Raw genomic sequence first — 144,179 nt, forward strand, 5'->3', positions numbered from 1 at the left:
GAGTGTTCTCGGTGGTCAGGAACAAATGTAATCGCATGGCAGGATGCTGTAAAAGGACCAAACTTCAGCCAGGAGAACAACTGAGATAATCCATCCACAATACGAGGTTAGTCATTCATATACTGCTGCATGGGCTGGGCTGTAGTTACATCCTAAGGTTTTAAAAACTGAGCTTAAATAAATGATTAGCAGTAATAAAAGCCGAGGGAGGTCAACAGGGATCACTGACTGTTTTAGGAGCTTTTTGAGATCAAATAGAAGAAAATACATAACATTAAACATGTTAACAACACAAAAGCCATATTAAACGCAGACTACTTTAGACCCGGAAGTAGGATTCGTCGTGTCATCACTGAACAACCGGATATATAACAATCAGTCCATTTACCACTTTAGGCTTCTGTTGTTTAAATGTGCTATAGGCTATAAATAAAATCAACGTGACAGTCAACAAATAAAGCTTCATCTATTTTTTTAATGCATATTTTAGGTATATTTTTACATACTAAACTTAGTAGATAGAAAAAAGTAATCCGATGCCGATATCAGCATTAGTAACGATGCTATTGGTTTGTGGATCAAGCTGCCCACCTATATTTGAAAGATGTTAATCTAAAAAATCATTATATTTTTCTCTGGTAATGCATTCACTTTTTCTGTCTCACGCTAGATTAAATTTTCCGAACTGTGATGCCTCCTTCCCCCCCAGGCTTTACCTTTTGGTGTCAAAAATGTATCCCACATGACAATCAACAACATCAAGGTACTGTGATTTGACCTGATGCGTCAGACTCTGTGGAAACTTCCCATATCACTGTGTGAAACAGCTCTTCATCCACACCTCCTACCCATCACATTCCACCTGGCCCCACATACACAGACCTCCTGAGCTCTGTCTTGATGGTAGCAGCTAAGTTTCACAGGCTCACTTTAAATTCCACATTGGTAGCACTGTGTTACCTTAGTGTCATCAGTCATGTTCATTCCTGTCTGGCAAAAAAGTGTCTCGAGTGTTTCTGCGTGTGTGTGCGTTGCTGTGGATGATCAAAACATCCTGCAAGGTCAAACGAAAATGTGAAATGTGTGGGTGAGAAAAAGATGTATTGTTGGCGCAGTGTGTTGTTAAGTTTGTCATTGATGCTACTTTCTAGGTCAGACGTCTAGTGAGAGGGGAGATTTGAGCTCTCAGTGGGGCTACCTGCAATTAGCTTAAGGTTATAAAAATAAAAGAGTGAGGGCAGGAGAGTGAATGTGAGTGAGAGAGCTGTCTTTGTTGCTTACCTTGAACGTGAGACTGAAGACAGTTTTCGCATGTGGAACCATTTTCCCCAGCCTTAATGACTGCTAATTTCATGGCAAATAAACTAAACAATGATGTCTTTGAGTCTCGCTTCATTTATAGAGCAATGCTACAAGACAAAATCACATTCTTTTCCAGTTAAAGTGCAGCTTAAATGTTCCTTTCTTATCTACCAATCGACCTGTGAGTGCACTCAGCCGGATTTAGTTTTGTGGACCAGTGCATAAATATATATATGTGTGTGTTTTGCAACATAGGCCAGCACTGTTGTCTCACTGCAGGAATGTACTCGGTTCAAAGTCACCATCTGGCCAGGGCCTTTCTGTGTGGAGTTTACATGTTCTCTCCATGTTTGTGTGGGTTCTTACTTCAGCTTCCACCTACAGTCCAAAGACGTGCAGTTAGTGAGGTTAGGTTAATTGATGATTCTAAATACCCATCTGTGTGAATATGAGTACAAATGGCTGTCTGTCTCCCAGTGTTAGCCCTGCAACAGACCGGTCCAGGGTGTACCCCGCCTCCCACCTTATGGCAGCTGGGATAGGCTTGTGAGATGATGGAGGGATGGCTGGATGTTCAACTTTGAATTTCATGGTTGTTGGCCTGAATATTTCAGAAACTGCTGTTCTACTGTGATTTTCCCACACAAGGAAGTCAAGGGTTTACAGAGAATGGTATAAAAAACAGAAAACATCCAGTGATCATCGATTGAGAAGAATAGTCAAACTGCTTTAAGCTGACAGGACCAAAGGACAGGAGAGAAGAGGGTGTCTGAAAGCGCATCACACTGAACCTCGAAGCAGATGGGCGGCAGCAGCAAAAGACTGCATTGGGTGCTACTTCTGAGATCAAGGCTACAGTTCATATGGGCTCTCCAAAATGAGACAATAGAAACATTGGACTGACGAGTCTCTTCTGCTCTGACATTTGGAAGGTAGGGTTGGAATTTAAACACCACGAAAGCATGAATTTATCCTGCCATGTACGACAGTTCAGGCCACTGCTTGGTGGTGTGTTAGTGTGAGGAAATTTTGTTGGTGCTCTTTGGGCCGCTTAGTACCAACTGAGCTGACCATGTCTCTTTATAACCACAACGTACCGATCATCTGATGGCTGCTTCCAGCAGGATAATGCATTGCCTTACAGCTCTAATCATTTCAAACGGTTTGCTTAAACATGGAAATTGAGTTCTCTTAAATCGGCCTGCACAGTAACCAGATCGCAACACAACAGAGCAACTTTGGTGTTACCACATTTGGTCTTTAATGCTACCATAAAGAAAGGAAAACTCAGCGGTGGCATTTTAATACATGAATTTAATATTAAGTGCATCAAACACATCATGAAATAAATGCTGATTGTACAATATAGTGCCAACAGAGTAATAACAGGATAATAACTTCCCCAGTGTTGTTTCCTATAAATCTGCTTTCACTGGCCATTTCTTTCTGCCACCAGTTACTGACTCCCCTGGGAAAGTTAACTGTAACTTAACTCTTACTTACTTATGAACATCTGACGTAACTGTAGATCTATACTGAGAACATGGAAATTATCTATTGCAAGTTTTAATATAAGGTAAATGTATTTTGATGGGTTAAAAGTTTTCCATTTCTGTTACTGTGAAGCTGTTATTGCCTACCAAAATGCTTTTACGGTTTACTAAACAAGAATCGGTGTGTGCGTGTTTTACTCTCACAAATGGTGCAACTGTGACCAATAAAGAAAACCTGATGGTTAAAGATAGATGGTGAGTTTCTTTTCCTTTTCCTATCTTTTCCTTAGCTATCCAAGTTTAGGTTGAAATACATCTTACATCATAGCTGACTTTTCAACACTCATCCTCATGTCTGTTGATGTGTGCTTTGCTACAATAATGTGTGCAGGAATGATCAAATACGTGAGACATCAGAGTTCAAACAGCACACAAAAATGTATTTACATAACCAAGGACACTTTCAGAAAATGACAAGAAAGAACCACAAACACGTTGTAACCTCCACTCCCTTCAACCACCCTGATAAATGCTATTGAATGTTGTGATACCGTGACCTACACAGGCATTTTCCCCCCATGATTGCACATCACGGGTGAACTTGTCAAAACAGCTCTGAGACAACTCTTAACAACCAGGGCCTTCCCGTCAACCATTAATCCAACAATTAGAGAAAAGGCCAGAGAGATGAGCAGATGCTCCATAAATGGGAAAGGCTGAGGGAGTCCTGGCCATCAAAGGTATTCCTAATCTCTCTAAGGAGGATGACCAAGGAGAGTAAGAGAACAGCCGTCCTCCTGTAGTACAGACGGATTTCAAATAGTCTACTGATAATTCATGTGGCTAAATTTAATCTGGACAGGCTGCCAAAAATAGTTGAGATTGCCTGTAAGAGGGTCACTTTGAATCTAGTAAAGTGCTTATTTAATCAACAAACTCGCTCACCCTTCTATTATTAAAACTGGAGGATCTACGGTAACCAACAATACAATAAGCATGTGTACCTGGTCATTAGAAGAAGAGTGATTCATGATTTTGGAAGATTTGGTGGGACTGAATATGGCAGTGCTGTGTTACTGAAATAACAAAAAAGAACAGGAGACCTGAGCAATCAAGACCTTCTGCAACTTTGCCTGTAAAAACCATCCATTCTCTTCCACTTATCCTTATCAGGGTCACAGGGGGCTGGAGCCTAGGCCAGCAAGATTGCGAAAGGCAGCTTCGCTATTCTGACATAAGGCTAACACAGAGAGACAGATGACCATTCACACTCATATTCACACCTATGGCCAATTTAGACACGTTTCTAAACTGTGGGAGGAAGCCGGAGTCCCCCAGTGAAAAATCTGTGGAGGACGTGCAAACGCCACACAGAAACACCCCTGCCAGATGTTGGCAGTCAAACTCAGGACCTTCTTGCTGTGACATAGTGATGCTAACCGCCATGCTACTGCACTGCAAAAACCTTATCTGATTTAAATTTAGCTTTGTACTTTGCATACTGTGCACAACATGTACACGCTGGATTGGGCTCTTTCTTTGCTCATTGTATTTTCTCAGGTATGGGAAGCGATGTCCTGAAAGTTAACGTAACTGATCCTCTCAAGCAGCCACATAACGACTTGCTCCCTAAATCCTGTCTACATACCCATAGGTATATATTTAAGTTAGCTTTAGGATGAACTCAAGCCAAACTCAGGCCAACAAACACATCAAAGGAACACAGCCATGGTAGATTAACTAAAATAAATTGAAATACAGCAAACTACCTCCTTGCCTAGGAGCAAACAGTGTCAAAAGAAATGGGAACCCACCCCTAAAAACAAGCAAGGTACATGGTAATGGCTACAAACTCACATATTGACTTCTGCTGCATCTGGTTCAACTGGAAAGAGCCTTTGGGACAGAACAAAGGAACTGGTCATTACCTCATCAAACACTAACAAAACTAAAGAACCACATGTTTGTGGAGAGCAAGATAACCGAACAGGTTCCACACACAAAAAAGTTAGCTTTGATGAACACAGTGTGGATATCTGTGACTGCTCCACATAATGACGCCACATCACACGGAAAACTGTTACACAAAAATATACAGAACGCTGCTCTTATACAAAAGCATAATCTAACTTACCTAAGTGTTATTTGCCCTTTTACTTGGCTAGTGTTGGGATTGCAAGGAAAGAATGTATCACACAACACTTTGTGGGTGTTGCGTTAGCAGTAGTGGATAGCTGCTTCTGGCCTGGTACAAACCAGTTAACCTGAACACTGGATTTTCAAAGTATCCAAAGTGAAGCTATAGTGCTTACTAGGAATAGCACATACAGATGGGGTCACACAGGAAGCAACTTGCTCAGTGTATATCACTGTAGCTGATGGTTGGTAATTAGTGGACACCACTTGCGTAGATAAACATCTGATGAACATACTGTATCACCCTGCCATATGTCAATCAATGGCATCCTTTGCTGTTGCTCACTGTGTTAACTGTTCATGGCAGGCCAAAATGATTGACACGTCACTGGGAAATGTCCTGGTTCTCTGGACAGGCAGTCCACCACTGGTCACTTTGGTGAAAGTGTTACTAAACAGACTTTTGGAGTTGTTGGGTGCTTATCTATTGCTCTAGTGAGACAGCTACCAGCTAGTTTTTTTCCTCACAAAAATAGTGTGTAGCTTTCTAAAAAAAATAATGTGAATTTTACGTATTGTCTTTCCCAGCTAGCAACATTAGCACTGTGCTCTCTGCACTGAAGTTGTTATTAATCTCTGGTTCTCTTCCACAGCATGTCTTTTATGCTGTCGTCCTTCTCTCTCCCCAACCGGTTGTCGCAGATGGCCCCGCCCCTCCCTGAGCCTGGTTCTGCCAGAGGTTTCTTCCTGTTAAAAGGGAGTTTTTCCTTCCCACTGTCGCCAAAGTGCTTGCTCATAGGGGGTCATATAATTGTTGGGTTTTTCTCTGTATGTATTATTATAGGGTCTACCTTACAATATAAAGTGCCTTGAGGCGACTGATGTTGTGATTTGGCGCTCTATAAATAAAACTGAATTGACTTGAATAGTTAATCCATTTTAAACAAAGCACTGGTTAGTACATATCCACCAAGAGTTTTGGAGACGTACAACATGTTCTTTTGTCCTAATGATGACACACTTTTTCTGTGGTAAGACTGAGAGCCTCTCTTTATACTTCGTCATATAAACATAATGTATGACATAAAATACAAAACAGTTCTCCACAGTTCAAACAATGCGGTCAATGCAATTTCAGAATCATGATCGGTAATTTTGCACTGGCAGATCAACACACATGCCAACACAAATGTTTGTGCACTCCAAAAACAAAAAACCCTTCCAGCCATCCATTCACCCCTGTTTACAATGAGCTAAGTTCAGGCTGTGTGTCCTTACCTCATTATCACCTGTCCCTCAAGCACTGTGGGCGGAGCTCTGATAGCTTCTCTCCTGAAATAGAAAACACCAGAGGTGTGGACTCGAGTCACATGACTTGGACTCGAGTCAGACTCGAGTCATTAATTTTATGACTTTAGACTTGACTTGAAAAAATGTTCTAAGACTTGTGACTTGACTTGGACTTTTACACCAATGACTTGGGACTTGAATTGGACTTGAACCGGTTTACTTGAAAAGACTTGATATTTTACCCCAAATATAAAATTTAACATGCATATTATATAGAGATTGAAAATGTGACGTCATTCACGGGTAGAACCGCAAAGGATTCTGGGAACTCGTGGCAAGCGGTACTAGCGCACGCAGGCTTTCAATTGAAATCAGTTATACAGCGATAAAAAGAAACACAAAAATGTCAAGAAGCTGTTGTATTATTAACTGCAATAGCCGGTCGCATGACAGCCACGGGAAGCCGACGGGTAAAGAGATCGGTTGTTATCGGATTACGTCGTTGAAGAGAAATTGTTCAAACCATGTTTCCGAAGTAACAAAGAGGCGACTGGATTGCAGCCATTCAAAGATCAAATATAACGTCCCAGAACACTCCAGCTCACAGGTTAGTCTGCTCCAAGCATTTCCACAAAGGTCAGTCTGCTGTTGTAGTTAATGCGTCATTTTTCTTAACATAATTGGTGATATAGGTTACAAGCAAGTCTGGCGCTGAACAGAAATTGTCGCGCTATGCTCCTTTGTTTGTTGTGCATAAATAGTGAATTGTCCTGACACAATATTGCGTTTCGCTTCTGTTATTATGGTACATTGACAAAAACATATACTTTTATTCACAGGATAAAACAGTTGTTTTGTATCACTAATTGCCCAGTACGATTACAGCATACAATATTGTTGTCACTGCTACATTTCTGTGATGGGTACCAGAAATTATTTCTACTACTAATTAATTACCGTTGAGCTCAAAGGTCCTATTTATAAACGGTTAACGAATGTGTATTTATGAAGACGATTTGTGAGACTGGTAAACTTATGATAGGTACGATGGTCTTTACTTTCTACACGGTGCATTTCAAGGTCCTGCACCCATCCGTCGGTAAACTGTACCTGGGCTTGTTGCAGTGACCTGAAGTTACTAAACTTCATGAGTGTATGCACTCACTCCAAGAACCGTATGATTATAAATATGCATATAAATATGCTAAGATGAGATAGCTGACTTCATCTAACTAGCAAATGTTGTCCAGGCTACGTTGGTGATACAGTTTTTTTTAATGTGTATGATATTTTTGTCATGCGATTTTAAAGCCGGTCCTACAACCGCATCCAAGAATAACATGCAGCTTATCTCAGAACTGTCGGTGAAAATTATTCTTGGAGCTAGGTTTAATTGAGCTGCATTTTAAAGAGGTGCAATTTCACAATTTGTGTATATTTTCTAAGTTCACTATTTTGTCATGTGTTGAGAAAAACACAGATTTAAAAATTACATGGTCTAATATTTACATTTAGCATAACTGCAACATTATTTTTTTCGGGTTCTTTTTAAAGACTCGAAAGGACTTGAAATTCAAAGTTTCAGACTTGTGACTTGACTCGGACTTTTACACCAGTGACTTGAGACTCGACTCTGACTTGCCTGACATTACTTGAGACTTGACTTGAGACTTGAGGATAAAGACTTGAGACTTACTTGAGACTTGCAAAACAATGACTTGGTCCCACCTCTGGAAAACACAATCAAAAACGAAATCTATGCTACGTTCAGTCACACAGTAAGACTTAAATTTGAATTTGTTTGAAATATTATACAGATTCTTGATTTTTTGTCATTTAATGCTCTTTAATCACTTAAACAGTTATTTTACCTCTTTAACCAATTGTTGCTTCTGCGCCCGCCACTCTAGAAGCCAGCTTTTAGAAGGGCATCTAGCTAAGCGAAGACAAACCTATGTTGGTCCCTAAACTATCATCAAGTCTATTCCTGCTTTTCAGTGGGACAGCAGTTCTCCAAGGAGTGCTGAAAACCGGATTGTTTTACACACACCTGTTTCAAAATGTCACTCAGCTACACGCTTGTCTCAGAGGGAGCGCAGTTAATCGCTGATTTGGCACACTTACAGTGACAACATACCAAGGTCCAGTTTCAGGAACTCAGTCGCGCACTCACAAAACAAACTGTCATTCTTATAGTCTCCCACACGCATGTAGTGTTTCAGACTTGGATGCACACAGATAAACGCACACACACAATTCAAAAAATTTTGCAGAAACATGTACATTATGCTAATGTCACAGGCACACAGCGTATGTAACAGACACTGAGACCTCATGATGAGACAAACAGTCCCTCTGCTCCGCAGACATCTTTGATTTTCCTCCCAATGTTGACTCACAGTCAAACTGTGCGAAACACATAAGGCTGCGTTTTCAAAGCCAGCCTGAAACGTGCAATTATTTTCAGTTGCCTGCAAAAAAAAAAAAGGAAAAAAAAAGACCCACAGTTTGTATATACTGGAACGCTTTGTGAAGCTTTGTGGCTTTGACTGAATGGGAAACAATTAAAGAACTTTTTGGCAGCACATGAAGCCAGACAGCGATAAAAATGGTCAAGCTTTTCAGCACGGGCGAGGCCTCTCAGTTTGGCCTGTCAGGAGGTCTGAGAATCTTCCAGAAAACTTTCCTCCTGGTCTCCCTGGGTTTCATTATTTAGGGACAAAAATACAAAAGTTCTGCTGCTGTACTCATTTCACGTTTGTTAAATATTAGTTATCAGAGCTAATTTACGTGAAAGGGATTAATCATGCTGTAGCTAGCCACTGTAACGTTGTAACTGCATGACTTATTATGCTATTTTCATTCATGTGTCTTTTAGAGACTCCCAGTGGTCTCCTTCAAATCTTGAGGCAAGTGAACTAATCTGACTGTCGTATTGAATATTTTCTGTGCAGTGATTAATCTCTTTTTGGGAAGGTTTCACAGGCAAGGTTCAAGCCTAGTTGCAAAGACTTGTCTTAAAATAGCTCTAGATTTAGCCTGTTCTGGATTAAACAGATCCAGTCTCAAGATGGGGGCTAGAAGCTACTCTGGGCCTACGCCGAGGCTTTAATTAATCCTTCAAGGTGGTTGCTTCAACTTCAGCTTTGCAAATTTGTGAGGGCTCATTGACAACCCTGGGTATTTAAATGAGCGTTGACATGCACTGCAAAGACCTGCCTCATGACTGCTCTAGTTGTTGAAAGGACGATTCTATTGAAATTTTTGACAACATAAACTTTTCAACATTTTCTAACATCTGGAATCCATCATAATGAAACTGGTTTTATGTGTTGCCAGAGAAACAGCTGTGTGCAGAATTGTCTAATAGTCTGCAGGGTCCTTTTTTAATGCAAAGTTTTAGAGAAAGATGGTTCCAGCTTCTTCTTCTGAGGAAGATGAAAAGCTAAATCTCAGCTGACGGAGAGCACGATTGTGTGTTTTTGTTTTGGAAAAATCCGTGTTTTTAATGCGCTGCCACTCAGTGCATTTTTACGAGCGCGTTTGTTGCAACAGTAGAACTCTGGTTTGATAAACTGACCCTCGAGTACAAATTCATGTGTTTGTTGCCTTCCTAACTAGTGTGCCTTCTTTTTCCTCAGAGACTATGGGCTCTGTTTCTGTTTGGTAGCTGTGTCATAGCTGTACAACCGACTCGTAACACCAGTGATGATGCTCAAAATCAAGGTTGGGGCATCCCCGTGCCTGATGACGCTGCTGTTTCTTTGAAGTCAGGAGCCACGGCACAAAGAATCAACCAAGTGACACACTCACAATGTCAGCAGTTTCCATGGCAGTGAACCAACAATCCCGAGGTGCACTTCCCTCAAATTCTTGAAAAGTTTCAAGGGTTTGTCACCATGGTAGATTGCCCTGATGTCGGGTAACTTTCTGCCTCCTTTGAAATAGGAAACCTGCAAAAAAAATGTAATTGGGCTAAATGATTTATTTATCATAGGGCTTTAGTAACATTTCAAAGTTCTCCTCAGTAGATTTTGCTCGCTGCTCTGTGCAGCCATATTTGATAGCAAGGCAATTGCAGAGCTTGCCTGGTGAGAGGCAACCTGTCATAGCCATTTCAAACTGACCACGACTGGTCTCAGACCAGTGGGAAAAGGTTAATGAGTAATTGTCTAATTTATAAATGGAGAAAGACTGCCAACTCGTTACAATCTGAGTCAGTCTGTGCCAATGAGTGCAACTTTTCTGTGCAACATCTCTTTGCAACAGTGGACTGAATTCAGCTGGTTGCCAAATGGTTCTATTCTGTTTATATATCCATATAACAGAAAGCTTGCCAAGTGCCTATGCCATTTTGCAGTTAATTTGCCATCACACAGTAACTACATCACTATTTTCACATTTATGAAGTTCTGGCGAGATTCTGAATGTCTTGCCAGAACATTCACAGAAAAATAAATTGTATGTAGACGGCAACAGATTTTGCCGTTCGTCACCATATTGTTGCAGACAGATTACTTGTAATTGACCAATATGACCGTTTTTAATCACAAACTAATAGACACGTAGTAGACTGACTGTGTTATTGTTGCTTTATCTTCTTGAGTGACCAAAGTTGACTTCAAAGCAGCCATTTGAAAGACAAAGAAATGGCAAGTTCATTGCACTTTTGATCTTGTTGTTGTCTCCAACCACTGTTTCCCCTAATGTGACGGCAGCACTTATCAGACTCACAGATTAAACAGTCTCAGGGAACAAAACGTAAATGATGCCCAAACTGGAAGTCCACAGATGCAGTTCTTTAATGCAGCTTTTTCCTGAAGCAACTGTTTCTCATCATTTTACACTTGATAACATGTGCACTGTTTTACATGAAAAGATACAGATGTGTAGCTGGCTGATTAGCAGACTCACCACTTCTGCTTTAGAGAAGTGAAACAAGTATCCATCCCTTTATATCTGCTTTGCAGTTACCCCTCCTCGACTCCAGCTCCTCCTGTGCTGAGAGGTGGATTAAAGGTCTAACAGGAGCCTAAAGTGGGCGTGTAAGTTTGATGAACTGCAGCTGAGACTGTAGTTAGCTGAGAGCAGGGAGGAGAAACAGAAGGGAAAAGGAGAAGGAGAAGAAGGGGAAATGGGAAGTCAACAGGAGGAGGAGGAGAAAAGTGGGGGTAGAGGGTGTGTGCGTAAGTATGTGTGTCTGGGGGATGGCGTGGAGTGGAAAGCGTCCAGTAGCACAAACACCTCTGAAACAGAAACATCCATTTAGCAGCAAAAACAAGCCCCCCTCACAAGACCTCCATGAATGGGCCACTTCAGCAGGCTGAGGAAGTTCCAACGAGGGGCAGGATGTTCCCCTCAGGACGCACTTGAGACGGGCTGAGGGCCAAAAGCCTGAATACATAGACCCCTCTCTCTCCCTCTGTCACTGTCCAGCTTTGCCCTCCCACCCTGGCCGTGCCTTCAGTACCCCTCTGAAAAAAATCTTCCCCTCCTACCAGCCATTTACTGAGCTGCAGCCAGTGAGGCGGCGAGGGAGGGCGTGGAACCATGCTCAGCAAACAAAGACAGAGAGGCAAAGACTTTACTTGATTAAAGAGCAGTTAAGATGCTATGAGAGGCTAATTTGTTCACTGCGTGACAGAATCAACAGGAACTGGGGCAACAAAATCTCTGCTCACTGCATTTCCTGTTGCACTTTAAAGGTGTTATTCAAATTCTCAGCATCTTTAGTTTCCCTCTCTGCATGCTGTACACATACCATGTCATGATAATATACACATTTTACTGAAGAAAACAATTAATTATTGTATTTAAATTGTAATAACACATCTTCACATTCAGCTGATTTACATACCTGCATGTACTGGTTTTGGACCTTTAAGTTTAGCCCCTACCTTGGAGGAGACGAGGTCATAATATACAAAGAATTTCTTTGTCATAAAGCTAACTGGACGCACTCTATTACAAATTAAATATCACCACAATAACCAGTACGGTCACTGTCTTTGCTCGGCATCCTTGGTTTGCTGACTCGGCTTGTTAATCAATCAGCATTTGACTTTCACACAGCGCCATTGTTGCTGGACAACGGAAGTGTGTCTCTGTGTTGGTCGAATTCCCATAATCCTCCTCTGTACATATAAGAGCCTCTTTATGCAGAGTGGCATAAACGCTCGGTCTCTTATTTCTCTTCAAGCTCCTTTAAATAAGATAATAACACAGTAATGTGTCCACTTGTCGATGGAGATATTCGGGAATCGAAGGAAACAATACCATCCAGTAACGACAGTTATCTGTAGTTGCTTTTTACTTGACTGAAAAACCGTGTTTAGGTATTGCTAAAGACAGTATGGCAGCACGCTGGTGCAATGGTTAGCACTGTTGCAGCACATGCAGTTAGTGAGGTTAGGTTAATTAGTTAATCTAAATTGCCCGTAGATATGAATGTGAGTGAGAATGGTTGTCTGCTTCTATGTGTTGGCTCTACGACAGACTGGTGACCTGTCCAGGGTGTACCCTGCCTCTCGACCTATGGTACCTGTGATCGGCTACAGACCCTCCGTGACCCTGAATTGGATAAATGGAAGAGGATGGATGCATGGATATTTATTTTTAGCCATGCTTGTGACACGGCCTGAAGGGTTGGCCCTACAAACTGAGTATATCTAATGCTGAAGTCTTTGTTGGACAATTTTCCTCTGCATGCAAAAACAAGTATATTTGTGTAGAAATCAGTGACAAAAATGACAAAAAATGTTGGCTTTTCATGTTTGTAACACATTTTTGTTTTCATGATCTCATAATAAAAAATAGCATGATAGTCATTTTGTAAATTATGTTTCCTTTTAGAGTAAAATCAGCTTGGCTACCCCATGATGGCTACCTCATCGTTGATAAGTTGCCATCAAATTGACCCCGTGAGCATCGTTTAAATGCCACAGTTTAAATGAGCATCGCTTACAGTGTCCTTTACACCACAGTGTTATCCTGACATAAGGCACCATGTCACAAACCTCAAATTACCTTAAACTGGTTTCTCAAGCATGACAATGACTTCGCTGAATGCAACTGGCCTTCGCAGTGATCCGGTCTCAGTCCACCTTTGGGATGTGGTAGAAAACAAGATTTATATCATGGACGTAAACCGACAAGTCTGCAAAATTTGTCAGGAATGTTTCCAGGACTTTGAAGAATCTGTGCCAGTTCTGAAGACAAAATAAGGCTGAACTGGGTACTAGTGACATGGATGTAGTAAAGTCTCCAGTGAGTGTGTTTCTTTGCAGCAACTTCTTTGTCTTTGTTAAAGTCTTGCATTTCATCCCTCAGTTATGTAAGTTTGCGTAGAAGGGAAAAGTCCCGCAATCTGCGTCTGTACTGACAACGTTCAGACGAAACAACCTGAGACAGCGGGCAAACAAACATGCTGACATTTGTACTTTTGTGGTATTTTAGCTCCATTTCATTGACATACACTTCCAAACTTCTACCATGAATCATAAAATCTGTCTGGGGTTTTTTTAATGTTTGACTCGTTTTTTGCCACAGGAACAGTTTGTTTTTGCAAATTCATACTCTTAGCGACAGACACACTGCTGACAGCAAACGCTATTATATTGTTTATTGAAAACGTTTTTTTTTTTTTTGACAGCATAGTTTGTCAGGCACAGAGACACAGAGAGAGAGAGAAACTGAGAGAGAGAGACATAAAGAGAGAGTTGTGGAAAGTTGTTTTGTTTGCTCAGAGGGGGTGTGATGGTGGAATGTTACAGAGGATTCACCATGAGCAGAACAGGTACGTTACAACAAAAACTATGAATTACACACACGCTAAAAAAAAAAAAAATCAAATAATGCCAAATGGTTAGTTCCACCTTTCTATGTTAGAAACATGAATACAGAGGGAGGAAAAATAAATAGTGCGGGATTGTGAAAACAAAAAAAAAATCTGAGGATAACTTTTGCAAAAAAACACAAAACCCCCGACAAACAAACCCTGCAGAATGCAAAATGGCGGCAATAAAACAAATGCATGAAAACGATACTTACAAAACAGCTCTACTCGTGCATACTTAAGCAACGTAAAAGCGCATTTCAAACTATAAATTATGCAAGGGAAGAAATTGAAAAAATAAGAACTGATTATATCACCTTCCCTATCCCTCCTAAAGGGAAAGAAGTCCAATTTAAAATCTTGAATAAAATTTACCCGACAAATAGACTCCTTAGTGATAGATTCAAAATAGAAACGGGTAATTGTGTATTTTGTGAAACAGAAGAGGAGGATTTGGACCATCTATTCTTTTTGTGCAATTTTATACAAATATTTTGGTTGGATTTTCATACCTGGCTTTATTCCAGTGGGATTCAAATTACCCCATTTACCTTAAATATGATAATGTTTGGAGTGTTTTTGAAAGAAAAGAAAGCTAATTATGGTGTTAATGTGTTATTAATCTTGTGTAAGTATTTTATACATAAATGTCGCTTTTTTAAGATTAAACCAACACTGGCTCACTGGAAAAACGACCTAAACCTGTTGGTTAAATCTTTGACTTTAGTTAAAAAGAAAAAGGCTGCTTTTTTTGTTTCCTTTGTAGAAGATTTTGATTTAGTGAGTTAATAATCTGTTAATTTATGTGACCCCATCTTTATATTTTATTTTCACTATATATGAAAGTTGCTAATATGTAAGAAATGTTTATTCTCTGAATCTGTAATATATGGTGCATTTTGTTTGTATGTTTATATTACTAATAAAAGAAAAAAAAAACAAAAAAAATTAAAAAAACAAAAAAAACAAAAAAACAAAACTATAAATTATGCTGGACTAACTCATCGCGAGGTTAGAACTATATGAAGCGTAGAGAAAAATGAAAATAGTGCGGAGCTGCTTGACAACTTACTGAAAAAAAACAATCCACGTGAGAAAGGACGTGAATGTTTGGGTGTAGTTGTGCAATATAGGGAAGGAAAGACGTATACTTAAGATGACACCCCTCTCCCTCCCCTCCTGATCGGAAACGGGAGAATAAATAAATAAATCCGAGCAGTGACCGCAAGCGTTTAAAGGTCAACGCGTGACTGTAAGTACAGTAAGAGTCGCTCCCTGCTGAGGCTGTGGGGGTTGTTCAGTTTAGTAGCAAAGCAACCATATTCACTCAAATATATGTGTTGTTTTTAATGTGTCGCAGATACTTCTGCACAATAATACGGAAACGTCTCCACTAAAACTCCCGATTCCGATTTTATTTGAATTGTGAAACACCGTCACATTTGATAGAAGATTTATTATCTTTAATAGATGTGTTTGACAGGTTGCTGAAATCACATGACTCAAAATCAAAACCGTGGAAACGAGGTCCTGGTTATTGCCAAAAATGGGACACGTCTTAAATACAACACATTCATTTTAAGAGTGATGAAACAGAGAGAGCCCATCAGTGTCAAGAGTAAAAAGCTCGACATGGACACAGAAATAACATGAAAAATAAAAGATAAACTATGCCAGGAGCAAATCCTGATGGGGAGCATCAGCATCTAGTACAATTACTACTCTACATCATCATCTTCTTCTTCTTCTTCTGGCTCTTTAATGAATAACAACACTGAAAAACTGAAATAGTTAAGAATAAAAATACTCTCACCATAGGGAAAGCTTTTACCCAGCATGGAAGAATAAATACAACAAAACATCATCTGTTTCATTAGATCCATCCAACCTTTTACCGAAGTGCCTTTTTTGTTTGTTTTGTTCACTTGGGAAAGAAACGAAATAAAAAAATCAGGCTAATAGTTGCCCGCTTCTAGTGAGAACTTTATTTTGGTAATTATACATTCAAAATGTGATCAAAATGAACCAATTTCCTAAATTATTTCCAGGCACTTTACAGATTTGGGCCAAAAACTGTTCTGAAAACAGAAATAACTACGACTTTGTGTGGCTGCTCACTACGCAAAGGCCTTGTTTCAGTGCTCTACCAGTGAAGCAATCAATTAAAATATGAATTTTCACACTTTAAAGTACTTCAGGTGAGGTGAGGGATGACCACATGTTTAAAGTCATCTCACACACTGAAGCGAGGCCTTTGCAGAGCGGCGTGTCTGCACCTTTTCCATTTAGCAGCGAGTAAAATGTGTTAGTGAACCCTTCAATGCCACTTGAACGTCGCTTTCCCTTTTGTGACTTTTCTGAAAACAGATCCTGTAAACATTTCAACGCTTTTGCTCTTTTGGGGGAGGGAGGAGTCGGCTAGACAGATGACTGCATTAAAAAAAAGAAAGAAAAACAAAAACAAAATAAAAAGATGGATCCATCCATCTTGGAAATCCCATGATCCTTCCCTGCACGTGTAAACCTCTGCCCGCCTACATTCACCAGTGCAGTATTTGGTTCAGAGATATGAAGAATTTGATAAAATAGACTTTTAAGACTAATTTGGCACTTTTCTCAACAAATGGAAATTGAAGAAGGACCCACCACAGAGTCTCATTCAACAAACCAATATTTATATATTTATATATATATATATATATATATATATTGTATATATAGTTTCTTTTGTTGCCGTGTGATCTGTAAGTCGCACAGCATGCCTTCATTTCAGTATTAATACTACAGAGCAGCGATAAAATCTCAAGCGTTTGGGCAGAGTGTTTTTTTCCCCCACACTCAAGCACAAAAGGACAACAGCTTTACATTTCTGCCTTCAAGCTGATCTTTTCATCCGTGAAAGTGTACACAGGCGCTCAGAGTTTTGAGACTGAAGCTTGTTAGCGCTGACCCTGTGACCTTTACGAGTTAAGCAATTGAAGCCTTCAGAAGCATGTTTAAAAAAAAAATCCACCTATAATTACGTTAAATCTTTTCAAACAACACCAGCTACAGGCGATGCAACTTGAATTCCTCTTTTTGGTCATTTTTAGACTACGAAACAAGTGACATTTAACAATTACACATGAAGAAGCCCATTTCTAACCCTCATCGTAGCTGCTAATCTTAACCCTAACCCTCTACAGAAAACTGTCAATACAGGCTAACACCTTCATGTTTGCAGGTGAGATGTTACTCTGACACCAGCCTTTGTGGTCAGATGTAAAAAATGACTATAATGCCAAAACTTGGAAGAACAATTGATCCAGATGGCTGCCCCTCTCTCAGCCTGGATCTAGCAGAAGTCTTCCTGTTAAAAGGGAGTTTGTCCTTCCCGCTGTCGCCAAATGCTCGCTCTGATTGTTGGGTTTTTCTCTGTATTATTGTAGTTTCTTCACCTTACAATATAAAGCACCTCGAGAAGACTGTTGTGATTTGGTGATTACATAAATTGAACTGAAATAATAGAAGCAAACACATTAATCTTTTCATGGCCTGAACAGTAAAACAGTCCAAACAGGAGGATTTTTTTTCCCTTACAAAGGGTCTGAAGGCTTCTTATGATTCACAGCTAGTCATTGTTGTTGATGTTCAATATGTGTTTAAGTACTAGAAGGTCTCCCCGGTACGCATCTCCTGCTTTTTCTTGCCCAGCAAGAGTGAATCGTCGCTTTGATACGGCAAACGCTAACTTTTCTAAACCAGAACTCAGAACTCATTGGAAACATCCGGCTCTCCTCAGCAGGAGCCTTCAGCCTTCGTGAGTCCTCCTCCGGCAGTCAAATCGCACTCTCTCGCTCTCAAAACAAAACAAAACAAATCATCTTCGTGTCATACATTCTAAACTGTAAACAAACCAATAAAAAGATGGATCAGAAACCAGAGGAGTCTGCCAGTTGTGAAAATAATATCGCAGTTTGGTTGTAAAATAAGTTACAAAAACAAAAGGAAAAAACCCATTGAAATAGAAATCTTTGCGTACAGTACTAAAAATCCTAAACTAGACCTTTCGAACTTAAGAACCACATGTTAAGTCTATAAATATCTTTACAAATATACACGTTAATTACTCAAATAAACCTTTTCTGATTAAGTGTTTTACACGTTCATGACAGTGTCTCCTAGATTGCAAAGTTTCCAATCCTAAAACAATATCTTAAAAAAATGTCATTTTTTGTCTTTTAAGTACACGGCTGTGGACAGCATTATGATACATATTTGCATTTATATATTTACAATAAATCACTTTGTAGGTACATTTTTAAAAAACCCCTCATAACCTCGCTGTTCTTATTACTGAATGGCCCTGAAGCTTTGCCTCATCTTTGATGAGGAAAATTTGTTCCATGATTATCACTTTTTCTTTTTCCCAGGAAGCTAAAATGCGGATGATGGCGTACACGTTCACGAGGAAACGCTCACGTGATCCTCTCTGTTGCTGAACGTCTTCTAGTAACTCTGCGGAAGAACAAATCCTGTCATTGAGCTCACGCTGGCTTTGCTGGTATCTCGTTCATCAATTTTCTTTCAGATCGCTTTATTGCGATAAAAGGGCTCCGTGTAGTAAAAAAAAACAAACCGAAAATTGGAGGACCCCCACCCACTGGATCACCAACAAGTCACTCATCAATGCCCTTCATTTCCTCCTCCTAAATCCAGTCTCAGGAGGTTTAATCCCAGTAGGCACGGAATGGTTTCACCCCACAGATTGTCTGTAACAAAAGACTGGCCCGAGTACAAAAATATAATTTCATTTCTGAAAAGAAGAACACAAACATGGTTCAACGGCAAGAAAAAAAAAATCCTTCAATGTTTAAAGAGAGTTCGTGGGGATGAGGAGAAAAAGAAAACACGAAACAGAGCTTTGTCCGAGAGTTTAAGACAAATCAAAAAGAGCTGAAGCACTGTGGAAGTATCGCATGCTGAGTTTTCTTTTTTTTCTTTTTTGTCCCTCTCCGTATCTTGAGGTGCTTGAGTCAGTGAGCGGTGATATTTCTGTCACAAACTGTGAGAAGAGGTTAATGTCCGACCTCCTCCGGCACAGGTTTTATGTCCTAATCACCCCGTTACTGGGAAGCTGTTTGGGAAGACAGGGCTCGTCAGGCAGCGGGTCGTGGGCGAACACGGAGTCGTCCCCTGAGGAGCAGGTGCTGTTGGAGTCCTGACAGGTGGGCGAGTACTGCTCGAAGGGCACCGACAGGTCCAGGTACTCCTGTCAGAGGAGAGGTCAGAGGTTAGACTCTGGTGTCACAGTCAAACTTTTTCACTTTTTGGTGGTCAGATGATTGGAAAAAAGTTTAGCGTATTATTCCAGGTCTTCAGAATATGAAATACTTTGGAAATGTTATGCTGCTTTACATTGTTCACTCGCATGCAACTTTAAAAATACACCCAAACATCTAAAGAATCTCTCATTGCGACTCTTTAGCAGTGTTTTTATGGTTGGGTGACGCAATAAGCTGCGTGTGCTTTTATTTCTGGTGTTGTGTGTGTTCTGCAGCTTTGCAGGGAGACTTACGTCTGTGGAGGTCATTGATAAAATCCGGTCGTGATCTTCTACCAGCTGTCTGAAGGTCGGCCTCTGCGATGGCACAGCGTGCCAGCACTCCCTCATGATCATGTACCTGGAATCCCAACAGCGAGGATTTAGTCACACTGCATCTCGTTCACTACATTCTCCGGTCTTAGATGGACTGTTTTTACTGTTTCGGTTTTTTTAGCAGACTAGACATAACACAAAAGGTCCCTATTAGGCTCATTTCCAGCTCCTTATTTTTATTCTTAGCTTTGAGTGATTCACAGTTGAAAATGATCTCATATCTATATTGTACAGGGCCAACAAGCTGTTTGGTTCCCTTATACCAGGGGTGTCCAACCCCAGGCCTCAAGGGCCGGTGTGCTGCAGGCTTTAGATATCACCTTGGGTCAACAGCGGTCCGAACCCCCGGGCCGTCGTTTGGTACCGTGAGAGACGAGACTCGGGTGTGAAATTTAAGGTTTTCAGGGTTTTTTTTTATCATTAACTTGGATTCCCTGGATCTTTTCCCGTGTTGTAGTTGTGTGTCTTATTTTGAAAAAAATATTTACGTGTTACCATAGTGACCAGAAAGCATTAAGGGGCAGAGAGGAGGACGTTACTCTCTTGTTGGCGCATTTCAAAAGGGGACGCTGCTAATAAAGTTACACAATTACACAGTAAATTCTTGTTTATTATTATATTTACAAAATACCACAGTTTTCGTCCTATCATATCATTTTATTTTGTTGTATTTATCTGTGATGGATCACGGGGACATCTAAAACCTGCAGGACACCGGCCCTTGAGGTCTGGAGTTGGACACCCCTGCCTTATACAAACATATTATGAATACAGTATTTTAATGACAGAACAACTCATTAAAACATCGAAACCCTCCTAACAAAAAACACTTCAAAAAAGAGGTATAAAGTTATGGCTTTCTGGGAATGTCAGCAAATGTATGACAGTATGACAGATAAACAGAATATTACTGAGGAACATAACAGGGCCCTGGTGTAACCTGCTGTTGTTTGGCTCATCTGGACAGCCTCCTGTAAACAAAGGCAACACACTTATACTCATGCAGACACCTACAGTTCATGGGTGCAGTTGGCAGGCTTGTCCATTCGATGTCCTTCCTTCAGCAGTTTAAAGAGTTCTTCCACTGGGATCCCTGGGTACGGCGAGCCTCCCAAGGTGAAGATCTCCCACAGCAGTACCCCATAAGACCACCTAAACAGCAGCGCAAACACACGAGGAATATAGATCAGAGGTCGTAGCGACGCCGCGGTCTAAGGCAGTCACAGTTCACACAGATGCGCTCTGTCCACCGATCGATCTGTTTGAAGGAAAAATCGATCCTCGGTAATGTTAACTGCACTCAATTTGAAAAAATCCATTTGAAATTCTTATTGTTTCAGACAGCTGGTCAATATTTGTAAACAAACAAAAAAAATCTACTTCTCTTGCCTCAAGCAAGAAATAAGACGAGTAAACGAAAGAAGGAGATGTAATCATCAGTTCGTTGTTTTGATGGCTCAAGAAAAAAAACAACACAAAAAAACGAAGCGTGCACAAAAATCTTGTGGTAAATAGGCAGCTATTAACTATGGACGCAGATAATGATGTTTCCACAACACCAACACAGGCCTGACCTGAAGGGAGAAGCAGAGATAAATGGGAAAACTTATTATACAGCATCTAGCGTTAAAGCGCAGCTGCTATCTAAACCAAGCCATCATCTCTCTTTCTTTGTCTCTCGGTGGCAGCAGCTCCAATGAACCCCCGTATTATTTCTTAATGTCTAAAAAATGAGGGACAGTAATCATATAACGGGCAGTCTATTAACTCAGCATACTATTGTTTGGCTATTCGTCCAGTGAATCAGAATGAGTCCCCTCCTTCTATTGCAGCTCTCGCTAGGTCTAATCTAATTATCCGCGCTCTGGTCCAGAGGGTGAATAAATGAAAAAAAAGGGCCGCTACACTGGCTTAGCCGGCTGGTCTTAAATCCGAATACAGCGCACGCCTGAGACAGAGAGGGAGAGAGTCGGATGAAAGCCTGAGAGACGACTGTGGTGAAAAAGAGACATCAATATTCAAAGAGAGGGAAACATGTCAACAAATCAGGTGTTCAGTGTCACAGCAGGATAGTCGGAATCAGAAGGAAGAGCAGAAAAGAGAGGCTGCTTATATTTATTGATGGTTGCTAGGAATGAATATTCACAGGCTATTAGGTGACTAACAGGAGAAGAAGGCAATGAAGATATAAACACTTCATTTGGGCACCTGCAGCAACGGGAGCTGACAGTCTCGGAATCTCAATGCAAGCATCACCGATGGCTGATTTAGTGAGATTTAGAAGGATAATCACTTTGGGGAGGAATGAATATAATCCTGCATTTGGTGTGCTGGTTCAATGATAGCTGTGGCAATATCTATCGACTTCAAATGTGTTCATCAATCAGCCCTGTTGGGCGATGAAAAGCCACTGAAAGTACATGTGCGAACAGACGAAGAGGAACAACGCTGCCTTAGTAGCAAAAAGGCCATGCTGCCACTACTAATTTCGTTAGTGGGGAACTCGTTATTTGCTTGGATTTTCTCTTCACCAATCATACCAAACCTGTTACTGACAATCTGGCAGTACTGCATGTGCTAGGTGGTTGGAGACGAGAGTTAATGAAAAGTCAGCCACAACTTTATTGGCTTTATTTGTTGCCCAAGCATTGCTTCTTGCTGTTTTCATATTCAGCACCGACTCTCTTCATGACTTATACGGAAAAACAACATCATCTGTTTCTGGGGCTAATAATAGACTCTGACGAATGGTATCCATCTGTGATTTCAGTCCTGTAGACACTTTTAATAAAGAATATTTGCACATGATACCAATCAACACACCACTGATCGTGTATTCTTACAGCAGACATTAATAAACGTCAGCCACTCATATAAGCAGCGGCATGAGTCAAATTAAGAAAATGAAGGCTGTTAGAATATATCAGCGTCGCAATATAATGACCGACTTTGTTAAAGAAGTTTTGAGTAATACTGTGAGCAGATAAGTGCAAAATTATTGAAAGGCTTTTTCCCATGTGTCTTTTTAACATAGTATATCTAAACATACTACTTTTACTGAGCTATAGCATAAACCACTACAGGATGTGCTTTAACTCTGTAATGCTCAACGCTTGTAAAATGTATCTTTCTATTTATATACAGTATAAAAACTTCAGTAAGGGTTTTTAGCTGTCGCTGTGAAAGCATCGTGCCAACAAAAAGGGAATTGGTTTAGAGGAGGTGGACATAAAAAGTTATCAGAGGGTTTCCAAGTGTCAAGATTTGGAGTGAGAAGTATCACCAAGAAACTCAAAGAGAGCCACACCGTACAGAACGAGCCTGGCAGAGGTAGGGAGCAGAAGATTTCAAAGACTCTTTGAGAGAAGTGTCAAATAATCCCAGAACACCAGAACGCAAAGAAGACAATCGCACACAAACTCTGCACAGGAATGGACTGCGAGAAAAAGTCCACTTCTGCAGAAGAGAAACCATCAACCCAGACTCAACTATGCTAAGGATGACCTGGAGGAAGATACTGCATACTGGAAAAACATGCTTTGGTCAGATGAGACAAAAATAAAGCCATTTGATCATAGAGGCACTGCTTGTGTTTGGAGGAAGAAGGGAGAGGCGAACAACCCCAAGAACACCGTCCTCACAGTCAAACACGGTGGTGGGAGTATTATGTTCACAGTAGAAGGAATCATAAAGGAAGGATATGTGAAGATTTTGAAAGAAAACAGCAACACACGTCACTGAGGAGTGTCCCAGTCCTGGTGAAGTCTACAGTGAGTGTCATTGACTGTGGGGTGAACTGACGACCAGGGTCTGTGCAGGAAGTTTGGAGGAGCTCGAGAGATTCACAAAAGAAGAATAGGCTGGGACTGCTCAGGAGGACATATACAATTGAGTATCAGCATCATGGGGGCTAATAATTTTAATCCAAAGCAAGCCTTGGTTTTTGGAAAAGCTGTGCTAAAATGTTTCATAGGGGGACTTAGAATTGCATCTTCATCTAAAGATATTGACATTGCTTAATTCAGGCTTGGCCAACTCCAGGCCTCGAGGGCCGGTGTCCCTGCAGGTTTTAGATCTCACCCTGGGTCTACACACCTGAATCACATGATTAGTTCATTACCAGCCTCTGGAGAACTTCAAGACATGTTGAGGAGGAAATTTAGCCATTTAAAGCTGTGATGGAGCAAGGACACATCTAAAACCTGCAGGACACCGGCCCTCGAGGCCTGGGTTTGGACACCCCTGGCTTAAATGAAAAGAATGGCATCTACTCTATCTGTGACCATATCTTTGCTCTAAGCCTACCAGCATTACATTTACTGTTCTACTGGACATTAATTCGTTTATTTAGTTACAGGTAAGTTTCTTTCCCTTTAAAATCATTTCTGCAAACGTGTCAGTGCCAAAAGCTTTAGTCTTAATCATACCTGCTTTTACAACCCAGCTGCTTTTGGCCCACACCTTCCCCACCTTCCCTGCTTTTAATGGGCTAGTACGTCACTGTGAAGCTGCAGTGAGATTTCTCCACTGCAGCTTTTATAGGCTGACACCTCCGAAGCTGTCCAAAATAAAATCCTCACCTCCGTGACATTGGCAGCGGCCGCAGTGCTGGCTGAGCCTCTATCTGCACTAAATAACTCTGGTGTTTGAAGTCGAAAAGAGAACTGGTGATGTTAATGACGACTTACACGTTTTCTTGAAAAATGAAAAATGTGCGAAAGGACAAAAATCCTATAAAAATGGCTCCCAAATGTTGCCACTGTGTTTTCTGCCTTTACAGCTGTAAATGAGCCAGGAGGGTTTCAACAAGCATGAATCTGACAGGAGAAACAATATGCACTACAGTTTTTTCATTGTTTTTTAATTGATTCGCCATCATATTTCCTAAAAAAAAAAGGGGGAAAAATAAGAAATCATTGCGAGTCAAAAGTCAAGGTCCCCCAGGGTGTGTGAGAGTAAACTGGCTTCAGAGCGACTACTGTATAAAAGGAGGAGGAGGAGGTTTGGCGGGAGGATTGACTGTGTAATCCAGACCTGCTGAAATAACAGAGAAGCCTGATTCTCCCCTCGGCCTGTTCCCAGTCTAGTGTAATCACACGGCGAGCCAGTGTTGACAGGGGCCTGTGTTTGGCTTGGATGGCTGTGCTGGGGACACGGCGTCTGGCTGTAGCCGGCGGGGCTTGGGGGTTGAGAAGACGTTTTGGGGTGGGGGGTGGTATGTTACAGCTACTGCAAGGCAGGCCGCCTCGCCTCCTCACCTTTCTTCTCTTGATCGTGGCCAACACGGAAGCAATCAGAGGTTGTGAAAACTGTCTCTGCTGCCCAGATTCCTTTTGAAGTGCTGTGGGGAAAGTGCCCTGAGGGAACACCTTGTGATAAATCCACTGACCCTCTTTATCTCCTCCTGCTCTGGGGCAGGTTGGATTTTCACTGATAAAACAGCACTAAGATGTCGGGACTCTGTTGTGTTCCTATCTCTCTCTGCTGTCGTTGGATAGAGATTAAAAGAACAAATGCAGGAATGCGCCGCGGCTAATACGCGAGAACCTCGGGGGTTATCAGGTGAACCGCAGATATTTGGAAAGGGAATGTTATGATTCCATGTTCGCACACGGTTGATGCTAACACGCTCAGTCACGATATTTCAACACCCGGATTCCGCCGGTGCACTCGCTTACACGCGACTGGGCAGTTGGTATGTGACGGTTAGTTTGTGCAAACTCACACATCGCTCTGGTGCGTGTAGACCCGGTCGAAGAGAGCCTCTGGAGCCATCCATTTCACGGGGAGACGACCCTGAAACAAAGGAGACAGAAACGCTTGGGTCAGCAGAAGCACTCTGTACGGAGCTGACAACCAAACACTCACACAAACACACAAACTTCAGCCTAGTCACGCTGCCACCACCACAGCTTGAACTTCAGCTAGCTTCAGAAATCTGATGACCATTTCGGTGCTTCATTCGCAGCAACGCCTTTGCTTGAAAACACATTCATATCAACACTGTGGAATCCGCATATACACTTTTAATTTTGCTCAATCTGCTCAATTCTACTTTTGAGATGCGACCCGACCGTGACACTGAAAGAAAAGACTTTCAGCCATATGTAATAAGCTGCTGCTGTATTCAATACCATCCCATCGTATCGCTTCAAACACATAATATTTTCCTAAAGGACAGCACTGAAGGAATGAGCCTCACATTTGTGGTCTTTTTGTAGTAGTCTATATTGTGCACGTCTCTGGCGAGACCGAAGTCGGCGATCTTCATAACGTTGTCCTCCGTCACAAGGACGTTTCTGGCTGCCAGGTCTCTGTGGATGCACTGAGGGAAGAAGAACAAATGCATCAAACACACGGCGCATTGCACTCACGCATACACGCAAATATACTGAAACACTGATGCAAGTTGACAAGTTTTACTTTGCACTATGAAACGCACAAACTGAACTTTAAAAGCCTCAAATTTAGTTTAAACTTAGAGTTTTAATTCACTAATCTAATTATCTTTCAATTTCGCAATTAACACATTGCTGTAATGGACTTGATTTCTTCCTGTTAAAAGGGAGTTTTACCTTCTCACTGTTGCCAAGTGCTTGCTCATAGGGGGTTGTCTGATTGAGAAGTTAAGTGCAGGCCAAAGCATCCTTTTATATGATAACTGAGTTAAAGTGAAGCAACGTGGCTAACCTTCTGTGACGCAAGATACTCCATGCCTCGGGCAACCTGGTAGGCACAGGACACCAGGTCTTTGAACGTGAGCTGCTCATCGGGGATTTTGCACGTGTCGAAGGAGTAGTCCATGCCCGGTGGCCGCCGTGCACGCAGGTACTCCCTCAGGTTGCCTTTGGAGGCGTATTCCACCAGGACATACAGAGGACCTGCACGGGAAACAGAGAACAAATATGACTTTCATGGCAATGGTTAAGTCCTGCATTAATTCTGTTGTTACTGCACTCTGCGCTCACCATCCTGTGTGCAGGCTCCGAGTAGGTTGATGATGTTTTTGTGTTTCCCAATCATCTTCATCATCTCCATTTCTGACACCAGGTCTGATAAATCTTTATCTGTGGCGTCATCTGAGATAAGAAAATCAATGGAGCATTTGTACTGACGAAAATACGAACCGAAGCAATCAAACCAACGCAAATCCAGTACACAAGACAAACAGAACAACAGCGAGCATGGTAGCACTGTCACTGCCAAGGTCATGTATTCATTCCTGCAGGGTAGCCACAGTGATTACTTACCTTTCAACATTTTCACAGCAACAGTGAGCGACTTGTTGGGCTTCTCTTTGTCGATGCCAACAGCCTCAGCCATAACCACCTGACCGAAGCAGCCTTCTCCCAGAGGTTTACCCAGAGTTAGCCTGAAACAAGTGGCCAGATTTCAGACTTGGAGTTCAGTGTGTATACTCATAAGACTTTAAGTAATTTGATTACATGTAAATTTCACATGTAATTTTGTCACATAAGCACAATGTAAAGTGTGAAATATAATTTACTTGACTGAATAATTTTTTTTGAGCGCGTGCAGTGTGCTTTTTTCCTCACCGTGTCCGAGGGAACTCCCATTTGGGGTCGGACGGCAGCTCCAGCTCCGAGACGTTGGCGAGCATCGGGCCGTCGCTGGACGACAGACGGGCGATCCTGACCAGCGGCGTGTTTGAGTTCATGGAAGAGTTGGAATCCAAGGACACCTGCTTGGGTACAAAAGAATAAACTGTTATAGTCTCTGAAAAAGAGTTTGGTGACAGGCATTCAAATAAAGACAGAGGGAAAAGAGAAATCTAACCGTGATCTTTGACCAAATATTTTTTAACTAAATAATGAATAAGTAATTCCTTTTTCAGATCAGTTTGACTCTTTATTATTTATTCAAACAGTCCTAATATTTTTGATGTTTTTGAAAATGAACCAGCCCCTGAAACATAAAATATATTCAAAAGAAATCTTTTCTCGTGACACACTGAAAATCTTGACACTCTTTTGGGGGGTGAAAAAAAACAAAAACTGACAAAAATACATCCAGTGCAAAATCCAGTCAAATTCAAAACCGCTTTGAAGTTTAAAGAACAACATTCAGTGACTTGAGATAAAACCCTTTTTGGGAAACATCACACATCTCGGGACCAGACCAATGTCAGTGACTTTTACAAACAGCAGGCCTGTGGCTGCGCACGGGAGGAAGCGAGAGGTAACAAAGATGAATGAAGGTGGATGCAGAGGTGGGCGAGTGAGTGGCGAGGTGGGGTGGACATCTCCATCCATCAACAAGCTCCATTTCTGGATCTGCGGTCATTCCGCTGAGCCCTTGGGCTCGGCATCCTCCCGCCATTTATCTGACTGCTGGGGAAAAAAACGATGGCTCGGGTCTGCTTTTTGATAGATCTGTTTATGTCAGGGTCTGCCGGCTCAGACCCTTCAGGTGGGGTCCTGAAACAAACATGTCCACTTACCAGACTTCTTGACTGGAGGAAAATGAGAAAAAGGGCCCTGACCACAATTTCAGAGGCATGAAAAGTAATATCTGATAGAACATGCCAGGAGCTTTACAGGAGATTTACTCAGAGTTATGAAAAAAAAAGGAGAGAACAGGGAGATTAGCTTTACAAAAACGAAGCAAAGATTATAGAAAAATGCAATAAGAACTTTCCCTGCACTACCTTATAAGACCATTTATATGAGCGCCGCACAAGTAGAAATGATTTAGAGGCTACAATTAAAAAATGTTTCGATAGTTGAGGTTTCTACTTGATATAACCTAACAATACTTCTTTATGTACCAAAAAAAACCCAACCTCAGACTGTATAACAGCCTTTACAGCTGAAACCTTATCGTGGTTTTAAAAGTCTGTTTGTTTTCCAAGAACTGCATTATGGCTTTCAAATAATATTTTCTTTTCTAAAAATGCATCGTTTCCATTTTGAGATGCACAACCCTTTAATTATGGAGTCGGAAAGCTGGATTTTGCACAAAACACACAGACACACATAGTGGCTATGTCCTGCACACAGTGGGAGCCAGCAGGGTGGGGCCGAAGAGATAATCGCAAACTCGTCTACATGTTAGACATTCAGACAATCTTGGCATTCAGAGAGAAATGGTAAGATGCACATCCCTACCTGGATTATAATTACTGTAAGAGACCAAAAGTAATGAGCTAAAGGCTCACAGGGATTAGTGCGACTGCTCTAAATAATCTGTTTCTGACTGTCTTGTTTTGTTCTTGGCTCTCTGTGATGTCATTCAAAGTGGCTATCCTTAATATGCTCAACCCAGACTCACAGCTCTGGCTCTGAGCACAGAAGCCTATTTGTCCCACCTCTTGTTCGACCTTCTCTTTAGAGAAAAGGTTGAAGGTAAAAAAGCTTTTTTCAGATGGAAGATAAACTACAGTACGTAGGATAAATCAGGATTTCTTGAACTGTGATTCATGCAAAGCTAGAGTCCAAAAATAATAACTTGGACTTATAAAAGAGCGTAATAGTTCCCTTTTAACCCCGTACTGCCAAGTGTATCATATCTGATATCTTATTTTTTGAAGCCTCATCAGTGTGTTTTCATTTCTCCTAATATGATTTTGCTTGTTTAAGGGAAACAAACCGTGAACAATAAATTGCACAAAATGCTATTTGTAGCAGAAATTATAAAAAAAATAAAAAAAAAAGAATTATCTTGATTTAACCTAAAAACTGAAAGCCCCCTTCATATATCTGTTAAAAGTTAGCATTAGAGCTGCTCACAGTAAAGCACAGTAAAAATTGGTTTATATTAGCTATTTGGCAACATATAAGAATCAGCATTTATAACGGCATATAAATAACAATTAAAAAAGTAAAGAAGAGACAAAGAAAACACACTTTAACCATTATATCAGTGCTGACGTTGTATAGTTAGTCCACAAGAGGGCGCTCTGCAACTGATGACAACAGAGCGTAAAATGGTGACGACGACTCGCGATCCGATCCGCAACTGATCTTAGCAAATGATCCATGAATAAGTAACTGCATAACAAATGTTGAGGAAATGTTTTTTCGTGCGTCTTAATTAGAGATGGACCGATCCGATATTACGTATCGGTATCGGTCCGATACTGACCTAAATTACTGGATCGGATATCGGAGAAAAATAAAAAATGTAATCCGATCCATTAAATATCACGAAAGCACCTCACAAAACTTGCAACGCGCCGTAACTCACCTCAGGTTAGCACGTCGGAGCAGTATGCATCACGTGATAGAGCGGCTGTGGCATGCGGGACCTGTCGGTGGTCTGGATAGCATTTGGAGCTTCGCTAGCAACCTGGCATTTCATCTCCGACAAAGTTATCCCCGAGAGAAGTAAAGCAAGTGTGTAAGTCCATCTCTGAATGTTTGTAAAGCATTCCCACGTTAAGCTTAACGAGCGACTGCCTCTCGCTCTCCGGCTGCTACTTCAATCGTGAAACTGCTAATGATCAGCTGATCGGCTTTTCTGTCGTGAGTCTCTCTTGTTTGTTTTTGGTCCACTTTGCGCCAGAAAGAGGAAACCAGCGGCTGAACAACAGCAGCACGTTTAAGCTTGATAAGCTGTTGTTACAATTTATTTAATATTACTTTCTACACCAGGATCTTTTTCTACGTAGCTGACGGCTGGTAACTGTGCAGGGGCGGATCTAGCAAAGTTTAGCCAGGGGGGCCGATAGGGCATTAACTGGGAAAAGGGGGCACAAAGACATACTTTTCTTTCTTATTCTCATTTAAAATGTCTAGCTTTTAATAAATAATTATCTGACACCCAAAGTTTTAATTTGATGTAAAATGAATAGAAGTCAATTACTGTATATAGTGACTATTAAGTCTAATATATATACCCTAGTAAGCTATAGTACATTTTCCTTTGGGAAGGTACCATCTGTGCAGTCTGCAATTTTGTTGAAGAAAGATGTTGAATCTATTTAATATTTCTTGAAAAATAATTGATTTCTGTGCATTTTTTTTCACACTGCATCAAATTAAGGTTTTACTCTTTATGCTAAGCTAACCCGCTACTAGCTCTAGCTTTGTGTTTACATAAAGAGATGATCAATCCTTTGTCTCAACTCTTGTTGGAAGAGTGCTCAACAATTTTTTTACAAAATAAATTATTCCTTCAGCCCTCGAGACTTGCTTTAATTTCAATAACAGCCTGTTCGATAATAAACTGAGCATGATTAGCCCGATCTTAGTAGATACTGTATCTAAGCTTGAAGTCACAAAGAGTTCTTCGGACTAAAAGCTGCGGCAATGCAGCTGCTCCACTCTGTGTTTCTTCGCAAACAGTTGATGAGAGAGAGTGTGTGATACACTCAGAGTGAAATCTAAAACCAACACTGACAGTCACAGGAGCGCATAAATATCCCTGAACCAAATCTGCTCCAAGATAAATGTGAACACATGTCACCAGTGTGCTGCCGTCCATCGTCAACACAGCGCCAATTAAACAACAGGACAGACAGACGCGTAGAAACCTTCTTTAACCAATTTATACTTTGTTCTATTATTTAAATGACAGATACCCCAAACTCTTCCTTTCTTAGTTTGACCTGGGTTATATACTAAAAGCTGCATTAAACAGACAAGCAGAGAGAAGAAGGGTTTTGGGAAAGTCTTGTGCAAATCTTGTATCTACTTTCTGTTACCTGTCTCTTGAGGGGGAACTTTGACAGTTTTTGCACGGGAGGCGTGGGCAGAGTCTTCTGCGTGGTCATCCTCATACGACAGAGGATTGCGATGACCACGGCGAGGATGAAGAGCACGCAGCCTGTCACGTAGATAAGGATGTCGGCGTAGTAGTCTTCCTTTTGTGGACTCACTGCTTTAGGAGGGAAAATGTGAAAAGTCAGTTGAAATTCACCAAATTCACACAGCATTTTGTTTTAATTCCCACTCAAAAATAGCTTGCTTTGTTCAGTAGCACACTTCAACCAAATGGATTTTTAGTGAGCATTTTCTGTGAAGAAATATCCATAAATCAAAAGAGAAACAGATCAGAAACTTGTTGTTCCTCACTGAAAGCTCGCATTCACACCGTGGGTTGGGGCAGCAACCCACGGTGTGATCATCGTGTAGTTTTATCCTGCTGCAGGTAATTGCACCTGTGATACGCTTTTCCTCAGGGAGGCAATTATTGTCTTGAAAAGCAAAAGCTGAAGTGTCGTTAAATTGCCTCATAGCCCAGAGACATCTGAGCAGACGATCTGCTCTGATTAAAAAGCACCTTTCAGTGAAGGATGGATTGCATGTTCGGTTGGTTAAATTAAAGGGATGGTGACAGAGCGTCGACGCACTTAAAATATGTGCTTACAAGTAGCAATCTATGATAATTAGGTTTGAAAATTGATGTTAAATATTGTGCTGCAGAGCAAAACAAGTTTCGTGGCGTTTCTAACATTTCAGGTAACACAGGTGGGAGAAAATGGACCCACAGAGTGAAGAGTATACCTGGAAGCACCGTCAGCCAAGCAGAGTGGTAAGAAAAGCCGATAGAGTTCCCTGCGAGACAAGTGTACTCGCCCGCATCCTCAAAAGACACATTGGTCAAGAAGAGAACCTCTAGCTCCTTATCTGTAGTGTTAATGCCAGCCGTCTGTGGAGGATGAGAGGGAAGAGAAAGAGACAGAGAGAGAAGATATATCGTAAGGCGAAAGCTTCTTAGAAGAAACACCAAATGCACCCTGGAGGAAAGGACAGTCCTGTTTACTGTTGTCAGCACCATCACCCACACCTGAAAACACCCAAGCAGCACCTACACCACGCTGTGAGACAAGCTCGTTGGTTCAGCCTAACGCCACAGGCACTCTTTGATGTAATGAACTCCTATCAAGAATTTTCTAGACTGTAGCAGTGATTTACTTTCATATGTGGAATCGTAAGACACAGGCATCCATTTCCACATTTAGAACAGGCAGAAGTGTCATAACAGAGTTTCCTAACACAAAATATTTCTTACAGACTTCTGTAAGCTTCTTTGATAAGGAGAGTTTTCTGTTGCCTCCAAATGCACCCGTGAGTTTAAACTGAACCACGTACAGTTGACCTGATGACAAAGCTTGCCTTTGGTTCTGGACTTGCTTATGAAGGTCTTTGTGTGTTTGTGAGAGGAAAGTGATTTGTGCCTTTGGATCAGTGTTTTTCTAGGAATGCCTCAAGGATCAGTCCTAGATCCTTTATGTTTTTAAAAGAAAACAAATTCAAATGAGCACCGGGTTTTGTAAAGATGTTTTAAAAAGATATTTTTAGTTTAAGATTACTGCTGCAAGATGTCATTACCAAAATGGGATTTCACCTGAATTTTTTACAAGTAAAATTTAGAGAGCCAGATTTATTAAATGGTCCGCAATCCCCAAATAGAGCTCAGAGGCCTGGTTAGTTTTATGGGTGATTTAATAAAGCGCCATAAAGCACAAAAAACCCTTTTTCCCCCCAGCTTTTTAAATTGTGCAGATATTTAACGTTAGTAAATCAGTTTGCACGCTTGATTTAAACAGTCTTAGTCTTAAATAGTTTGTGCCTTGAGAAAGGAACTCACAGAAATACAACAGGGTCTGAGTTCCCACCTCTTACACGCCATCTTGTCACTGTGCACTTTTTGTAAATATCAAGAGTATCATCAACTACAACTTTTTTTTTAAGCACCAAAGCCCAGCCTAAAAAGTGCATCACTGCAGTTGCGATTTTTCTTTCTTCAAATATCATTTGGTGTGATGACCGCTAGGTTAGTTTGATTCAAAGGCAGTGCTGGATGTGGCTTAGTAAAGGCTGAGGTGGAGGACTTATTCCCCGTGCCTCAGTAATGAACACTGACATCCAGACGCCTGCTGCATGCTCTCATATAAAAGCACATTAATATAGCAGGAGGATGCTCTCCCAGAGAAATCAATACTGGCTTGTTTGTGTACGGGTACGCTTTGGTCAGTAAAGGTTTTATGTGGGCTTTAATCTGTGTGTGTGTGTGTGTGTGTGTGTGTGTGTGTGTGTGTGTGAGAGACTTTTGAAGTTTTTGCATTAATTAATGGCGCAATATTGTCTTTCTCTTATCGACCGGGAAGGAAGACAAAGTGGAGCTAAAATAGATGATGGCCATTAGCTAACTAAATGCGAGCATTAGAACTCAAACCTCACTGATGAATGTGTATAGGTGTCAGCAAGCCAGCGAGCCAGTCAAAACCCACAACCAAGAGGAACATTGCAGAGAGGAAGAGGCACAGCAGATCAAATGTGGTGACGACGGTTCTCGCCCAGAGTTCAGAATTTACCTGGTTTGTATATGTTAAGCCAGAAAGCGTTTTCTGACTTTCCTACAAAGTTTGAAGCACGACACCAGTACTTCCCGGCATCTTTCTCTGTCACGTTGGACAGTTTCAACTTACTGTGGGTCTCAATGTGTTTACTGACAACACTCTGTAAAGGGAAAATTGAAAGGCAGAGTGAGGCCTTCACAGCTCCTGCAAAAACACATAGTAACAACATGCAAACCTACATACTACACACACATCTAAAAGAAGCACTGCACATTGGTTTTTACATTTACAACATTTTTTTGTGTTATTAGCTTAGTTTCATTGTTTATTGTGAACAAAGGAGACCTCTTACGCTCATTCTTATCTCCACATAGCTATACGTGCTTCACAGCTCAAAAACGATCCAGCTTCTCTCCCTTTAAGGCAAACTTTCTTCTGATTGGCCGATCCGTGTGTTTTCATACATCACAGAGAGCCATCAGTGGAAAAAACTGCCTCAAACTGAACATTTAAAGAAGTCTTATCATCCTCATCATTTAGTCCACTATTGTAACAGTATATATGTGATAGAAAATAATGAAAAGCATGATGAATAAATCCTCTTTATAAGCTGCTGTTGTAAAAAAAAAACAGAGACAGCCAGGCTATGACTTTCCAGTTGTTTACAGATTTATGCTAAGCTATGCTAACATGACGTGAGAGTGATACAGTGAGGCATAGTGTCATTCTGTCAGTTTTGTTGATTAAAAGCAACATGTCAAACCTGTAAGATCATAAACACACAACAACAGGAACACACACGAACCATACATTGCAGACTCGCACCAATCCGCGCTGTCTGTTGCTAGTTTAAAGGCATTACAGTATGTCAGTCCTATAAGGGTGTAAACCTGTGAGTGTAAACACTCACGATCTGACTGGGTGCTTCGCTCGCAGAGAAACTGCTGCTAAATTATTAAACGGGCCCGGCGCATAAAGGAGAAAACATCATGTTTTATAGTTGCTTAATGAACATCCACGGCTTGGCTCCAGACGTGTCCTTCTCCCTCCCCCGTGCGGGGCGAGTCACTCATCGTTAACTCTTTTTCCAGGCATCAAAAGAACGATTCAGGCATTTCTCAAAAAAAAGAAAAGAAAAATTCTTTTTTTGACCCCCTCGTCTCACCCTAAGCTGTATTTAACTTCTACAGTATATGCCACACACGAGAGAGCATATCATGTCTGAGTGAACTGTGGTGGGCCTAGAGAGAGAGACTGAGAGTGACAGAGAGAGAGGGAGGCACACACAAATCTCAGTAAATACTGTTTCAATTATGCGGTAGTCGAAAATAGAGCGTGGAGCCGCAGTCTGGGCTGACAGGCTTGCTTTCCCCCCTCTTTCTCTCTCTTTTTGTTGGCCTCTCTCTTTCTCCTCCTCTTTCGCTCTGTCTTACTCTCACTCTCTCAGTCCTTTTGCTTTCTATTTTACTCCACCTTCTCAGACGTACATTTCTAAAGATTTGCTGGACACTTTATATGCTGATCTTGTGTTTGAAGTCGTGAAGTTACGAAGACAACATACTGCACCCACAACCATATCTCTTATCCACAAACGACCCACGTGTTTCAGCTCAAGCATAAATTAAATGACACTACATTGATGTAAAAGGCTTCGGCACAGTCAGTGTTTTAATAAGTCATAAAATAACTGTGAATCCAGCAGATTTAAAGTGACATTTCAACATTAAATGAGTGAGCACCTAGGACACCTCGCTAAACTACCAGGCTCATATAGCCTCATATTGAACGTGCGGATAGGAGAGCGTCTCATGTAACAAGTGAAGGTATTCATTTATTTATTTAAATGACTTGACATTAAAAGTCAATGAAACTTTAATGTCAAGATGGAGTAACCCAGACCTTCAAGCTCACGACTCATAGTGTGAAGATATTTAAAAATTTTAATAATAATTCTAATAATGTGTTAGAAGATTAGAAACTCAGGCCTTGAGCATCTCTTCAACTCAGGAAGGTTATCATCTAAAGGCTTCAGCTCCAAAATAATCTATTTGCAACCTGAGAGCACTCTTGTACCTGGACAGTTACTTTCATATGTGAAAAGCTAACACTGTGACATTTCTCCATGCGCTTTGTTCAGCTTCTATCTCTTGCTCTTCTTGTTTCACGTTTGCATCTTATTTCCTTCGTCCCCTCCTCCCGCCCGTCTCGCTGCTTTTCTGACACCCCAGCCACTCGTTCTCGCCCTCGCTCTCCATCTTTGCCCACCAATCTGTCACACATTCTCTCCCTCTCCCTGCTGACTTTGCCCTTCCTCGTGTTCCTCCACTAATTTTTTCCATGGCTTTTTTGGTTGCCTCTTCCCTTTTTCCTCTCTCCTCCTCCTCCTCCTCAAACCACGCGACGCAGCACATCTGACGGCAGTGGCGGTTAGCAGAGCCTGCCTCTCTCCCTGCGTTGCCGCCACCACAGCAGTTAACTTAGTCCAAACCAGATGTTTGTTTTATTCACCCTCTCCTCTTTCTCTCTCCAGAGGCAGAAAAAAGAAAAAAAGGAGGGGGGGCGGTCAAAATGAGACAGCTAAGCCCTCTCGGGTTTTGCGATGTGGATGGGAGTCTTCCTTTCTAGACCCCAGATCTAAAAACACGCCTCGAAGTGGGTTTAAGGTTGTTGCCCTCTCTTCGATTGATTGAGGACAATCCTATCTACACTTTCCTAATACTTCATGAGGAAGTATGCGATTAAAATATCTTTTTAAAAACTAAAAGATGCTTCATCAGGGCAAGGACAAAAACTGAAGACGGGCTACGCTGAATAGCTCAGAAAAGTTGTGATTAATCTACAGGGACATCTGAAAATGCAAGTCACGTATACATCATTTTCCAGCTCGATTTATAATTAAATAGTTCTTTCCCAAGCAAGTAAACACGTAGGGCCACCTTGACTGATCAGACTTATAACCTTTAGGGTGGATTTTTGATTCACTTTATTCATGTATTTTGTTTTTCTGACATTCTTTAGTTGAATTACGGTTTGACTCAATACGAAATAAAGCGCAATAAAAAAAAAGTCAAGTATCTCTTCTTCTCTATAATGCTGTAACCAAATATAGATTTTAGGAAATCTGACAAAGAAAACCTTTTCGTTGTTGTGATTGTCAGTCTGTCACTTACTGAATCAAACAATGCAAACATGACTGCCTTGGCAATCTCCTTTCCAGTGGTTAAATAAACAAATCTGGGATTTGCAATGAGACTGAAATACCAACAGCTGATATTTGGATAAACCATGACATTTATCTCAACAATAACAAATATTTCTCTGCAAATGCAGCTATTGCCTATTTCGTGCACTTCCTCCTAACATATTTTATTCAAATCGAATGTAACCAGTAAGCGGCACTCGACTGATTGGCTTGTGGAAATGCTGGTTAAGCATGATTAATTGCTGTTAGCCTATTAAAGAAACATGAATACATTTAGAGTGGTGGAAGAGACACAATGCGCAATCACTGGGTACAATCCTGCACTAAGTTAGTATAGGTGCTCACCCCCCAACCATTCCCCTTGCCCCTCCCTCAGCCTGCTTCTGCTGGAGGATTCTTCCTGTTAAAATGGAGTTTTTCCTTCCCACTGTCACCAAGTGTTTGCTAACGGGGGGATCATCTCATTGTTTAGGTTTTTTCTGTGTTATTGTAAGGCCTTTACCTTACGATATAAAGTGATCTGAGGTGACAACGGTTACGATTTGGACCTTAACAAGTAAAACTGATTTGAAATTGAATTGAATTAGAACGTCTGTGCTGACAGCCAGAGCTGTGTGTCTGAGACAATCTTAAAAATGATATCCTCTTACTGTTTCATCATGACATAAATGAGTAGAAAAAAAGAAAAAGGAACAAATAAGAAAAAGGAGAAAGAAAATAAAACACTGTAATTATAAGTGAACTGGCTCCATCATCACCAGTATGGAACCACACTGCTCAGGCCAGCATTAGAATAAACTGAAGCAGTGCAGGTGCCGTGGTTAAGTGGAGAAAATTATTTACAGGGCTATTATTAGGTTTATGAGAATCCATTTTTATATGGTGTGGTATGTCGCAAAATGCAGGTGTGTGTTTTTTCCCCATAATGAAGGTATGGTGTTTGAGGAATGAGCTCTTCGGGTTCAGGCTGCAGCGAAAACAGCCTGTGGGCCCCACAGACCCACCTACTGTAAAAGCTCATTAAACAGAACTATTAGGAGAGATTAATTATGAGTAGAATTATCGCAGACTGAGATAGACTCCAGGCAGTGAGACTCAGGCTCATTACAGATGTAAAACAAAGAGCTCTGAGCTACAGACCCACCTTCAGCACGTTGACGTAGGGAACACCGTCGGGGCCAAGGCGACTGCCGTTCACCTCAATGTGTTTGAGCCACTGGATGTGAGGCTGGGCGTCGCTGTAAACCTTACAATGAAACTCCACATTGCTGCCCACCACCACCGTCTGATTAGCTGGCAGACCAGCCTGGAGGATGGGCCTGTGAGGTGAACGCTCTGAGGAAAAAGAAATTATAGAGTCATTACCACAACTCATTTGTGGCAATAATATGCTGCAGGAAATTTAGACTTAAGGTACAGCTAAAAATAAGCTCTTTTATAATTGCTGTGTGTTAAGTTATGTGTTGTTAAAACAGCAGAAGAGAAAAGACATTCACCGAGCACGTCGAGCTGGTAGGTGTGGCTGATGGAGCCGTATTTGTTTTGCACAACGCAGGTGTAGTTTCCCCGGTCTGACGGCACGGCGCTCTCCATCACCAGACTCCACTGCTGGTGTCTCAGCTTGGGGTTGGATGGGGTGGAGGGACGACGGAGATGAGAGAGGAGAGAATATTTAGTATATGTCATAAAAAATGACAAGGGTGCAGAAGTCTTTGGGAGAATTTGCTTTCATATTTTCAAGAGAGCAACACACAAATACCCATTTAGTATATTCCTACGTTTAATAAGACGGTCACCATAGAGAAATTGCTCCAATAAATATCAGCTATTGCTATAGAAAAGCGTCCTCTCTACTGTCAGAGCTATTCCCTCCTTTGATATCCTTTGGTATAAAACATCACAGAGCGCACCGCTCGGTAAACAGGAGAGGCCTTTGTGCAGTGCATGTTTACTGAGGTGCAAACCCTTTTGAACAAACATTTCAAACGACAACACAACTGTAACCTCTTTTTATTAATTGCATCCCGCTTGATGCAGAACAGATGTGATTAGCAGAACGCAATATTTTGACGTGGTGTAAACGTCTTAATGGGAAATTATTCCGCGTGCCCGCAGCGGCCAGGGAAGCTGCAGAGAGTGGTGCCATCAGGTATCGCTTTGAATAAATCACAAGGAACGGCCTTTTCAAGAAAAAGAACGCAGCACACGCCATATGTTTGAGAAACCAGTTAAACTAACTGGAATCATGACTTGATGAAATATGACATTTTCAAATAGCAGAGAAGTATTTTCTTCTCTCCGCCTGCAGTGAGGGCAGAAGGATTTTTTTTCTTCTTTTGCACCTCTGAAAGTGGTTCCACTGTGCCACTCAGGAGCAAGCCATCCCCGGAGACCCGAGTGTTGAATTGTGTGTAGTAATTCAAACCAGGTGTGGCTGGATGGCAGCAGCAGACAGATACTAACTTGACAGATTCAGAAGTCTATCGGATGGGAGAGCGAACGTACGAGTGGTCCGGCACCGCGAGGCGCGAAGACAGAACCCGCCACGCATCGATAAGCAGAGTCTCCACGGGCCGAGAGGAATGACCTCCACGGTTTAAGTGGAAACGTGTGGCGCTTAGCGCTGCGAGACAGGAGCAGAGTGAACTCCTCCGCGAGAGGTCAGAATTACTAACGACGGGAGTGAGTGATGTCAACAAGGAGGCTTTTCAGGGTGGAACACTTAACATCACCCGCAAAGGAAAATGTGCCGACCCAGAGAAGGTTTAATGTTTTTGTAAACATTTAACCCCACACATTTTGGTGGCCAGCTAGCCATTCACAGAAGGTGTGTGTATATATATATATATATATATATATATATATATATATATATATATATGTATGTGTATATATATATGTATATATATATATATATATATATATATATATATATATATATATGTATGTGTATATATATATATATATATATGTATGTGTATATATATATATATATATATATATATATATATGTGTATATATATATATATATGTGTATATATATATGTGTGTATATATATATATATATATATATATATATATATACACATACATATATATATATATATATATATATATATATATACACATACATATATATATATATATATATATACACATACATATATATATATATATATATATATGTATGTGTATATATATATATATATATATGTATGTGTATATATATATATATATATATATATATATATATGTATGTGTATATATATATATATATATATATGTATGTGTATATATATATATATATATATATATATGTGTATATATATATATATATGTGTATATATATATGTGTGTATATATATATATATATATATATATATATGTGTATATATATATATATTTGTATGCCGAGGATCAAATTCTCCTCCCCTACTACTTCTTCTTCTCCTCTGTCTGTCTTACAGTATACACTTCTTGACTCCCACTCTTGGAGGCGTATACGGAAAATAATGTAACAGTGTAAATATTATGCCTGTGTGTGCTTTTTGCAGTTGCGTGGTAACATAGGCTCGCTCGACGCTGGCAAATGGTTCTTCAGAAGGGCTGGCTCCACCCCGTCTACCCCTCTCAGAGACAGGAGTCAAACCGAAGTCAATGGCTGCTCTCATGAGCAGCTGAGTGACGCCTTGTGCTGTGGTGGCTGGGATTGAGCTGAGCTGAGAGGGGAGTGAAGGGATAAAAACCCCCCAGAAAACAGGCGACACATGCAGGGGGAACCGAAAAGGTGGTAAAATATGAGAACAAGTTCAAGCTCAGTAGTGGGCAAGACCACCAGGAGATACAGAAAGAGAGCGATCCAAAGCATGACTTCTTTGCTTTGTAACTCTTTGCAAACTTTCAGTTCAGATGGAGCTTTTGCGCAACTACATTTATACGACAGCTGCTGTTACATTGCAGATTCTGATTTCACACCTAGCCCGAGACATCTGTGTCTGATACACGCACTCGGTTTTAAAGTGTTAACTGCCACTAATATCGTGGCTACTGAAACCGAACTTCTTGTCTGCGGTAATAATTAACTTTGAGTGCCATTCTACTTTAATTCCTCCTGGCACTTTTCATTATTTTCTAAACACACATCACTGGCTTTTATTACCATGTTACACTGGCTAACCCCTGTTGAACTCGTAGCATTAGTCCCCAAATGTGATAATCCTATCCATTCCAATCATGCCAGATTCCAACCAGAATTAAATTATTAAGCAGCTTACATTAGAGTCATACAAGGCTTTAAAGGTTTTAAGGCTTTGGCTGTGGATGTACGGAGCGCACAGAGCATGCCATGGGAATGGACAGGCAGTTTTACACTGCAAAAAGTGCACTTTGAAAGAGACATTACCAGCTTTTCAGGAGTCTGAGAAGGACAGAGAAACAACTTGAAATTTGTATTCTGTGTTAATTTTTTCTCTGAAATATTTTGGGACAAAGTAAACTGCCTTTCAAGGCATTTCCTTTTGCTTCACCGGGATTGCCATCGAAAACACTTCAGTTCCCTCATCCAATGGGCAGATTCTCTCACGTCTTTTCATCAAATTCTGGACTCTGAGCGAGCTTGAGAGACTGGCAAAGATGCTGACATTTTTTGCAGTGTATTAGTTGTCTGAGAAAACACAGGAAGCTCTTTTCCCTTTATAGTCCAAACTCTCCGTCTTCACCTCACAAAATAGCTTCTGTCAGAACCAGCGGGGCCAGTTACCAGAATTTATGAGTGTGTCAGAGCGGACCAGTGGCCCGGATCTGCGCTACCGTCTAATTTGACCCATAGAGAAGGTAGAAACAGAGAGATGCAGCCCTAAGGGGGTTGCTATTAAAGCTGGTAAAGTTTAGCTTTGCAAGACAGCAGAAGGCTGTAAAAATGGAAGTATATGAGTAAAAAAAACAACAAAAAATTGGATCATCTATCTTTTGATATCTGCGATGTGTTTGATTAAAATGACCGAGAGGGGAAAAAGACGTGCGGCTGGTCTAAAATTAAAAAAAGGAGTCCAAAAATAATCTTGCAATGTGTAGAAATTCCTGCGTGGCCTACTGAGACTCACAATCCAGGCTGTGTTAAAATCCGGAGTGGAAAAAACAAGGATTTAAAGTGCTTAAAGTCTTAAAAAGCAACAGTGTGGAGCCAGTTTAAGAGCCCCGTCTTGGAAAGCTGTCAAAACAGGGAATGAAAAATCAGTTAAGTGCTGAGCGACCTGGAAGGAATGAAACACAATAATTACATTGTCAGCTTTAGCCTCGCTTGTGCTGCCGAAGTTTAGCATGAGCACAACAAAATCCCATCCGCCATATGTGGCATCATACAACGGCGATGACTTTGTCTGTCGAAGGCTCGGGCTGGCTCAATGGGTTGACAACACGCCCATCTCTTGCCACGTCCATCTGATGGCTCAATAGACGGCTGAACTTTAACCTTTAGGGCTTGGCCTTCACAATAAGGAGCGCCGCAGTTGTCTGGAAAGGCGAACAATGCTCCGGCACATCGCACTGCTGGAATTTTATTTTCCATTTTATAAATGAGCCACACATCCTATTTAGTTTCCTTTAGTTTTCAGCTAATGCACCGCTTAGCTCTCTCGGTTGCATTTCAACAGAATTGTAAAGTGCTTGCAAGATTTTAAGCGAATATCTGAAACAGCCTCCAGCTTGCATGGGGAAAAAGGTGTCAGTGTACAAATATACAGGCCTGTAGGGTTAGACTATCAAATACTGACACTGGAGCTGCTAACACACGGATCATTCTGCTGATCCTCTTCTGTAAATTAAACAATCCCTTTGTTGTAGTCAGCATTTTCCCCCAGAAATACATTACCTTCCAGAATGGAAAGCATGTGAAAGACATTAACACTGAAAGCCAGACTGTCTGATAATACCGTTGTCAGCAGCTGGTAAATGCAGCTTGACCTACAAAAAATAAAATAAAATAAAAAATCTAGAAAGAGCTTTAAAAAGTTTAGTTATGCAAAATAAAGTATAAAATCCATTGATCTAATAAAAAAAAAAAGTGTTGTGTGGCCAGAAAAAATGCTTCAAAATGGGTGGAATATTAATACAATCCTGCCTTCTGCCATTTGTTTTCTTGCCTGTTCTGAAATTCAATTCAGTTAATTTTTATAGCGCCCAATCACAACAACAGTTGCCTCAAGGCACTTCATGTAAGATAAAGACCCTACAATAACACCTTTGAATCTCTTTACCACAGAGATGACATTATCTCTGCCATCATTTTACTTCAGCCTCCTGTAAAAGATACCCTTAATCTCAAGAGAGCACTTTTATCCCTGATTACATTGTAACCACTGAAAATAGACGTAAGCTGTTTTGCTTTGAGATACCTTCAGGATAAATGCTCAATGTCAACATCTTAATTGTATTTAAAATATGAGAGTTTTGATGGTGATCGACAAGAGTCAATGTGCCACTTTCCCCCCTACATTTCAATAAATTCTTCAAAAGAAAAGTAAAACCGGAGACTAGTTTAGACGTGTGCATATTTGCAAAAGAAAAGAGCGATTGTCAAACCCTCTGTTAAAGCGGAAGTCTTTAAGCAACAAAGGTGAACGTAGTGCATCCTCGGAAAGGCTGTTTTCAAGCACTCTGGCGTGAAGACAGGACGTATTTTCTGTAGGTGGCTAATGGACCCTAATGGTCCACTCAGTCAGTGCCTTTCTCTCACACGTCCGCAGATCTGAAGGCACTCAAGAGAAAATGACAAACTGGCTGGTGGGCAGCGCTTACATGGAGTGGACTCCACTGTGCCCGTCAGCATGGATCAGTTAGCAAGTCAGTCCCCAACCAGCACACTCCAAGCCCTGAGATATATGCGACAGAGTCGTTTCATCCCCCCATCCGAAGCCAATTCGTTCAGCCAAAGTTAACCATGGCTGTCACATCAAAAATGATCTTGTCATTTCAGTATAGATGCTGGAGGAAGCGACTTCACCTTGACGACCTGTTGGAGGAATAGAGTCTTTAAGAGGCCATTGTCAGGCTGTCAGGACTCCGAGACCCCCCTAACCACCCCCAGCCCACTAAGATGAACCAATATATTTCTATTAACACAACTATTATTCAAACTTTAGCTGTTAGTTTGAAAGACTAATGACTATTACCTGTAAATATCATTTTGTGCTACAAGTTTAGACTTTTTTGAGAAAAGAAGTATCCTCAATAGATCATGTTTAACATGACCGGCATTAGTTACTGTGTCTAAAATGACAAAAAAATAAGAGATGGAGGATTAAGGAATAAAGCATAAAAGTAGTTTGTGGACTAACAACTTCAAGCATATGGCAGGAACAAAAAAAAGGCAAATTAAATTATATTAGATACTATCAGGCACATCAATCAACTTAACCGAGGATAATGTGACTAGATTTTCAGTGTTAATATCTTTTAGTGCAAATTAAGCCATTATGGAAATTTCTTGGTCTGCATTTGAAGAAGGGCGTTATTTGTGGCGTGCATAGTAGCAGAATAACATGACGAGCAGCAGTTCTTGGCATTGAGATGGACTGAAGCTGTCACCCTTGACCTCACTGAAACGTAGCTGGGTCACAGACTTGTCTGTCACCCGGCACTGTGATTTTATAGAGGATGACCTCTCTGTTCACCTCCCTTAAGGCCAACAGTGGTCACATGGTGATTAGCTAAATGGATTTCGAAGCATCTCTGGGAAAGAAGGGAGGGACGAGGGGAGCGTGTGAAAACGTCTTGATAAAGACACGTAGAGGAATGTCTTAATAATCACAGGACGTGCTCTTACGTGTGCTAATGCTAACCATTTATAACAGTGAAATAACTGAGGCCATAGTGTGCAGAAATGGCCAAGCCACTACTAGAACCTATTCAGTCCCTACGCTTGTACTGCAACTACAACGTCCCATTCCACTGGATCATTTTATCCTTAGAGTACAAGTGGCCACAGATACAATTAAACCCACAGCAGTGGTTGTTTTGCTCAAGCTACACAGAGCAGAGCATGTACAGGAATTAGTGTTAATGACTTGTTAGTGTCACAGCTCACACTCAAATAAAGCCAGCCCGAGGTCAATGTGACTTTACATACTTCGTAAAGGCTTAGTATGAAGAGGCAGCTATACATATCGACCTCTAACTATACATGGAGCATCCCATAGGAGCATGTATTAAAGCATAAAGGTGTACAAAATGGTTACTGCTGCTTCAGGGGCAAACACACCAAGCTATACACACTGCATAGGCTGAGTTTGTGTGAGGAAAATACAAAGATGGCGCTGACATTAAGACCAGACCTTAATGCTAAAAACACCTCCGCTGTGCTCTTTAACTGGACACTGGTGAGTACAGAACAACTCTGGGATTTGGAGAACTCAGAGATTTGTTGAACAGTTGGATTAAACATCTAAGTGCTCTGAGCGCTCAGTTTGGGATTAATTTGCTGCTAACAACAAAATTTCTCATCCATTAATCTTCATGTGTACTACACATGCTAAAAGTTGCTGTCAGGGAACCACTCCAGTCAAAGTTGGAGCGTCCTGAGGACTGGTGGCAGGTGTGTGTGAATCTGTGTGTGTGTCAGAGTGGGGACAGAGAGAGGGAGACAACTGCTGTTGGTCTGCTGGGAGCAGATGTTGAAGATCTCTGTAAACTGTTAATAGCTGAAGAGTCTCATTACATTTAACTCTTTAAAGGCCAAATGTCTCTCACTGCTTCTATAGCAGTCTGACACATGATTACCCCGCTGAAAGTGGAAGATGAAATGTTAGAGTAATAGGAAATAGCTCAAATGGACACTTTCCCTCTCTTCTGTAATAAAAAACCTGTCTCAGTTGACTCTTTAACCTCACTCTTTCTCATTTTTAATTCAGCAATTATTCTGCAAATACACTCTCAGTTAGTGTACTATGTCCTCTACATACCTACTTGTGTAGTATGTGAATTCTGACAGCCTACTGTAACACTATCTAGAAATAACGTTAACGTTTAGCACAACTGTGGTGCTTTCACAAAACATAATACTAAATTCTTTAGCAGTGAAGATGACAGTTTAACACGCTTATAAAAAACCCAATTGCATTTATTAACTGGGTTTTAACTGCAATGCCTCGAAATGAAAAAGTTTGTTAGCTAGCTCTTAGCTAGCTAGTAATGGCTAGCTAACAACGCCGTCATTATCTGATAATATATACTTCCTTTAACTGGCTGAAAAATGTTTGTCCACGTGTACAGTGACTGTTAGGAGACACTATTCGATATTTCTAGAGCCCTCAGTGTAGCCACAGTTAGTAATTTGAGCGCTATAATACTCTGAAATTAGTGAGTTTAAGTATAGAAGTGCAGACAAAGCATTAACTTAGGGTGGCTAATGTTACTAAATGTTGGCAAACCTCATGTACATTTTTTTCTGGAACATTAGTAATGACTTGATTACATTTTAATAAATCATAATTGCTGAAATGACAGCAATTTCAGGTTAGAAAGTAACAAATTAATGCAGCTCTCCCTTACATAATTCACCACATATGTGAATGTTAGCATCTAAAACAGTCCCCCCACCATCATTTTAGGAAAGCACTGAGAAGAATGAGAAGGACAAAATAATAAGACACAGGCTGAATGACCCTCAAAAGAATTTACATCTCTGGGCATATTTTTAGAATTTATGTGCCATTAGGTTGAAGTTTATTTTGAACCAAAACACACGTTTTTACTGTTTGAATTCCGATGGTCTTACCACACCAAGTTTGTCCTTTAATTCTGCAGCTCAGGGCCATTAAGGGAAAACAAAAGTAAACCAAGCCCCGCTACTTTAAGCAGTGCCATTCCACCCGAGAGCCTAGTGTTTAGAGTGAATCCGATGACAAAACTGAGCACAACAGCTGTCTGCTGCACTGGGTTACTGTCAACACTGAGCTATCACGCGAGCATGCATGTATCTGTGAACCATTCTGATTTCAGCACAGCGGTCTGACCCTAAATTCATATTCAGCTTATCCGTTTCTGAGTGCCGGGGGTGTCCTCGACTATGGCGTGTTTCCTGACCTTTATTTACCGTGAGAAGATTCACAGAGCGTGAGTTTCTTTCAGCACTCTGCTTCACAGTCTCCCAGTTATAGACATTCACACCAGGGAACATTGCAACACCCACACTGATCTACTGATGGACACGCAGCAGGGGATTAAAATGCCTTGCTAAAAGGCACTTTGACAGTAGCTCAAACAGGGAAGAACATGAGACTCCTCCAAGCAGATTTTTTTGGTGCTGTGTGAAGATTTGAATCTATAAATCACAGTCCTGCTCCTTTAACCTTTAGGTGTTAACATGTTATTGCTTTCACCTTGATGCCTCCCATTCTCTGCTCTCCCTTGAACTCTTTGCCATTCTTCAGCCAGTGTATGGTTGGTGGTGGGTTTCCAGACGCAGCGCAGCGGAATTTGACGGTGTTGGCCGCAGGAACGGCCAATAATTTCTTGTCCATTCGTTCTGGCCTGGTCCAATATGGCGCTTCTGTTGGGAAAACACAAAAGACTCATTGAAAACTCTTAAGACTTTTAAATATTTCCATTTCAAAGACATTAAATAGATAAGGCAGACTCACGCAATACGAAGATGCCACTTTTTTTTTTCTCCAAACAGATCTGTCTACGGTTTTCCATTTACTCTTAGATCATAAAACATTTGGGGAAAGACCCTCCAGGAATTTACAGTTACATGTTTTTGTAATTGTTAAAAGACGGCACAGATGGGACAAGTTGCTCTTCTGCCCTTTTTTTTAAACGAGTGCTTCATCTTGGATGAGTTATGCACTATACCAGAACAGATGTGGTGTCACCAGAGGTCTTCCCTCATCTAACAACACAGAGTACCTGCAGTGTTTACAGAGACTAATACACATGTACACTGTTAGGTTTCTGTGATTCATTTTCAGTCATTTTAAGCTCTTTTTTTTTGTGATTTCAAGATGTTTTTCTTGAGTAAATCATGAGGCTTTTGTTTTGATATCCCAGCACGGTGGCACGGTGGTTAGCACTGTTGCCGCACAGCAAGAAGGTCCTGAGTTCAATTCCAACATCAGGCCGGGGTCTTTCTGTGTGGAGTTTGCATGTTCTCCCCGTGTTTGCGTGGGTTCTCTCCGGGTACTCCGGCTTCCTCCCACCGTCCAAAGACATGCAGCTTGTGGGGATAGGTTAATTGGATAATCCAAATTGCCACTAGGTGTGAATGTGCGAGTGAATGTGAGTGTGAATGGTTGTCTGTCCCTGTGTGTTGGCCCTGCGACAGACTGGCGACCTGTCCAAGGTGTACCCCGCCTTTCGCCCTATGACAGCTGGGATAGGCTCCAGCGCCCCCCGCGACCCTGAAAAGGATAAGCGAATGGATGGATGGATCCCAAAGGAAGAGTTGCTTATAGATGTTTGAATGAAACCTTTTCATTTTTTACCGATAAAACAATCTTTCTTCCAAGTCGGCCCTTCCCCGCTGTCCACAGAGATACAGTTAAGTTGAAGATGCGCCAGCGGTGTAAAACACAGTTTGACGGATGCTGAAAGAGCTCAAAACGGACGCATGAAGCGTCACGGGGGGACCAGACAAAACCATCTTACCATCTTTCCTCTATAACAAGATGAGGAGTTGGTCTGAATCATGAGATCTTGAGAGTTTGGAAACCTGTCAGGGCGATTTATTGAGTTGTATTGAGAAGACGGTGGACAAAGAGAGCGTAGTGAGTCAGGAAGGGCTATTGTCCATGCTGTGTGGGTGTGGAGAGTGAGAGCAACGAGGCATGGCTTGCTCACTCTCCTCTTGGTATAATCTGTGTGTGTGTGTGTGCTTCCCAGGACAAAAGCTGGGGAGTTGGCTGACCGGTCATCAGATGTCTGTTTTACTTTCTAAATGCAGCAGGAGAGAGTGGAGCTAATTACCATCTCAATAGCCGCGCTTGTGTGTGTGTGTGTGTGTGTGTGTGTGTGTGTGTGTGTGTGTGTGTGTGTGTGTATTTGAGTGAGTCAGGCAATAGTTAAAAAGTAATTCTCACCCTCGAGCGCTGAACGGGCAAATTCCCGTCTCATCTTGGCAACTCAGGTGAGATGTCAATCACCGTTCGATATAACATCTACCTATAAATGCCTTTGATCTACTGTGTGTCTATTTATCAAATGTCTGGGGTGTTCTGATACTTTTCTGACACTTTGGCTCCTACCATCAAACTCTGGCTTCAGCTTCACAGAGTAATTGCAACCAGACTGAGAGAGATGTTCAGCGATTAAAGACACCTACCTATCTTCTTAGAAAGCAAACAAACAGGATGTTACTGAACCCTCTAAACAGACTGTGTGTGTGTGTGTCTGCTAATAAAGCACACAGACCACTGGCTGACTTAGAGACTCCCCAGCTCGCAAAGACAAACACCCTCCACGTGCAATCACACACACATACACACAGACACACACACAGCTTCCACCTTAAAAGGGAAGTGTCTGTTTGAATTCATGACTTCTCTCCCTCCATCTCTCTTTTTCTGTCTCTGGAGCGAAGTTCCACACTCCACACTGGGACAATCCTCCAAAAGCAGTCTGAACACATTGTTTTTTGGCATGGTAATCAGCCACCCTACACACACACTGACACACAGACACACACTCAGTCAAACAGAAACGCTCAGTGAGGTTTTAAACAAGTCTCTAACCCAATGTGTGGTCCTTCTCATCCTCCTCCTTCCCCTGCTGCTGCTGCTGTGGGTCCTGAACTCATCTGGGCCTGAAAACATATTCCTGCTGCTGATCCTTCAGCCACAATGACGCTTATAACCCAAAATAGATGCTTAGGTGGATTCACAGGACGGACTAAAGGAGTCTCCGTGGTTTTGTCACCATAACACACGAAGGTTGTTTTATTCGCGGACCTTCAGCTGCTCTGACTGACGCTCTCCTCTGTGGAATCAGGAGATCAGCCGTCAGTCAGGCAGTCTGGATGAAGCTTTTGAAATCTTCTCGTAATTTGTTGCCCATTGTTGTACTTGTCGCTCATGCGAGCAAGTCTCCTCTCATTCAACGTGTTCCAGATGTAACAATCACCTCCTGTGAACCATTAAGCCAATTAGTAGCTTGCCGAAACAAATGTTTATTCCACGTGAAATTATGCCGTGATTAAGCGGGGACGGTGATTTAACAGTTTAAAAAAAAAAAATCTTTTTTATTCGCGAGACTGAAAAGCTTTCTTTCTGGTGCTTCAAAAATACGATATGCTGGCTCTGCCGATTCTTAAAACAGCTTACTTTTCAGAGAGCTGATGCAGACACTTTCCACCAGAAGGAAAAAAGTGAAAGAGCCGCAGCCTTTTCCAGTTCAGAAAAAGCCGTCGATATTTTGATTTCAGCATGCTTTTGATTTACTGCGCAGCCTTGCTCTGTATGCTCAGCAACACGCAGGAATCCCATCCCGTGTCTAATTGGCAGGATGGTATTTCCTCAGCAGAAGAGGGGAGTGGGATTTTCTGGGAGGGAGGCGAGGAGGCACGGAGGAGGGGAGGGCTGGCACCCCTCAACCCCTCGCAGAGGGGGGTTAGAAGGGACTCGACAGATAACCCTGCCCTGCACGGATATGCAGTCGCTGTAGTGGAAACTGGTTTACAATAACATCTTAGCACAACTCAGCAGCTACAGTGTCATGCCCACCTGTCAGACACGGAGGCTAACTGCGAGGGGAATCTCTCTGGGAGCCTATAAATACACGAGCGTGATCCGCCTTGCTTGCTTCATGTTTGATAACAGATTTCAAAGTGTGGCTGGAGAAATCCCACCAACACAGACGGGGTAGAGATCAGTCAAAGGAAGAAGGTTGTTTCCGCAGGCACACAAAGTGTCACATTGTCAGCAGGTATATTCTTCCCCATTGCGGCTGCAGCCCTTAAGGTAAGACTCAAACTCAGTGATATGGTGCAAAATATTGTGCAAAAAGCACAAGCTAACATAGGAAGACCGTCCACTTTTTGGTCTGGAGCTGGGATTTCCCCTATTATTATTATTATTATATTGTTTTTCTAATTAGGGTGGATATGGTGACCCAGAATCCTCCCTTAAGTTACGCTGCAATAGGCCTAGGCTGCTTCTCATGATGCTGTGTCTCCTTCACTCATCTGTTTTCCACTCACTTTGTGTTTATACACTGCTCTACATTTCATTATTAGTCATTATTAATGTCTGTCTCACCCCCAACCATTCCCCATGCCCCTCGATGGGCCTGGTTCTGTTGCAGGTTCCTTCCTGCTAAAAGCAAGTTTTTCCTTCCCACTGTCACCAAGTGCCTGCTCATAGGGGTTCCTATGATTGTTGGGGTCTACAATATAAAGCGCCTAAATAAAACGTAACTGAATTGGAATTTTCAAGATTTTCTCATAAACTTCTTAGTGCGCTCACGTCTTTCTGGCTCATGGATCTGTGCTGCAGGTTGGAGAAGCATGACTGTGGCTCCTCTATCAGCTATGTTGAGTACAACAGCAATTAGCTGGAGCACGACACAGTGCAGTGCTGATCGCCACGGCACAAGTCTCTTCAGCGCTCAGACACCGATCTGGGAAAAAAAAGGGGGGGTCTAATTGTGTAATTGTATAATTTGCCCTCACTGACGCCTGCGAGCACACAGGCAGATTTCATTACAGATTACACTGGGGCTCTTTGAAGGCACACTGCCCTGGAGGGCCTGCGGGGACTCAAGGCAAACAGAGCAGGAGGAATGGCGGCTGTGGAGCAGCGTAGCGTGGCCCGGCGTCCAGCTCTCTGCTCTCCTGCCAGGGTAAACAAGGAGGCTGCATAGCTCAGGAGCACAGCACAGCACAGATTAACCCTCCCACCCTCGTTCACATACACGCTGCCCTTTTAGTTCGCACAGGCTCCAAGTGTGTTCGCTGCTTTCCATGCTGCAAAAAATACTCACACACTCAATTCGCATTCATCGTGTGAGGGCGGACGGCTGTTCAAAAATTGCTCACTTTGTATTTGCCCATCTGTCAGCGCAGCATCTTCAGGGCACTCCATTTTAAAATGTTTTTTCAAGTTTTTACGCATATTTTGAGAGATCAAACGTCAGGTCTGAGAGATTCGAGTGGTAGGTTCTTGTGCACTCATTGCTGAAGTTGGCATCGCTCTGGTCACTTTACACAAGTTTTGTGACTGCAAAAATAGTCCACAGACAGCAAAGTCCTTGAAACCACCTTGGCTCTCCAACAGTTTTCTTTAGGGCCATGCTCTAAAGATCATGTAGGTCATCATACAGGTAGGGCCTCTTCCTCCCCACTTCAAGCGCTCTTAACTCCTGGGTCGGACCGCACTCGTCCTTGAATGCAACCTTCAGCTTGTTCTGAAATCCACCTGCAAAACTGCGTGACGACATCCACATCCTATTGAGAAAACCTCTCATACGAGCACCTGGCAAATGAATCAAGACTGTCTCTGTGTTGGTTTCTGCTAAATTTGTGTCTCCAAGACCATAAAATTGCAAAGATGACAAACACAGAAATACATGTTGAAAACAATGCACACCACGCTGTTTCAGCTGCAAAGGTACCGCTAATTAATTTGGACATGTGTTGCACAGAGGAGGCCACCTGTTTCCCTGATATCTTTGTTCACTCTCAATATCTCAAAATGCTGCTGAGGCTAACAAAAGAAGCCTACCGACAGCAACAATGCAACTCTCATTGATGAATAATTACTCAGTAAATATTTTAGTTCCCCAGCTGGAAACTTTTTCTTAAAGTGGTCAGGTTAATGCTGCCTCCTTTCCTTGTTTCCTGCGCCCTCTCTTCTCATTAATTAATACCCCGACATTTTCACCATCTCCACATATCTGTTATCGTCTGCTCAGCTTGTAGATGTGGATCTTCTTTCGGGGACTCTGTCTGGTTGTGTGGTTTGTCACATGGCTCCTTCCTGCTACAGCTGGCTAATTAGCATTGGCTTTGCGGACATTAAGCGGCGATAGGGGTTTAAAGTTTCTGGGCTAATCCCTCTGCTTTTGGTCAGGAAATCAGAGCCTTATATGTCATGAGGTAGACTTACTTTAAGAGATTAAGTCTGGCAGTCTGAGGCTATTTACCGGCATTCAGGATGTCTGCCGTAAGCTGTTACCGCCTCTGCCACTTCAGCCTGTTTAGAAAAAACACACTGCAGGCTTTCACTGCGACGTGAAGCTGTGCATTCAGAGATTTTACGCTGGAGCTGTTAGCAAGCTTTTCCAAAGCGGCCTGCACTACAAAGACCGCATCGGGAAGTTTTCTTTAAGAAAACGTATTTATTTTGTTCATTTTTTCTATCTCTCTGGATAAAAGCAATCAATTAAATCAATTCTAATTGAAGTCGAACTGAATCAAGTCTGAAAGATTAAAAGTCAAACATGAAAACGAAGCAATATTAGGTTTGAGTCTCTCACACATATTGAGTAGGTTGAATAGTTTAAATGTTGATATTGACAGAAGTAAAACATTTGTAAGATGACCTCAGATCAAACATTTAGAAACTGGTATAAGATGCAACTAAGTTCCCCAGAATCATTAAATGAGCACCATCTTAATTCCAGATCACTTTAAAAAGCATTATTCTTATTCTTATTTATTTTTTGGACACACCTAGTTGCTGTTGGTTCTGGAGTGGCCACATTTATATTTCCGTGGAATAGCTTTGCTTGTTTTTCACATGATTTTAGAACATTTAAAATTTCTTGTTTCTCTTGAACACCAGTTCATCTCCCCTTCCCGATCCATCTCTCGCCATGCAATCGTTGTAGCTGGATAACAAACGATTGGGTGAACTGTTAATGATGACCACGGGGCACTGAGAGTTTCAGGAGCGGCAGTATCTCCCACAATCATTGCCTCAGCTTCAGTTTTATTTTAGTTTGAGCTGAGTGTGACGACGTTTGATTTGGTTGGATCTTTGTAGCGACTTTCACAAAGGGGCTTTGATTTCGGCTGGGCGTGCGCCTGTCGCTCTGTCACTGAAACAGTTGCGCATTTTGCTTTTGGCACCAATTTTGTTGAGTGGTTAAGGGTGGACTGGGAGTTGGTTCAACATATCATGGTCTGTTTGACATCGTTAGCATGTTTTGGGCTTTCACTTTTATACAGTCTGCTGACTCCCCCTTTTTTCGTCTCTGCATCCTACACTCTATCTTTTACCTTTCACTTACATCCCATTGTCTTCCCTTTATTACTGTAGTTCCATCAACTCTTTCCTCTCATTTTTTAGATTCGTCTCTGACTGTCAGCACCTCACCTTCTGCTGTCTCGCTCCGTATGGTACAACAAAGGCAGCACAGTGTGGCGTCTGGCTGGTCGAGAGCTTGCCGAGAGGGGTGGAGGTGCTTTCTGTCTCTCTGGAGTCATGCTAGCTGACAGAATAGAGCGTGTAAAGTGTGTGCAGCCAGTGAAAGCCATCCCTCCTCGTTCTTTGTTCACCTACACCTGAACTCCGCAGGTCTCTGAATGCCAAAACAGCTCACATCACAAAAGAGCAGTGAGAGGGGCTGTTACCTGCTGGAGAAACAGCAGCCTTTGATCTGTGCGACAGTGGCATTTAGTTTTGTGCTTGTGGGGGAAGGTTTAATGCGAGCGATTATAAGAGCCATATAATGTCAATTACAGATATACAACTCTGATTACGCTCATACAAGCCTGCATAAATCCATTTGTAGTCACACAGTGGCCCATAAAAGCAACTTTGTGGGGACGTGCTGTTGCTCCTGCAGATGAACTCTTTTATCACTATGACAAATGAAATGAGTTTAAATTGTAAACTGCACATTAACTTCTGAGGATAAAAGTGCAAGTGTGGTGTAAATAATATGAAGAGCTCATTTATGTACGACATAGGGAATTTATAACTTTATAAATATCTGACACAGGACCTTAAAGATGCATTTGGCCCTTCAGTTCCTCCAAGCCTCATCAGAAATGGTGTTGATTTCTGATGCCATTTTGGTTGCTGGGGGATTCCCATGATGCATTGAGTATTTCTTCTTTAGTCACCTTTCTCACTCACTATGTGCTAATAGACATCTCTGCATTGAATCACACTTGTTATTCATCTCTGGCTCTCTTCCACAGCATGTCTTTCATCCTGTCTTCCTTCTCTTCTCTCTTCCTTCTCTCTCTCAATGAGCCTGGTTCTGCTGGAGGTTTCTTCCTGTTAAAAGGAAGTTTTTCCTTCCCACTGTCGCCAAAGTGCTTGTTCAAAGGGGGTCATTTGATTGTTGGGTTTATCTCTGTGTGTATTATTGTAGGGTCTACCTTAAAATATAAAGTGCCTTGAGGCGACTGTTGTTGTGATTTGGCGCTGTATAAATAAAACTGAATAAAATTGAATTTTTATGGAATGAAACAGAGGAAAAAACTGAGGTATGGCAAATTACACAAGAACTTTACTGGCAGTCGGTGGCAACAGGTCTCATGGTGTGATGAATCCAAATTTAAAACTTTTCGGTTCAAATTTACATCATATATATGGAGCAGGTGAGGACAGAGGGATGTGTAGAGCTAAAGCACGGTGGAGGCTCTGTCATGTTTAGGGCTGCATTTCAACCAGTGCTGTTGGAGATCTTATCAAAATTGATGCAGCTTTAAAAGCAGAAAAGTACCATCAGGTTTTGACCCACCATGCAGTGCAATCTGAAAAGTGTCTGAATTGCAACAGCTTCATTTTCAGCATGACAATGAACCCAAACACACTGCCAATCCAATAAAAACATGCCTGAATATAAAAACACACAGTAGACCCCTATCAGTTATTGATCTCAGCATTACTGAAGCAGTGTGGAATCATCTTTACAGAGAACAGAACAAACCAAAGAACCTTGAAGAACCTTAAATGTCCTTGAAGAACCCTGGAGAACCATTTATGAAGACTGCTTAAAGAAAGCTTGACTAAGAGAGTTCAATCGGCATTGCAGAGTAAAAGTGTTCATAATAAATATGGACTTAAGCTATCATTCTACAAACTCTATTGTTGACCTATGTTCTGTGTTTCCACATATGTTTGAACATGTTTCAAGAAATCGCTGTACCCATTTACCATTTTCCTTGCAAACTATAAAGAGATGAGGACTGGTTCAACACTCTTGCACAATACTGCATTTCCTGATGAGAGACGTATCATACTTTCTGATTGTGAAATGTGGTTTAAGAAAAGAATTCACCATTTTCATTACCTGCACCTTCAGGGTCTTCATCATAATCTTCATCATCACCAGACGACAGAGAATCTGACGAAAGAAAATACAAAAAAAAGAGTTTAATTAATTATTAATTTATGGCTGGAATGAAATTATTTCATTTAAAATAATATAAATGAGCAATAATTCATTTTAAAAAATACAGCAGTTGTATGAGAAAACACATAATACAGTGTATTTTCTTATACAACTCCTTGAACTATTTTGCATTTTGGATAAGAAGGAAATTACATGTGGAAAGTTTGTAGACCAGAATGTATTTTATGCAACAAGAGGGAGATAAAGGGAAAAGGGGGTGTTCACAACCAAGCACGAGTAGACAAACAAGCACAAAGACACACACACACACACACACACACACACACACACACACACACACACACACACACACACACACAGATGCATGAATGCATATTAAAGCTGTTCATTCAGAAACTCATGAATGAGCCCACCGTTCTCTGTAGCGTGGCAGCTCTCTCAGATATTGCAATCCAAACATTTCCACAGACGGTACAAATAAGAGGGTCATTAGTGTCGCTGAGACGCACTTGCACAAGAGTGTGCGCACATGTGCTGATACACGCACAAAAACTATTCTTTCTAGCTATCTCTGCAACACACACTGACCCTAACTCTTGCTAATGGTTAGCGCGCCAGTTTACGCCAAATTACTTTCCATCTTGCTCTCCATCTTGTTTAGGTTTGCTGTATCACACGTTTTCACTCCACTGCTGTAATTATTTTCGATGTGACCTCAACGTTTTCTGGTTCAGCTCCACGGGTCTGGTTAATGAGAGCCAGCTGTTACCTCGACAACTCAACTGCTCCTGGAACTAGGAGGTTTTGTTTCTATTATTGGACACCTCAGCCCACAACTCCACTCTGCTAGTGCTTTGCACCTTAGAAGCAAGGCAGCAGTTACAGTTGACTGACGGATCAGACGGGTGCCAGCACTGTATCAGTAAACCAAGTATTTAACACACTATAGTGGTTGTCAAAATGAATTACATAATAGAAAACTTTGGAATAAAAGAGAGAAATAATAGAGAAAAGCAGGCACATGTATTTTAGTGCACTGATAAAGCTCTAAAGCCTTCTGCCTCAATAGATGAAAGGATTAGTTTAGCTTTAGCATACAGTTAGGATACAGTGTAGCCATAGACTGGACATAAAGGATGGACGTAACCACCTTAAACATTTTGACAGCTGCCATCTTGTTATCTGTGGAATCAGACATCACGTGAAAAGGTTGACCGACAAAGTAGCCACATCGTAAATCCCAGTTTATTGTCTATTTTACTGTATTCGGATCGATTTTGTTAACGCTATATTAAACAGCACTTGAAACAAGTGATGGAGTCCATAAACTCGTAAGAGTTTAAACCATTTAATCATTAGTCATAAGTCTTTTGTCATGCCCATCACCCCCAACGGTCGCAGCAGTTGCTGCCTGTGTCTGAGCCTGGTTCTGCTGGAGGTTTCTTCCTGTTAAAAGGGTTTTTCCTTCCCACTTTCGCCAAGTGCCTACTCATAGGTGGTTACCAGATTCTTGGGGTTTTCTGTGTATTATTGTAGGGTCTTTAGCTTGCAGTATAAATCACCTTGAGGCAACTCTTATTCTGATTTAGCGCTTTATAAATAAAACTGAATTTTTGTCAATAAGTAATTCACGCACTCCTTTGTACAAACCTCAGTTTGTAGTTGTACTTGTTGCATGTGTGCTGTGTGTGTACAGTGAGATTTGGCCCCTTTCTACTGCCTGGAAGCTGTCCAAGTGCTAAATCTGATACCGCCCCTAAATTTCTGACACCTTGCTCAAATATTTGAGGGAAAACACAATAGTCCATGTGTGTTTTAGATAAAACGGAGGCTCTATGTTTAAAGTAGAGGGAGGAGAATCGGCGGTATAAGGGGGGAAAAAACAGGATACTGAAACGCATACTGGAAGAAGTCTGGCTTCTTGAGTAATTTAAACATGCACGGAGAGCCGAAACAATATGAAATGTCAGACATTAGTGTGAAATGAACTGGCAGCCTGTGCAACACCTGAGACATGTTAAGTGGAGGTGGAACCAGCTTCAGTTATCTCTATTTATCAACTTCTTCATAAAAACAGTCAGATTTTAAAGGAGAACGCCTCTTATTCTTCCTTTTAAGTCACTGATGAAGGTACTGTGTTTGCACAGTGTCCTGGTGTGCAGTTTGGAGCTGATACGAAGATCCGGGAGGAGAACCTGCCCACCTCTGATCAGTAATCGAAAATGCCCATTTTCTCCCCAGTTTTCTGCCAAACAAGTGCATCCGTGTGTGTGTGTGTGTGTGTGTGTGTGTGTGTATGTGTGTGTGTGTGTGTGTGTGTGTGTGAGAGGAGGTGGGGTGAGTGAGCTGAGAGTGAACTCTCTCATTTCTTGCCACCCCATCTGCTTTCAATGATGAAATGTTTCAAGCTAATTGCTTTCTAATTAGTTGTCAATAACAGGCTCAGTTGGTGTCCATGAGTTTTACGGGTAAATGCGGCTCCACTTTTAAGCACACACACACACACACACCCACACACAGAGCCTCCCCCACCCCCTACACAAGCATTCCTATTAGAGCTCCGCTTGCATCGCACACTTGTTTAAAATGTTTCCCATCCCCTCGCCGGATAATGAATTTCACCTTTGACTATGCATCAGGAGGGGGGAATCTGTGTGAAGCTTGGCTGGGTGTTAGCTGGTGAAAGCCTGTACCGGTATGCTGGATATGTGCTTGTGTGTGTGTTGGTGTGTGTGTGTGTGTGCAGCTTGGCAGGCAGATGACATGGAGCTGAAACTGAGCAGGAGTAGCAAATAATAGAAATTTCCTCCTGAGCTAAGTTTTCAGTGTTTCTCTATAAACAGCTGTCATGTAGAGACAGCGCTACTGTAACTGTTTGAGTATATTTGTTGATAGAAAATACTTTCAGACTCGGTTTGTCTGTCAGACAGGCAGAACAACCGAGACAGGTCGGATTTCAGAGAGCTCTGCGAGGTGCAGCCAAAGCGCCTGTTTCTGCTGGAGCTCTGCTAGTAACTCAACTATCTTAAAAATATTGTGGGTCTCGTATCCTATTTAAAGCTCAACAGTTAAAGTATCTGCCTTCCACTTTTGCATTTAAATATAAGGCTAGATGCCCCTACTTAAAGTTTTCAGATACTCAACAACTTTTGTCTTTTCTACACACTTTCCCCACGCTCTCACCTGTCACCCTGATGGTGTAGTTGCTGAGCAGCGTGTTGCTCCGGGCGAGGTGGCACGAGTAGACCCCGGAGTCGTCATACGACACATTGATAATGCGGAGTATCCTCTGGCCCAACCGTATCCGGTTGCAAGGCACAAGTCCAGCGCCGTCTTTTAACCACACAATAGGCTCCGTGTGGTCTTCCTGCTCTTCCGGGTCACATGACATTTCCAGAGTGTCCCCGATGCCCAGAACATAGTCCTCCAGGAAGGCCGTCTCGCTGGATACAGGGTCTGCAAACAAAAAAAGAAGGAATGGTTTATGTAAGAAGAAATTTTTAATAAATGCAATCAACTTCATGCACGGGGTCAGTATTTAGCCTCACATCTAAGTCAAAAAACAATCTGATAATAAAGCAAGATCGGACACCTCTGCCCATATCAACCTTCAAAAAAGCAATAAAGTAGCAGAATTAAGTAATCTGACCCTGAGAGTCAGAAAAGTGCAACTTTTTTTTAATTGTCGAGTATGCAGATCTGTGTGGTAATGACCTCCCCACCCTCACCCCTCCCTCCCTCGTCTCCACGCCTCCTCCTCAGCTGGCCCTGGTCAAACACCAGCTCATTTACTCCGCGAGCTCCGTGAGCCAGCTTGGTTAGAGCCAAGGAAAAATCAACATGTTTACAAGCCTTGCTAAGGATGCCAGCCTCCACTGGAGGACGGTGGAGACATGGAGGGACACGTCTGGATAAACAAACTCTGGCTCCCCTCGTGTCTCCTGCAGTCCCCTCATTAGAGATGTCTTCTTATTCTGAACTTAATCACACGTCATCACCCATTGCAGAGACACAAGAAAGATGGCCTTATGCGCCCACTGGTTTATTTACTAGCTTATTTAAGCAAACACACTTTAAAAAACACACACATTTAGGACACTTACGAGGACGTCACAGACGCTTTCACACACGCGGGAATGTAGCCACTGTAAAAGTCTTCGAATGAGCTGCTCAGGCAACAGAGTACACAACGCACACTTGTTTGCTTGCACAAGTGCACACCCACCCACCCATGGGAAACAGTGAATGAGGTGTGTTAAGAGTGTGATTTGCGATGGCAAATACACCCACTGTTGACCCGCTAAAAGGGCAACGATGTTACTCAAGCAGCGATCGTGAACGCAGCCCTCTGGAGAAACGCTCCATGATTTTAAAAAAAGGCCAATTAATTTACTAACTATCACCCTGATATTAAACTTAAACAAGTAACGCACAAAGCAACTTCAGCCATTAGATAAATGTGTTGGAGTCAACAAGCCCAACGCATTTCTCCCATGTAGCGCGGATCATGAATAAAATGAACGGGACAGATGATTTGTGCGTCTTTTTCTCTGTCTTATTGCATCCATCGACCCATTAAAGAATCCTGGAGATATTAAGTCAATGTGCTGAACGCCGCTGTGCAGTTCTCTGCGTAGCCTCTGGCTTTGACAGCCGCATTTACAATGCTTTTTGTTCAAACAAAAAAAAGGTCCATTCAGGAGAAGAAAAACACTGAGGCAACAGTGCCGAACGCATAAATCCAAGCCCAGCATGAATGAATGAATGAATGGCTATGGAACAAAGGCAGAATACAGGCCACAGAATATCTCCAGGTCTTAAAACATGGGAAATTTGGGTTTATGACATAGATATAATAATCTCCAGAGACTCATAGCTCACTTGTGCTTTATGGAAGGCGAGCGCTCGAGCACAACCTCGTATGGCAGCTCTGAATGAGCAGCAGCAGCAGCTAGAAGTGTTTCTTTGTATGAGGCACTGACTTGGTTTAGAACCATTTTTATTCCTTGCACACAATAATGTGCAACCATTCAAAGAGTCTCACTTTTATGTGCTAAAGTTTTGATATATATACAAAAGGATTGGCCAATATTAGCATACAGGCTTAAAACATGCCACAAAGTTGCCCTTCTTTCCAGAAAACTGGTAATATTCATAATGTGTACAAATCTACTCTAAGCAGATTATGGCTTTAGTGGAGAAAAATCTGGATTAAGCAGTAAAGTTTATTTAATTAGGATTTGTTAATAGCAAGGCGAGGCGAGGCGTTCATGTGATCCAGCTTGCAAAACAATACTTTTTTCCTTTTTCACTTTGATCCTGGGGAAAATGGATAGGACAAACATTTGCACACCACTTGGATGTTTACACCACCAGAGGCTAAACAAATGCAATTTACAGAAAGAGCAAAACAAAGAAAAAATATACTTCTTGGACGTTAAGGGAGGAAAAAACCCTCAATTTTTCAGATGTTGCACAAAGGAGCAAAGAACCCTTTTCTTAGTCACTATCAATGACCAAATATGTGTTTCTTTCTCAGATCCTGCACTTTGAAATGCAGATTTGGAAAGTGCTTTGAATAAAAAGTGGATTTTTGGTTTGAAAAAGCCTCACGCCGTGCCGGCTGCACAACCTCTCAGGACAGATGTACCAGCCGGTGAGCTCGGGTGGAGACCCGGGTCTCCACGCTGCACCTTTCAAGTGAAACTTCTCCTACGTGAAGTGATGTGTTTGATCACACTGACAAGAGACGGCTCTTTGAGCGGCAATAAAATGTGCTCGTGGTGGTGAGTCACAGAGAAATATTCCTTAATTAGCAGCTGATAACCTAAAGAAAAAAAAATCCGGCTGCTGTGTGCCTAGCTGTGGAAGAATGGGGTTTTAATAGGCAGCGTCTGGGTGGGTGCTTATGGAAGTGACTAAATGTGAAGCAGGGTGTTGCTCGGGCACTTTTTTCCTGCATACAAGTTAAGATAAGAAACGAATCAAAGGTAGTTTGATTCATTTCATTCAGCAGAATGAAATAAAACTCGGCCACAGCGTCTCACGTGGTTCCCTGCATCTGAAAGAGTGAGGCCTAATAATCTGAAATGAGTCCTTGAAAGACCACAGGAAGCTTTCCCAGAAACCTTAGCAGGAGCCGAGGAAGTACAGCGCTACTCAGACTAAAGAATAATTGGCTACTTTGAAAAAAAAAAAATCATAATGCAGACTTTCAAAATAAATTTAGATATTAAACACGAGTTCTGATGAAAACGCAGGGAAAATCATCAAACCAGAGGCGATTCATCCAGAGCACAACTATCCTGCTGACAGCATCCAGTCTAGATCAGGGGTCGGGGACAAACTCATTTCACATACAGACCACTTTGATCCTTAGTGAATGGAAGCCCGTTTCCGCCACTAAATAAAAACAAAAAAGCTAGTATCCATAACTCGAAATTTCGAGTTAGCTCTGCCAATCCAAAATATACGTAAATGAGGTCGCTTTCTTGTTACCCGGAAGCATATCGCGCAGAGGAACGCGCACTCAAAAACGGATCCCAACAAATTGGCGCTTTTGCGAATACGTTTGCTGATAGTAACACCATGTGATTCAGCTAATAACACAGGGATTTCATCATTTGTGAAGCCAGGCTGAAAACACTCAGCAATCTGTGCATTCACGACTGGATGTAATACCGGTAGCTTAGCTGTAGCATTTGTAGCTGAGGGCTTCAGCTTCCGGGTAACAAGGAAATGACGTCATTCACGTAGATTACTGATTGGCAGCGCTAACTCGAAATTTCGAGTTGCTTTTCTCAAAATTTTGAGTTAATAAATCGAAATTTCGAGTTAATATGTCGAAATTTCGAGAAAGTAACTCGAAATTTTGAGTTATGGATCCTTTTTTTTTTAGTGGCGGAAACAGGCTTCCATATTAGTGAAACTCCCCTTTCTGTCAGTGTAAAGAAGTTTAACAACACAGTCAATCACTGAGATATCCTAGATACAAGAAAAAGAAGTGCAATTTCAACAGTACACCTCAGTTTTTTTAAATGATAAATGCTGTAGTAAGAAATCTGTCAGCACGACTCCCAAACTGTAAGAAACAAATGCGTTGAGTTACAGAAGAAGTGTATCCAATAGATACACTGTGTAATCTTTGGTACCGCATGAATGGTCATATGGGAGGTCTTTATCAGTAAAGATAAAGCTATAAAAGTTACGAAAATACAGTTAAATGTTGAAAATGAGTGCCTTCTTTCACATTTACCGAAGCTCTCCAGTTGGACGTCTTTGCAGGGACGATTCTGGGTCCTGGTGTTTGACACCCCTGATCTAGATCTTCCTGCCGTGTGTGTCTGTGTGTGTGTGTGTTTGAGGGTGGAAATCTCCCAACGGAACCTGCAGCCAGCTGGAAGCAATGTGTGATGTGTGTTTTTGAGTGTGTGTGCTAGAGTGGATGTGGGTTCTGATATGTGTGCGTATATTTGTGCAGTACAGGCTGGACAGTCACTCCATAAATCAAGAGACCCCTGCCCTCCTGGCCCTTCTAACCCTCGCGGCTCAATATCATAACAAATAGCCCTTCAGAATAATATAAAGTCTGTCTTTGAGATAGGACCGCGCGCTGTCCGCTAACGTGCCGCTCACAGACCCCATCTTTTTCTGCGCCTCTGAAGAGGTTTATTTATCCTCTACAAACTTCTCGATGAAAAGGCCTCTTTATGTGGGGGAACCTTTCCACGCCTGTCTTTCTCCCACTCGAGCGCACACACTGAAGGACTGAGCGACGGATCCCGAGGAACAGGAAGGAGTGTAGGCCAGACCGAGAAGCTGTCGCCGTGGCCGCTGTCATATCAGGACTTTTTAAGGGAAATTCTCAAGTTGTCAGCAGATCTCAAAGGTTTTCGCTCTGAGAAAGAACACGAGGTTTTGATAGAGATGTGAACAAATGCAGGCCAACATCACAAATATAAAAAACGGTGCAGTCTTGAATAAGGCACGCTCCTCTCTGCCTTCTCAGTGCGTGCATGTGCATCCCTGGGCTTTCCTGTTTCTGTGGTCTGCCACCCTGTTTTCACTATATTTGTTTACATGTCTAGATCTGATTTCCCCCCCTAAATCTAAGCTTTTGACGCCAACGTCTGAGCGATGGGGGAAAAGAGGAAGATCAAGCAGGGTCGAGTCGAGCAAGAATCCTTAAGATGCGGTTTTATATTACGTTCTGTATTTGGGTGGGATGTTTCCTGATACGTATCCTTCTTGACACATTCAGAGTGAAGAGAGCATTTTCTGAAGTTCACATCCGTCAGTAAACAAGTACGTTGATGCATCACGATGCTGCATTTTGATGAATTCATTTTCTGCTCTGAAGGAGGCGAACACGTCGAGTTTCATCTTTCAGCGCTGAGAGACTAATCCTTAAAAAGTTTGGTTGTTTAAGTACCCTTCCTAACTTCCTGCTGATGATGGTCCGGGTTGATTTATGAAGCTGCTTCAGTCGGGCTGTTTTACATAAGGCAGAATCCAAACTGGTTCAAAGAGGCAAGAGGGATCGTAAATGGTGACCGATAACAGGACTCACTTTCTTCGGGGAAGGAGGGCTTAACAGGTACTTTTATTGAGCCTGGTACAAAAGCAGGAGCACATACTTTTTCAGACCATATCTGCTTCTAAACTGCTCTTGAAAGTGATGGATTCCAGATGGGCCGGGGAGACGTTCATCTTTATCAAGCGCCCTCTTTTTCCTCCTCCTCCTCCTCACTACAGCTAATAACACAACAAGGCCATGTTTCCAACATGTGCGGAGCGTGCCGATGCTAAACCAGCAGCAAACAATTTAGCAGTAAATGGTCTTTTCAAGAAGGTAATTAGTTGTTTGCTTCTACTGCAGAAAAAGGCCGGACTTCGTCTTTTTAAGCAAATACATCACTAATTCAACACAGGGCAACAAACAGGTTTTAGGATTTTACACAGAGAATGACTAACTTTTGCTGAATCTTAAGTTGTTTTCACACATATGCACGTGCAATGTTAGGAAAATGGTTTTCTACTCTACTCTAAGACTCAAGATCCCTCATTCACACACAATCATACAAGCGGTTTTTTCTATGCCTAAGCGCTTTCTATCCAACATTCACACACATCCAAGCTCTGATGAACACATCACAGAGCAACTTGGGGTTCAGTTTCTTGCCCAGGGATACTTTGGCATGCAGGCCGGAGCAGCCAGGGAATGAACCACCATGAGTGGATGACTCGCTCTTCCTCCTGAGATGTAGTCAGCCCAGATCAGAATCAGGACATGTTTTCAATTTGTTCAGCAGGAGATTTTCATAATCTCCTCAGAGAAAAGATGCATTGTATCAAATTTAGCTACTAGCTAATTTTAATCTGCAGATCCTGGACAGGTCAAACAACAGACAGAAATTTATAAAAACACATCTTCAGTAAGCAAATTACACTAATATGATCACTTTTAATCACTTTTATTTAGGCTAAGGTCCTGTCTGGGTCGGGCGTGCAGGAGGAAAGACACATGACGCATGCTCGCTATGACTCCGCCAGATGCTTTACGTGCACTGTTCTCACTTTTTAAATTATCAGCCGTGATAAAGAAATCATAAACACTAAGATAAAAAAATAAAGTTACTTTGAGTTATAAAAACACTAAATTACCCTCTAAAGATATTTCCCGAAGAGCTCGATGAACGCAGACGGACAGCTTGGTTCGGACCATGATGTCCTCCACAGCAGCCCGTCTGCTCACTGTGTCCCGCCAACAGATTCTTTTACTTCTGCTTCCTATGTTGTAAATCCAGACCGGCTGCCAACCGTTTGGCAAACTCAACACCCCCACCAGACGAGCCAGCATCACATGACCTTCAAACAGGATCTGTGGAACCCCTACCCACCCCACAAACCACCCCCAACAGCAACAACAACCATCACCTCCCCTCGCCATAAAGAGCGCATTTCTCTTCCTCCATTTCACAGCTATGCCAATTGTAAATCCTGCTCATCTTAGAAAAGCTCCCCCCACACTTTGCTTTTTCTCTTTTTTCGAAATGTGCTGCAAAACCGCTAATCTCTCTTTAATATGGTTTGGCCGGATGTAAATACCTTCGGACAATGCCCCTAATCTGGGCCAGCCTGACAACCTCACACCGTTGTGGAGAAGCCTGCCAGGAGGAGACTGGAGAGAAAAGAGGGATGGCTCGGTGGAGATCAAGGAGGAAGGGGGAAAGAGAGGAGAGAGAGGGGTGAGGTTTCCCCCAGCTTGTTGCCTCTATTCTTCTGTGAGCCTGAGCCGCGCCTTCTCAAAAGAGCCTCGAAAATCAAGTTAAAGATAGACGTTGCCTCTAAACATCCCGCCCCGGCCTGTGCCAGCCTTCACCCTCCCTTCCTCCTCCACCTCATCCCTCCTCGGTGGCTGGCCCTCTACTCAGTTGCGCTAACGAGCATCGGAAGCTACTGTACATACAGGGTATCCTGGCAGCGCCCAATCGTCTTTGCTCCTTTCACACCCTCATCATCACCCCCCACCTCGCCTTCATCCCTTCAGCCTCAGAATAGGACCGGGGTTTGGTCCACGGTAATTGTAATTCCAAAGACGAACTGGCCTAGTTTCAATTCAACAGACAAGTGTAAGAAGCTCGCCCCACAACGGCCAGGATGTCTGCGGAGTGTGTGTGTCTGTGTGTGTGTGTGTGGGGGCCTACTAAACAACATAATCACCCTTCCCTGAACAACGCGGAGGAACCAATCTGATTACAGCACAGCTTTGAGAGCTTTGAATTCATACGTCACAGCTTCTTACTCGAGTGTTCCTAATAGAGCGAGTAGTCGAGTAGTAGTAATTTTAGTGCCACTTTCTGGAAAGTCAAATCACTCATGATTTCCCAAAGACTTTGAGGAGGAGGGGGGCAGACCGGTACTCGGAAAACACTTAGTGAATGTGGGAAATCGGAAAAAAGGTAAAACTCGAAAAATCTGAGCAAACGCATGAAAAACAAACGTTTTTGCAAGAACTGAAAATGTAGTGTGAGAACTTTTTTTCTTTTCCTGCTTAAATCCATCAATGTTCTTCGTCTTTTACAAAACAACTCATCACGTGATTAGCAACAAGACAAATGAATGCACGCATGAACAGCTAAACATCTGGACCACAAACACGTTTACTGCACATCTGACCTGAAACAGAGTTTTAAAGGGTTCAAAGTGATGCCTGAAGGCGTCTCAGCTGATGGAAACCATCTCCGAACACACCTCAGGGAGATGCTTGATTCAAACATTAAACTTTGACCTCAACTGACCCCGACCAGGACCCTACTCTGACCTCCCAGTGTGGCAAGTGTACTTCTGATACTCTCCAGCGGCGACGACCCTCCCCCGCAAAATCTCTGGCTCGACAATGATAGCGATGTGTGTGCGTGTGTGTTAAAAAGGAAAGTGTGCCTTAACACTGATCACAGTACTCAACTCGAGCACTCAGACACACATTTACAAAACAAGCCTAAATCCTGGATCGCTCCGTGTCTAGTCTGTTCCCCTTGGCAACGGTGCAAACTTTGATGGCGGCGTTGTGCATTCATCTGGTGAAGAAACCTACAGTAATCGTATTTACTCTCTCTCTCACTTAACAAAGAGCTGAAAATTAAAACCTCAACTGGGGTTTTGGTAATTAGCCTATCAAGCATTAACCGTGTTTAGGTGAATTCAAGTAAGCACAGTTGGAACCAGAAACATGTTGCAGGAGATAAATGTGTCCTAAGTAAACTTTAGATTGATGTCTTTTGTGTTCCTTTGGGGAATTTAATTGAAACTCAACTGATATCAAGCAGCGCATACATCAGCATTATTTGGTCTACCTTTGTTAACTCGTGTCCCAGGGTGGTTGGGGGGGTTTGCGGTGTATGTTTGCATGAGACCTGGGGTTGGGATCAGCAGGACGTGAAAGCGTTTACTGCTCTGTTTATGATGCGGTTTATTAGTGCGGCGGGACCGTGCGGGTCTCTCCCTCAGCCTGGTTCCAACCTGCCTCCTCTGAAACCTGCTGCTGGGCTCAGCCACATGGTTCAGATCACCTGGCGCACGGTCAAAAACATCCCAAGCTTTCTGGGCAACCGACCACTTCGTCACTTCGTCTCTCTCTTCTTCTTCTCGTCTTGCTCTCCCTATAGTCGTTTTTTTGTTCTCACTCTAACCTGACAAGGAAAAATGAGGAACATGTCACAGAGGACGTATCAAGATTACAGCTCCCTGCGGGTCGTTGTCTGAGTGTGGTGAAAGCCTTGAATGAAGTACTGTTAGAGTATGTTAGCTTATGAGAGCAGGGCAGGGGCAGGAAAAGCCCTTTAATCCCATCATCCCTGCCTCCTGCTTCCCTCCAGGTCCTGCCTCCACTCACAGCACAGGCTGACCGTAGAGAGGAGCCTCTGTTTGGGGCGAAGAACAACTGGAGCACAGTTGTCCGAAGACATCTACACTGTTACATTGTTACCACTGTGCAAAAAGGCTTTTAGAGCCAGGGATGATTTTAAAAAGCCTGGATTTCATTTTAAACTCACTAATGAAAAAAACTGATTTTATTAATAATTCTAAGTACAAGACATGGGCAGCTAATATTACTAACTACTTAGCAGTTGCCCAGACAGCTTGATTTACTTGCGGTAACCAAATCAGTTATCAGGATGGCTGAAACCTGCATGTGATCGCCTACGCTCCTTTAGCATCCATTGGTGTTTCCACAGCACTGCATACACATGAAAAATTTCAGTTGCATTCTTGTTCGACCAGCACCAACTTGTCACTGAGCAAAGAATTCAAACTTGATTTTTACAGTTAAACGGCTAGAGACGGATGATAGCTAAAAGCTGCTGCTGGTGGCGGGTTGAAGGCGGCTTTTATCTGCGAAAATAAAAATGAGAGAAATGCCTCAACAGTTTATAAAATTACAAATTAACTGCTCTTCCAGCCTTTATAAAAAAATGTATTTCAAAGCATCGTCATATGAGCGAAGCGTGTTGCTGTACAGTTTTTGGAGCGCTGCTGTAGGTTGCTGGTATTTAGCCGTGCTCCGTGTTGCCTCTTTATCAGCTGGACCTGTGCTCTCCTTTGTGGAAGTCTGACTTTACAGATTCTGTCAGTTAGAGGCCACCGAATCAGCAGGGTGTCAGAAAAGTAAAGATCGGGTTCAGTTCTATCAGCGTTGTTGAAGTTACTCCTTGTCAGCCGAGGAAGTCGATAAAGGTCACCGATGACATCATAGCTCCTAACAAAGTCTGATGCAGGGTGACGCCCCAAAATGCAGCGAGTGGACACATTTGGAAAAACAAAGAATCAATAATATAAAAAATGAAGTGAGGCTGTTTCCTGGTTTGATTGTGACGGCAGCCAGCAGATAAACCACTGACTGCATGGTGCACGGGCGACGGGGAGAAAGACGGCGCACAAGGCGAAAAGACGGCCAATTAACACATCCACCGCGCTCAAAACTAACATTTCATGGGAGTTCTGAAAAAGGAAAAAAAATCTGATGGTTTAGAAAAAAACCAACATAAAAACAAATCTGGAGTCAGCTCTTCTGTCACTGCTCTGCTGCTAGCCAGCACACCGAGCGCTCTCGCTCTCTTCTTTCCAGGGAGGAAAAAGGCTTCCCTTACGCTCTGCAGAGGGCACAAGGCTTTATTATTTTAGCTCTCCTGGCAAAATAACATAAAGGGGGGGAGAGGGGGGAGAGGGGTGAGAGAGCGAGACATGGGAGGGAGTTTGGTTTCAATATTAGATGTGTCAGCTGCCCTGGATGCGAGGGAGCATTAAACAGAAGCGCATGCAAGGGTGTGAGTGGAGACCCCAGGTCTTTTATTTTTGGTTTTTTTGGGGGGGATCAAGGCAGGAAATAGATGATTCAACCAAGAAAGAACGAAAGAAAGAAACTACTGCTCATGTATAACCTTTTTCAGTCTTACTGCATCACAGTCACCTGTTAAAGTAAAGGAGACGAAATAAAAGAGCAGAGGGAAAGACACAGAAGAAGAGGAAAGACACAAAGACCGGGACAGGGAAAGGAGGGATGAAGGGGAAGGAAGACAGAGGACAGAAGAATATGAAAGAGATGCACACACACACACAATCACACACACACGCACACGCACACACAATCACAAGCAAGGAGGTAATCTCATACTGCGCAGTAACTGCTTCCCTCCCTCGCTCCCCGACACACACGGCATTAAACACTGTCTGTTGGCTCTCTGGTTCCATTCACAGAAATGTAAATGGGGTGCAGCAGAGCCAGACAGCTCTGCTTCTGGTTAGTGGTCAGTGAGAAAGAAAGAAAGAAAGAGAGAGATGGACCTGTTAGGAGGAGAGTGATCAGTGCACGTGGGAGGCCTGGAGTAAACTTGCTCACCATGTGACTTTTATTAGTCTAATTATCTTGAAAATACACGTTATTAATGACTCAATATGCTTTTGACTCCCGCTAACGAGATCCTTTATTATAAGTTAGACAGCGTGTTCTCTGATACAGCGGAGACCTGTAAGACAAATGAAGTACCACTGAGTTGAGTTTCTGTATAGAGGAAATAAAGACATGAGTGCTGTTCATATCACTGTAAGGATGAGTATGAGTGAGAACGGTGGAGTAAATGCAATTAAAAATGGTAATTGGTGCAAATAGAAGAACAAGAAAGTGGAAAGACAGACGTAAGCTACTATTTGTGTGGCCCAGAAGACAAGTGGGGTACACAGGGAGAGTCTGGGGGCTTAATGATGGGTGGGACATGAAGCCAGGACTGTGACTCTCTTGGTACTTGTGTGTGTCTGTGTGTGCTGGATTTCTAACAGCCCAGCGCGCAACCTGCCATCTGTTTGACTCTGCCAGCAACAAAATTACCTCTTCCAATGGGGTTGGCTCAAACCGCGCGCACACACACACGCTTACAGTCAGGTTGTTCACATACAAACACGTTTAGACATGCACGGTGTATATTGGGTACATTTTGCAATCATCATCCATCTTGAAGATTCAGGTGAGATTATGCAATTGAACCAACGGTGGCAATAAATCCACATGTCAGCAGGACAGAAGGCAAAACAGAAAGAGTGAGACACCTAACTTAAAAAAAAATCCTGTCAACCCATCACTTCACAGTGCAAAAATATTTTGTCAGCTTCAACTGTGGCTCCAGTTGACTAATCGCCAACTCTCTTTTCCCCGTGCGCCCTCCGAGAGCGGTCTTCCTGATGTGATACAATGAGCCTTTTTGTTCTGCTCCATGTCTGCCTTATCTGTTAAGTATCTCAACAATTTCCTTAAGGGGAAGCTTTGTAATTAAAAGTCCGACCATATGTCAACGCCACTGTCAGCCAGCGGGCTAAGAACCGCCCTGAACCGCAGCCAGGGGTAGAGCAAAGGGCATGCACAGGTGTGTACGAGGCAGGCGAGTGTGCGTACGTGCTGGTGGAGAAAAAAAAAACAGAAACAAAAAAAGCAGGCAGTGGATGCAGGAATCAGAGCTTAGAAACTGATGGAGATTTGAAAACTTGCCAGAGAGGAGAAAAATGAGCAGATACACAGGAGGCTTTAAGGCTTAAAATGTTGTATAATATATGTATGCATTCAAATATGGCAAAGAAGAATGCAGAAAAGGTGGCGGGGAGTTAGACGTGACCAGAACACACAGACGGGCCTTTTTCATCCATAATTCATTGAACGGTGTGCAGAGAGGATTTCAAAGGGCATTAATGAGGTGTAATAATACATGCATAGCTGTGGCCTGCAGACACGGCTCGTACGAAGGCCGCGGGCAGACAATGACCTACTGATCTACAGCTGTCTGCTAATTTTTTGTGTTTCTTTTTTGCCTACCTAGTGAAGGTGCACCAAGGTGTGCATCCAACTCGTACCTGACAAAGACGGGTTTTCTTTCACACAGCAGAGGTCCCAACATACAAGCCGGTTTTTGTTTCACAGTATAGCACAGTTCAATCTGAGCATTTTCACTTCAGTCTGTGATCTGATATGAAAACCTTTAATAACATTTTGCTAAGCAACAGGCTTTTTCCACTAATGCTCAGCTGTGTGTTATCCTTGGAAAAACACTGCGTCTAGACAGTGCCGCCTAATGCATAACGTGCTTAGAAGGACGAGACAACACAACATGTTTTAATGTTGATTTAAATGATCAACTACCATTTATTACTCTTTGTTAAAAAACTGTGTGAATACAGTAACATGTGTAGGTTTACAGATGTAAAAACTGAACACTGGTGCCAGTGTTTGTACAACTGCAGAGAGTCTAGGAGAAATACCCCGCTATGATCCCTTGTGAGTTTGTTTGTAATGATTAATTCCCATCCACAAACGTGTCTGAAATGCCTACTGGATTAAATGCCTGACAGACTGAGGACAGAAGTGCCATTGTTTAACAAATCATCATTCAAAGCTTGTTTGGCCTGAACATTTACTCCACTTGCCAGAAAGATTTCTCGATAATGTTGCCGGGGAAATGAGCCTTCGCGCAGACACTGTGAAAACCAAAACACAACACAACGGAGGAACTTTTTACGCTGAAGTTGTGATGAACAGGCAGCCACGCTGAGCCCACACATGTACAGAACTGGCTAATTACAGGCTAGCGATGTGGAGACTGCTCCACCATAAACAATTAGAAATAAAAATACTAATAATATGCAAAATAAGACCAAGAAGGTACACGAGTATTGCTTTAGGGCTTAAAAAAAGAAAGAAAGTGCATCGGATGACTAATCGTCAACACGATCAGTGTCATTGTGGTGTGATTTAAAATAGATGCTTGTTAAAGATCAGATGATTTATTTTTAGTCACTCTCTATAAAGAAATAGGACTAAAAAATAAGAGTTAAAAACAAGAAGGTTTAAGGAAAACTTTGCACAGCTGGCAACATGTGCAGACCTATGAACATAAGAGCGTTTGAGCTAAGTAGGTAAACACAAAGGCAACTAACAATCCTCTTACATGAGCTGTAAGATCACTTACAGCTCATGTAAGAGGTGACAAGGAAAGGACTTGATGGTGCTAGAATGATAGAGCCAACTGGATTCTCCACAGGGACATCTGAGCAAGAAAGAGGGGAAACTCGGACTGACCAGAAGTCTCAGGGACACTCAGGGATACTGGAAAGGAAAGAGCTGCTGTGGGTGGGTATTAATAATGATAATAATAATAAAAATAAACATCTGACTAGAGGGGTGCTTGCTTGACGCAAACTCAGAGTGCGAAGAAGGGCTTAGAGGTGGATATAGAAGAAACTAACGTGCACTACAGCAGCACAGTAAAGCGCTTCTGCTGTGACAGTAGCAACATCCTGATTAAACACATCAATACATCCATTACAAAGATTACATAGAACTCTTCCTCCAGACATGAGATGGGAAACAGCTGACCACACCATAAATGCTGACTGGAAACTATCTCTGTCCACACACACACACACACACGCATGCATGCATGCACGCACGCACGCAGGTATAGATCTGTTACCTTCAGGAAGATGCTGTCACCATCAAAGACTAACAGCACACATCAAAGGTTTTCGAAAGTGTGTAGAAGTGAGCGTGTGTAGAAAAAAAGTAAGAAACAAGGAGAGGCAGAGAACGAGAGTGTGTGTGTGTGTGCACTCATGCTTGTTTGTGTACTGATGTGTGTGTGAACTGTAGAGCATGAGCGTAAATCGGCAAATGCTGAGGTTTTAACGAGTCGCCTAATCACCCAAACACCTCCTGCTGACATTTACAGTCCTTGCCGATGGGGTGGCGTGACCACACACACACACACGCTCACACGCACACATTTTCAGTCTCTAAACGGGGCAAACAACTTGCTTTCTTCTCTAGTTGAAGGACACGGTGACCACACAACCACGGTGCGTCTTCCTCTCGCTCATGCGGACACACATTTTCTTCTTCTGCCTTCTTTTATTTATAATGTCGCATTAACTGCAGACTCTGCTCACGTGTAAACACAAATGTGCGCACACAGCGATGCAATGGCAAAACTGAATGTGCATGTCTGCTGATTCACATGTGCCGTATACTTCCATCAGAGCTCCGCGGGGATATCAGCAGGGGGTGTGTGGTCAGTAAATACTCAGGGAAGGTTACGAATGACACACACACACACAGTCTCTGTTCTATGTCATCAGTCTCTCACATCAGTCAACTTGGCCTCTCAAACTTTTTTTTTTGTCACAGCAAATGACACCAGCTCTTGGAGAAATAAACAACGCTGCGCACCGACACAACTTAACACACACCACAAGGCCTGCTTACCTCACACACACATAAATAAACACCCAGAAAACAGCTTGACTTTAAACAGGATTTTTAAAGACCCACTATATTACCATTAGATGACTTTTTAAAGGGTAATTACGACCTTTTTTTCTACTATGATCTATTACTGTTACTTGTTAAGAAGGCATTGTGGAAAATGTTTATGCTTAAAAATAAAGCGGTTTCCTTCTATAACTTCTATCCAGCAGCCAACAGAGGTCAGTGATCACAACCAGAGTTCAACCAAAACAACTACACACTTTAAACATACTGAAAAAGATCTGAATTGATATTTAGAGGCCAGCTGTAAACCTTCAAGGGCATATTTGTCCTTAACACCTGCTGATCCTGACACACACTAATCCACACACTTCCCCCCAAAGTCACACAGTGCCACACACGGAAAACACAAAACCTAAGTGACAACTTTGCAGCCCGGTGTTGCGGTTGCTGAGGGGAAATTGTGCCATCTGCCATTAAACAACACTCATTTTACCCCTACTGCTCGTCCATCTGTGGATGTGGAGAACTCTCCTGGAGGCCAGAGGGCCACGGGGGAGACAAGACGCAGGCCAGAGACGCCTACGAGGAGCAGTCCCAACTGGACAGCAATGAATTGTCAACACTTGAGATTCTTACTTTTTTAAAAATCAATTTGAACCTGAAATTTGGGGATTTTTAATAGTTTCACATAAAATAAAAATGTAGCTTCAACCCTCGAATGCAGAGTAGTCCTCTTAGCCAAAGTAAGGGTGTGTCTGATATTCCCTTGTTGGTATTTCTGCATCTTCATAGTAATGTTGGTCTGGGATCAACATTCAAACTGACCAATCACATTGTTGTAATGGAAAAAACGGGAAAACTGTTTTTTTTTTAATATTAAAGTCTATTCTTGAACCAATGATAAGCATTTTAAGTGTATTCTTTATTAATTTACACAACACAATAAACATGTTGTCAAGTTAGCTTGATAACTGTCGGTGTGCTAGTGTTTGTTTTAGCATTAGCATTAGCCAATTTCTTGGCTAATGCTAACTCAATGCTCAGATAATGTCATTGATCACTTTTAAGATGATGTGTGAACAAAACCAACCTGTATTTACTACTATTTCTGCTATGACTGAAAGAAAAACAGCTAACAACACTTCCATGACAACCCCCCCCCCCCAAACATTAATTTGTGCCAGATATTCAAGTGAAACAAGTCTCAGAAATAATATCCAGATCACAACAGGACTTCCAAGTGTCACGAAGGCTGTAAAGAAAGTACCCACTTAACATCAGACGTTGGTGTATTCGCTGTTTCTACACCGATCAGTCAAGGGTTTTCTTTCTTTAGCCCAAAAATATCAACTGAAAATGTTTATATTCGATCTGATTTGGCCCAAGATGTGTTTGTTTTGGACCTGCAAATAGGGCCTGTAAATGTCCCCCCCCCCCCCCCCCGGAAGAAATAACACAAACTTTAGCAGACATAACAACTTTAAGATTTGGTTGAAAAGCCAAATGTGACAAAAAAAGAGTCTTTCCAGCTCTCTGAAAGGACATTTTAAGAAAAAGATGCTGCTTTACATGCAAACCCACTGTGCAATTTGAATCAAAAAATGACATTTAGATCAACCTCATGTGCCTACACCCTCATCAGAAACACAATATCATAAAATGACCTAAAGGAGTATCGCCACAACCCACTTTGTTTGCTTGTTGAGCTAATCAGCCACTCTAAAACACCATGTCTATTATCTTAGGGGTGTGGTCATAAGGTGCTATGACAATCCAGACGACTGAATGAATAAGGTTGCCATGCAACGCACCATTGAAAAGGAATTAAATTTACATGTAGATGTAAATAAATGGGCAAATACATCTAACCTTCATGTAGCTGTCCTACATTCAAAAAAAAATTGTACCCAAAAATGCTGGGAGCTTAACAGCGAAAGCTCAGAGCTGTTTAGACGTCTAGCAAAACCCATTTCGTTCCAGCAAGTTTTGACTGGGTGGGTAATTATGAAGGTGAACAAAGAGTCTCGCGTTTTCAGTTTGATTCTAAGGTAAAAAGCTTTCCATTGCACCAGGAAGCGTCCTTGGCAGAAGCACTGCTGCACGTGTTATCACCACAGCTATCCACTTGACATCAGATGAATCATCACACCCCAACATTAGGAACTTGAAACAATATCCTCCTCAGAGCCGTGGGCTCCGCGTGCATTTGGCTGCAGGTACATGAAGATCACAGCCTGAACACCCGCCACCCAGAGGGGGGTAAAAAAAAAAAACACAGACACACACTCAGCTTTTTGGATGATCCCACACATGAGAGACTGTGATGGCTTCCAGCAGGGAAGGCAATCAGGCAGACAGAATCACACATTGTCTTTCCTTACATTATGCGTTTTACACGAGAGAGGGCGGGGGACAAGTCTCTTTTTAAGTCGCTGGATGCAGAGGATAATGTGGCTATTTAGCTGTTATCTCTCAAAGCTGTGTTCATTATCACTGATCAGCAGATTAAGTCCCACAAACACAAGACTCCACTTTAGTGACTTAAGTCCAAGTCTTGAATCTCAAAGTCTGCATCTCTGCTCTGACCTCAGTTATTTGGGCGACAGCCAAAACAAACTGTACACACAAAAGCAGCAGTTAGAAAAGCTGTAATACCACGATCTTTTACACTCATGCACAAAGTGTCTCAGCTTGCGTAAGACAGCTGGGCCCTCTCCAGCAGGCGCCCGGGCTCCTCGTCTTTCTTAATGCGCTGTACCGTGTAAAGAGTGTCAAAGACTCATTTTAAATAACCCTCACATAAAAAGGAAAAAAAAGGGAGGGGAGAGAAAGAAGTGTTGGCTAACACCTACGAATAAAGATTACTCTGTGTTGTTGTTTTTTTTTTTAATAGCAATATGGAGAGATTAAAGCAAACGCAGTCAAAGTTTATTTTGGATTGATCTTTGGGTATTTCTCTGCCTCGAGAACAAAGAGGGAAAATCTCACTAAGCTCAGCGAACCGAGAAGAGGCCAATTAAATCCTCCTCGGACAAAAAACGTCATAAAAATTTTTTGTTGAAAAAGAGAAAGGACTCCATTCGCATAAACAGTAAATGGGACTTTTAAATACCATTATTTGAAGTGATGAACACAGAAAAATTAATGTCTTTCAAAGAACATGGAAAAGAAAGCAATGAACAAGAGTGCACAAGAAGCACTGTTTAATGACCTTTTCTACCCTTTCAATGTAAAGCCAACATGTGGATTATTCAAATCACGATTAAAAAAAGGAGCTGGAACCACTCAGAGTTTGGTATTTTTAGCTAATAATATAAATCACAACGCATTAAAGGGCATCTTTGCTCAAATTGTTCTCTAAAATTATGTTGCAATAAGTTTGAGGCACAAAATTCAAAATGAGTTTTCTCAGCGTCTTAAGCAGACTTAGGACAATTAATAATGTGGCATCAGCAGTGTGGGGTTGGATGTCTGTCTCCTACCTGTGGGCTGAGCAGTGGGCAGCCCGGCTGGAACGACGGTGAGAGGAAGGAGGAGAGAAAGCCAGAGTGAGCACCACAGAGCAGTCATTCCTCTGGGCGAAGAGGTCAGACGCAGAGCAGCGAGGCCCGACTCCAACTTAGACAACATCCTCCGTTCGCATACTGTCCAGCAGAAGGGCGGCCGCAGATGCCGCAAGAATCTGTCCGACAGCTCCCCACCACGGACCTGAAACAAGCAGCAGAATCTGTCAAAGAGAAGCCAGGATGTCCATTGAGACTATAAACACAGAAATCAACACAGTCTGAAACTTAAAAAAAACCAACATCAAATGGCTGTACATTGAACGCAGTGCAACAAAGCGCCTTGGGGTCTGTGCATATGCTAACGTGTTTTGACCTGAGAGTCCACACAGATTTTAAAGATTAGACGGGAAATCCCTCTTCAAAGTTTTTTCTTAGAAACTTTCTCTGAGCACCTGGTTCTTAGGATGGGAAAACAGAAATTCCAACACACGAACAGCTCAAAGTGAAAACTTCAGTACCCTACCGTGAGTTCAGATCACAAGCTCAACAATCAATCAGTTAACTTGCTCATTGTTACAGAGCTAAACAGCCTGACGCTCTTTTCCCGGGGACTCTTCTCGACAAAGTCACCCTCCATTATCAGACTGCAGCATGGTGGCTACAGAAAGGGATAGCAGAGTGTTCAGCCCCTAAGTTTTCCCGAGAAAGGAAAAGTTGGAATGCCCAGTGAGATGTGAGTGAAATGCCCAGAAAAGTAAAAGAAAAATCTTCCCACACGAGCACACGTAAACACACATGGTACCACTATTAACCTAAACGTCAGAGGGTCTGTGAATCTTCTGAATACCTTTGGTTGTGGGACGTCTACCTTAACACACACACTCCTACGGAGACGTTTATTGAATACACATGCTAACATTACAGAACGAGCTTCACTTGCACACACTGAGGTGTATTGCACACAGACACACAGTCAAAAGAAAGGTTGTGTTGTCTTAAGTCTTAACAGTACTGTTTTCTTTCCCTTGCAGGACCTGTGACCCACTCCTCGCTTAGCACAAGTGCGAGGACGCATTTGCACGTTATCGAGCTTCAGTAAAGAAAAACACAGACTGGGGACACTTCACAAGACACACGTGGATAAATAAAGCAGCACACACACACACGGTGTCCTAATTTAAACAGTGCCACCGCACCTTTTACCCGTCAACATACTTCAGCCTTTAATGTTCTCCTTATGAACTCCCAGGAGTCCTTCTATTCCCGTCTCAGCCCATCCTCACCTTCTTACAACACGAGACGCCTACATGCTGCTGAGGTTTGTTTATATAGCACAATAAGGCCTTCGCTCTCAGGCCGTGGAGGTTGCTGATTACAGGCCTCTCTAAATCTAAACTTTTGTTTTCTCTGGCAGGCACAGAAACACACACACACACACACACACAGAAATAAATATATACATACATATATATATAAAATAGTAGCTTTTTACAAGGCAGTACACTTGGAGAGCTGACAGGGCTTCAGAGTTGGTTCATATCAACCCGTAGATCTGTTTAGACAAGTAGCATGACAGCCTCTCAAACCATGTGAGAAAAAGATCTAATACAATAGCAGCATTGACTTATCTGGTGTCAGGTAGGGGTTTAGACTAGGCCAGAGTCCACGGCGAGTGTTTGAATCTGAAGAGCAGCAAAGTGCTGCAGTGTAATTGATGCATTTGGGTGAAATAAATGACAGCCATGTGCAAGAGCAGTAATTAATGTGCGCCCCTTATTACACACAACTACCTGATATCCTCACTGAAAATGAAACCCTCATATACAGCACAACCAGCTAAAAACACTTTGATATCACTTAACAACCTCAAATAGCTGAGTAGAAGAAGAACATGAGGTAATATGGATCCCAAAGACCGAGAGAGGAGTTCAAAGCCTCAAATTTTCATGCTAATATTTTCTTAAAGCATGGCAGGGAAACACAACTACGGCAATGAATAAGGCATGAGCATTAATCATGCAGGACTATCTTCACATTGTAATAGCTCAGGGGCGGAAAAACGCTTCAACCCGGGTTCAAATCCCTGCCATCCCTCTATCCTCAGTGAGGAGCGACGTGAGGAAGTCACATGCTAGTCACACCTCCATGGAGTGTCAGCAATCTTTAATAATTAAGTCGGATAATCAGCGGCTGGGGCCGGATCAGCTTTGTGTTCTTGGTGGGGAAAAAAGGGAGATTAGAGGGTTTTTTTTGGAGAGTGGAGCCAAGTGGAGGTTAGATGGGTAATAAAGAGACACACAAGTGGGTCATCTTCCTTTGCAGCACGCCTTTCTCCACTCCAGCTTTTTTCTTTTGCAATGCAATGCATGTCTCACACCCACCATCTCCCTTCTGCCTGTCCCTTCACGACTTCTTGCCTGCCTTCATAGCTGAGCCACCCTCTCTTCAGAGAGCTCGCTCGAACGAGTCCTCAGGTGAGAAGAGATATTGATCAGCTGAGAGGCAGAGGAGAGCTCGGCACTTCAGAGCTGTCAGAGGTTCAGGGGTGACTCCGGGCTCAGCTCACCTCGGGCTGACACTCAGACGGGCGGCGTCTCGTCTGAGACTCAGCCTGCACATGGAAAAAGATCCGAACGCCAGGGCTTTGTCCTCTGTGTTAAAGCAGAAGATACAGATGGACAGCGAAGTCCCTTTTGAAATTATAAAGACTACATGAAGTGCTGCTAGCAGACACTGGGGGACATTAAAATGTTATAAATCGTACTAAGGTTGGTATAAACTCAGCTTTTACTACCTCAGACATGTGAGAATCCTAATTACAGGGGAACAGAAAGACTAGAAGTCCTTACATATATAGGCACAAATTTTATATCAGAGGTATAGTGTAAAGCTCAGATAAGGTCACATAAGTTTGTTTTCTTTAAATAATAAATGAGTGTTTGTGCATGAAAGTAATGATCCTTTTTCTCTGTCAAATTAGACAAGCTGAAGCAGATTAATGAACCCTTCTCTTTATGAACGAGAAGGAAAACGTAAAGGCACTAAACCAGGAGCAGAGCGATGGTCTCGGGCCAATTTCACTAATGAAAAGAGGCAATCAGAGTCTCATTTGGAACCGAAAGTGTCTGAGGCTCGCCTCTGATTGAAAAAGCTGCACACTGGCACGCATTATTTCTCGGGTCAATAGATACAATTAATTTGGAGCATTAGCACAACTATTATCGGCCGCACGCTTGTTTATGACAGCATTTTTTTTTCTTCTTTTTTTTTAATAAGCTAAAGCAACAGAGCCCAAATCTCATTTTCAGCGTCTCTCTCGCAGGACGCAATAATCTAATAATTTTCTTCGGGTTGGGAGTTGACATGGTGGGAGTCAAAGCCGAGCTGAGTGGCCAAAAAGGAGAAGAAGGAGAAGAAAAAAATCACCATCTGAATCCCATTGATGCGCATGTGTTTGAAGAGGGGATGAGTGATCTGCTGCTGAGGGGAGAGAACCGCACAGTTCATTCAATGAGAGGGAGAGGAGGGGGGACAATCCGCCGCTTTCTAACTTCAGAGATGATCAGAGGATTTGGGGGAGTGCGGCTCTGTGAAAGAGATGTGCAATTCATATTTCAGCGCCAAACCTGAGAAGACGTCACTACTGCGGTGAGGAGAAACGGCGTGCCCATCCTAACGAGCACGGGGATGGCTGGATTTTATTTATTTATTTATTTAAAAAAAAAACAAAACAAGATAAAATCAGGATAGGTTCGATTCATTCTGAATGAAGAGCGAGCTCACCTCAAACGAAATCTGGCAGGTATCACCACAAACCACCCTTTGTGTAAGGATAAGCGTGCGTGATTTCATTTGGCCTCTTTCTTTCTAAAACACTCAGTTTCACAGTTTCCCTCATTCGTGGATTTTTCTGTAAATACTGAAAAACTGGAAAGGATGAAGGGAATGACTTTGGATGTGGAGAGAACGCTTTAGCGCAAATTACTTTTTTCCCCTCACTGAAAAATCAACCAAACTCAATCAACTGCTGGAAAAAGCATACACGTTTCCCAACCCAAATATGTTTTACAGTATTTTTTCCACTCGTTTTTTTCTTACAGCGTGCGTAATTTCAGCAACACACACACACACACCTCCACAAGCTACAACAGAAGCCGCTTTGCGCTCCTGCTCCGAACCCGTGGCAATAGATTTGCGCACTGACTGTTGATTCCTCCAGAGTCTGCTGACACTGGCCAAGATGCGCCAATTGCGCACAAACAGGGACCTCCACGCCACCTGTGCTGTGGCACAGCCGCGGGGCTGCTTCACGACTCACGCAGTGTACACAGTGCTCAAAGCTCTAACCTGTCCTCATCTACAAGGAAGTGAAGCTGTGAGACTTATGTGTCTGAGTCTGCGCAACCTGCTTGTAAATAATAATAATAATAATAATAATAATAATAATAATAATAATAATAATAATAATAATAATATTTACCCACAGTATCCCGTTTTGACAGAAAAGATCAGCCTTCAGAGTTTAGATGGCACCAAGCTTTCCTTTGGTGAAATAGCCTCTAGTCTCCGGTAAACTTCACAAAAACCCACAAAACTACTTTTAAATCCTCACGTTCCAGCGCTTGGAGAGCAGTTTAGCGACAGCGGAAAAAAAGAGTCACAAATCCCCCCCTCACGACTTGAAGGCGAGTGTCTTCGCCAACTTCTCTCCACTAAATCCCGTCCTCCGCCGCGCGCTGCTGTCCGCGTTGTCCAAAGTGTCCAGTCCTCCAAAGTCCTTTCATCCTGTCCTGCGAGGGGGCAGAGTGGACGAGGCGGACGGGGACGCGGGATGCGCGGTTCCTTTGCGTCTCCTCCGGCGCAGATGCCAGTTTCGGTGCGTTTCGTCGCTTCTGATCAACCAACGCAGAGTGGTGACTCTTCTCCTCTCGCTGTCTGTGAAGTAGGAGTTGCAAGGTGCTGCCGTCAACCGTGCACCGCTGGGAAACACGAGGAGTTCCAGGTTTACTTTCAAAATAAAATCCTTGGCTCGGATCCGATGACGCATGCTTTGCTCCGAGGCACTCGTTCAATTATGAAAATGCAGGAAAGGTAAGGGGAAAAAAACACTCGCCAGCCTATGAGCCATCTACAAAGGAACTCTGTAATGCAGCAATGGTTATATCGTATCGTTTCATGCATTTTAGTACTTGTGTGTACTTAAATAAGAGTCTTTATTATGTTTTTCTGTTTTTAATTGTATTTTTTGCTTAATTGCTCACATTCTGTCATCATTGTTAAGTTGTGAGTCAGTGTATTTGATGAAAATCTGAATGCATTCTTCAATAAATGAATATGTAAATTTAAATTTAAAATATGTTAAAATGATATACCAACAGAGCCATCTGAGGAAACAAATAAGTGAAGCACAGCTAGCTGTCGTTAGCAGCAAACTCAATTAAATCAGCCTGGCGGACTCAATTGAGTCATCAAAAAGAGTCCTATTCAATAAGGCGATTAGATATCAAGCTTTTATTTTGAAGGTGGAACCATCGCGTGTACGATTGTGTGACGCTCATCACTCCTCTTGAGTCCACGATGCCTCCCTCTGCCAGCCTGCGCGCCGCTGGGACAAACAGCAGCAGCGGGGGAAGGGCGATCAGATTTCGGCGCGCCGCCCCTCCGGGGTCCGCTAGAGGCAGCCAGTGATGGATGGTCCAAGCGCCTCCCATCTCTTTCTTTCAAACTTGAGAATCCTGAGCTGCTTTATGAGCCCCGAATTTTTAGTCTGACACTCAGCGTGGGTACAGAGGCACCAGTAGATGGCTCTGAGATGTAATGAAGACAAGCGTGCTGTATGGAAATGAATACAGTGTCCGCACATGGTGACTGACCGCAGACTTTTAGTTATCTATAAGAGTGAGGGGGATCTCAACCAGTTCCGTTCACTGAAAAAACTTACACCAGAAAACGTCTTTGGATCAGAAGTTTGTTGAATTTATATTGTGTCCATCTGAAGTCCTGGATATAACAAATATGAGAAAACCCCCACTGTAAAATATTTTTAACTTATTTATCTTTTTTTTTTTTTAAAAAAAAGGCGGGAAACTAAATAAAACACACTCTCCTAAAACACCCACCTTTGTGAGCTTCTGGTGTAGCCAATGTTCAAAAAGCTTCTAAGTAATACTGATGGCTGCCATCACTTCTTTTGCTCGTCTCCCTGACTGTTCTCTATGATTCTCAATATCAAAGAATGTTGCAGCCAGTGGTTTTCGGGGTGCATGGTGCATACAGCGTAGCTCTGCGTAAGCACCATTAAAGCTGAGGGATACATGCCAAAAGCAATGCATTTTCAGTAAGCTTTGCTGATCTTTGTCTTGCATCTGCTGATTCAAAATTTACCGCCTCTATTTTCCACTGTTAAACATTATTAAATATGTACTTTTCCCTTAAGTAGGTTTATTGCTGTCTAATAATTACAGCTTACTGTGGAAACTGTAAGTCATGCGATAATCTGTCAGAACTGTCATTCAAGATTGAGACCAGCCAATGCAAATGTTTGACCATTCAGACCCCAAAGTGTGCTGAGTGAAGAGCAAATTACCATTAACCACCCATTTAATCTGCCATATACTGCAGCCTTTGGCTAATTACCGCAGTCAGGACAGAGGCGATAGCACCCGACTCTGCGTCAAACAACACACCAATTACCGACATCTCTTAAACTGTGTTTTGAGAAGGCAACTTTATGACACCATAAAGCGCAGCAGACCTCTGCTAAGTGGCTGCGAGGAAGGTTGAGGAGTGTGCCGCTATTTGTTCAGCAGAGGTGGGCTCCTCGGCAGTGATTTGTGACAATATGTGTCAGACGTGCACGAACTGACATACGTGTGAGAGTGAATGAAGGTTTTTAGACATGGATCTAAATTACATACATGATATAGATGTTTGGATGCTTTAATATTTGCTCATTGGCTTTAATAGACAAAGAATTCTGCTTTATTTTGTATTTTTCTACATACGTCATGCATACAGGTGATACTGTACCCGTGCCCGACCTCATGGGAAAGTCAAATGGTGAAAGAACAAAGAGGTCCTCATTAATGTTGGTGAAGACGAAGAGCGCAGACTAATGATGAAGGCCAGTCCCGGTGACCCTTCGTACTACAGAGCTCTGTGAGAAACGCTGGTGGGAGGCAGGCAAGCTCGGGAACAAAAGCCAGTCGGTCGGGAGGAGAGGTCATACAGATGGTGAGAATGCTCAGTCAGACAGCTCAAGTACTGATGGGCAAACTGACCAAATGACCTCTTTGTGCACACACACACACACACACACACACACACACACACACACACACACACACACACACACACACACACACACACACACACACACACACACGTAAACAAAACTCCTCCCAGCTCCCCCACGACACTAACTTCTAATGAACTCACACAAACATATGTATTCACACACATAACACACCCCCTCCACCCAAACACACACACATACAGACACTTACACCCCACCCCCCACCCAACCCCTCGAGGGAATAGATCAGCAGGAGATGAAAGGTGAGGCCTTTTCATTTAAAATGGAGTTAAAAATTAAACAACAACAACAACGCTGAGTCCGTAGAGTTTAACTTGATTATCCGAAGCCTGGCATGCCCAGAAGAAACTGACAGCTTTAATAAATTCTGTGTTTTTCTCTTTTTTTTCTTTTTCACCCATTACATTATTCAGCTTATCACGGCACATATTTTCACTGATAACCCCGAGTAGCAGGCAGCCCTGATTGTTTTCTCTTTGGGCCTCGTCGCAGCACACTGCCTGTGTGGGCAACAGCCAATTGACTCGCACTGGTTTTGTCTGTAAGAGGTGCACAAAAGCAGCAGGGCTAATCATTAACACCGGAGTTTCGGGCCAGACAAAGATGCAGCACAATGGGAGGGAGTCGATCTCCGAGGTCACTTCGCACTCCACTTGGCAGTGCTTTCTTGGTCCTGCACATACGCTAGTGACCAACTGCTGTCGTCACACGCACCCGCTAACATACTGTATATCAGCGGCTCTCAACAAGGGGGTTGAGACCACTCCAGCGAGACACTATATGACTCACAGGGGCTGTGAGATGAATGATGGGAAACGAGAAAAAACAGTTTTATTCTGAGAGAAAACGTTCCCAGACACAAAGTATGTGAAACCAGAGACAAGCGCGCCCAAGCAGGCGCAATCCAAAAAGGTCAATTATCTGGAAGCGAGGTTATACAATAAAACAAACTGGCTCTTAATTTTATTTACATTTTATACACAGCCCCGACTGTTGGATATCTGTTTGACTTGTTGGAACTTGTAGCTTTCACTTCGGTTTTATCACTAGCTGCAAACCGTGCCAGAGTTTTTTGAGGCCATTTATGTGTATTGAAAACAGTGGTGCTATGCTGCTAACATGACAGCTTGTCATCAGGCTCTGTTTCCTCAGATCTCAGTGCAAACAGGACAGCTTGCAGCAAAATCACACGTCGGTGCATTTGCATAATTTACATTAGTTCAAGAAGTATGGGTGACTATTAATCCAGGCTAATAAAACAAACAGGCTTGCCAGGTTCATAATAAGCACAACCTATTTACTATGTACCATGATCAGTGCAACCAATAGGGCTTCACCTGCAACAATATAATACTAATACTATTTTTTAGATCACAAAATAATTTGGGGCATTGCTAGTATGGCGTTTTTCCCCCAGCATCTTTTAGAGCAAGCTTATTGGCAATCGAGTAGTTGTGCGACCAAACCCAAGAACACAGGGAAACAGTCGATGCGAGTGCATGCGTGCAGCGACTCCCTTGTAACCACAAATTGCGATGGGCGCCCACACCTCAAAGCGAAATGAGGCTGACAGGTTTGAGGCGCAGTGTGAGGTGAGCTGAACACTCTCCTGAGGCTCAGCGGGGTTCCAGCACACAGTTTTGTATTGTCTCTCCTCTGCTGGGCGTAATGGGAGCTTTTTAGAGAAAAGGTTATAGAGCACAGCCAGTCCACCTGTTTGGCACAGTCACTGCCATTACACCTCTCTAGAAGACCACTGAGCTGCAAGTCATTTTCGCTCTATGGGCTAGTGTTTTCGTCACTGTGAGAGTGGAGAGCTTGTTGGTGAAGTTGCAAAACAGACAGCTTGAGTCTGAGCCCCTGGACGTTTGTGCAGAGCAATGCATCTAAAGACCGAAAAGAGTAAATCACAACATAACTGTGCTCTCAATGTGGCATTGAGCCGCACAAGGACTCTGTGGTCTCTTTGACGAACTCCTCGATTGTCACTTTCTCTAAATAATATAAGAATATGGTTGACAATTAATAGTAGAATGCCTTGAGAAAAGTTTTCCCCCTTTCTAATTCCTTAGTCTTACATTTTTGTTGCATGTTTTAGAAAATTCCCCCCCAAAAATAGACAAATATGACCCAAGTAAATACAAAAGGCTGTTTTAAAAAAATATTTTATTTATTAAGGGAAAAACTATTATTCTAACGTAGCTGACCCCGTGTGAAAAAGTAATTACCCCGAAACCTAGTAGGTGGTTGTGCCGGTAAAGATCCCAGACCATCACACTACCACCACCATGTTTGACTGGTGGTATGATGTTCTTTTTTGAAGTGCTGTGGTTTTACGACAGATGTAACAGGACTCAAACCTGCTACTTTTGTCTTGTCAGTCCACAAAACATTTTCTTAAACGTCTTGAGGCCCATCAGGATGTTTTTTGGCAACAGTTAGACGAGGCTTTGTGCGCTTTGGTCCGCAGTGGTTTCAGCCCTGGTCTCTTTCTTATTGTCTCATGATGAACGCTGACCTTGACTGAGTGACGTCACACCTGCATTCCTGGGAACATTCACCGCCTTTTCTCCATTTGTAGATAAGGGCTGTCATCATGCCAAAGCCTTAGAAATGATTTTGAATGTCTTGAGTCAACAGGTCTGACAGTAATTAGGCCCGGGTGTGTCTAGTGAAATTGAACTCAGCTTTAAAAAAATATGGTTACTCACAGTTAATTTACGATTTAAAGGGAGGTGTAGGGTTGGATAATTTTTCCCCTTAGTAAATGAAATCCTCATTTAAAAGCTCCATTCTGTATTTACTCAGGTTATCTTTGTCTAATATTAAAACTTATTTGATGATTTGAAACGTTCAAGTGTGAAAAATATGCAAAAACTAGGAAATTGGGAAATTTGTGATGGCAACGCAGTATATGATACTTCAGAACTATGCTGGAAGTTGCAAATTTCAATTAAAAATGAAATCTCCTTTTTGATTATACTCATTGCCCCGTCAAGACAAACTTTGGACATACTGAGCTTCCGTTCCCCTGGGTGCCTATTGCACATTTGCAAACAGATCAGAGCAAACAGGCAATGTTTAAGTTATTGACAGCAGGAGGGCTAAAGATTGGGATGGGCATAAAATTCTTGTTTAGTCACTTGTGCAAAATGAGCAGCTGAGAAAGAAATTAAGTTGCCTTGTTAATGGCAAGTGAATGGCTTTAATGTGGTTGCTCGGTACTGCTGCATTTTGTAAACTTCCTCTGTGCAAAACCCAAAAACACAATTAAAAACACAATTTTACAGAGAAAAAGTAAAACAGTAAAGCATGCTGTACAGAATAATTGAGATAATCATAAATGGAATAGTCAAAATTAATATTTCTCCAGACATCTGCTTGATTTTGACCTTTCACTGTCCTGATTAAAAAGCAGAGAATTCACATTTTTCCACTTTGATTACTAAAAATTTACCCTACCCGACCTTTGGCCATTAAAATCTTTTTATTAATATATTTTTTATTGCTTATAACCTTTGCAGGAGTTTAACCTTTTCTGAACGAACCAATTTTAAACTTACACATTTATTGAAGTAAAATGTTTTTGGGCAGTAGCAATCCAGATTCCAAACCCACAGCACAGAAACAGGAAGATTCCGATATCAGATCATGTTCTTTTGAACGAGTTCTGCATTTGATATAACTGATTGTGATGTTGTTATAAATCATATTGCTGTTGTCTAGTTTCATTCCTTTTTGTAATTTTAGTAGAAATCATTTCCCCATTTTTACCCCCATTTTATACTCTATTTATAGTTTCCTTGGGAGAAATAATCTATAGGATCAATGTTCATTGTTATGCAGATGATATTCAACTATGTGTTCCCCTGAGTGTTAGTAATGGAGAGATGTTTTGTTATTTTATGACTTGATATAACCTGTGATCTTAGATTTAGATGTAATAATTAACTTTAAACCTTGTTCTGACATACAAATATCAAAGAAAGTTAAATCGTTTAAATAAATCTATACTAATCTATTATTTATTTATAATAAATTTATAATAAATCTATATTTAACCAAACTCTAAAAAATTATATTGATCTTGAATAATGTATTATTGTAGTTGATATTTTTTTAATCTTAAGTGAACCTTGAAAAAACATCATCTGTGCTTTTGTCTTGTCATGTCTGGATTATTGTAATTCCACTGGGGCTCAGCCAAAACTACGCCCTCAGTTCCAACTTGTTCCAAACTTCTCTACCAGACTTTTGACAAGCTAAATGAAACTTATCACTTTCATCTTTGCTATAGCACACTGACTACCTGTTGGCTACAGAATTAGTTTAAAGGTTTTTTTTCTTGGTTTTAATTACATCAAAGACATACTCATGCCTTATAAGCTGAGCTACTGTTGTGTTATTTAGGTAGAAAACAGCATTATAAAAGGGCATTTTTTCTGTAGAGTCCTGGAGATGCAGAATCTTTTAATACAACAAGCCATTTTTATGCTAGCTCTGTTGGTCGACTTTCCTTTGGGGAGCTACGAAGGAAGGAACTTGCTTGACCACAGTGTGACCATACTTGGCTTCAGGACCTTCAGGGTGGACAGTGACATTAATCGTAGCAGTAGGAAGAAATGTGGATGGGTTGCAATAGCTGTAATTAATAAGTTGCAAGCATGTTACTGTAAAGGAACATTTCTGTGGCACAGATATTCAACGGCTAGCTGTGAAATATGTTCGTATTACTTGCTGAGAGAATTTTCTTCCATCACTGCTGGTTGAAATTAACTTGAAGCATCACACTGTGTGGATTCCTCTATCAGCTGACTTGATGTCAGATTTATGGATGTTAAGAGCCAGATTTACTAATGGCATAGAAAAAGTACTATCATTACTTCATGGGAGTTCCTGTCTTACTTAGGAGAATATTTAAATCCTGTTTGTGTCATTCTGCTTGCTGCTCATTGCACCAATATTTAAAACCAGAGAGAAAGTCTTATTTCTTGTGCTTGATGTTAAAAACATTGCATCTTTTGTAAATAACCTGTAAAGCTAACCACACCTATGAACGCTGCTCGGAGATTTCACTCACATAGTATTTTGTCCCATTTAATAAATTTGGCCCTAAACAGGTCCTGACTATCCTCTGCACAAATATCAGATGGTGCAGAAACTGCACCACATTTCTCTAACGTCTGATTCATCTCTGTTGCCTCATCTCACAATACCCACATTAATTTTGTATTTTACTTATTAAGCTGCTTATTATTCAATATTTAGAAAAGAATATCTTTAAAGCACTTTTTTTTTAAATACAAGTTTTACAGTAGTGTGGAAACTCCTGCTGTCAGCACTACTCTCACTTCCCTCCCTCATCTATGCTTATGTCGAAAAACTAATGAACATTCAGTTTGTATCTGGCGGACTGTTTTCCTGTAGTTTAGTTTTAGATGGAATATATGAATACATCATTTATGAGGAACGCATCTCTTGGTTGAACTTTTAGCACACAGATTCTCAGTATAGATGTTTGCTACTTTTTGTAATCTGCATATTTTAATGGCCAAATTTATGATTTGTAATCTGAGTTTGATTATTTCCCTCTGCGTGACAGTGGAGCTTCCTGAGGCTGAGGGTGCGAGGTTGCAAATGTTCTTATGTGGATAAAAACAGCCCTCTGAGTGAATTAAAATAAGTTCCTTGATGACTGCTATTCAATGCTAGTTTGGCACAGAAGCACTGAGATACTAAATCTCTCTGTTATCCCAGTGTACAGTGGCCTGGTTGTTCCATGCCGGGTACTTGGCACACTCCGCGTGTCTCCATTTCCAAATTCGGCTTTACCTCCCTTCTGCTCTGATTACGAGCTGAGGTGTAAAACAGAGAGTCAACAGATCAAACAAAGCAAGCCCTCAGCTGTGTTTGTATTTCTACTCACCCCCCAAAACCTCTTAGAGTCAAAAAGCAGGTTGCTTAATTTCTACCTCTCATCCAAGAAAACTCAGAGAAAATCTGCTGTTTACAAGGAGCAAACAAAAAGAAATGCTACGCCACACATATTCATTTATATTTAAAGCAAACTCAAACAACAGAGAATGCTCTATGTGAGGCCAGAGTGTGACGCAGAGCATGAGTTTCTCACCGTGCTTGCATGGCAAAATATATATTTTGTAGATTTGTAGGAGTGAGAAAAGAAAGCAAAATCAGACAAATGAAAATAATTTCCAGGAAGGCATCTTTTTCTACATATTGATATGTAGTCTTCTCTCAAGTTCCAGCACACACTTAAACATTTCAAACTGATCAAAGGAAGTAACGTTATCCGATGGTTAGCCTTGTATGTCAAGTAATATCTCGGTTAAGTAGGCAGTTGGAAGTTCTTGGCAAGAAGCAGAGAGTAGAAGAAAATAGAGTATGGAAAAATCACCCCTGCCTGCTGTGTATCAGCTGTAGAGTGTTTTAAAGTTTGCCAGCTGCATTGCTGCCAGCCAGCCAGTGTGACAAAAAGCTTTACTGATCTTCAGCGTATCAAGATGGAGATGGCAGACGCGCTGCTGTGTGTTTGGATTACAGAGAAACATTTTGTTGTATGTCTCCACACTCACACAGCAGCCGAAATACAGCAGGAAGTACAACAGTTTAACAAACCCAATCTCCTTAAATCAGTTAGTGAAATGAGACTGACTGATGGCAGATTTTAACCTTTTGTTGAATTCTTACGGATTTTATGGGCTCACATCACTGTTATGTTGTCCTTTCTTTTATCCTTTGAGCCTTTCTCGTATATCCTTCCATTATTCTTTTTCTTTTCACTGCTGCACAGTCTGTCCCTTCATTATTTCATATGTGTTCCCCTCTTTGACCTACCTATGCTTATCAGAATGCATGCTATCCTGTATCGTTCTCTTTCTTGCACTGCAGTCATTTCCCACTGTGAGTTATTTACTTTTACTAAAGTGACAACTTGGAGGGTTTTTTTTGTCTCCGAAGCTGATGAAAATTCAAAACGACTCCACGTTCGGCTCCAAAGGACAGTCCAAGACACACATCAGACAGCAGACTATACATTTCACTACTCAAACATGCACTGCACAGTGGTGAGCGGGCACAAAGCCAAAACAGTGTGTACATTTTGCTATTGAGGTTATATAAACTTGGCTGTCTCTCCTTAAAGTTTCACATTATCAGAGCATCTGAGTTCTACCTTGGCAGCGCTCTGATCACGCCACACCGTTGCTACATTTTAAAAGGCACAGAGGCATCTGGTCGCATGTTCACTGAGGCTGCTGCTGATACAGTGACACAGAAGTGGAAAGGAGGTGGAGGTCGTGCAGCGAGGATAATAAGCAAGAGGATCATGGCATCATAGCGAGAGATGAGCTTGAATGGCGCAAGTATGATAGGAAACTACATCAGCAGCACCATTGTTGTATGCCAATTTGTTTGGTTTTGTGTCACTCACCCTAAAACAAAGACTGAGTAACTTTCTCTGCTGTGCAGTAATAGGAGGAGAAATCATTTCAAGTCTGTCATTGTGGAAACTGATGATGAAATAGGCCAGAATCAAGTACAGGAACTGCTTAAGGTCCTCTTATAAAAATAATTAAGCAGCATAACAGCTGGGGGAAACACATTGTGATATACTGTGCACATATTTGAGCACCACAGATTTGACATCATTTTTGTCGTGTGAGAAAGACTACAAATGGTTAGAAAACAGGGCCACAAACAGCAAAACTTCAGTTTTAAGTTAGTTTAAAAAAATAATTACTGTTTCTATTCTATTTAAAAGTTTTTGTGTGGATAAAACAGACCTTTTCATAATAATAACCTTATTAGATGCTGCACTTCCATTCTTCGGCTTACCAGCAAGAGCCAAAATGCCATAAAGACATACTGGTTACATTACTGGTTACATTTACAATGTTACAATTTGATACGCTGGAATAGGCTGCTGCTTTTTTTTTCTTTTACTGGAATGTGAAATGCTTTTAAATGCTTTAAAGTTGGGCATTTTAACATGGAAGTCGATATTTTGGACAAGGCCTCAAGTGGCCAATTGGGGAACTGCAATTTTTTGCAGCTTCAGGGGTTGCTGCTTTTGTTTCATCCAAATAAATCGAGTAGTATTTTCAATTATTCATGGAACGTGGTGTAAAATTGGCATTTTCAGTTTCAATTAAAAAGACAATCTCTAACACAGTTTGACAAAACAACTTATTTTAACAGCTGCAAAAGAAAAAGTGTCATTCTGTCCAGCTGGAACCTCTTTTCACTGATCTCACCTGTACTAAAAAAATCATTTATCATGCAGATTATCAGGGTTTCCTTCCCTGTGATTGACAAAGAGGACAGCAGCAAAAATAAAAATGCACGCTGCAAAGACAGATGAAAGGCTATTTTCCGCCTGCACCTCATCCAAAGGCTATTTTTAGCCCGCTATTTTCTTCTTAGGCGCTCCTTCAGTTGTTTTTTTTACTAACATCAAAAAGCCTCCGCTCCAACCAAGAGCCTTGGAAGAAAGATACATTTGGGAAAGGAGATGGGTTTTCGCAGAGCAGCAGAATATGCATCCAGTGCACATCCATGCTATTACACCGACACAGGAGTGGCAGTGTTGCAGGGATGACCACAGAGCTGGGGGAGGGGTAGAAATTTTTGTGGGTATTGCGATCTTAATGAAGCTTAACAGTGAAAACAATACTGGCTGCACACACAATGGCACCGCCTTCCCTCATAATTTTGTTGTGATACAGTGTGGTATCTGTTCAGATGTTCTCATCACACGAGCACATCCGTGCTGCCTTCATCTGACGGGAGCGAGATAGTTTCTCTCTCTTTCCGCTGGCTGCATGTGGCTTGTTTTAATGACTGAGTGGGAGGGCGGAGAGGCGGAACTGTGCCCCGGGTTTCTCGTTTTTACGCACTGAACTGGGCTCGTCCACTGGATTGCAGTACAGCAAGCGCAGCAGCGTGGGAGGAGAGGTGAAGGTGGAGGAGAGACTCACACTGCTTGTCAGACCTGTTTGTAAAGCCCCGGTGAAAGCAGGCATACAGAGTGCCTTGATGACTGACTTTAGACAGATTTGATTTACAATCCGCCAGTCAAGCTAGATGTTATCTCATCTGCTGTGCAGTGAAACAAGGCCTTGTTACCTCATCACCCTCCAAACAGGTGTGCACACATGCTTTGCTCTGCACTTATTCTTTAATCTGTTTAAACACAGAATGAGCACATCAACGGTGACTTCACGTGTACTCCATCAACTGTTTCGATGCTACCGATTTACTTGTGCGTCACACTTGAACTTTATGATTTCGGGCTGCACAGAATTTGTGCAAAAGCAAACGTGGGAAAACTTACAAAGGGACTGTACTAGGAATAAGCTTCCCAAGGAAAAATAACATCTGGGAAATTCAGATTTCTTTGAACCACGACCACAATCGCAGTCTTTTCGTCTCTTTTACTGATCCATAAAAGAAAACCAGTGCGACTTTGAAAACTGGCACTATTGTCCAGACATATCTATGTGGCAACAATAGTTTATATGAACTTGTGCCACTGCATAATACTGATGAACTCAACAATATATCCAGACGAGACTCCATGCAACTGTCAGTTAAAGCTTTATCTGTCTCTGATGTGTGTAACAAAGAGCATTTGATGATTCATAAAGCCTTGCGTCTGCATATAGACGACTGCTGGTCGTTGGTTTTAGCTGCATTCCTGTGAAACAGCAGTGCACGAGCCTGTGAAGGAGTGCTGCTGGCAGACAGGAGGTATGTCACGGCGTTTATCAATCATCAGTGCTTTTCACCCGTCCCCGATCTGTCACTTAAAGGCAAAGAAACACCGAACACGTCACGGTTGTATGTTGTAGGTGAAGGTGCAGCTTTATACTGAAACTTTGTCTCTATGACCAGCGTTGCCATCGTTACCTAAGAGAAGTACTTTGTTACACACGTGCAGTGCGTTACTTTATGAATCGCCTTATACTACTTGTTACATTACTTTCTTGTTACCCCATAAAATGATGTGAAACTCACCACCCACACACCAACATAAATCCCTTTCCTAATCAGGACACACATATGATCTTTCTTGTAGTTTTTACATATAAACATAAAGTTGACAAAGCAAACAACCAGCCCACAGACCTTCTATTTCTGTGCTCACCTCCTTTCAGTTTGCTGGTTAGGTGATTCGCGCTCACTCTTGAAGGCCTTGTTTCCTTCACACCAGAAATATTTCAGTATTAATCCTTTGTTGTCATTCAGTCATGTGGAAATTCTAGCTCACACCTTAGTATTTTCCCACCTTGATTATTGCAATTCACTTTTCACGCGCATTGTCCATAGCTCGTCTCCAGTTACTGCAGAGTGCAGCAGAAATCCTGCTAACAAAAACAAGTCACATGTCACACTTCTTCTCGTGTCCCTTCAATGGCTTCCAGGGAAATTCAGAATGGAGTTTAAAATTCAGTTACTAACAAGTAACGCTCTACGTGGACAGAGCTGATATAGCAGAGCTTCTGAAACCTTATCACTGCAGCCGACCTTTCCGATCCCCTAACCAGGGCCTTCTTACTGTTTTAGTGTCATGATGCTTTTAATGTCTATACTTTCTCTTTCCTTTTCTTTCATGGTTATGATTTTGGAGCATAAAGGCAATGGTCAGGATCATTAGGTTTAAGTAAATGAGGAGAGACAGTCAGCTGACAGAAACCACTTAAAACGTATGATGCCTTACAATCAGGTTTCCGAAGCTTTATTCCTCCCCACGTGTGTGACATTTCACAACATCACAACTTTGTTAACCCTTCAATCAAGAGTGACAACATGATTTCTGGTTCAACCTATCAGAACTCTTGAACAAATTCCAGGGTAGTTCATGTCGTAGTGTAACAAGCCAAGAAAAATAACTTACCTACATACACTTACCTCTGTCTTCACTTTGGTAACAAGTAGATATGCCCAGCAACACACAGAGGAAACTGCTGTGAAATTGTGCTGTGTGCATTTGTCAGAGCCACAACATATGCTTGAATATTTTTGGGATCGCTGGTTCAAATTGGTCTAAAGGAACAAACAACCCCCCAAAAAAAACACATAGAAAAGTGATGACGTGGCTGAGATGGCAATCCCTGATCAGCTAGAGCAGCGGTCCCCAACCTTTTTTGCGCCACGGACCGGTTTATGCCCGACAATATTTTCATGGACCGGCCTTTATGGTGTCGCAGATAAATACAACAAAATAAAACTAGTACCGGTACCGAAAAAAGAAGATTTATTCATAACACACGTGAAAAGACCCAGGAAAACCGAGTTAACGATAAAAACGATAACAAAATAACGCTGAAAACCGATAAAAACCCTGAAAACCATACATTTCACACCTGAGCCTCAACTCTCGCGGCCCGGTACCAAACGACTCACGGACCGGTACCGGTCTGAGGCCCGGGGGTTGGGGACCGCTGAGCTAGAGTCTACCCATCTTCCTCTTTATTGCTGCATGTCAGTTTTTTAAAGATTAAAAACTGTTACAGAGCTGCACCTGTGTACTCTGTCACTCATACCAGCGCACAAACACTAAAAACCCTCACGCAGATTACAATCTCTGCTCCAACATGGAGGGAATTTGCCAAGAGCGGCTCGCAACTTCGCCGCTCGTTGAAAAGAGCAGCATTTACAGATTGCACGTCAGTTGGTTCCCTCAGGCCACTGGATCGAGTGCACAAGCCTGTCAGCAAGTTCTTAAAAAACAAAAAAAACCCAAACCTGACACAACAAAATGTTGTGGAACTAAAACGGGAAAAAACCGAAGTATAAAAACTAGCGAAAACTAGGATACCTGTGCCCCTTGAAGACACTTTGTGGCAGCTGATGAATTTGGCTAAATCTGATTAGTCTCCCGCTGGTTTGCCTTTCTTTGGATAACTCTGATTCAGTGGTTTCTTTAAGCCTGTGAATGGAGTCGGATGGGCAGGAGGCTGGAGGAGGAAAACCCCCTCACTTCTCCAAAGCTATTAGCTCCCTCTCTTTCCACCTGTCACACATTGGTGACTTTATTTGGACTCAACTAAGGCCCCCTTGCAGATATCAGAGAGATCATCTCCATCTTAAGCTAAACGACTCCAACAAGCGTTGCGCTCTTCCATTCCTCTCCCCCCATGACCCCCACGACCCCTCGGCACCATGGGCCGCCAGAGGAGCAGAGGTCTGGGCTAGGGCGAGGAGGATTGGCCATGGGAATAAGAAGGAGATGAGCCGAAATGAGCTCTGTCATGCAGAAAACTGCAGGAGGAGGAGGCGACAAATACACACTGCCACCCCCCACAGATATGCACACACAGCTGGGACAAAGAGTAACACGCACACACTCTCACACTGGCTTTCTCTTTCACACTTTTTCCCTCGAGTTTTCTCTTCATCCCTCACTTAAATTTGTCTTCTCTTTAACCCCCACGTTGTCTTTCTCTCGCTCTGTCCCTAACTCTCTTTCTCTTTCACACACACACACACACACACACACACACACACACACACACACACACACACACACACACACACACACACACACACACACACACACACACAAAATAGCAGCTGCGACAAAGCCCACTGCAGGATTAGCCAGCCTTTGTTGGCAAAACACAAATTACAAGTCTTTTAGCGCTGACTCCTCCCTCCCTGCATGTGAGTAAGTGAGTGTGTGCATGTGTGTGAGATAGTGTGAGCGTGTGCATGGCAAATTATGCGGCTGTGTGTGTCCATGTGCGTGCACGTGAACGTGTGCACGCTTGCACTCGTTTCTCAGTGTGATATGATGTATGTGGGGGGTTTGTGTTGCTTGCATCTCACGCTGTGCGCAGGCATGTGAAACCAAGAGTGTTTGTGTGTTTATGAGGGGGTGTGGGTGCGGGGTGTTGTGTTGAGGAGTGTTTTAAAGAGGGGGTTTTGTTATCACTCACAGGCCAGCAAAGAAAACAGGCGTAACGGAGAAGAACCCTCAACAAGATGCCGTCTGAAACACTGAGGAGGAGCAGGCTGTCAATTAGAGACGTCTCATTTAAAACCGCAGTGCAGCTCAGTTTCTGCTATTCTCTCGCTTTTAGACAATTTAAACCTCCACCACCATCATTTTCCCCCAATAGTTCTTTAAAAATGTGTAGTTACATCTGCAGTCGCACATTATGACGCTCTAGAGAAGGTGGCCATGCTGCAGGCTGGTTTTATTCACTGTTTGTCGTTTGTCTTCATTCAGATGATGACAAATTCCCATTCAGCTCTGTTAAGGTACAAAGGGGGGCCCTGCAGTGCTCACCTCTTTACAGTTTGCAGTTGTTAACTTACCAAACAACACACAGCCGCTATTAAACTAAGAGAAAGGACAAAATGTGTAGACAGTAGAGTTTCGCAATGTCTGCCTAACAAAGAACTGTCACAGCAGCCCATATTTAAATTAGCAGAACTGTTGCCAAGCATAATTATCTGATAAATGCCAATCAAAAAAACGGAATAATTGTTTTTCTATTGTATCAACACTTAAAATCTGGTTCTGAATAGCTGTTGAAATAAAACCCCGAATCCTAATTCTCATGCACATTCTGAGTGTCCTTCAGAGTTATTGACTGTTGATCGTCATTGATGACTAGAGGAACCCGGTAATGGTGTGGGTTGTGGGGTCAGGAGAAACACACAGGTAATCAGTAATTGGAAGCCTTGGAAGCAGCCTTGGACCAGTTTTGGTTAGAAAGATGAGTAAGAACGTATGAACAAGAACAAATAATACGATCAGAATTTAGCATGTGCTTTACACAGCTGCACCCATCTCAGTTAAACAGACCGCCAGTCGTTGTGAGAGAAAGTATTTTCAGTTCTAAGGTTTTGCACATGATAAAAATGACCTGATCACCAGCAGGTCTTAAATTTAGATAAATATACAGCATCATTATCTGTGTAACAAAACTAAGCCAAAATGCAAAAGCAGTGTGAAAAACCAACCTCTCCTAGTTTGGAAGGGTTGTCTGGTAAAATCCTCTTCTCTCTAAAAAAACATGCTTAGGTTTGCAAAGCTGCATCTGAACAAACCACCTCTGGAATAATGTCCTTGGGACAGATGAGACCAAGGTAGAGATGTCTGTTCGTTTGGGAAATACCAAGAACAGAATATCCGAATAAACGTCTCATACCAGTTGTCTAGCACAGTGGTGGACGGGTGATGATTTTGGTTTGTTTTTTGCAGCCACAGGACCTGAGCATACCAAAGTATTTTAGACTCAACCGCGAGACCTTTTGTCTGACAGCTAAAACCAGTCCAATACTGGGTCATATTGGTCTCCCACAGTCCAAAGACAAGGTTAGTGAAGTTAGGTTAATTGGTGATTCTAACCTGTAAGTGTGAATGTGAGTATGAATGGTTATCTGTGTCTCTGTGGTGACCTGTGCAGGCTGTGCTAAGTTCTTGCCCTGTGGCTGCAGGATTAGCCCTCTGACTGTGTTTGAGTTATTTGTGCAGAAGTGTAACTTGTGAAGTGAAAAGTCTCCTGATGTTTGTCTGTTCCTTTATCAAAGATTACACAGAGGGAAAAGGAGGGAGAATAAAGAGTGTTGATTGATGTGTGTACCAGTTTAGAGCATTTAAACAGGCTAATTTATATTTATATTACCAATGTAAACCTAAACCTAAAATCTTTTGAGATCTACGCTGTTTACACCGGCTGTTTGTCCTCTTTCATTTTGTTGGTGTATTTCTGCATTTAAAGTGTATAAATACAACGACGCTATGTGGTTGTTAAAATGATTTTAACAACCACATAGTCCCCACAAAACCAGCAACACATAACTTGGTTTTCAAATTTAAAATTGTGATTTTCCCCCAAAATGTGAGCAGAGATTTTGACATTTAAAAAACAAAACAAAACACTGCTAGCTATTAGATAAACAGCTGTGGCATGTTACCGGCCATAATCAGTTAAGTAGCGAGGTCAGCCATGTCAATATTTTCCCATATCTTCTGAGCATTGTCTCCATTATTTACCTTTGGGAATAGCATTCCACTAACATCTTAAGATGGCTCCAGATCACTTAAGCCGCTGACCATATGTCATAACTTTGCATGGGATTAAGCATATTCTCCACGTTATGGGCTAACTTGTGGGAAAGTGCAGGACTATAATGGAATATTCCAAATTGTTAAAAAAAAAGCAACTACACACACACACACACACACACATATATATATATATAAAAGAGATAAACAGTCTCTTTTTGATGGTAGTTTTATTTTAATTCAGAGAGACCAAATACAAAAAACACATGATATAAAAGTGATAAATTGATCTTCATGTCACTGAGTGAAATAAGTATTTGATCCTCAACCAAAACATGACTTAGGCGAGCACAGCAGTAAGACGTTTTTTGTAGTTGGTCATCAGGTTTGCAGACATCTTAGGAGGGATTTTGACCCACTCCTCTTCAGAGAAACTCCTCTAGACTTCTTGGCTGCTGCGTGGCAACTTGAAGCTTCAGCTCTCTCCACAAATTTTCTGTCAGGCGACTGGCAAGGGCACTCGATGACCTTAATGTGCGTCTTATTTAGCCACTCCTAGAAGACCTATCCATGACCCACCTTTAGTGTTCTGGCTGAGGCTACGTCCACACTAGCCCGGATAGATTTGAAAACGGCGTTTTCGTCTGAAAACGTGGATGGAAGGCCAAAACGTAGACGAAAAGATGCGTTTTCAAACAAAAACATATTAGTGGGACATGGCCTGATGGAGTGAAGCTCTTGTACAAAATTTTACAGTACATAGCCCAGTCTGTTGGCCCCTCAATGTAGTGAAGTCGTCCTGTCCTGTTCGTTTCTGTCCTGTTCTTCCCAAACCTTCTCTGAACCATTTAGATGTTCACTGGCAAACTTAAGACTGGGTTGTAAACGTGCCTTCTTGAGCAGGGGGTCGTCCATTACAACAGTGTGTGTTACCAGTAATGTTCCTGGTGACCGTCATCCCAAACGCCTTCAGATCATTAACAAGTTCCCTGACAAGCTCTTTGGTCTTGCCCATGGTGGTGGAGATGCTGGAATAGATAACAGGTAGACAGGTTTGCTTTATGTACATAACAGGTTGAGATGCAGAGTATCAATAATTGATTGATTGATTGTAATCTGCGTGCCACATGGACATACAGCCTGTCTGTGGGACCCAGAATTCCCACTGGGCTCAATTCACATGACAATCCCACTCTGTAATGTCACGTGGTCTGCCACTTCATGGCTGAGCTGCTTTGGTTCCTAAATACTTTCACTTTCCAAGAATACCACTTGCCGTTGATTATCTAATATCTGGGAAGGAAGAAACTTCATGAACTTACTTATTGCAAAAGCGGTATCCTATTACAACACCACGCTTGGATTCAGTGAGCTCCTTAGAAAGACAGATTCTTTGACAAACGTCTGTAAAACAGACTGCATGGCTGAATGCTTGATTTCATACACATTTGGCAATGAAAATAAACACCAGAATTCAGAGATTAAGAGGTGCGATCCAATACTTTTGTCCAAATAGTGTAAATATGAATAAAAATACCTGTAGGGCCCTTACCGTATTTTATGTGCAATAATAGACATTTCTCCACGTAATGCCATCTATTCATTTCCAAGCGTTACTGTGTATTCTTCTGACTTTGTTTTGTCACCGTGCTGTTGCTAAGAGCTAATCCGCGTGCCCTTTCTTTGCTTTGTTAACTTGTCAATCACACAAAGTGAGCTGTACAGTAAAGTTCTGTCCTTCAGTTTCTATATAAATCAGGTTTGAGAGTCTGTTTTGTTTCTTAGCCAGTTACACCACTTTCTTTGTAACCCTAAGTTTTTCTTAAGTAAATATGCAAAGAGTTTACAGAATCAAATGTAATTCGCCATGAGCTGGATTGAGCCTCGCATGGAAGGTATCAGAAAGACAATAACTTGAATGACATAAAGACTATATTGTGTTGCTTAAACTAAGAATAACTTAATGGCTCAACTTAAGCTTCCTGCTGTGTTTTATATGCAGACCTACTTAGTCTGGTGACACAACAAATACAAAACTTTAAACAGTTTAAAGACGTTGTTAAGAGGTTGTGAAGGAAAAACATGCTGCGGTAACATTGTTTATTTTTGTTGAGTTCAAAGTGAATGCATGCATCATCAACCGAAGTTTTTCCTTCGTCTTTCATAGATAGCGTTTACATGCTCTATGCACACGTATGTGCCGTTCAGTGTGAGTGACCAGAAGACAAACATGATTTGTTAACAGTAGATGTGCAACACAAATGTACACATGTATGGCTTCTTTAGTAAGTCTATTTTCACACCAGGTTTCATGTAACACAGAAGGCAGGTGTAAGTGTAACTCTAACACTTAACACTGGCTTTATTAGAACTGTATTAAGTTCTTTGTTAACCCTGTGAAGCTTGTGCTATGGTCACAACGCCTGACATGTTTTTTTTAAGCCTGCATTAAAACAAGCATGTGCAATTGAGACAAGTAAATTAGACCACCAGGGACCACATGAGAAGCTGAATAATGATTGTGCAGTGCAATGATTATTGCAGCAGGGAGCAATAAAAAGACAGATTTCTCTATAAAACACTTTTAGATCTGCATTTATGTAACATATAACCTTTTATGTGCAACCTTCAAAGCTTGATGGAAATCAATGTTATACATTATGCATGTTTCAGATGAAGATGAAATGCAGCCTGGGTTGACGTGTGATATGTGTGGTCAATTTTTGGTGGGCTTCACACTTGAACTCCCTGGAAAACATGTGAAATTACTGTCTCAGATTTACTGCATACACAATTACTGTGCGATCAGTTTTGTCTTGAATGTGTGTATGCTAACAAGTGCCTTCACCAAGATGTCAAAAATCTTCTGGTCAGTGAAGTTAATCAGCTGGATCTTCAAATTATCTCGGACTAAAGCAACATAATTTCATCAGTCATTTTTTTAATGTTACTGGAAACAAAAAACAATGTTTAATGTGCTCAAAAAGATACACTGAAGGATTGTACCTATATTTTATTATCTGAGATGGCGTTCCCTTCACCAAAGAAGTGAAAAGGTCAAGGAAAGACAAAGCACAACTAACATCTGACTAAAACTTTATCTTCTTCCTGCTCACCTCAAGCCCGAGCTTCTGAATTTAGAGTCAGGTCCCTAACATACAAAAACATGCATAAAAAGGATTATTTGTTATAGATATTGTCACAGTTACTTATTGTCAGAAGACTGGACATGGCATCCTTCCATCTCCAAACTGCAGACAACAAGCTGGCTAAACAACAATAACAACTGGTTATAAGCTAACATTATGCCAGCCCACAGGCATAATTTTTAGGCTTAAAGGTCCTAAAAATCCCACTTTTCATCTGATAAGCAGTTTCATTACTTTCTCATTTTAAATGTGAGTTTATTCACTAAGCATCACAGTCAAATAAAGTTACATTTACTTCAAAGAAAATGGATGTTGTTAGCTGCTGTTAGCCGCTAACAGCAGCTAACAGTAGCTAACTGCAAAAACAGCAGTCCTTACTGACAGAATCCTCAACAACTGACCTCAGTATCACTGTCTTTGGTCAGAAGGGATGTTCACTGGCTCATCGACTTGCATCAGAGTTTTCTAAATATCACTAAATTTCACAGAATAGATATAGACACCTGGCATATTGACACTGTAGACATATTTACAGCAAAGGCTATAGTTGTTTGCTCTACGGTGGTCACTGTAGCGAGGATAATGGACTTGAAATGGGAGCCATAAGTAAAAAACAATCTGGAATCTACCAACATCTATAGTGAGAATTTATGCACTGTAACTTTTAGGTGATCCTTTTTGTGAAACTAATATCTCACAGTGAAGTTAACAGCAAGATAGCAAACATCACTACCTTCCCTTTTTCCTCAACTATGTTGCTATGTCAGTGCCATCCAGACTTATCAATCAAACAAATATTTGCCAAACAGGACTTGCATTTGTATCTGTAATGCTAAAAACAAATTATATACAAAAATGTGATCCCCAAAACTCGCTAAAAACCTAGTCAGGAGAAATGGTTCTTAAACTACTTCTAGCATGCTTACACGTACTATTTTATATGCATTCACATTGACAAGTATGGCTACATGTTTACATTATGCAAAACCTCATGCTAAGAATAATGCGGTGTCAAAGTGTCACTCCAGACAGCTGACGTTTGTGGGAGAATCTAAGTCTTCTTGAAGCCTGTCAATGTAAATATGTACATTTTCTTCAAAACTCCGAAGCAACCGAATCCTCGATATGTATAGCATAGAGGAGGTAGGTAACAGCTCAACGCTTAGATCTGATATGGCACAGTCTTTACATTCTTTGTGTACCTGTCTTTCCTCCCTTGGGGATAAGCTACTGCCTTCAACACACCCACTCAGCCTGCGTTCCAGTGACAAGAACTTGGAAACAAAGAAAGTAATCACGTCAGAAACATTTTCTTAATTTGTGGATCAAATTAAATTCTTCAGCAAACGGCAGGTGATTAAAAACTTTCTGTAATTGTAAAGAATGATTAGACTGTTCAAATGTTTAAAACAAACTCGCAGCAGAGTGACTAATTAGTAGTGCTTAACCAGTCCGCAAAACAAAACACAAATAACTCAAGTGTTAATTTTATTTCAACAAAGATTCTTCATTTGTTGATTGTACAAAGAGGCTAAATTTAAAAATCATGATTATAAGATTTAAAATCAATTTCACAGGCTCTCTGCAGTCCCGGGGGTAATTGTGTGATTAACAATGGCGAGTAGCCTTAATTGGAAATCCATACAAAAGCATGCAAGGACTTTAACGTTGCATAGTAGGTGAGGTTCAGTAGGATGCCAGTTGGTGGTTACCTTGGAAACAAAAGAGGATGGTCCTTTAAGAGAGTAGATACTGGGCTCTAATGCAGTTAGAAACAAAGAAAATAGATTAAGATACCTCAGTGCAGTATTCACTTTTTCTAGGAATGTTTGGCTCTCGCTGATGTTTTTGTCTGCTTCTGTGCAATAATGGAATAACGTGGGATGCAATCCACGAATGATTTTGATTGAAATGATTCAAACACTTAAAACACCACTGATAAGTTTAGATGCACTGCTGTCATCTCTGAAGTCTGTTTTGGTGTGGCTTCTCCAACTTCTGAGTGGGACGTTTAACCTGAAATCTCTGACTTCTCGCTTCAGATCGATTGCACCGTAACCCACTTTCTCATTTCTCAAGGTGCACAGCTCTCCTCGACTCCTTGACTCCTTTCTTGGCATCTTAGTCCTTCCTACCAGAGATGTGAGCAAAGGAGGTAAGACAGGGGTACGAGGAGAGAGGAGTCGTGGCATTTAACAAAATAAGCCATCCATGCTCCTTTTAAAAGCAATTAATTAAATATAATGAATGCATTTAATTAACTTGTTAATTAAATAAAAGGGCTGCATTATAAATTGTTTGGTTTCAGTCACCTATGTTAGTGCTCGTGAAATGTTTTATGTTTAGAGCCACTTTAAATTACATTTAAAACATCGCACAATGTTACAAGAGAGTTACACTTATATATTTAATCCAAAAAACTGACCATATTAGGTTTCATAACAATACTGATACTGTAAATACTTGCAAGTGTTTACAGTATGCAACCAACTACCAGTGACCTGCTATTACAAACTGCAAGAAACCTCCAACAACCACTTGCCAACTGGTTGCAGATTACACAATTTTCCTTGTAGACCTGTGCTTACCAGGGGGCCTTTGACTGTTCTCTAGCCCTGCCAATTACTTTCCCACCAGATAGAGAATACATCTTTTCCCTCATGTCTGATGGTCGCTGACAGGTCTCTAGACCTGTGTGACTGAGGCCTTAATAGCTGAAACAAGGGGTTTAATAGTACACTAATATTATCAAAACCTCTTAAGCTAATTTTACATTGTGGGCCACATAGGCCTACTTTAATCTTAAATGGGCAGGACCAATGAAACTGCCTGTTTTTGTCAGTGTAAAGAAGTTTCATTACACACTTATTTCCTGAGATATCATAACGTTCAGTTCAGTTTTATTTCTATAGCACCAGTTCACAACAAGAACTGAACCCAGGACCATTTATAATAAAATATTTAAAATAATAAAAAGACATTTAATTTCAAGAAATGCTGATGTAATGAATTAAAGAAATTTGTCAGCGTGACTCACCTGTAATGTGAAAAATTAGTTTGTCCTGTAACCATAAAACAGAAATTTTATGTTAATTTATAGTTTTTTTTAAACAAACAAACAAACAAACAAACAAACAAACAAACAAACAAACCATTGTAAAAAAAAAAGAAAAAAGAAACAAAACAAAACCCCCCAGAAATTTTTCTAATAGATAGTGTGTGTGTGTGTGTGTGTGTGGTGGGGGGGCACATGGCAGTTCTCTGAGCTGCTCGAAGTCAATGAATAAAGCTGGGATGAAGCAAATAAATAAACTTTTTTAACAAGGTTATGGAAAGATTGTGGCCAAGGATGTGAACACATCCACTGATGACTACATCATGTCCCTAAAACTTTATTTATTTATACAGCCAGAAAGCCAGAGAGTCAGAGGCAAAAAAAGTAACACATTAGTGGACGTTGTTACTTTTTTAATGAGCAAAATGGAATTTTGTACCATCATATTCAACTGAAATGGTAATTTCTCAGCTACCAAGCTCATACCATTTTCTCTTTTGTGGTTCATTTAAAAATTTTGTTTGAGCACAAAAAATTGGTCAAAGCTAACTCAAAGCCAGGAGTCCTCAGTATCACTCATCATCTGAAAAGCCCCAGTCTGGCAAAGTAATAACACCAGAGTGGACCAGGCTTGATAGCCTGAATAAAAAAAGGTTACAGCTGAACTGTAGCTCATGCTGATCGGGAATTCTATCACTCTGTTTGACCTTGCTAGCTCTATCATTTTTTAACTGTCTGTATCTATTTCAGCTTGCGTGTCTACCAGACTTCATCTGCTTTTGTGTCTATCTGACTTCCTTTGTCTGCCTCTCAAAATCTAAAATGTGCTAAACAACATTCAAAAGCATTCTTTGGGAGTAAGTTCAAAGTCGGTCAGTCAGCCCTCCCTCCTTTCTGCCTCTTCTCATACAGTGTATATATATATATATATATATATATATATATATATATATATATATATATATATATATATATATATATATATATATATATATATATATATATATATATATGTCTCCCTCCCCTTTTTCTTCTTTTATTGTCTGGTATGAGTGGACAGTTGCCCACTTTTATGCTCCCTCCCTCTTTAAGTGATGCTATATAGCAGCCCAGCCATCCCCTGCAGTTAAACGTGGGTTACTATGTCTGGTTAGCGGTTTTGTTCAGTTTGACAACCTCGCCTGTTCTCCCTGAGCCTAAACATTTTGTGTTATGACAGCTAAAAGCAGGGAGCGCAATTACTGCAGCATAGTAACCTTAGTGTTTCTGTGGGGGCGAAAGGACTGCATAAACACACACACATCACTCTTAAATAGGTCGCATCCAAAATAGAAGACCGCAAATGACACATGGTAATAGAAAGAGCTCTGAGAGCACTTCAGCGTGAACAACACTAGCAGCAGAGTGATTCAGATAGGGCGCAAATTCTGATCTAAAAGCCTCACGTTTCACTCTATTGTTAGTTTGGCCGGTTTAATGCTGCAAAGTAATATTTCATACAATCATAAGTAAAGTCATTAAGGTCTGTGTATAGCTGAAATGCTCGCTCACACATGCTACACCTGTAAAACAGCAACTCGAGCTAAGCACTGGAATGCAGTAGGAGTGCATACCATCCAAGCTTGCCATTTGAATAATCTTGAGTCTGGATATAAATACATGCCGTGATTCCAAAGAAATATTTTCTCTCCATACTGAAGTTAAAGGCATTTTATTGAACTTCAATAGAAAAAAGGAAGATTAATTTAAACATATTCAGGACTAATAAATAAAACAGACCTCATGATATGCACTTTGTCCGGCACATTAATGGTAGATGGACTGGTTCTTATACAGCGGAGAGAGGAGGTGGACCCAAATGCAGACACTTGTAACAAAACTATGATTTAACAAAGGGCGAGCGATTCATTGATGCCTGAATAAGAAACATACACAACAAGAGGCAAGGCGAAACTAAACAACAACATAAACTGGGTGAACCAACCACAGAAACACACACCAGGGTAATGAGGGAAGTGGAAACGCACGGGAAACACAGCCGATACAAACGAACATGACGCCACAGGGGAAGCAAAACTAAACACACTGAACATGAAACGCAAGGCTTTCAAAATAAAACAAGAAACATGGAGACATAAACTGAGAAGGGACATGTGCACATAAACACAGACACACAGAAAGGGACACAGAGGACCAAGGCACACTGAGACACACAAAGGGCGTCTAACTGACACAGGGGACATGACAGACTTGCACACTGAAGACACAACACTATAACTAACATAGTGGGGAAGACAGAATGAGAGGAACCTCGGCAGACAAGAACTAAATAGGGAAACAGAACTAACTACAGCCTCAACTATACAAGCAAGGACATCATTATACAAAAAGGTATGAAACTCAAAATGCCGGATCAAAAGACCCAGCCAATGACATGCTTTTCTACTCTACCTGAGCATTCACCTATACTCACACAAGCACTTTAAAAAAAATGCTTTTTAATCTTAATTCAGACTCCAGTAGGTGCAGAGTAGAAGAATTTGGATATTTGGGAAGCAGACTGGAGCAACCAAGGTTTGAACCACATCCCTTCTGATTAGTACATGACCTGCTTTACCTCCTAAGCTACAACCACCTCTGTGCCTCGATTCCACCTCTGTGCCTCTCTTCTACAGCACATCTTCCTGTCCCATCTTGTATTTCCGCTCACCACAAACCAGTTGTGGCAGGTAGCTGATAGCTCAAGTTTATTCCTGTTAAAAGGTAGTTTTTTCTTCCCACTGTCGCCGAGTGGTTGCTAATAGGGGGTTGTGATTGTAGGGGTCCTTCTCTCTATCATTGTAGGGTCTTTACCTTACAGTATAAAGCACCTTGAGGTGAGGGTTGTTGTGATTTGGCACTATATGAATAAAATTGAAATGAATTAAACTAAAAGGATGGGGCAATGAGATCATGATTAGTCTGCAAAGTAAATTTGTTGTATTTGTTTTCTACTGTTTTCTAATGAAACTATATTTCTCTGTTGAGCAGTTTAATGGAGAAGACTGTGAAGCAGTAAAATACTAACACATTTTTTGCAATTATTTCTTTTGCAGATTTTATACCTTTTCATATATTACCATGATAGATAGTGTTTGAATACTGCCAGTATAAAGTATCACTCCATAATTTTTTCTTTTTCGTTGAATAACCGTTTTGAATTCACTCTTCCACTCTTTTATTTCATATAAATCACCTTTGTTGGTCTTGTGGGTAGGATTTTTCCCCTCCCCTGTGCCCTCTAATAGCCAGGCCTTGCATTCTCACGATAGCTTGTTTTGACAGGAGTTCCACACTCCAGACGGAGTGAGTATTATTTGACTCCAAACCGCCCCCTTTAAAGGCGCTGAGCCTTGCCTCAAAAACCCGATTAAGGCCTCGGACAATAATCTTCCACAATTTCAAGCCCCTCATCTTCACTCTGGCCTTCCCACTGCCCCCTCCAAGCCCCGTGATCTCAACCAGAGCTTCTCGCTTTTGGTCAAAAAAGCACAGTTAGATCCCTGGCGCCGGGGTTCATGTGTTTTCACAACTGCTTGCCTAAGCGCTAGGAGCGCCTGTTAGCTCTGCTCTGTCCACCACTGAACACTTAAGACAAAAAGGATCTTTGAGGAAAGGGTGTTAGTGCTGGTCAGTCCTCCCACAATAAACCCCAAAAGTATTATGTTTCATTCCTGGTGGATTTACTGAAACGGTTGACTACTGTTGTTCAAAGATAAAGCCCGGTCTGACTCTGAATCTGCACTGAATCTTTAACCTGTCTCTCCTCGTCTGTACCTTTATTAGAAAGAATTCATGCAGGCTGAGAATACACTCTCTGTCATTCATCCAATATGCAACTTAACATCCAATACTACAGACAGTGACAGGGATTTTGAGACACCTGCAACTAATGAGCATGCATGTATTTTTGTCGTGACTTAAGGTTGTATTAGTGAGTAAATTTGTAGTAAATTCCAATTTCTCAAACCGCAAGGGGAGGTTTTGTTAAAAATGATACAAAGAAAGCAGAAATCAGTGCAAGTTGATGTTGTTTGTGTGATAAAATGCTCAAAAGTTTAATGAAACTATTTACTACAAACACCTAATTAATTAAATAATAACTGGTTAAAATTTAAGGTACATACTGGACAGATTCACTCATGTTACTTCTAAGTAAATAAATTAGCCACTTATGACTGAACTGTATTCAAACTATTGAAAGAAAAACACAAGAAGAGCATCAGTGAAGGATTATAATGAGCCTTTGTAATATCTGGATAAAAAAAAAACATTCATTTGAGCAAAATTTCTTGTTTGAATTTTCTCCATCTTTGTTTCAGGAGGAGAAGATTTCTCCTGCTTTGTTAACAACAACACCACTGCCAGAGTCAGAGAGCAATTAAACTAGCATTAAGAGTTAAGGGCAACAAGACACTCGACTCTCTCTTTAACGTGAAGAAAACACAAAGGGGAATGTAGCAATTTACAGGTTTATGTATTTTTTATTTTTAGAAAGGGATGTTTGTCTCCATCCCTGTACCTTCAAACTCCTTGTCTTCTTTAAGTTAAGTGTTCCTAATGTGCAGTCTTTCATAAATATGAATTTGCAGCTATGCATGTCAGTACACTTCAGTAAACAGCTGTGGTAGCTCCTGAATTCAGCTACGCGCCTTCACTGTTTCAATGCAAATGAGCCTTAATCAAAAGTGTCTTGGCAATAAGTGGTACATTAGTCTCATTTCTCTGACAGATGTTCTCCCTGTGGTCGCATAATCTTTGTCTAACCTGCTGAATATACCAGTTCCCCAAGAAAAATGCATCACAGTGAAGTGGGTTATCGTGGAGACAAAGGGTGCAGGTTAGCGGAGTAAGTATTTCTCTGGATGTAGAAAAGCAAAATACATTGACACCAGTTTTTCATGTTATATAATCATCAGTGTAACTTTGTGCTGAACATTGGGGGGGTGGGGGGGCGTCAAGATCTCTAAATAAATACATCTGGGTAAATTCCCAGATGATTAAACATGCAACTATTTTGCTGGTAATACCTGAAATGAGTTAAGAAAATCAACAGCCTATTTATGCAAGATAGTTCATAATTTTATTGGGGGTGTTATATTGGTTTGGTCTGATTATTGGGGGGGGGGGGGGGGGGGTCATAACCCCCCTGGAAATTACGCCCCTGTATATAATCCACCTTAAAACAAGTGTGTAAAGCTTGAACCGTGAAATAATTTCCAGGAAATTAAAATTTTTTGAAAATGGAGTGTTTATTGAACCTTCTCCCAAATATAAAAAAATTCTAGAATTTAGATGTATAGGTCTCACAGATTCACAGAAACTCATATATCAAATATGATACACTTGGCATTACAGGTTTAAGAAAACACCCAATAGTGAATAGCTGTAAAAGCACACAAAGCACAATGGACGCTGGATCAAACACAACGGAAATATAAAAACAAACAGTGCCGTAAATCTCACAAAAAGACCCTCACTAAACACAAGAAAGTAGTTTGTGAATGTTTTAGCTGTTCAATTACAAAACACACAAAAACCGCTGTGTTTTATGTGCTTCTGTTCCAGTTTCTATTTGCTGGGGTTTTCTTAAGTTGCTGTATTTGACCTCTCAGGCCCACCACAATGTTCTTTTAATGAAAGAACTGCATGACAAAACAAAATCGTAACATGATTCATTCAGCACAAGTGGCCACATGACCGTTTAAGGTTAAATGTTATGTTAAATGCACTTCAAAAAATCTCTTTCATCTGTTGTTGTTTCATTTTGTTACACAAATATGTATTTTAATGGCAGATTGTGTATTCATAGTCTGGTTTCGCCACTCATTAAGGTGTGTTCAGTACAGCCTGTCTGTACAACGTGTACACCTGATTACCACTGAAACAGCTGTCGGGAGTATTGGAAGCTCAGGAAACTAGAAAAATATTCTCCGACTAACCTGTTTTCTTACTGGGATATCACTAGTCGACTTTCTACAAGACACAAACCATTACAGCTCCCAGTGCTGGCTTGCAGCCATGTATCAGGTTGTTGGCTGAACTGTGTCCTAGATTAATAATCATTTAAACACCCTTCTCTCCTGCACCGCCCTTTTATGACTGAAGCAGATTTAAGAGGGCAAAGAAGTCCTTCTGTGAGTGTGTCAGCTAGGTCACGTGCAGCACATGTATGTTTGTGCATGCAGCGTGTCTCCGAATATCTGCTCGGGAACTCTCGCACTTAAATGTGCAATCAATCTGTCTTTCCTCAAAGCATTCAAGGTGTGCCAGAACAATCAACGGTGAAGAATTATAGCAACACGCGTGGGAGACAACAGCAGCCGAAGAGGCTCGCAGTGCAGCCACGCCTTCGGGTGAAGGGACCGAGCGAAATAACCACAGATATCAATCATGCCCTGGCTCAGCTGCTGGCTGCTGGGTCTGTGCCGACATTTCCCGGCAGGTGTGAAATACCAGAGGTGAGAAACAATTAACAGAGCAGTGATGCATGGTGACCTCTGATGGGTTTGTGCACAGTACAAGCTGAATTTTCAAGACTCTTTGTCCATTGGCTGCTTGGTTTAATTTAAACAGCTTTAGTTTGGTGTATAGTTTGGAAACGAAGAACACATTAATGTCTTCACTGTTGGTACCAATTATATGTCGTTTCACATGCCTGTTATCTGATAGTATATCATCTAATAAAATTCAAGTTATCTCCACATCAAGTGAGCAAATTCCCATCAATAAGGTAGATCATGTGACTGGCTGGGTTTTTAAAACATAATAGGTGGCTATTATGTTCCAAATTTGTATTTATGGACTCTACTAGAGTGGTGTTGGATGAGTCAGTTCAAAATAATCCTTTATTTTCTTATATTTGAAGTAGCCTCTTCAGGAAGTGCCTGAAATAAGCCATGTTAAGCCAGTGCTCCTCAAACGATAGGGTGGGTCCCACCGGGTGGGGCATAGAGCCACTGTAGTCAGGGTGTTGGTGACCAGGGGATTACCTACATTAATCCCAGAAAATTTAAAATGCATAATTGCTTAGATTGCAACGTCCAGATGAACCGTATCAAAATTCTGGGATTTTCTTACTTGGAGCATACATCAAGACAACTATCATAAACCCAAGGAAAACGTTAGCTGTTAGCATTATTTTTGGTGAGAAAATGAACTGAAATTTTAATTTTAGAAATTGGACTAAAAGTTAATCTTGATAGAGGTTGAACTCTTTTTTTTTAAGCTTCTGAAGTGGTGTGCGCTAAAAAAGTCTGAGAACCACTTTTATAAGCAGCTTCTTCCTATTGGTTGCCCCTTATAAACAGTGGGTTTAAAAAGCAGGTGGGCGGGGCCTCTACATTCATAGCTATGGCTTTGACCTGGATGACTATATTAAGGATGCTTCCTTTTTATGGCATCAAACACATCCAAGAGTAAGAAAAAACTGTCTGAAGCTGGTCAGTCTGAGTTTTTAACACACTCAGATTATTTGCACATAAGCGGATCTCATTATCAAACTTTTACAGTGTTCAGTATCAGCATTGTCCATTCTGCAGTACATGAATCACATAGGGAAAAAAAGATTGAATGTAAAACTCCTTTACGTAACTGTTTGCACTTTCACTTATTTTTAAGTCAAGAAGCATCATTAATCATAAAAATGTGTTTGCAGTCGTATAAAGTTTTGGCTACTGAGCCGCCAAGTAACAGTTTCACTGCCATCAGTGCATTTGGCATGAAAAGATCTGAAAGCAGCTGAATAATTTTAAGAATTGCTCAGATTACAGATAATATTATTTTAAAGCTGATAAAATACACATCTACTAAAAGTGCATACATCATGTAATATATTTGTATGAATAAAAGCCACTAAGACTTCAGGGCTGGTTAGTCATTATTCAGTAACAAATTAGAGTTTGCCATCACATTTGCGAGTTATTACCATGCTTTATGAGTGGGCAGATGTCTGGTTTTAAAATGGTTGTAACTGATGAATCCTAATTCTCAATTCAATGAGCCACACTGTTCCAAAAAATAGTAATGTCAAATTATTTTACTGTGTATTTTACAGTTGTGTACTGTTTTTCCACAATATCATCAAATTTACATAAATCGACTGTGATTTCACATGTAAAATGTAAAATAACATAAAATCACTGTAAATGTAATAAAACATAATCTCCTTGTTACCCAAATATATTTCTCTGTACATATGCATAGTTAGATTGTGAAAATACATTGCACCTGGGGTGAGGGCGCGGTCATGAAAACAATGTGACATGCCATTGGATGTTCGGACACATAACGACATGACCATAAACATCGGCCAATGAATTAGAACTGACAACCACAAGGTCGCGGGTATGGCTGTGGAAAGCGCGGTGGAAGAGAGAGATTGAAAGATCATCCATGCAGTGCTGCAAGGCAAGTATATCAAACTCAGCTTAGTAGAATTAACTTGGCATTGCTTGACCACTATGGCTCGTAGTTTACTGAGCATGGAATCCCTAGCTTTGAAGGCAAAGGTGTAGGTGCAGTTAGTATACAGCTAGACCAGCCGCTATCTTGCTAGCTAGCAGAGTTGTTGTTCGCTAATTTGTTAGCTGCCAGCTTTCTGTGACCGTGTAAACACAGCAGTTGCTATGTGGATAGTTCCTACACCGCTAATACCCGTTAGGGGGCCCATGATGACAGCTGCCACTGATGCATTTGTCTTAATGTGAAAGTAAGTATGCAACTTAAGAGCTAAGAGGCGACCTGTTCCACTCTAGCAACGCACCTGCACTCTTGTAGAGAGCTCGTGCGTGCCAAGATGTGCTGCGTGATGAAGTGAGAGGAAGTGAGAGAAATAGGAAATAGAAGTAGCCCACTGTGCTAGCTTTGCCCTGTAAAATAAAATGAACATGTAAGCCAGGTATTTCCTTCTATTTTGTGGAAAGGAAGTAGGGCTAAAGCAGCTGAGGCGAATTATTTGACTACATTTAAACGTACATTGCATACATGTATTTGGATTTTGGCAGGTTTCATGATTCATAAGGTTTTTTTTTCTTCCCCTGCAGATTAGTAGCGTGAGTTCTCAAATTTATTCAGTAAGCTGTAAAGGTGAGTATTGTGCTGCATTTAAGGATGTCAAAAGATTACACCTGTCGCAGTTGTGGTGCTTTAATGTAAATGTTTGGGCACCCATGGTCAACATTTAAGTTCATGTGAACAGTTAAGCAAGTAGAAGATGAAATAATCTCCAAATGGCTTAAAGTTATAGATGACATTTAATTTTAAATAAAATCATTTTCATACTTTTTTAAACAGAAAAGGAAAAGGCCCTCAGCAAAAGTTTAGACACCTTGTAGTTGATCGTAGGGCCCAAACTGCATGCCAGTGTACGTAATTGATATACATCAGTTGTAACATTGCAGTTAGTTGTTTGAGTCATGTGTGGACTTGTTTTTTTTGTCCCCTTGTCTCTTGTTCATGTACACAACAGGAAACTCTACTTTGGCAGCCGAGAACTTCATGTTATCTGTGGACCAGGCAATTGTGAATGGCCATATCACTATCTTTAGCGACGCACTTATCCTGATGTTTGGCTCTTACTACTGCACGAACATTTCTTATCCAGTAGCCCAAATGTAAAAAAACACATACAGTCCAGTCCTCAGTTTCTTAAAGAAGTTGTTGTTTTTCATTCGACAGATGCCTTATGATAAACCCCGACAAGGGATCCAAAATGGAGTGGAACACGTCTAAGAAAAACCTTGCAGTCAATCCAAAGGTTCTGACGTTGATTGCAAACTATGAGTGGAGAGCATAAAAAGTTCTTATTTTTATCCTGAGGATAACTATATCTGTTGTTCAGTAACACTGGTCTCTGGTTCATGGTCAATGTCAACAGCACGGGTGGCCTGCTTGAGAGAGGAAAAGTGAAATATAGGCTGCAAATCCTATTCACATTTAGCTAGCATTAGTGCTAGCCAGTTGGTATGTTACTGTCTGCTGACAGGCTCTCTGTCACTCTGTCCTGCTTTAGGTGTAGCATTGTCTTAAGTATCATCTTCATCTCAGTTCATTGTAACAGGCATTGACACTTGTGGTGCTTGCTCTGCAAACACAGTCCCATTCGTTCAGTTATTTTGGTAAAAGTTTGTGTTAAAGTGACAACTTACAACATATCAATACTTATCAGTTAAGTATAATCAGCATAACAATGAGGCTTTTGTTTTACTCGAGTTGTTCTTTGCATATGATTACTTTGCAAATTTCTCCAAGGGAACCCAAATGGCCAGCAGCAGCCCTGAATGTGAGACTTTCAGAAAGCTAGAGCTACTTCTAAACCTGCAGGTTATGTGCCTCAAATATACCCCTTTTCGTTGCTCCAGATGTGGGGAGGCAGATGAACGTTCGAGGTGGCATCGTCCCCTTCTTTGGGGCCTTTGTTTATGCATAAGTGTTAGTTGTTCTTGGATTGTTCCAGGAAGGGTTATCCTTTTGTCAGTAAAATCCATGTTAATGATTGAAACAATGTCTCATGTCTTATAAGTAAAATAAACATCTACAAACTGCTCATACACAACATATGATCAAGAATTAACATAATCTTGATGTAATTATAATCAGGGGTTTTGTTTAATAAGGGTTCTTTGGGTGTTTTGTGACAGATAAAACCCACAATCTTACAGGGAGCACACTTAATTCAAACTGAAAGTCCAGTAAATATTCAGGAAATTTATGCTAAATTACGCTTCAAATCTAAATTTACGTGTGATATTATGTAAAATTAACAGTGAATTGTAATTTTAAAGCCAATATCTAGTTTTTTGACATGTTTTGAAAGATAAATCAAATTATTTTGTGCTGTATAATGTAGTATTACATCAAATATAATTGAATATACAACTTTTTTTTTTACATCAAATAATGTTATTTAACCCAACTGTTAACTGTATATTTCTGTGAATTTAAGCATTATTATTCATATTGACACATTCATTGACCTTGTTTATAGGTAATTTCATTGTTTAATCACATTAAAATGTTCCAAATTTAATGTTTAAAAGCACTTGGAAAAGGCAAAATCCCATGTAAAATTAGGGCAACAAATTGTATTGTCATTACTGAAAATAACCGTGTTTTTATGAGGAAGTTATTTTCTGTTATTTTACAGTATTATTTTGGCGCCCCAGCTGCTGGAACATTACTGTTTTTTTAAGATGTTTTTTTTTTAATAGTGCAGATGAACTTGGGATGTTAATGAAAAAAATCTGTGGGGTTAATGGGTGTTGGCAGACTATTAGAGTTTTTAGGTGAGCAAATCTCATTTCAGGATACAGCTTTTTGCTTGTTTGCATCTGTAAATCCTGGTATCCCAGAAATCCCTTTACAGCCACTTTGAGCGCTAATCAGACCTGCAGTAGACCAAAATCGCTGTGTTGCTGGTAAGACATCCAATTTTGTAATTACATACTTTGCAAGTCCATGCCTGTTGCACCTAAAAGCAAGACGATGCCAAGTCCTTAGGCAGTGGCTGGTTCGGTTTTTGAACCCCAAACATAACACTACAGATGTCTAAAAGTGCACATTGCTACCACTAATGTACAGTACAATATACACACCCACACACTAATATACCATCTCAGACAACACCCAGCAACCCACACTCATCCATGTCTCTTGGCTGCATATCTCAGAGACAACTACTTTCTCTGTAAGAAGCCAAAACTGTTGCTTGCACATGCATGTGGGTTGGCAGCAGCAGCAACTGAGGCTATTAATATCAGGTTCTATTAATGAACTATTATCAGCTCCAAAGACTGGAGGTTAATCCCTAGCCTTCAGGTCATCAGTAATCAAGTTTTAATGCTACTTCAATGCCGTTTTAATGTAGGCAGGCAGATAGTCTTTAAAAATGTGACCTCTTTTGTCTACATCTATCATATCGACTGTGGGTAATTAGTGCTCATTTTCACGCATCAAGAAATTTAAATGCCAAAACAAAGAAAAGGGAGAACCGTACATAATCAAAGATAAACACATCTTATTGGAGGTCTGCAGCTTTAAATCTTTCCGTCTTCGTGGAGGTGTAGCTGCATTCTTCCCCCAGACTCGAGCAGTGACTAATTACTCTGCACTTTCATTGCCACCCTTAATTAAAGGAACCAATGTTTGTATATGGCTCCAGCAGCTGAGGATGTCCCAGTAAGCTGTAGTGCTCTTGGGCAGGAGGAATATTGCTTCCCACCCTAAACTTAATAATGCAGGACGGTGCCAGGAGCCAATTTCAGAGGCATGTGTTGAACTGATGACCTGATGTTCAAAAAGGAATACTTTGAGGTCACAGTGAGAGTGAAATCAAGAAGAAAAACAAGTATTTTTGAGATATTGGATATATAGAAAATTTCTGCATTCCTGTCAGCTTGACTTAATGTTATGTTTGGCAGCTGCCATGCACTTTAGATCCTAATGGGAAACTTTGATTAGTCTCTTTAGTGAAAACATGAAAACTCTTCAGGCTGTTTGAGAAGGGGGCATGCTGCAATCATTTACGGTGTTAAGTAAAATACAAGGAATGATGTGTGGTAGATAGATACTTCACTGATTGGCATGCTCTTAATGAGACGATGTATGGTTTCCTGGGGATCTCCAGCCAGATCTGGACCAGGGCATCACTGAGCTCCTGGACACTCTGAGGTGCAGCCTGGTTGCATCTGATGGAGCAAAACATAATATCCCCAAGGTGTGGTATTGGATTTAGGTCAGGCGAGCGTGGGAACCAATTAATGGTATCAATTCCTTCATCCTCCAGGAACTGCCTGCACAATCTCACCACATGAGGCTTGGCATTGTCTTCCACCAGGAGGAAATCAGGACCCACTGAACCAGCGTAGGGTCTGACATTGGGAACAAGGACATCCTGATACCTGGGTGCCGTTGCCTGGGTCTGGGTGTACCTCTATGGATATGCTTCCACAGACCATCAGTGACCCATCACCAAAACGGTCATGTTGAACAACGTTACAGGCAGCATAACGTTCTCCCCAGCTTCTCCAGACCCTTTCATGTGTGTCACTTGTGCTCAGGGTGAACCTGCCCTCATCTGTGAAAAGCACAGGGTGCCAGTGATGGATCTGCCAATTCTGATACTCTATGGCTCCACAGTGCCAGACAGATAGCACATGGCTCTCAGGCGACCCTCATAAAATCTGTTTTTGATTCTTTGGTCAAAGACTTCACACCAGTAGCCTACTACAGATCGAAATAACTCATCTAGGGGGTTGGGAAGCGTATCTGTAACCGGAAGGTCGCCGGTTCGATCCCCGGGCTCTCTGTCCTGGTCGTTGTGTCCTTGGGCAAGACACTTTACCTACCGCCTACTGGTGTTGGCCAGAGGGGCCGATGGTGCAATATGGCAGCCTCGCTTCTGTCAGCCTGCCCCAGGGCAGCTGTGGCTACAACCGTAGCTTGCCTCCACCAGTGTGTGAATGTGAGAGTGAATGAATTGTGGCATTGTAAAGCGCTTTGGGTGCCTTGAAAAGCGCTATATAAATCCAATCCATTATTATTATCTGAACTCAGAGATTGCTCTGGCCGTCCAAATTCCTCAATCTAAAAGAAGAAACTAATTTCATCCGCTTGTATTTGCAAGTTTAAGCTTCCGGTCATTGTCCAAATCTCATGACCATAGGTGAGGGTTGGAATGCAGCTGGACTGGTAAATCTTTCACTGCAACATCTAATACTCTGCTGTACTGCATTACTGCTGACGTTGCACCAACTCAGTCCAACTCATGCCCTGCCTTCCCATCACACATGAATGAGACCGTGAAATCCCCCACTGGAGGTGGCTTCTCTCCCTAAACCAGAGAGAGCGTTGTGCCATTTTGAACTTGAACTTATATATCAGCTATAGAAAGTGCATTCAAAAGGGCGATACATTTAGGAATTGAGCTCTCCAAGGAGCACACGATTTAAAAAAACAAACATCCAAACTGATAATAGTCAAGTTGAAAGATGAAGTGAATCAATAGAGGGAAAGCTTGCACCACATGAAAGCCATGTCATCCTTCAAGTAATTGCATCTGTATGTGCACCGAGGGCTGGCTCTGAAGAACCCACATAAAGAGGGGTCATTACGCTGGAGCAGTTTGCTGTCAGAGCGATGATTTATATGGGCTAATATATGGAAAGCTTCATAACATAGAGCTATATGTAAACTTACTATATGCACTGTGGTAAGGAAGATTGCAGAGAAATGATGACAAAGAAGAAAAGCCACATGGAAGCATGTTTACTGAAAGTTCAAGAGGAATACCAACTTGTGCTTTTAAACCAAAGTTTTATCTTTGCAGTCTTTGGATTTTGATGCGTGAAGCCTCAGTTGTGCAAAAATGAATAAATGGCACTTTTCCAAATAAGGTCTTTATCTTTGTCTCTCTATATTTATATTTCTGAGCAGAATGGAAATGAAGCACAGTGGCACTGTTTGAATGGGAGGACATAAAAAGATTTAGGGAAAAGAAAACTCTAAGAAAAAGCAGAAGCTCAAAGTGGGACAGTGAGCAACTACTTCAAATGAAACTGATTTTCACAATCCTCTTTCCAAAAAAAAGATCTGCAAATATTTAATTAAAATTGTATAAAGACAGGATATCAGTTGTGTCTTTTTATTGTCTTTAGAAGTCCATGTTCTTATTTTGAATTTGATGCAACTAAAACATTTTTAAAATTTTGAGAGTGGCACTAAGCTTAATAATAATACTAATAAAGGTCAGTGCCAGTATCAGTGCTATAAAAAGGGCATCCAGAGAGGATGAGGGGCTCATCGGACAATCATCAATGATTTAAGAATAACATTTTTGAACTTGAAATTTAGGATTTTCAAAATTTACAGCACATGATATTTTAAGATGAAGACCATTACTGCATGTCTGTGAGCTTCATACCCTTAAAGCAGCCTCTTTTTTTCTGGCAAAACCTCTCCTCTGGTTTGCAGAGGATCAATTTATAATATATTTACACATTTGCAGCTCTTCACAAACACTTATATATTCCCGACAAATGTGTGTGCAGAACTAAGCAGCTCAAAGCAGCCACCAGGTGTGCAGCGTGCACTGCATAGCTGATTTTTGCTTACAAAAAAGAACCTGTTGTCACATAGTTTGGAAGCAGAAACACAGGAAGGAACTGGGTCCTTTTACGTTTGTTCACTGTCAGGGCAATCAGACACACAAATGCTTTCTCGGGCAAGATCTGCCACATTTGTCTGTTTTACAGTGTAAGAATATCTCAAAGTCAGGATTAGGAGGAAAAACAGGCTACAGCCACACATAAGCCTGTATGTTCACACAGAGTGTGGCTGTAGCCTGGGTTCAGACAGAAACGCAATAACTGGACTATAGTTGCAATTCTAGAAAACATAGAAAAATGGAAACTTTCAGGCTAAGTTGTGCTATTTTCTTTAAATCAATGGCATTTTTAGTTTGAAACCACTTTGTATGCTGCTGGTGTCACCTAATAGTTAACAGTATAGCTCAGTAATTCATTAGGCACAGCTGCATTAGCTAAAATATAGCACATATTTTGCAGTGCAATGTGCAAGCTCTCAGTTTTTCTAGTTAGAACAAAGACTGTGAACAAAGTCTGAGAGACTGAAGGCTTCCTGAAGCTTTAAACCTACAGCATCAGCAGAAAAGACAGATTTTATAAATAGCAGAGTTGCAGACACCCTTTTTTATTATATCCTTATATAACTCAGTTGCAATATGCTCTCTAAGACTGAAGCTGTTTTTTCTTTTGGATTGAAACTATAAAAGACTGTCACTGTTTTCACCTGATATTACTTATTATTGATGATGCAGAAAGCATGAGAGCGAGTTCAGTAGCTGACTCCCCTGCTTCCCCGTCCTCACCCTCGTCTGTTTTGACATACCTGCTGCGTTTGAACCTTTAAACGATTTTTTCTGCATTTTGCTTTTGCAAGTGTTCTGCATCTAATTGTAAGTCTGGACTGTGTCTCCCTTTGAATATGTACCAATAAACCGTTCTCTCTCTGTCTCATCCTGTCTGAGTCTGAGTTTGGACCTTAGCCTGAAACTTTCTCTGAGGTTAATCTTCACACTGCTACTCTAATTTAAAATGTGTAAAGATTGCAATGTATTGATACGGATTGATGTACAGATTTCCTTTAATGCTGAAATGAAAACATTGAAAATTTTTGCATTTTTAGTAACTTTGAAACTTTTCAAAATTATTAACCTTTCTATTTTTGTATGTGGAAATAAACAAAAGTTCTGACTGAGTTTCCTCTGATTAGCCTTTTCCACTAGTGCCCCCGCATTCTGTGTTAAAGCTCAGTGAGAGAATTCAACCAGATCTATTATCCAGGCTTTGTTATGCTTAATCATAAATGATGGGAAACAAAATTTCAATAAGACCCGTTTGGTAACACCCCTGGCACGAATTCAGACAGGCAGACAGCTAAACAGTCAGACAGGTAGGAGGTAAAGTCTGGAAAAGCAGGCACACAGTCACGTAGGCAGAGGCAGATGTGCAGAGAGACAGGCAGACAGTTATTACTCTTACGGCGCGAGTGATCAACAGTAATTATCTTTTCTGACCAGGGGAAGGCTGTCTTTTAAAGCCTCCCTCCACACTGACAGCTCATTAATCACCAGCAGCTGAGCCGAAAGAGCCAGGCCGCCAAGCGCTAGAGCACAAACCTGTTCCGACAACCTAGATACATACCCGAGAGGTGACAAAAATAAAATCACTCAACCCTGTTACCTAAAGAAGTTTGGCTGCACGGGACGTTGTTTGCATATACAACTTTATGGAATCAGACAGGTCTGCAGCGGTGGGATCTGTGAATCAGCCTCTCGCGGTTTGTTTCCTTCTGCTTTCTGCTTTTGACAAGTGGAAGCGTTCTGAAATGTTGTAGGAGTAAGAACATAACAATGACCACATTACATGTGAGATAATTTCAGCTCCACTCATCAGGAATTTATGATGAAAGATGATCCTCTTGGGTTTTTTTTTTTTGGTTTTTTTTAAAAAGAGTGGTTCAGTTTCAGCAAAATAAATGAGGGTATGTGGGAGGAGTGCAAAGTGTTCTTTTACAAATGAGACAATGAAGACAAAGTAGCTGCCAACACAAAAGGACACCAAATTATAGTTTTTTTAGACATGATATCTTGAAAAATTACCTTGGAGAGTTTCTAAAAACATGTAAAAATATTAAACCAGCTCTTCTGCAGGTGCATTTTAAGCTCCTGATAGTCTGTTAAAGTGGACGCATTCTTCCCCTGCAACAGCAATCGTAGAAAGTGAACCGAGCCCAAGCTGCTGTTGATTCAATGTGAGTTCATTTTCAGGCTTAACAACTCGCATTGTGTAAAGCTACAATAAAACAATGGTTCTTTGGCTGGGTGGCGTGCCATAAATGTGCAGGCACACGAACCTGCTCGCTGCGTGTTGGGGGAACGAGCTGGAGGTCTTCCAGTCATTGTTATCCAGCATATTAGGGTAAAAATAAATGTTTACCTGCAAATTTGTGCCACATCCTCTTTCTTTGTCATATCAGTGCTCTGGCTTCTATAAATGTATCGCTTGTGTGTTTGGCTTTGTTGATCTGTGGTTTGAACTTAATTTAATTTTATTGTCTGTCACGAAATGTTGCCTGAACAGAAGCATTTCAAACACCCGTCACCGGGCTGTTTTGACAGACAGCAACAAAAGATGATTTTTCCAAAAGCTGTCATTAAGCACCATGAGCTGCCAACTGTGGTTTTAAATGCACACAGCTTTAGTGTTTTAATTTGATCTTTTATATCCATGTAGGGCAGAGCAAGGATAAAACCCTGAAATGTGAACTTCATCAGGATTTAGGTGTGCTATAACTTTTCGTTGTCCAAGAGGAATTTTTAGTTACTTGAAATTAATTAAGAAAACTGCCACCTTTAGTCATGTGTTGTCTCTGTTCGTGTTTGTCAGCTCCATGTTTTAATTTGGAACTTTATCTTGTTTTAGACTGTCCACTCCTTGTCCTTGTGTTCTCCCACCTGTGTGATTAACTGCCCTTCTCTAAAGTGTGCCATCTGTGTTTAGTTGTCCTTCCCTCTTTGTATTTCGTCTGTCTTCTGCTCTCTTCGTGCCAGACTGTCCTTGTACTTTGTGTTGGATTTCTTTGCTTGATTTGGATTGATGTCCTGTTTACTGAACCCTCTTTGCTCATTAAAAAGCTGCCTTTTGTCCTCTACCCTTGTTGTTCTGCATCATGCATTTTGAGCCCTGCTCTTGTGTGTTGCCTGTCAAAGGACCATTTCACGCTATGAAAGAAATCAATACTGGCTAACTTTATTTCCCCAGTAATCCTAAAAGTGACCGTGACTAGATCGTATTCAGTCACTTTTATCATATCAACTAAATAGTAGAGATTACTTTGATTGGTGCAATTACCTGCTAAATAACAAGAAAAGTAAAGTGGTGAAGAGAGCAACCGTATAACTATATTTTCACCCTGACAGCTGCCTATCTATGCAGCCAGGTCTTCAGTATTCCACCAGCCTCATTTATCACTTTACTGCAGAGGAGAGAAGTGAGCTCCAGCTTACTGTCTACCCCCCCTGACTGTGTCAGCGCTCACAGTTGCTGGGATCGGCAGGCCCTCGCTGTATAATGATGGTAATTCATTTCTATTAAACAGGTCCGTTATTATTGTTAAACCGTTAGAGTGGCATCTCGGCGATTAACATACGCTGCCAGACAGCAGGCTGAGCGAGACAAATTAAAATCCCGTCACCTTGGCGGCCACCACTGGTGCTGTCACCACCTTCATACAGTCATGGGAATACAAAGAACTTACAGGCTTCAGATGCTGCACTCTAGGTAAATAATAACATGAAGGCATGTAGCATGAAGCTATATGTTACAACTTGATGCAAAGAGATAAAACATGCTGAGTAAAGACATTAAATCAGTTAGTACACTCGTCATACACACCCCATAGGAGACTATACATCATCACTAAACAAAATTGCAAAGTATAAACTGGATAATACAACATTCTCATGCCTAACTATAGTTTTTTTTAGTCACTTTCCCATCCTTAAGGCCTGCTACTTCAGGGAAAGCTAATCTGTTGATTGGTTGTGCAGTACTTTGGTTCAGAGATTGCATACAATGCTGTCATCACATCAAGATGTGATTTTGTCCAACATGCTGGTGAAAGAAAAAAGCCCCTCAAAATTTCACATCTTCATCAGCCTCGGCTATAATTGGTGTTTTGTTTTTACTAAATATGTACACGCTAGCTAGGGCCGGGTATCGTCACTGATTTGTAGAACCGATTCGATTCCGATTCACAAGGTCCCAAATCTATTCGACCCACGATTTCATTCAATTCGATTCGATTCGAATCGGGGAAATTTTGCCTCAGACAGTCAGAAATATTATAATTGAGATCATGCATCAGTACATTACTATATTTTTATATCTATAAAAAGAAAGCTAACACTTGCGAGAGTTTATCAAAGGTGCAAGCATCACAGCAGATGCCTTTGTGTCAAAGTAGCCGAGGATAAAACACAGAAAAACATGAAGGTGATTTTCCTGGTAATTTTGCATAATTTAAAGTTTAAATTTTATTCAGTATTGAACAGCAGAAATGAGGATTTCTTTTCGGAAGTAAGTAAAAGGAAAAAACGGCGGCCGACAGCGCTGTAAACAACGGTAGACTTGTGCATAACAAGCAAGCGAATAATGCAGAAAACAGATTTTTAGATGGGAAACTGTTCCTGAAGTATACTGAGAGAGAGAGAGAGCTGTGCATGAAGTGTGATTTTATCATGGTGGAAACAAAACAGCAAAAGGAAGAGGGGATTCATGACGATGTTTATGTGAAGCGTAGTTTGGATCTTCTTTTGCTGCTGGTTCAGTGAATATTGTTTGGAGAGAGATAAAAGCTACAACTTCTGAATCTAGCGCAAAAAGGACGTAAACACAAAGCGCGGACCCGCCCAAACATCAGAATCAGCGAGCTGTCGGCTTTCAGCCCCGACCGTGTCCGTGCCGTCGTGTGAGAAAGGCGACATCTCACTGATTCTGATCCGTCGGGTCCGCGCTTTGTGTTTACATCTCTGCGCAGAATCCGTGTACGTGCTCTCATTTACTGTTTTAGCTGTTTGGTGGTTGTTGAAAATTTGTGAGGTTTAACCTGAGATTCTGGTGTTTCGGGCAAAATAAATTTATATTAAAAAATCGATTCAGGATTCTAATGAATCGATATCACGTTATCCAAGCTAGAATCGATTTTAATTGATAAATCGATTATCAAACCCACCCCTAACAGTAGCATGTTAGCATTCTACAAGCATGTTAGCATGCTAACAGTAACACTTAGCTTAAAAGACTCCCGTGCCTAAAGGCGCACAAACAGAGCTAGGTTGTTCAGTGTGATGTCAACTTTATCTCATATCAGATAAAGCTAATACCCTGTAAGGAATACTAGTTTCCTTTACTCTTTAAAACATTATTCACTGAGCTTTCTGGGTCAGCACTGAACAGGAAGCTATTGTGGTAATGGTGTGTGGCAGTTACTGTCCTTGTCAGTTATTGGACTCTTAGATTCCTATTACATCACAGTATAGTTTTAGTGATTTTATTACATGTGGAAAGTCCGATTCTAAGTTTTTGCCTATTTTAGATTTTACAAGAAAGTGTGCAATTTCAAATTAAAAGACACTAAACACTTCAGAAGAAGCCTCATATTTTAACCATGAGGTCCTAACTTCTCCTGGTAAATACAAACAAACACCATCAGTTACACAATCTACAAACTTAACAGATATTTCGTTAAGCATTGTATGGTGTGAATAAGTCATCTGTTTGTACGCCTTATTTCAGAGAGACTCATTTAAGCTGGGAATGACATTCAGCAGTTAAATGCCTCTTCTTGTTTCCCGCCTGTTAGACAGTCTTTGGCTGATGTTTTTTTGCTGGATAATAACAATATTATTCAGGGATACCAAAAGCAATATTTGCCACATTATACGTGAATAAGTCCCTTTAATAGATTTTCCTATCCGTCCCTCTGGTTTTATTTTTTATTATGTCTTCCTGGCACCACAAATATCTCCTGAGGCTGTCTGTCTACCTCCTAGCCACCACAGCAGCAGCTGATGGGGCGAGGAGCACGACAAACAACGCTGGAGAAGGATTTGAGCGGGGACGGAGGACAGAAGAAACATGAAGGAGAAGGGTGGAAGAAGAGAAGGTTGAAGAAAAGAGACTAAAGAGGAAACAGCAAAAAGAAAAAGATGTGATGAGAAGAAGGCCACAAGGGGAGGATGAAAGAGGCAAGTGTGAGTGGGAGAGGCATCTATGGAGCGTGAAGTTAAAAAAAAGGCATAAAAGTGACAGAAACAATTTAAAACACAGTAGAGGCAGTGAACGAAAGACCGAAACAAAGGAGGGAAAGGTGAAAAAGGAAACATTTATCTTTTTCATGTGCCAGTCTTAGATAATCCCTGGAAATGGCAAAACATGATTCACTGACGGTGTGACTCATATTGCAGATCCTCACTAACGGTGCCAAATGAACAATTCAGCAGTAACACTATACTACTGCTGAACACAAACAGCTCTCAGACTGCTGTAATCAGTCATGTCTTACAAGAAAAAAAAAGTGTAGTATAAATGACGAAACACAGACATGTTTATTAGCTGCTATCTCAGTAAATCCGAGGGTTGTTGTTGTGACTTCTGACCTTTGTAGTAATGGCCGCTTCTACTGTAAGAGTGGGTGTTTATTTTAGTCTAGCCATCAGTGAGAATTACGCAAGGGAACAGCAACTGACTGACTGAAAACATCTGTAAAGCCCCTTTCACGAAGGATGCAGCACACATGGCCACGCACTGTAAAACCCATTCATTCCTATCGCTTTGCTGATAGTGGAAAGCGATAGTTACACAGCTTTCTTCTTTACGAGACATCTAGTACACATAGGGCAGGCACAAAAACAACGACATACAAGCAGAGCGCAGCGACCAGCGCAACACAGATTATTGGTCATTCGCTCTAGCTAGCGGTCGGTGCAGTGCATGCCGCGTCATATGGAAATGAACATCCACTGTGCTGAATATGTAATCATCACCTGTAGTCATTATGTTTCAGGCAATTCTCTTATACTTTCTAATATTTTGGTCACTACATCCTGATGACAGCTATCAAACCTTTTGTTTAAGACTAGCCTTCATTTATTTTTTACTTTTAAAAAGCTATCGTCAACTGGATTAAAATGACAAAGTAACAGTATGGATAAAACAACGGAACAGGACACAGGATACATTTCTTTAAAAAAAACCCAACAACAACATGTTGGACAAATCTGGTACAGGAGGGGCCGAGATACTGAAGTGTCTGATTTTTAAGTCTGACTTCATCAGCCATTTTCGAGTCCAAACTCTTCTTTGGTTTCCACAATCAAACACATGCTTTTTGCAACAGAGTTCATCAATGAGAGATAAAAACAGTCCAAATTTTTTCATCTGTAAGAGAACGACCAGTGTGGCTGCTCTCCCAGGTATTACAATACAGTTGAACATCCAGGCATCCGCAAAAAAGAAGATTTACCATGTTAAATGGTGTAAGAAGTTATTAGGAAGTTAGCTTGCCAATTTACACCTAAAGATAAATTGCCATGTTCTGACTGACTCTGTCACAGAAAACTCCATTAGGAGTTGCAGGGAAAAGTGAGGCTGGAGCTCCAGGAGAGTTTAAGCACAGAGGAGCCAGTCAGGAAAACAATGAGAAGATTGTGATGCAGGAATTCTTGTGAATTTGTGATGGACAAATTCCTCTGGAGCCTGAGTGGAGGTATTTAAGTATAAACCTCCTAAATGCTCCTGTGTGCAGCAGCAGTTGCGTGGTGTTGATGGAAAAAAGTTTTATGTCCCAATAAAAGCTGGTTTACAACAGACTAACTGGGTGTGTATTTATATCTATTAAAAAATTAGAAAGAAATGGGGGGGAGAGTGCACATTTTGTACGTCAGAGAAATGTGGACAAGTGTGAATGAAGGTGTTCAAATAAAGTCCTCTCTGTACACTGCCAGAAACAAATCAGTACCCTTAAATGCCCTGTCTGACAGAGCCGAGGATAACGGCAAGTTTTACAGTCCAGCAACGGAAATTTCTGGTAAACTCAAGTTTAAAATAATCCCGGATAAAGTCTTTCTCTAACATACAGCTCTGTGTTTATGAAGACCCAGCCTGAGTCAGAGATCTCAAACTTCCGCGTCCAAGCATTTCTCTTGTTGGGCTCATTTTGAAAGAAGTTACGATCAAGCACTTGGGTACAGGTTTTGTGGTGCTGAACAGTAATAGGACGGGGCTGAAATTTTTCCACCCGAGGGCCCGGAGGGATGGATGTGAGACAAACAGGTCTAAACTGGTCTCTGCAAACAACCACCCTGTGGTGAAGATGCCCACGGCACAGCTGCCTTTCCCCAAAATGGGAGAGTAAAACAGCTGCATTGGTTCTTGCGTGAAAGTATATTGCTGTTTTTCAGGATGCTAACCATGTATTTTCTATGAGTGTTATGTGTGTATGCTGGGTTATTTGGGCAGCATGTTATTCAGACTGCTGAGCTATAACTGGACGGCAATTCGGGGAGCTTCTTACCGTAACCTCTGACCAAAACACTGGCTCTACTTTACTGGATTCAACCCACTGTTACCGATGCCCTGCTGTAAAGTTAGAAAGGTCAGACACGTTATTAATTCTGTGAAGTGAAGGGCCTCCTGTAGATCAAGGATTTCAATCATATCGATTCTTTTCAAGTCATTTCAAGTAAGCAAATTATTCAGGAAATAACCTGCATGAACAAGAGACAAAAACGAAAAATAACAAAGTTTACGGGTAGTAATAGCAAAAACTGCCTTGTGGGGCTTGTTTGCTTTGTTCACATATTAAAAAACAGACATGTTAATTCACCTTGTTACTGCTCCACCAGGTGTAACAATTAAGTTTAAAATCCAAACATCCATGAGAAACAATGAAATTTAACGGAGTTAGCAGGGAGTTAGCTCGCTAGTTTCCACCTAAACATAATATAGCATGTTCTGACCGAGAGATTTCTGAAAAAATTAAAACATACAGCTCTGCTATCACTTCTGACATAAATGAAGACTTGAAACTAAACAGCAGTGACGTTTGTAGGGTTACTGAAGTTGGGCTAGCTTGTATATAATGATGTGCTACGTGGTGGCTAGCTACACAGCTATGGTTAGCATAATATAAACACATTGCACAGTGAAGCTGGAGGATGAACGCTAACTTTTTCCCACTTGATAAAAGTTAGCGTGAGGGTTCCCAGTGGTAGGTACAAATGCAGTTGTATGGCAGGATGCTGTAAACGGACCAAACTTCAGTCAGGAGATCAACTGAGATAATCCATCCACAATACCAGGCTATAATTTTTTTTATTTATGCATGGGCTGGGCTGTAGTTAGATCGTAAGGTTTTAAAAACTGAGCTTTAAAATGAACAGTTGTAATAAAAACCGAGAGAGGCCGACAGTGATCACTGCCTTTTTTAGGGACTTGTTCAGATTAAATAGACCAAGGTACAAAGCATTAAAACATGTTAACAACACAACAGCCTTAATAAACGCAGAGTAGAGTTTGGACCTGGAAGCAGGATTCATCACGTCATCACTTCAAGACCGGATAGTGAATTAATAAAGACAAAGAAACTAAAAAATAAGCATAATTTTGACTTTTTTTGTGAGTTGTGAATTTCTGTGAATTCTTTTGGTCACAATAACTGTGAAAGCAGAATCTTCTGCTCAATTTAAAGTCTGCTTTGACCAAAGTGCCCTGCGGCTAAGTTCTGCTTTGGTTGCTGCTCTTCTCATGAACACAGAGCGAAAGATGAATAATGTGTATCTCAAGCTTGAATGCACTACAGTCAGTGACAGTGTGAAAGCAAACTGGAACACACTGAAAGTGTTCATAAATCATCCTCCCCCCCTCCTCATCATATTCCTCAACCCCTAAGTGTGTGATGACTGTGTGAACTCAATGCAGACAAGGCAGTGATGACATCGTCGGCCCCGTAGAACAAGTCGTAATGTAAGACAGAATAGCCAGACCACCCACACGGGCCTACATCAGCAAATTCACTGATTTAGCAGGCTGAAGCTGAGATCCGTCTGCTAAATCAATGAGGAAATTTTTATTGAGGCTGTGTAAGTGCACGCACAAAGACTTACCGCAGAAATGTAGAACATGGGAAATGGGGGCATTTTTGGTTCTCTAATGGACTGCACGAAAATGACAAAGTGAAATTTAATGTATCATTAACTGCTCTGGAACATCAAGACTTTCTGTTGATATTTGCTTTGTGGGAACACAGAGGTGTTAAAAAAAACCAAAACTCTTCCATCAGCAACTCCCAAAATCTAAAAATTGTTCTTTGACACCCTCAGTGATACGTTTTCAAAAACATTTAAAAAGAGAAATTATTTTCATCCTCTTTAAAAGATTATATAGGTCCTCCAGGCAGTACTCACAGTTGTGTTTTAATTCTTAAAAGAAAATAACTTTAGACATCAACACTGGCAAATAAATAAAATATAGTGATACAAATAAAAGTACATAAAACAATAATGTTAATTTTGACAGCACTAATTCCATCATGCAGGAATACCTTCTTTGGCCATATTTCTGAATAACACATGAGCACATCCTTCAGACATCTGAATTTCAATCATCAGCTTTGAGGGTCCTTAAATGGGTTTGAATATTTATTATTTAGCTAGTACTTCTTGCTACCGTGCACAAACAGCAGCCAGAGCTTTTACTGAGCAGAACAGGACACGTGTGCTTGGTGAAAGATCTGGCAAACTGCTGATTCCGTGGCTGTGCAGAGAAAAGAAATCACAGAAAATTTGCTACTGTAGGTTCTTGGAGATGCAATTTTTTTTTGTTTCTGACGAGGAGAAAAGAGCTCACGTGGACTGCGTCTCTCCCTTTTCACGTCCTCTCTGACTGCACTCTCAGGGTGAGCAGTTAGAATGTGCAACAGTCCACGCTGTGGTTTCACACCTCAGTGCAAGCGGCCCATTTCATTAATATCGTCTTCCAGTAAATCAAATCCATAAATTACCACTTTAAGCACTGCAAAAATGGACATATGTTTTTTGTATTAAAGGATGCTTGCTCTTTAAACCTATAGCAAATGTTTTTTCCCCAAATCATACTGACTCAGATCTTGTTGGAAATAAACTCAAAATCAATGTGTCAGAACATATAGCTGACAACATCTGTTTTCTGCTGTGGGTCATCGCACCATTTTTTACATCGTATTCCTCACTCATTATTTTGCTCTTGGAAATGAAATACTGGCAGTGTCACTGCGACTAGTATATCCAGCCTATAATTCATAGGAATTTAAGTTCAGTGGGCGATTTGGCACCTGATGATTGTCAACCAATGCTAACATTTAGACGTGTAAACGATACGTGTAGTCGAGCTGGGAGCGGGAGCCACTGGTGCCAATGCGCTCTGGTATTTATAACGTTATAGTTTTAAGGGGCGGGTCATGCCAGAGAAACAACCCTGGGACGTTATCGTGGACCGATTCTGCTCAGCCCAAAAAGTTCTTCAAACAAAACTGTTTAATACACTTGAATTGTCTAACTCCACAATTCAGCTGCACATTGTTCATGCTTTTCACATTTTCTGCAATCACACACTGATCCACTGTTCTAAGAAGCAAATCTATCATTTTTCTCAACACACAAGTCCTGCAGACTATATTTTACTTTAAAAAAGAGTAGCAGGCCCTTGGTCATACAAAATGCAATCATATGCTGTAATGTGGAGTTCTTATTGGTGTTTTTTTTGTCAATATTGATGTTCTTGCCTGACATTCAGGTGGGTTGTTTGCATACCTGGAGCTGATGTCCTAAGTAACATGAGTGAAATAACTGCAGTCTCGTCAGTTTTGTCAAGTCAGCAGAGAGAAATACACCTGAAAAAAAATTGCAATGTTAAGGTTTGCCAAAGAACACACAAACTCTTACCTTTTCTCTTCTGGTATCACTGTGTAAATTATGTTTGATCCATGGCATGGGACGTCACATTAGATTAAAGGTTCAACAGATGATGTAGAACCAACAGCAGTCAGACTGTAAAATACCATATCTGATAAACACCTGCTAAAAAAAAAAGTGTATTTAATCCACTGCACTTTATGTCCATATAAAAATCTCTGTGACATGTATTCTAGTGGACTTTACTGTGTATAGTAACTTTGTAACTCTAATTTGTCTTGTACAATATTTTTGCTTTTTTGTGTCTATTTTTCTATTTATTTATTCTTCTGTCTCAAATTTACAAGTAAATTTCCCCAGTTTTGGATTAATCGTGTACATATATATACATATGTATATGTATATTGTCCATTTACATGTGTTGATTCCACCATAATTGCTTGGAAACATGAATCTCATACACAGTGTATTGTGGCAGCTAAGTGGCTTTGTCAGAGTTCAGACCTGTTGCTAAGTGTCTGTTCCTCAGCTCTTCTGGTTTATCCAAACACCAGCTCGGGACTAGAGCAATTAAGCGCTCGAGGTTAGACAAGGCTCGGTAATCGTCTGTGGCGCGATAGTCACACCTCTGCAGACATCAGTATGTTATGTCCTTGCCTCTGAGTCTTTGGTCATATAAGTAATTAATTCCCTTCAATGGGCCGGGCATTCAAGCTAGATAGAAACCACAAACTCCCTCCCTCCCCTCCCACTCTCTATCCATCCCTCTGTCAGCCGCCTCCTCTTCTCCAACTCGACTTGCAGGCTCCGGCATTCCTTTGGCCTGACTGCATCAAACTGCGCTGAATTATAATTAATTAGTGGTTGGAAAAAAATAGAGACTCAGCTGGCTTAGAGAAAATTATATAGTGTGGCTCCAGAAAGTAAAACTTAGAGAGGGTGAAAGACCTCTGCTGCTGGAGAAAAGGAAAACACTCTAACTTTAGTCACTGCGAGGCCACTACAGCAGATGTACCGACTTGTAGACAGTTGGCATAAAATAAAACAAAAAAAAAACAAAGAGGAAAGGACACATTAGAAAGGAACAGTTCCATTTGAAAAACCAACATTTATTTAGAGACATGAAAAAGCTGTCATACACGGTTTGTTATGAATCTGAATTTGTCGTTAACTGGAACTACACTGGTTAGCACTGCGTTGGTTCTCACCAGGTACTCCAGCTTCATCCAACAGTCCAAAAACGTGCATTTTAACTGGTTAAGTGATTTGAAATTGGCATTAGGTTTAAAGCTATGTCTGTCTCCCCGTGCTACCCTCTGACAAATTGGCGACCAGTCCTTTCACTCTATGGTGACATAGTGGATAGGTGCCACGCGACCCCTGGATAAGTGGATGAAAATAAAAGGATAAAATTAGAGTCCATCTTGAAAAACATTATTTTATAAATAGACAACATACGGACTGAAGGGACTGCAGAGGTTTTTACCTGCTGTTTGCAGTGGTGCTCAAAGCAGAGAGGCGATCAAGGCGACCTTTCCATATCCACACAGTGCATGTGGTACACGCAAATCTTTATTAAAAACACATTTACTTTTCTTGGCATTTGGGTCTAGTGTGACATCCTTTTGGCTGATTTTATTTTTTATCTTATTTTATTTATTGTCTTTGAATTTTTCTGGATTGTGTGTCATTTTTCTTGGGGCTATATACTTTTAATGTGCAGCACTTTGGTAATCTTTGTTGTTTCACATGTGATAAATAAATTTGACTTTGGTGATTTTTGTAATGACAGTTGATTTATCGCGTTAATGTACAAAAACCCCCTCAGTTGTCATCTTGTGCTCATTTACTTTGATTCAATCATTCATTCATTCATGCTCTGAGTAATGCTTCATACTGAAATCCATCAGCAGATCTATTTGTTGCACATAAACTCCTCACCACTAGACTGGTGCCTTTTCTTCTCACCTCGCATGTTTCCTCTTTTAAACCTATACGACACTTACTGAGAGAGACATGAGCTGGCTATTTTTTTGTGCACAGCCAGTTAAATCACCAGTCAAAAGGTTGGGTGGCGTTGCTGTTGAGTTACGTGTCAAAAATCAAAACAGGCGTGGAGCATTTGTTGCAGAACAGATTAGAATTTTTAAAGCCAGATGTTTCAACATGCCAAAGTAATCTTTGAGTCACTAATGTTGATTCACACCCCTGTTAAATGGCTGACTGATATATTAGCCTGTTTCTTTAAAGTGAATCCATATTGCAGACTCTTTACATTTTCTCTCTAAAAACTAATAGAAGACTTGAGCTCGGCACTGTCTAATGGACAAATCCAGGCTGAACCGCTATTAGTATTTGAAATAGATCTGTTCCTTTTGCGAGGACTCATCAATCTCCCCTGGCGTAAGAGCTGATAAGATTTGCCCCCCTCCAAAAGTGTTTCGGCTCTCCACTCCTCACAGACTTATTTAGAGCTTAACACCTGGTGAGTTGATAAAGGAGAGCTGTGAGGTTCAATCAGAAAGTTCAGTGACTCCTGAAAAGCATTTTTTGACTAAATGAAATTCCAGCTCTACGGTCGCTATTTTGACAAGTGCAAGAGATCCATGGTGGACGGCAGAAACACAACTGGCCAGAAGAGGACATCCAGGATAGGGTCGGGTGTCGAATTTTCTGAAAATTTTGCAACTGTGACACTTCGAGAACACGGCGACGTTGGACTTGAAATTGATCGCATCGGATGTGAATCTGCTAAAAATCTTGGATGAGTTTGAATCTCACTGACCTCAAGGTCAAAGTAAATTTTCTGAAACTCTTGTGAATGCGATAACTTCAGAACAAAGCAACGTAGGATTTTGAAATCGATACCATAGGTGTGTCTATTAGGACTCTTAAGGGTGGCACTGGCGATTACCAGTACGGGTACAGGTCCAGAATTTTATGATTACAAAAGTGGTGTTTACCCTAACTAGTTCTGAATTAGTTGAATTAATTCGTAAAGGAAGGTAATCCATATATCTATAGATATATCTTTTTAAACGATACCAAAAATTGGTAACACTAATCAGGGTTACTGAGACTAACCAGAAAAAAATTGAAATCTCTCATGCGAACATTGCTCAAATCCAGAGGCTAAAGGTAAGTTTCAAACTTCTAACTGATGATATTTCAGATATATATTTCGTATTAATGTGTTAAATGTCACATTCTCAAAATGACAATGGAAAAAAGATTACATCATTGCTTCAACATCAGTATTTAAGTCCGATGACGTCAAACAGTTTTCACTTTCCGCATCAGTGCTGCTCTTAACACTTCCAGACTCTTTAACCTGATCAGTCATCAAAGCTGCCAGGCTTCTTCTCATTTTCAGCTACAGCAAGAAAGCTGCTGACAAAGACACAGAGGCTGCATTTCGCCTCCAATCAGTTAGAATGATGTGGGATGACCTAAATTACAGCTGAGACTGCTGAAACTCATGAAAAATGTATCTCTGCATCTCCACCCGAGTCTAATTTAGCTTTTGCAGATAATATATTTTATGTCACAGTTGCTTAAAACTCCTTGTGAGAAGCCTGAAAGATGCCAGGCACTGGAAATGAATGACAACTTTGATATTTCCAGAGGTGAATGATTTATATTTTCAACTTTTTGTCAATTTGATGGGGATTGTTTATGGAGTTTATGGAGTGGGGATGATCAAGAAAGTAAGTCATTCAATTCAATTCAGTTTCATTTGTATATTGCAGAGTCACAACAACAGTCGCCTGAATGCAAAATTCCTTTTTAACAGGAAGAAAGCTCCAGAAGCCATCTGCCGTGACTTGTTGGGGGATGATCTCAGTTTGGATGCAAATAATCAGAATAAAGAAATTCAGGCAACCCCCAAACTTCCTGTTTATAACTAAGGTGTGATGTTAACTAAGGCCATGTCCACACTAAGACGTTTTTGTTTGAAAATGCATCTTTTTCTCTCCTTTTGAGCTCTTCAAAGTGGATACATTTGAAAACGCTTTTTCCGCTTCGCAGTGTGGACTGTGAAAACGGAGGCTTTCGAAAACGATACGCATTTTAGTCATATGAGGCAGTCGTGACCAATTCAACTAAGATGGCGGACGGCACTGTACAGCAGTTGCTTTGTTATATATATATATACATATAGAGAGAGAGAGCAAGTCTATATTCTCGCTCGCTTTTGCAGCTTTCTACTCTTGTGTTACTCACAGCAACAACTTCACCTCATTGTTAGTCCATTTAAAAAACTCGGCACTTTTCCTCGACATTTTGCCGTGACGTTTCAAAGAACTGGAAAGTAAATAAACGGCAGACAGAAATGATGCAGGTCAAATTGTCTTACATTTCACGCATGCACAGTACAGGAACGTAGGTGTTTTCAGAGTGGATGAAAACGATAGAAAATTTGAAAAAATTTCAGATTTATCCAGATTAGTGTAGCTGTAGTCTGAGCAGCAGCTACTTAAATATAATATTGTAACATTTAGCCAAAAACTACATTTTTTGCCAAAATACTGATTAATGCTATTTTGAGTTAGTTGAAATTACCTGTATTGAACTTGAGCAGTATTAAACAGAACTAATAACTTGTGGATACTGCTTGATTGTTGTATTAATTACTTGTGTTTTATTTGCTGTTTGTTTTTGGGAATTAATTTGTAACCCTTATATACAGTAGAAAGGTGCTATATAAATACACTTTACTTCCATCCTGGAGGATGACTAACTAAAGAACTTCCCAGTATCAGGCACTTTCCACCTCTGCTTATGACTGAGAGGATCACAACCGGGTGAATGTCTCTGGGAGTGTCGGGCACAGCGCAGAACAAGGCAGACCTGTTAAGGTATAAACTGAATATGGACCATTCAGGATAGTTACACAGGCAACAAACACATGTGTTGATTCTGCAGTTTATTTATCAAGTTCAATTTGTTGCAGATGTGAGACTGAAACCTTGTTCTGTCCCCTGTAAAACGGCAGAGTGACGATAACATTATGACTTGCTGGTTTCAGAGTTGCCGTGACTCCTTGTGGGGTCAAAGCTGTCTGTTCTCGGCGAGCGAATGAGCCCTGTGGGCTCGGTGTTAAACAGGAGCAGGGTATCCACCGCAGGCCACACACACAAAGTTATATTTATCCCCCCATGTCTCCAGCTAGTTTTTCTTTCGTCGCAAGGGCTGTGAGGCTCTTTTCAAAGCACCTATAAATGCTCCTAGTGTAACCCTGTTCCCTGACAACACTGGATTTTTATTCTGAAAGTCGCCCCCGTCCTCCCAAATCACAGCCGTCGCCTCCAACTAACAGTGCTTCTGTATTATGTGCTCTAATATGTCAAGCCTTTTTCAACTTTAGTTGCAGTTTTTTCCCCCAGTTTGTTCACTTAACCTTCTGCTCTTAAATCTGCTCTGTGAGAAAGCTGCTGCATATATGCAGGATTTATTAGAAATCTAGTTCTGCTGCCCACCATGCTGGGATCTTCTGGGGGTTGAAGGGTGAAAGCATCAGTGAAGGATGAGCTAATCAATTCAATTTCACCCTCTTTTTTTGTCATGGGTTACAAAGATAAAGACCCAAGCGCAGGGCCCTGGAGGCAGAAAAGTTGAAAATGTGGGCTTTTGAGTAATTATCCAGAACAGTCCAAACGACACAAGAAGCATAGATAAAAGAAGATGCAAGGAGCACATATAGCTAACCAGCCAGGAAAACAAAAGAGAAAACTGACACGCTGAACCAAGGAGAAATGGAGGAGTATAAATACATAAAGCTAATGAAGTGGAGCCGATGATTGCAAGACAGACAATCATAAAGGAGGAAAAGACTCAGGAATCACAAACCAAATGATCTGCAAATAAAATTGTTGACTAAGCTAAGGCAGTTATTATGGCAGAGCTATTAGAGCTGGTTATGTGCATATGTATCTGAGCATAGCTGTAAGGTGTTTTATTGGTAAAACATAATCATGTGCTGAATCTACTTATGAATAACAGATCAAACAATAAAAAACAGAAATAAAAAAATGAGCCTTACAGCTTTAACTAATAACACCTAAAAGGCACTTTAATTCCGCCAGAGGACTAATAAATGATAAGATGCACAAGAAAAAGATACAAGGTAAAAATTCCCAGTTCAAACGAGAGCCAAAGGACGGAAGCTGCTGAGTGACGAAACAAAAGCGAGCATTGTTGCATTCAGCACTACGATGTGTCATGATCTGTTTCTGGAGGATGGTGTTTATGTTAAGCGGAGAGGCATTTCTCGAGCAGTGATTAATGTGGTGCCCCAAATGTCACGGCTTCCACATCACACACAAACTGTTTTCTGCCTCCTGTCAAAGTACCAGCAGGAGGGAAGAGCTGAAACGTTTAAAAAAGGGGGAATCAAAGTTTTTAGTCGAACATGTGCAAGTGTCTGCTGTTGGTTTCTGTCCACAGAGACCTAACGCACACGTGCATGCGCGCACGTACACGCAATTCAGACAGACGTGGATTCTAGTATATACGCTAACAGAGAAACACACACATGCTAAGGGCTCTCTATCTCTGTTAGACACACACTCAAACATACGTACACACGCGCAGTGAAAGTCATGGCTTATATTTTCCATTGTGCGACAGGTGACCCTAAATATTTACACTGCCTGGCAGAGCCTCTGCCCGAGGTTTTGGGCCTCGGTGAACTGTGAGCTCTCATTACACAGAGAAAGCGCTCCACTAGTAGCTGTGAATATGTCATTTGTTTACACGGTGAGTTAACCACAGGTTTTTGTGTCTGCTTCATTGTCGGTCACAGACAGCTACACTCTCAACTTTTCAATTCATATACAGTGTTTCTTTGTATAAACACTTCTGGTACATGCTAATCTCTGTTGAATCAGTGACTAATGTTGGACCCAGTCTTTCTTGTTCAGACAGGGATACACACCGCCAGCCAGGCTGGGGGAGTGAGCCAAACTGTGTGTCAGCGCCACAACATGAAGCTCTGCGAGTTGAACAGAACTGCATTACTACTGGTATTGTATCCAGTTTCACTTGGAACCAATGTCACTTATGTTAAATCACTTTATAGGCCTTTCTCTGCAAAATGTGGATACCCCGACTGGTTGGTGAATGCTTGCTGGAGTTTGCTGGCTGTTGCCAAAGAGGGTGTAGCACAAAAATATTTGGTTGCTAGCAGATAGCTTGGTCGCCAGGTTGGCAAACAGTGTGCATGAATGACGCCAACTTGTATGCACGCTCGCCATTTTATCTCCAAACTGTATTAAAAGTTCAAATTAGTGCAACTAGAATGTTCCCTTTCAAAATAAAAGTTGTGCTTTAATGCTGAAACATGGTAAAGCGGTGAAGCTAATTTTATTACCGCTTAGCGAGTAATTGACGAGTGCTTGGAGAAGAGTAAGAGCCTTCCATGCAAACTAAAGATGGCAGTAGCAATCGGTTAGGGAACTAAATAATAGCAAGGAGATTTCAGTGCAGCCCTTTAGACCTCTTTGCCATAAATTTTACTTAAAGACACCAAGTAACCTCCCATAACCACTCACCAACTGAGCAATATGCATTTTTCACTAGCAACCAGTGGTTACCAGTTGGTCACTGACTAGTCTCTAGCCTTGTGTGGCTGTGGTTTAGCAATCAAATCCACAGCAACTGCTAGCAATCTCCAGCAGCCACTCACGAACAGGTTGAGTGGACAGGTTTAGATGACTAAAATTCAAACATATGAACAGTTGCATCAAACAAAGCGTAAGCATGATTTAAAAAACCCAAAAAACTCATAAATAATGTATTCCTGTTGTGGTCAAGAGTAATTATAATCTATGACCTCTTGGACTTTCTGCTTTGGTTTTCATAATCTGAAAAAGACATAGTTCCAGTAGTTTTGATGCAGATGCTGACTTCTGGAACTGTTCAACATTGTAGGCTTAATACCTCGTGTTTCCCCTGCCATGCACCGGACACACTACTTCCTGCACTGACGTTGGACATGGAATTGGATGCAAACCATCTTGTATTATTGCCCAGTGTGAATGTAATTCCTTGGAAGACTGCTCTGATGCAGAGCTAAGTGTACAGATTAATGGACAAAAACCAAAACACAAAAACAAAATGAAAGGATACTTATAGAAGTCAGTGAGTTTATTTGATATGTTATTTTTATACCTCAGACAATGGCTTAAAAAACAAAAGGGGAAATTATATTTCAAGATTCCAGGATAATTTTTAATCAAATTACCTGGCTTCAACCTGCTTTAATCACAGTGAACGTGGTGCTGCCTTAACATTTATATTCTGCTGACCTTTGTGATAATTGTATTTTGGCAGACAGTAACAAGCCAGATGTCTAATACCAGCAGTCTGCCACAGGATATGGTGTATGACAGACGCTAAGAGGACAGGAGCTTTGCCAGCACACTTTTCACCTTGTCGGGATGTTGCTGCCAGGCCTCAACAATGTCTCAGTCATGCTCCGAGTCCATGTGCATATTCAGTCCCACAGTCTGCATTATTCCTTTTGTTATTTTATAGTGTTTCGGAGCGAGTTCTGCATGACGGAAGAGTCCCTCTCCGAAGCTGAGGAATGCCGAACCCAATAACAAAATGACTCCTCGGTGCCTCCTTTTCTCTGATATAATTTGCTTGAGTTTTATTAGTGTTGGCTTGTCTGGGCGTCTGTGCTTGTGGAGAGCTATTAACTTTAACAGGGCTCAGTCAGGCTACTGAATCTAGCAAAAAAAGAGAAAAGAGCGAGACAGACAGACAAGAAAAAATGTAATTAGGCAGCCAGGCAGGTAGACAGGCAGTTACAGCCAATCTTACTGTACTGTATTATAAATCACGCCACAAGCCTTCTAAAATATACAAGGTGGCTGTTTGCACTGTTGTCTCAGTGTAAACACTGGCACTGATCACAGCTGCGGTTGAGGGTCTGCAAATGCACAGATTAAATTAAACACTCACTTGTCTGGTAGTGGTTATCTCTGCCCAGGAGAAATAATTATCAAAATCTGAATGAATTACAGCAGGAATGAACACTCTGATGCCCTACGAGGCTTCGGCTTTGACTCAAAATGCATTTAAATGGACCGATTTGTATTTCTATCTATTTCACGTATCCGCATGAGAGCAAATAGCAGTCAATTAAGTTCTGGGTTGCATTCAAAAACACGAGCGAGAAAAAATTCCTTATTATTTCATCAGGAGCATGTGTTTCTGCTTTTTGCAAATTCAAATCCTGCAAGATTTACAAATTTTCATCTAACATTTCCCATTTTTTACGTTTTCTAACAATCAGTGATTTTACTGGTTCTCCGATGATGTGCTGTCCATCCGTCTCTGCCACACTGTACTGAGTTTCTCTCTTGTTGTCTTTGAGAAGTGCTGGGTTTGCTGACCAGTTGGTTCCCAGCCAGCTGCTGAGTGAATAAGGCTTGACTCACCCTGCGTTTGGCCTTTTGTTCCCTCCCTGGACTTTGGATTGAAGAGCTTTTTGTTGGCAGCTCCTGGTGCTGTGGCCCACTCAAAGACGTCTCTCCTGGGCTGTTGTTGACCATCTGTTTCCCCCCGTCATTCAAGTAAGCCATTACCTGCTGGATCGTATCTGGCACATGAAGCACCACAGTGTTGTGTGAAAGGGACGATGTAGGCATTCGCCCTTTAAGAAGTGAATTGTTGGGAAAAAACTGGCTATAATATAATCGTATGTTGTTTTCTAGTGGTAAAAAAGCAATACTCTACTTTTACTTTTGAAAACACAGACCATCATGTAGACCGAGCCACTGTGTGTTGCAGGATGCTGGCTCAACAATCTTAATGCAATGTCACATTTCATCTAGGAAACAAATCTCCTAATTGATGTACACTTTTATTTATATATAAAATTACTTCAGAATATCAAATTACTTGCTTACAGTAACATCTGTTCAATGCAGTGTGACATTTCTGTATTTAGAAATAAGCTTAAGTTGAACTGATTCTGAATGTCTGTTTTTTCTTTCTTTTATGGAACTTCAGTTTCAATAACACTAATATTCAGAGTGCACCACTGAGTGTTTTTGTTGGTAGTAAATTACTCCTCCAGAATTTTATTTTGGAAGGACCAGCAGGCCCAACGCATGCTGTGGTGCAACACCACTGAGAACTGAAAGAACACGTAGCCCGAGGTACTGTTTCTGCAAACCTTAATATGTGCAATGTAAAAAAACCAAACAACTGACTGGGATTTTCATCGAAGTATTAAAAACAATCTTTATATTTAACATTATGCT

The 144,179-nt window shown here is 41.3% G+C and overlaps 1 protein-coding gene across 5 annotated transcripts; it reads right to left on the reverse strand.

Moving 5' to 3' along the window:
* Positions 1 to 14,393: 14,393 nt before the first annotated feature.
* Positions 14,394 to 83,222, reverse strand: fgfr3 (fibroblast growth factor receptor 3). 5 transcript variants are annotated; one of them, XM_085392377.1, is made up of 18 exons: positions 82,754 to 83,222; positions 78,250 to 78,475; positions 59,644 to 59,916; positions 56,386 to 56,451; positions 47,538 to 47,707; positions 38,658 to 38,781; positions 38,306 to 38,496; positions 33,975 to 34,119; positions 31,359 to 31,534; positions 27,250 to 27,398; positions 26,944 to 27,065; positions 26,662 to 26,772; positions 26,384 to 26,574; positions 25,896 to 26,018; positions 25,419 to 25,489; positions 20,708 to 20,845; positions 19,613 to 19,718; positions 14,394 to 19,306 (listed from the first exon to the last, which is right to left on the reverse strand). In XM_085392377.1, the coding sequence occupies exons 2-18, from the start codon at positions 78,395 to 78,397 to the stop codon at positions 19,142 to 19,144; spliced, it is 2,469 nt and encodes an 822-aa protein (XP_085248503.1). In that variant the 5' UTR covers positions 78,398 to 78,475; positions 82,754 to 83,222; the 3' UTR covers positions 14,394 to 19,141. The 5 variants fall into 5 exon arrangements, with proteins under 5 accessions (XP_085248503.1, XP_085248505.1, XP_085248504.1 ...); XM_085392379.1 differs by lacking the exon at positions 33,975 to 34,119 and adding an exon at positions 32,161 to 32,305 and having other exon boundaries at positions 31,359 to 31,531; positions 82,754 to 83,221; XM_085392378.1 differs by lacking the exon at positions 33,975 to 34,119 and adding an exon at positions 32,161 to 32,305 and having other exon boundaries at positions 27,250 to 27,395; positions 82,754 to 83,220.
* Between the last annotated feature and the right edge of the window lie 60,957 nt (positions 83,223 to 144,179).

The sequence above is a fragment of the Rhamphochromis longiceps genome, linkage group LG19 (genome assembly GCF_057381845.1).
Source record: "Rhamphochromis longiceps isolate RC_006_pf linkage group LG19, R_longiceps_female_GT1.1, whole genome shotgun sequence".
NCBI lineage: Eukaryota > Metazoa > Chordata > Actinopteri > Cichliformes > Cichlidae > Rhamphochromis > Rhamphochromis longiceps.

Coding starts and splice junctions, on each gene's coding strand:
- fgfr3 (XM_085392377.1), bottom strand. CDS start 78,397: ATGTTGTCTAAGTTGGAGTCGGGCCTCGCTGCTCTGCGTCTGACCTCT. Junction 27,399..31,358: donor AGTTCCCCCTCAAGAGACAG/GTAACAGAAAGT, acceptor TTTGTACCCAAG/CAGGTGTCCTTGGATTCCAA. Junction 25,490..25,895: donor ACTACAAAAAGACCACAAAT/GTGAGGCTCATT, acceptor CCTTTGTTTCAG/GGTCGTCTCCCCGTGAAATG.